Source organism: Euprymna scolopes, chromosome 23 (assembly GCF_053919585.1).
Source record: "Euprymna scolopes isolate OS-2025 chromosome 23, ASM5391958v1, whole genome shotgun sequence".
NCBI classification, from domain to species: Eukaryota; Metazoa; Mollusca; class Cephalopoda; order Sepiida; family Sepiolidae; genus Euprymna; species Euprymna scolopes.
In genome coordinates, this window is record NC_136504.1 from 13,067,942 (window position 1) to 13,211,398 (window position 143,457).

Here is a 143,457-nt window from a genome sequence, read left to right on the forward strand (position 1 = left end):
GACGTGGCCAATGGTCACGAGAGCAGGATATAAAATGGTAAGTTTGGTTTCATTTTTATAAACCCCCAAAAATGGTTTATGTGCCATAATTGTGAACATTGATGCAGTGCGACAATAGTGCATAATTGATCGATGCACAATCATAAACTTATTTGAACTTAATTGATAAAATGTCTGTTGCTTTTCAACTTACAGAATTGATTTCTTTTGCAGTGTCCATGATGGCACATGGTCAGAGGTTCCTTTAGAATTGGAACTTGCAGAAAACGGTGCCATTGGAATAAGTGACCCTGAAGCTTCAAGCATTGGAAATTATCAGGAACATCGGCCAACAAGAAAGAAACATGGAGGAAGAACCATGAAAACTGAAGCTCTTTGACCACAAATACCAAAAATGTTTTTTTTTATTTGTTCTTTTTTTTATATATTTCTACAGAAATTTTAAGACTTTTTTTCTCAAGATATCTTATCGGTGCTTTATTTAACAGCCCATTATCCATGTATTAAAAATGATTTTCAGAAATTAAACATTCATAAAATTGTTTTTATTATTTTTTTACATTATTTTCCCAAAGATCTACAGCAGATGTGCTTACAGTTATATCGCATAGGATTAGCAAATCTCTCGACGGTGGCAATCTTTCTAGGGCAATTGCTCTTGACATATCTAAAGCCTTTGATAGGGTATGGCATAAAGGTTTACTTCATAAGATCGCTAGCTATGGTATAGCTGGAAAAGTCTTCTCAATTATTAAATCATTTCTTTCTGATAGGTTCATAAGAGTAGTAGTTGAGGGGCAAAAATCAGAAGCTCACAGTATTAATGCCGGTGTCCCTCAGGGATCCATCCTGGGCCCAACTCTTTTCCTGATCTATATTAATGATCTTCCAAATCATATCCTTACATCATTTGTAGACATTTATGCTGACGACACTACCATTTATGGTACCACATCTAAGACAGTAAACGACCAAGTTCTCTCCAATTCTCTCTCCTCTGATCTTGAGCACGTAGTACAATGGGGAAAGGAGTGGCTGGTTACTTTTAATGCATCTAAAACCAAGCTTCTCTCTTTACATCATCAACATTCTAATCCACATTTGTCATCAATTGAAATGAATGGCTCTCGTCTTCAGGAGGCCTCAAGTTTTGACAAGCTTCTGGGCTTGACCATTACTCCTGATCTTAAATGGAACACGTATATCAAATCTGTTGCCAAGGCCGCTGGAAAAATGGTGGGATCTTTCTATCGATCCAGTAGATATCTCACTGCTGATGCTATTCTCTATCTATATAAGAGCCAGGTACGTCCAAGGATGGAATACTGTTGCCACATCTGGGCAGGAGCTGCTAGAAAGGACTTGTCCTGCCTTGATAGAGTTCAAAATAGACTTCGTAGCCTCGTAGGAGATGTCCTTTTCTCCTCCTTGCAACCTCTATCTCACAGAAGAGATGTTGCGAGTTTGTCTCTGATGTATCGTTATTTTCATGGAAAGTGTTCAACTGAGCTTCAATCTATGGTCCCCCCTCGCCAAACTTTCACAAGAAACACTCGTCTAGCTGTAAACACTATCAATAATTTCCCCCACTCTTTATCTGTGCCTAAACCTAAACGTAGATTCCATGAACAAAGCTTCTTTCTTAGAACTGCACGCCTGTGGAATTGTCTTCCGTTTTCCTGCTTTCCGGCTGACTACAATATGGTTGTGTTCAAGTCTAAAGTAAATAAGTTCTTGATGGGCCGTTCCATATAGGTTATTAAATTTGCCAAATTTTCATTACTAATGATTACTATATTGACCAATTTCTACTGTACACTCTTTAACCCTTATCCTTGAGTGGCCTCTGGGCCTTGATAATGTGGTGATGCCTTTGTAAAAAAAAAAAAAAAAAAAAAAAAATGGGAAAAATGAGGATTGGTTTGGTTGTTTTGTTTTACAGCATATCAACTCTTTTTGAGTTATTTAATGCTGAATTTAATAATTTTGGAAATAATTTTTATATCTTCAAATATTTTTTATACTTTTTAGCTTGATTTTTAATACTTTTTAGCTTGATTTTAGATGAAAATTATTGTTTGTTTTTTTTTCTTACTTTACAGAGCATGATTGAGTTTGGCAAAGTTAAAGGAAAAATAATAACATCAATTTTTGGTGTATTTAAGGTCAGAAATCCAGCCTGATCTGGTAGCACCAGGGAAGAATGAAATGTGAGGTGAGAAGGAAAGAGTGAGTGTATATTATGACATCACAATGTATTCTTATTTTGTGAAATCCTTTGACTTTGTAATCTTTGTCATTGTCCAATTATGTTAAGAAAGTATCTATTTAACTAGTTGTACTTACCCAACATTGTTTCATGCTATGCCTGCATTGGTGGAATGAATCGGTCAAAAACAACAACAGCAAGGCCTTTCTAGCAGACTGTGAACTTCCTCAAAAAGAGTGGGTAACATTCAACTGGGCCTGCGTGAACGTTGCCAAAATATAGAGCAACCTGCACAAGTGGAGCTATGTACAGGATGCTCAGTGTCCCAACATGCAGACTATCACACACATCATCACAGACTATCTCCTCAATGAGGCAAGCTCCGATGTAGACCTGAGGGATGCCTCGGACTCTGCTTGATGATGGATCTCAAGATTCTTTTTTTACAAAGGAGTTACCACTTATCAAGGCCCAGAGGTCACTCGAGGATAAGGGTTAATGAGTGTACAGTAGCAATGGAAAAATATTGTAGTAATCATTAGTAGTGGGTAAATTGGATTACTTAAGGGGACAGCTCATCAAGAACTTGTTTACATTGGACTTGAAGACAACCATATTGTAGTCTGTACCGTTTTCCTGCTTTCCAACTGAGTTTTTTTTTGTTTTTTTGTTTTACATGGGGATCACCACTTATCAAGGCCCGAAGGCCACTCAGGGATAAGGGTTATTGCATGTACAGTAATCAATGAGATAGTATTGTAGTAATCATTAGTATTGGGGTTTTTGATAGAGTGTCTTACTTAAGAGGGCGGTTTTTCAGGAGTTTGTTTATGTTGGATTTGAAGACGTCCAAGTTGTAGTCAGGTGGGAAACAGGCAAGCGGCAAAGAGTTCCACTGGTGTGCAGTTCTAAGAAAGAAGCTTTGCTCATAGAATCTACGTTTGGATTTAGGCACAGATAAAGAGTGGGGAAAATTATTGACAGTAGTTTCAGCCAAACGGGTGTTTCTCATGAAAGATTGGCGAGGGGGGGGGACGAGGGATTGGAGCTCAGACGAGCACCTGCCATGGAAATAACGATAAAACAAGGACAGGCTTGCAACGTCTCTTCTGTGGGAGAGAGGTTGCAGGGTAGAGAAAAGGGCATCCCCCACTAAACCACAAAGTCTATTTTGTACTCTGTCAAGGCAGGATAGGCTGTTTTTAGCAGCTCCTGCCCAGATGTGGCAGCAGTACTCCATCCGTGGACATACTTGGCTTTTATAAAGATAGACTTAAATCATTCGTTGACATCTATGCTGATGACACAACCATCTATGGCAACACATCAAAGGCTGTAAATGACAAAGCTCTCTCTGATTCTCTCTCCTCTGATCTCGAGCGCGTGGTTCAATGGGGGAAGATGTGGCTGGTTACATTTAATGCATCTAAAACCAAACTCCTATCTTTACATCATCAACGCTCTGATCCCCATCTGGCATCAATTGAAATGGATGGCTCTTGTCTAGGAGAAGCACCATGTTTTGACAAGCTTCTGGGTTTGACCTTTACTCCTGATCTAAAATGGAACACGTACATCAAGTCTGTTGCCAAGGTCGCTGGAAAGATGGTGGGATCCTTCTACCGCTCCAGAAGATATCTCACTACTAATGCAATTCTCTATCTATATAAAAGCCAAGTACGTCCAAGGATGGAATACTGCTGCCATATCTGGGCAGGAGCTGCTAAAAACAGCCTATCCTGCCTTGACAGAGTACAAAATAGACTTTGTGGCTTAGTGGGGGATGCCCTTTTCTCTACCCTGCAACCTCTCTCCCACAGAAGAGACGTTGAAAAGCCTATCCTAGTTTTATCGTTATTTCCATGGCAGGTGCTCGTCTGAACTCCAATCTCTGGTCCCCCCTCGCCAATCTTTCACGAAAAACACCCGTCTAGCTGAATCCATTGTGAAAAATTTCCCCCATCTTTATCTGTGCCTAAATCCAAACGTAGATTCCATGAACAAAGCTTCTTTCTTAGAACTGCACGCCTGTGGAACTCTGTTCCGCTTGCCTGTTTCCCACCTGACTACAATTTGGATGTGTTCAAGTCCAACGTTAACAAATTCCTAATGAACCGCCCCCTTAAGTAAACACTTCATCAAATCACCACACTAACGTACTGTACTTGCAATAACCCTTATCCCTGAGTGGCTTCCGGGCCTTGATAAGTTGTGACCTCCGTGTAAAAAAAAAATTTAAAAAATATCTCTCCCATACACAATGTAGTATAAGAGATTAAATGAATACTGCCAATGAAAATAATCTGATTAAATGAGCAATAAATCTGTTGCTCAAAATTCTACCACTCCAAAAAGTACCTCACTTCTGATTCAATCCTGTGTAAGAGTCAGATTCGTCCTGAGAGAGACGTCATACATGGGGAGAAATCTGTCATCACTAATTTGTCCTCGTTGCAGAAGACTAAGCAGAGGGCTGCACCCTTGCCTTCTTTTGGGGGTGATGACTCCAAGTGCTTACACTGTATTGATTGGCCTTTGGTCTCTAGCTTATAGAGATAGACCCAGGTTTCATCCTGTGTAATAAGTCTTTTTGGAAAAATTTGCCTCATCTTCATGACATTTTATTTCCTAATTCATTGTCAAGCACTCAACATGTTTCTGCTTCTGGAAAAAATGTGTCAGCAACCTGGGAATCCATGGAGCAGGCATCTTATGCAGATGGTCATCTATAATATAAATCTCACCTATCTTTAAATGTATGCATGTATGTTTGTATGTCTGCCTAAAACTTTCGACAGAGGCAACGAATTTTTATGAGATTGGTATCATTTTGAAGCTTGACCCTTCGGACGACAAATATCGAAAATTAGCTGAAAACATTAATTCTTTCACCCTCAACTGGGCACTTTTCTACAAGAAAGGGTCGCTTTTTTCGCCAATATTTTCGAAAGTCATTGCCTCTTTTCAATTGACTAGGCTTAATTTAAACCTTCGCAACTTCCAGTTTGGCAATGGACGCAACGGCAAAAATGTCACTTTTTCTCATGTTCTTTTCCTGCTTCACGGTATGGGTTCAAGCTTGCCTACCTACAACCACTGTTTTTTTTTTTTGTTTTATTTTGCTCAACACACACCTCCAAACACCATGTCAATGCTGGGCACCTAGGCTAGTAAATAATAATTCCCACAGACCGTGTATTAATCTTGACCTCTTGAATCTTTCAAAATGGCAGCCTGAACTTTGCAAATATATGACTCATCAATGGCAGAAAGGGGTCAACCAGGTCTGGGAGTTGTTTCCACAGATTCCAAGCATATTTGAATTCACAATGCAAGCGTTTTACAAGGTCATATGATAAGGCATCATTACCAGTTGTTTTGTTTTTTTGTTGTTTTTTTTTGTTTTTTCATTTCATCAAAATTCTGTTATTTGTCCTTTCAAATACAAAAACCAAATCATGTGCGACACTCAGCATGCTCCATTTCACATCTGACTCAATTCAAACATCTGTAAATCAGGGACCACAATTAGTTCAGAACTAATTTGCCACATAACCCATAGAGATATAAATCATTTCACATGCAAAAATTTCAGTTAGATTAGACAACTGAAAGTGGTTCAAGGGTATTACTTATTGAACGCTACTCATAGTTTGGTTTCACATTATTTATAAAACGTTTTTTTTTTTTTGTAAGTATATTACATTCTTTATTTAAATGTATCTTGTAGTGGCAGGAAATGTTTACGTACGTTGTTATGTGTATCTGTTTGCCAAGCGACTTTATGCTAAGCATCAGCAGCAGCTAACATGAAGTATTAGCATTGCTTGTAAACAAGATGACATTTTTTTCATGCCGCCTTAATTATCATTTGGGAACTATCATCATCATAATCATCATCATCATCTTCAGTTTAATGTCTGTTTTGTTTCTGAAAGGGGGTCTGCATGTGTAAGTTTGAAGCAAGAGTTGCGCAATCACCAACTACATGATTCCAATGGCAAGAAGTCCAGGATTTTGTTTATATATATATACTAGTTGGACACCTGGCATTGCCAGGTCACACAATATGCTTAAACATATTTTAATTTATGCAGATTGCGTATGTATTATTTAGAATCAATCCTCTATTGAATATTATATATTACGAGGAATAATTTGCCTTGGGGACTAGTTCGCAAAAAAAAAATTTTTTTATTAAAAAATAATAATGATAATGTCGTTCACCAAATTCTGTCTGCATATGTTTGCAATATCATATCAGCTGATATTTCAGCTTGACGATGAATGCCCTGGAAAAATCACTTCTGATTGATGTTTAGTTTTAAAATATGCAAAAGAAGAAATGATTTGCAGAGATTTTAAATGGTACATCTTCTTTAATCGTAAATTGAACTCATAAATAAGAAAAAAATTTAAATAAAATGGTGAGGTACACTCGGGCTTGAACAGGCGATCATTCGATCTGTAGTCGAATGCTCTACCACTGAGCTATATCTCCAGATGGCAATAAATCTGTTTTTTTAAGAAGAAATGATTTACTGAGATTTTATTGTCTCCCTTGGCAGTGTAACATAAAATATTCTCCTGTAAAAATTCTTCTTTTTTTATCCGTAAGAAAGAAAGGCTAGTTTTAGGATCCTATTTCGTCGATTTTCAATACTAAGCTACTTAGGATGAATTTCTGTACAAAACATATCTAAGAACACTGCCAGACATATAAATTACCTAATTTTTTATTTTTATTTCGGACTATTAGTCTCATCTTTATTAGTTGTTGTTTTTGGATCTTTTTTATTGGTTCACAACGTTTCGGCCAACTTCCTCTGGCCTTCGTCAGGTGGTAACTGCGACGGATAGGAACTTCGAATCTCCTAACTGCATTCTCAGCCATCACTGCCATCCGTAGTTGTTGTCGTCTCACCACATTTTTGACCAATTACCAAAAAAAAAAAAAATGAATTCCAATTAAGGAATAATATATATATATATAAATTACCTTTGTGTGAAATTTGCAAAAGATGGGTTCAGCCATTTCGGAACCTATGAGGAAGGAACTCACACACACAAAATGGCTTTTATATAATAGTAGAGATATATATATATATATATATATATATATATATATATATATATAGAGAGAGAGAGAGAGAGAGAGAGAGAGAGAGAGAGAGAGAGTGTGTGTGAAGACAAAAGGCTAAGGCAGTTTCTGTAGAAAATGCTTAGTGTGACGCAGAACATATATAATACTTAAAAGAAAAAATACAACACAAACAGCCCAATCTCATTATAAATTTATTTCAACCCAAAATTGACCTTTAAATCATAATGCCTTGTCTGAAATATATATTATTATTTACTAGCAGTTCAGCCCGGCTTTGCTCTGTCCCAATGTACTGTTCATAACTTGCCCTACGTGTGAATACACTTTATGTAAGTTTTCAAATGTTTAGACCAAAAATTGTGTGAGTAATTTCGTAGAGACCGCAGAGATCAATTTTTTATAACTTAGACCCCAATTTTGATCCCTTAAGATTTATTATTTTGGTCTCAAAAGTTACCTACATCTAAAATTTGAAGTGTTCAGACCCAAAATTGGCGAAGATATTTGGTAGAATCTGCAAAGGTCAACTCTTTCAACTTTGACTTTTTGGCAGCTAAATTTTCGACCCAAAACTGATTAAAATGCTTGCTGCATGTCTGAATACCCGTTATGTATAAATTTTAAATGTTTAGACCCAAAATTGGCTGAGTAGTTTACTAGACACTGCAAAAGTCAAATCTTTTCAACTTTTCCCCCTTGGCAGCTCAAATTTTCGACCCAAACTGATTAAAAAGCTTGCCCTATCTCTGAATACCATTTATGTAAAATTTCAAATATTTAGATCAGAAATTGGCTGAATAATTTGGTAGAGACCGCAGATGCAAAAATATTTTTAACTTTGACCCAATTTTAACCCCTTAACATTTATTTTTTGGGGCCTCAAGTCAAATTAAAAAGTTTAATCCATGTCCAAGTAACCTACATTTAAAATTTCAAGTGTTTAGACCCAAAGTTAACGGAGGAGTTTGATAGAATTTTTAAACGTCAAATCATTGAACTTTGACTCCTTGACAGCAAAATTTCTGGCCGAAAACTGATTAAGAAAATTTTACCAAGTCTCAATACCGCTTATGACAAATCTCGAGTTTCTAGACTGAAAATTGACAGTTATTTGGTAGGGAAATACACACACACACACACACACACACACACACACACACACACATTTTCACTTTTATAGATATACTAGCATTTCAGCCCAGCGTTGCCCAAGTGTTTGGAGGTGTGTATTGAGCAAAAAAAAAAAAAGTGGTAGTAGGAAGGCAGGCTCGAACCCGTACCGTGAAGGAGGAAAAGAATGTGAAAAAAACGTGACGTCTTTGCTGTTACGACCACTGCTAAACCGGAAATGACTTATGTTTAAATTAAGGCTAGACAATCGAAAAGAGGGGATGACTTTCAAAAATATCAGCGAAAAAAGCAACCCTGTAGAAAAGTGGCCAGTTGAGGGTGAAGAAGTTAATGTTTTTAGCCAATTTTTCGGTATTTGTCGTCTGAAGGGTCGAGCTTCAAAACGATACTGATCCTGTGAAAATCCGTCACCTCTGTCGAAAGTTTTAGGCAGACATACAAACATACATACATAGATTTATATATTTGTAGCTCAAAGTTTGGACCCAAACCGATTAAAAAGCTTACCCTATCTCTGAATACCCTTTATATAAAATTTAAAATATTTAGACCAGAAATTGTCTTTAGTAATTTGGTAGAGACCGCAGAGATCAAATTTTTTAAAACGTTGTCAAACACGTTCACTTTATAGATATACTAGCATGGATGCCCAGCGTTGCCCGAGTGTTTGGATGTGTATGCTGAGCAAAAAAAAAAAAAACTGTCAATTTTTTTAAATTTGACCCCTATTATGGCCCTGTAAAATTTATTGCTTTGGGCTCAAATCAAGTTATTAAGTTAGATCCATGTCCAAGGAACCTATATCTAAAATTTCAAGTGTTTAGACCCACAATTGTCGGGGGAGTTTGGTAGAGTTCTCAAAGGTCAAATCGTTGAACTTTGTCCCCTTAACAGCACAATTTCTGGCCAAAAATGGATCACAAAGATTTTCCCAAATCTCAGTACCCTGTATATCAAATTTCGAGTCTGTAGACTTAAAATTGACAAAGTTATTGTGTAGGGAAATGTACAAACACAGACATGTTCACTTTTATAGATATATAGATAGATAGACTAATAGATTAAACAAAAATACATATGTATGCATAAATATATATGGAAACAATTTTTTGTTTACTATAAAGATTTTACGCAAATATTATTCAAGGATAAATCATGTAGAATATCTGCATGAATATAATTACACGTAATAGTTAACTGAAGGTGATCATCCCATAAGAAAACCAAAAAAAACTAATAGGGAATTAATTAAAATGAATGTTTAAAAGAATATGCAAATTAGCTAGATCTTTTGCTAGTAAATGCAATTCCACAAGCCATATATAACAAAATTGTAATTTTTAATATGAATATCAATACACATAAAAGAAAAACGAATTTATAGGAGGATAGAAAGAAGAATATATATAGATAGATTGGCTGATTATATATATATATATATATATATATATATATATATATACCCGTTTTCTATTTACAAAATTTTAGTTAAGGTTTTCTCTTTACATCCTTATGTAGTTAAATTCTGTTTTAAAATTGAAGACTTTTGCGAAACCGGCTTATGCAAATGCTAAATCTATTTCTATTTAACAATTTTAGTAAAGGCTTCTTTTTTTTTTTTTTTCTTCATCATCATATAAATGAATTCTCTTTTGTCATTATAAACATTTTAGAAGTCGGATTATGTAGGTGCTAAGTCTGCGATAGGTTAAAGTTAATATATTTTTTTCCATCCTGGAATTTAAACTGCATTCTTTATTTTTATTTTTGCATTTTTTTTATTCAAAGCTTCTTTAGACTATATATATATATATATATATATATATATATATATATATATATATATATATAATTATTTTTACACCTACAAATACCAATGTTTCATGCTTTCGCAATTATCAGTGCAAGAAGTGATAATTACTGCTGGTCAGGAGATCTGAATCCAGTTACAAAGTCAACCTTATGTATGTATATGTGTGTGTTTTCCTATTTGGTGAGAGAGTGGAGGAGGGGCTTAATGCTGTTACATAACACTGGTTGACCGGCTTATGCTAATTCCCCAGACAGGGCTCAACTTCAATAATCTTGAAGGGGCTTATAATTATAAAAATGAATAATTTGGTGCAAGAACGTTGGAGGGACTTAATATTGCTATTGGGCCTATAATAGCTCCTGAGAGTCCTTCACCAATGCTTTTCGTGTTCAAATATTTTCATGGAACTTTCTCGACTCGTCTTTGTCTCATTGATTTTCTTGACTGTTGTGACATTTGCATAGAATGACATTTTTACAAATAAAACATTTCAACTTTGCAAGCTGACATTTCATAAGTGTTCTTTCGATTGGTGTTTACTTTTCTCATCTCTCATGCCATAATAGCATTACACATATCGCCATGTTCTTTATCTATCTACAAACTATCAATCTATATTCTAATAACGCTCTATGCATATTGTCTGTTTGTGGGGGTTTTAATATAGACAACAAACCGGAAAAAAAAGGGTCAAGAATCAAACATATGACAAATAAATATTACCAAAGGCAAAATAAGTTTCTATTTTACCTCTTTTTTTGGTGTTTTAACTTATTTTAAAGCGTTTGTTAAGTTTGAAACACAAATAGTGCCAATTTGCTATGTTAGAACGACAAGATAGTGAAAATAAGGCTGTCATCTCTGGAGTCTCGAGAATCGCTCAAAACTCGAAAATTAATTTTAAAAATAAAGGAAGAACTCCATCCAATAAATACAGAATGGAATGATTAAATTGTTGCCCTAGAAAAGACGACATGATTCCATTTCCGTTTGATGAAAACAGTTTTCTTTTTTTGTTGCAGACCATCTACTAGTTGGCCAGTTGTGTACAAATCCCAAGAACGATAGGAGCCTTCTATCATGTCTGAAAGTGATACAATGTTTAATAAGCGAGATCGGAGAGGCGCTGCGGTACAGCTCATGCTCTCTACTGATTCAAGTTATGATAAGAGGGGCATTGCCAACACCCTCAACATGTAAATCCAGTTGGTTCACTGTTTGACGGCACAGCTCAATGAAGTTTCCAGCCACAGATAGTCTTTGGTGTGGTTCCAAGTGATGGCCACATCATGCCACCTCACATCTTCAAGGTTGGCTTGAAACACCAAAGTGTACTTGGATGTGCTGAAGAGTGTGGTGATCCCTTGGTACAATCAGGTGGCCACTGGCAGACCCTGGGTGTGGCAGCAGGACTTGGCGTTGGCCCACAAGTCCACAGAGACCTACGCTTGGCTTTGTACCCTTCTCTCACTGCCCCCCCTCCTCCCCAACTTGAACCCGCTGGACTACTTCATTTGGTCATACGTTGAGAACATCACCAACATCACATCCAAGCCAGCGTGATCGCCGCCATCTGCCGAGTATTCACCAAACTCCCGCCAATGCTTGTGGAAAAGGCATGCTCCCAGTTCCGGACCTGTACTGAGGAACTGATTGAGGCTGAAGGCAGCTACATTGAATAGATGTCAGCTCTACTACAAACTCAAGTTACCTGAATTGATTTTTTCAATAAAGGTTTTTAAATAAAGCTGGACTGTTGTTTTCTTTAGGGCGACAATTTTATCGTTCCACCCTGTGTTATTTTCAGTTAACCCATGCCACCCAGAAGATGAATTTTCATGCACACGCACACACACATACCCATATATATCCTTATTCAAAACATTTTTTTTTTTAACTTCTCAACAAACTTTGGTCTTTCAAAATATATTCTACATTTCTATAAAATTGTTGATATATCTCATCTCATTCCAAAAATCTTGTTGTTGAGTTAACACTTACTAACTGGTGACCCAGTGATGTTTTTATTCATTTTTTTCATTCGCCAATTCAACTGCATATTTATTGATTGTTAGTGCTGTTTAGTAGTATAAACTCACCATGAAGTAAATTTGTCATGGATAAAACGTCGTTTGTTCTTTTTTAAAGATAAATATATTTTAAAAACTTATAAAAATGGTAAGAATTTAATTTTTTGCATGATTTAAAAAATTACAGAAGATTTTGAAGAATTGTATTGTCCAGAGGGCGGGAGTCAAACAAGCTTAAAACCTAGTTAGTATCTTTACTATGTAAAAGGAACTTTGTCTGTGAGTGTGTCTGTGTATCTGGACTCGAAAATGGCTAAGCAGATTTTCATGAAATTTCACACAAAGTTACTTTATGTGCCGGGCAGTGTTCTTAGATAGGTTTTGTATCAGAATGTCTTAAGAAAGTATCAATAATCGAAATAATCCGATGAAAGAAGGAACAAGCAATTTTGATCAAAGTTAACACCTTACACAGCCTAACATCACAGATGCATTTGAGAAGTTTTATTACCACACAAGCTGAAAGGTCCAACATATAAAATCAATAGGAGATTCTTTGATATGACAGGGGTGCGTTCGAAATGAATGTTTCTGCTTAGAGAACAATTCAAACATGTCTTTTGCATTTTAAACTTTAATTCAACTCATTATATAAAAAAAATAATTTTATAAAATCAATAGTAGGTTCTCTACAGTGCAATGTAGACTACAATGTATTGTGGATTAAATCACTGCAGGGAAGCTTTTTCCCGGTGCACCATAATGGGTCCCCTACTAGAGCAGACAATCAATCAATTTGATTGAAAAATGGGTGATTTTGATGATTTCAATGACAATAAAAATATGGGAGTGTGAAACATTTGTTGATCATCATTTAATACCAGACAACGTCGGGTCACCCTGCTATATTGATATTCTCATGTTTCGGCAGGATTTCACTGCTTCCAAACAACTTATGTTTTAGTAAAAATGTAAATACCATTAAACATTAAAATAGTAAGTCATAGTACATTTAATACTTTATGCCAAACACAAACAAAACAAATCGACCAGACAAAAAAATATAAGATATAAATTTTGCTATTTTTTTAAAGTAATATTTTGGTTCTTATTTAGAATTCAACTTAATTAAAAAACAAAAAACAAAGAAAACAAATGCAGAAAAATTTGTATGATCTACGTACCTAATATGGAACGAAAATGTCATATTCCAAAAACTATGTAAATTGACCAGGTAATTTTATTTATTTATTTATTTATTTATTTTACTGTGTTTTCACTTTAAACAAGGCACAATTCCAATTAGATGTATCGGGCTACTATTTGGGACAAAATTTGCAGAGGTACTATGTAGGGAGTTGAGCAGCAAGATGTTTGTTCACATTACACTTGAACTTCTGCATGTTACTACAGTCAGAGAAGCAGGGACCTGGAAGGGAATTCCAAAGTCTAGCAGTTCGGGAGAAGAAGGTATTTGGAGTAGAAGGCTTTCTGGCATCTAGGGATCTCTACTGTTTAGGGGTGGGATTTTGCTGCTTGTCAAGGTGTAACAGAGCCACTGACGTGTGTTTACAACAGCAGCTGCATGACACATATGCAAATTACCAAGCCGACATGTGATGTGACATCACAGCAGAAGAAGATAAGAAAAAGAAAAAAGAGGAAAAAATTCACTACGTGACAAAGAAAAAGTGCAAACCGGTGTAAGATGAACGTGTGGCCCATGATGGTGAGAGACTTTTAAGCCTGTGTTGAGACGGCAGGGTTTTGGTCTTTTAAGATATATTCTACATGGCAGACGAAACGAACTGTTTAAAACAAGATGCAATACTTTGTTGGAAATACCATGAATAAATACCCTTTGTTAAAACTGAAAAAGTTGGTCTGCGACTGTTTCAGACACAACGTGTTGGGTCCAAGTGTTAAAATGTAACAACACTGTTGAAGAAGATTAATGTGTAACTACTATGTTACAGAGGGGGCACAAGGGCTTGGAGCTTGTCAGAGCACTCTCCATTATAATACTTGTAAAATAGACACAGGGATGCAACATTTCATCAATGGGACAGAAGTTGAAGTTTAGTTGACAGTGGGGAACCTATTAAGTGTGAGATTCTTTTTTAAATCTTGTCTAGGAGTGAGAGACTAGTAACAGATGTGCCAGCCCAAATATGGCAACAATACTCCATACATGGTGAATAATAGCTTTCTAGAAGTACAAGATACTCTCAGGTGTAAATAACTAGCACAGTAGAAAGAGCCCACCTTCTTTGCAGCAGCTTTGGCAATGCCCTCAATGTATTTTTTCCAATTCAGGTTCTCTTTCTTGCTCACATGCCCTTATTCTGAATTCGTAGCAGTGGGCCCGCATCAATGGACTTTTTTTTTTTTTTTTTTACCAAAACTCATTAATAATTTTTTTTTTTTAAGTTTAACCTATTTCAAACTGTGATTTGTGTTCTTTAAACCAACGCATTTCAAATGTACTTACTTTACGTGTTAAGTCGAAATGTACTTACTTTACGTGTTAAGTCGAAATTAGCATAAATTCAAAAAATTACGAAAAATGATCCAGTAGATGTGTTAGATATATATTTTAACAAAAAAATCATCCACAATTACCTTCTGTTGCAATCTGATTTTAAGTGGCAGGCCCAAGTCAATTGAGTCAAGGGAGGTAAGTCAGTTTGCCATACTAAATTAATCGCACAACTCAGCCACATTAAAACATGCGATAAAACTCGATAATTCGTAAAATTCTATTTTTACTTGTAATTACGTTTTCTACTCGATAATTATTCGTAATTTTGGAAATTTATACTAATTTCGACATGACACGTAAGTACATACACCTGAAATGCGTTGGTTTAAAAGATCAACAATCACAAGCACAAAAAATTATTTAAGAGCAAAGCCCAATTCACGGTAAATATTAAGCGACTATAGATTAGGTCATTGCCACCTAAGGACTCTGCACTGGTGCTAATAACTGTTTTTATTTTATTATTTTTGAATTGTTAGAACGATGAGAGATCATTTGTAAAATCGGATACAACGAAGCGAAAAAGGATACAAGGGAAGTAACTCTTCCTCAACTGTAAAAATCGACTCAAATATTTCTTAGTAAGAAATATAATTTCCTAATATTGTGCAAAAATATTTCATCATTCAATTCAGTAATATAGTTAATTTTCCGAATTAAAATATCGGTTTTCTTTTATTTATTTATTTATTTATTTATTTATTAGAGATTAAATGTAAAAAATAAAATTAATAATTTAAGAATAATGAAGTTTTCCAAAATTTATAATTTTATTTTGTGCTTATATAAATTGGTGATTTTTTTTTTAAAACTAACACATTTCAGGTGAAAACATTATTACATAGTTATGTGTCATATCGAAGTTTGTATGAATTCCAAAAATTACGAAAAATGATTCAGCAGAAAAATAATTACAAGTAAAAACAGAATTTATTGAATTATCGGGTTTTAGCGTATGTTTTTAATGTTTACGGTGAGCTATCCAAAGGAAAAAGAATCGCAGAAGAACAGCAAAAATGGTTCAAGGACAGCTTGAAGGTTTCTTCTAAACAGTTCAGTTTATAGTCCAACTCATGGGAAAACGTAACAGTAGACAAATGTTCTTGGCGTACTGCAAAGCACAAAGGGGCTACAATTGCTGAATCTGCATGCATCGAAGAACATAAGTGGAAACATACACGTTTGAGAATATTATCTAGTAGCCATTCAAGTTCTGTCTTTCTTTTTTAATTTTCTCATAAATTTGTTTTAGCTAGGGATGGGGCATCCTACCGGACGCCAGACATTCCACCACTATCATATATTTCAACCAAGAGATCTTTTTAAGATTCTAACCTTCCCTTTAATTGCAATTGTTTTATCTCTCTTGCACTTAGTTCACCGGGTATATTGTTTTTGAAATTATTTTACATGAGTCAGGAGACTCATATCAGGAGTCAGAATTTGTTGTATCTGTCAGCATCTGAAATCAAATATTGAACAAGAAAAAGGGTCGCCATCTTCCATAAATAGAACCCCCTCTCCCCAACTTAATAAGAATCAACTTTTATTCAAGGGAAAACTGGAACACAACAAAACATTTTCTGTAGGCTTTTGTCGATAAACAAATGCTAATCCTGGAGTTCCATTCTAGCAAGTCTGTTTGTAGTAAGAAGGTGAGCACAGCATAACATCCTATCAAGCGGCAATCGAAACGGGAACTGATCTTGAATCGTCTTTTTGGGGTACCATTTTGTTTAGATGCATTATAATAACCACGCAGTTAATAGTTCAAGCTCAAGTACGCAAAGCCAAACTATGACTCAATCTAACATTGTTCCACTGGCCTGCTTCCCAGTTGAATACAACATGGTAGCCTTCAAATCCAATGTAAACAAGTTCTTGCTGAGCCGTCCCCATAAATAATCGAATTCTATCCAATTTAGACCACTAACGATTACTACAGTACCACCTTACATTCATTAACCCTTATCCTCGAGTGGTATTTGAGCCTTTATAAATGGTGACTTCCGAGTAAAAAAATAAAAAAATAAAAACATGATACTGCACATACAGTTAAACATAATAAGTTTCTCATATAACTGCTACAAATATTTGAAGAAATTAAGAGCTTGAAGTATAAAAACTTATACAAAAATACAAGATTCATGATTAAAGATTATCCCAAAAGAGTTGAAATATCATTAAAAAAATAAAATAAAATAAAATAAGCAAATAAAAAAGAACTTGTGTCCCTTTGGCTTTTTAACTAATCTTTTATTAGTGTGTAGGGGGTTATTTCTCTTTGTAAAATAATATGAACGCAGTTATTTCCCTTTCATTTTTTACCATTTATTCTCCTTGTAGCAATGCTACAATGTAGCATGATGTAATGTTATTATTGCTTTTAAAATGGACCAAACCTTGAGTGTAGAAACTCGCAAAGAAAAGAAAACTTTAACATAAACTTTTTTTTAGGTGAAAGAAGAAGTTATTCATTTGTTCCGGTTTCACATGCAAGTTGCCGACACATATTTATAACAGAAATTCGCCATTCTTTAATTTTTTTTCAAATTTCAGTCTTTCAGGTCTTTAAGCTACAATCCACTGTTGTGTTGCTGTTATTCTTCTCTAAGACCAACAAGTCAGCTAGCTCGCTTCCAAAGAGGTGGGTGGAGGAGACATTGCATGCTTGTCAAGCATTCCTTTCGAATCATCACGCTTTTTTTTACAGTTTCTTTTTTCTCCTGTTTTATTTTTTTTTTCAATCTTTGATGATTACATATATATTTGATGTCCATTTGTGCGTTTTATTCCGTAACGTCATGCTCATGCATAAATGCTGACACAACGTTAACTCGGCACATGAGTCGTCAATATGTGACTACATTACAATAATACGAACATATTGAGGACATTTTTTTTTATTTTTTTTTATTCAATTTTCACCCCAAACAAGGCACAGTGCCACTTTGAAGCAGGGGGCTACTATTAGGGAATTAATTAGCGGGGTCATTATGAAGGGAGAAGAGTAGAAAGATGTTTGTTAACATTACACTTGAACTTCTGCATATCATTGCAGTTGGGAAAGCAGAATCCCGGAAGGGAGTTCCAAAGACTCGCAGTTCTGGGGAAGAAACTATTGGAGCAAAAGGCTTTCTTGCACCTAGGGATCTCTACTGTAAAGGGATGAGACTTAGTAGCTTGTCCGGTTTGTCGGGGGTAGTTACGTCGGGGAGGTACAAGTGTTTGCAGTTCGTCAGAGCATTCACCATTAAAGTATTTGTAGAACAGGCAGAGGGATGCAACATCTCATCGATGGGACAGAGGTTGAAGCCTAGATGTCAGTTCAGGACCTATCAGGTTGGCGACTCTTTTTTTAACCCTGTCCAGGAGCGAGAGACAAGCAGCAGATGCACCAGCCCAGATGTGACAACAGTACTCCATACATGGGCGAATGGTTGCCTTATAGAGGTATAGGATACTGGCAGGCGTAAGTAGTTTTCTAGCAGGGTAGAGGGAGCCAACCTTCCTTGCAGCAGCCTTGGCAATGCTCTCAATGTATCTATTCCAGTTCATATTCCCTGTAAACGTTAGGCCAAGGAGTTTAAAAGAAGTACTTTCAGGCAATGTGTTCTTGGCCATTGCTATTGGTGGTAGAGAAGGTTTCTTGTAATTATTGAAGGAAACAAGCTTAGTCTTAGCAGCATTGAATGTGACCAACCATTTTTGTCTCCATTCCACTACGGATTGGAGGTCGTCCTCTAGTGTTTCTGCCATTTCCTTGGATATGTGTTCATTTGTTTTCCCCTCATATCTGTTATAGAGAGTGGTGTCATCGGCAAATATACCCATCTCCGAAACAATTTTATCAGGGAGATCGTTTATGAATATCAGGAATAATAGAGGTCCAAGGATAGACCCCTGAGGTACTCCCGCATTTATGTCATATTGTTTGGATGTATGTCCGTCGAGGACAACTTTGATTTTTCTATTACTTAAGAAGGATTTAATTACATTATGAATTCTTCCAGTGATTCCATATGATCTAATTTTCCTTAGAAGACCATCGTGCCATACCCTGTCAAAAGCCTTAGATATATCAAGGGCCACCGCTCTACCCTCCCCTGTTTTAACCAATGAACGGTATATACGTTCAGAAACTACAGTTAAGATATCTGCTGTTGAACGGGCTTGCCTGAATCCATATTGTTTGTCAGTCAGGAGTTTAGCAGCTGTTAGGTGCTGGACTAGGGCTTGATTAACTAAGGACTCAAATATTTTGCAAAAGCTGCTGCAAAGAAGGGTTCCCTCTATCATGCTAGAAGACTACTCACACCCGAGAGTATCCTGTACCTCTACAAAGCCACCATTCGCCCATGCATGGAGTATTGTTGCCACATCTTGGATAGGGTCCAAAAAATTCTTCAATCTGATAGGTCCCGCTTTGTCAACTAAGCTCCAACCTCTGTCCCATCAATGCAATGTTGCATCCCTGTGCCTATTTTACAAGTATTTTAATGGAATGTGCTCTGCTGAACTCGTTACACTTGTGCCCCCGTCAATTTACATATTCCCGATAAACCTGCTTAGAAAACAAAATCACACCACTTCACTGTTAAGCTCCCTAGATGCCAGAAAGCTTTCTACTCTAATCGTTTCTTCCCTCAAACAGCTAGACTTTGAAATTCCCTTCCTATTACTTGCTTTTCTGACTGTACTGATATGCAGAAGTTTAAATGTAACATAAACCAACATCTTGTTAATCTTTCCCACGCATGGTCCCAAATAGTAGCCCTTACGTCTAAGCATCAGAATGCCTTGTTAAGGGGCGAATATGAGTAAATAGTGAAAAAAAAGAAGAAATTGTTCTCTAAGTTATAACAGAAGAGACATCTTTACCTAATTTATCATTATTTCCGTAGGGATGAACATGAGCAAAAAAAAAAAAAATAGTCACATTCCAACATGACAAGATGCTTTCTCATCATTTCACATGTCCAATTTAAATTACATGTTAAAAAAAAAAAAAATTAGTCACATTCCAACATGACAAGATGCTTTCTCATCATTTCACATGTCCAATTTAAATTACATGTTAAAAAAAAAAAAAATTAGTCACATTCCAACATGACAAGATGCTTTCTCATCATTTCACATGTCCAATTTAAATTACATGTTAAAAAAAAAAAAAATTAGTCACATTCCAACATGACAAGATGCTTTCTCATCATTTCACATGTCCGATTTAAATTACATGTTAAAAAAAAAAAAAATTAGTCACATTCCAACATGACAAGATGCTTTCTCATCATTTCGCATGTCCGATTTAAATTACATGTTAAAAAAAAAAAAAATTAGTCACATTCCAACATGACAAGATGCTTTCTCATCATTTCACATGTCCGATTTAAATTACATGTTAAAAAAAAAAAAAAAATTAGTCACATTCCAACATGACAAGATGCTTTCTCATCATTTCGCATGTCCAATTTAAATTACATGTTAAAAAAAAAAAAAAATTAGTCACATTCCAACATGACAAGATGCTTTCTCATCATTTCGCATGTCCAATTTAAATTACATGTTAAAAAAAAAAAAAAAAATTAGTCACATTCCAACATGACAAGATGCTTTCTCATCATTTCACATGTCCGATTTAAATTACATGTTAAAAAAAAAAAAAAAAATTAGTCACATTCCAACATGACAAGATGCTTTCTCATCATTTCGCATGTCCAATTTAAATTACATGTTAAAAAAAAAAAAAAAAATTAGTCACATTCCAACATGACAAGATGCTTTCTCATCATTTCGCATGTCCGATTTAAATTACATGTTAAAAAAAAAAAAAATTAGTCACATTCCAACATGACAAGATGCTTTCTCATCATTTCGCATGTCCAATTTAAATTACATGTTAAAAAAAAAAAAAATTAGTCACATTCCAACATGACAAGATGCTTTCTCATCATTTCGCATGTCCAATTTAAATTACATGTTAAAAAAAAAAAAAATTAGTCACATTCCAACATGACAAGATGCTTTCTCATCATTTCGCATGTCCAATTTAAATTACATGTTAAAAAAAAAAAAAAATTAGTCACATTCCAACATGACAAGATGCTTTCTCATCATTTCGCATGTCCAATTTAAATTACATGTTAAAAAAAAAAAAAAAATTAGTCACATTCCAACATGACAAAATGCTCTCTCATCATTTCACATTTCCAATTTAAATTACATGTTAAAAAAAAAAAAAAAAATTAGTCACATTCCAACATGACAAGATGCTTTCTCATCATTTCGCATGTCCAATTTAAATTACATGTTAAAAAAAAAAAAAATTTGTCACATTCCAACATGACAAGATGCTTTCTCATCATTTCACATGTCCAATTTAAATTACATGTTAAAAAAAAAAAAAAAATTAGTCACATTCCAACATGACAAGATGCTTTCTCATCATTTCGCATGTCCAATTTAAATTACATGTTAAAAAAAAAAAAAAAAATAGTCACATTCCAACATGACAAAATGCTCTCTCATCATTTCACATGTCCAATTTAAATTACATGTTAAAAAAAAAAAAAAAAATTAGTCACATTCCAACATGACAAGATGCTTTCTCATCATTTCGCATGTCCAATTTAAATTACATGTTAAAAAAAAAAAAAAATAGTCACATTCCAACATGACAAGATGCTCTCTCATCATTTCACATGTCCGATTTAAATTACATGTAAAAAAAAAAAAAAAATAGTCACATTCCAACATGACAAGATGCTCTCTCATCATTTCGCATGTCCAATTTAAATTACATGTTAAAAAAAAAAAAAAATAGTCACATTCCAACATGACAAGATGCTTTCTCATACTTTCGCATGTCCAATTTAAATTACATGTTAAAAAAAAAAAAATTAGTCACATTCCAACATGACAAGATGCTTTCTCATCATTTCGCATGTCCGATTTAAATTACATGTTAAAAAAAAAAAACAATTAGTCACATTCCAACATGACAAGATGCTTTCTCATCATTTCGCATGTCCGATTTAAATTACATGTTAAAAAAAAAAAAAAAATAGTCACATTCCAACATGACAAGATGCTTTCTCATCATTTCGCATGTCCGATTTAAATTACATGTTAAAAAAAATAAAAAATTAGTCACATTCCAACATGACAAGATGCTTTCTCATCATTTCGCATGTCTGATTTAAATTACATGTTAAAAAAAAAAAAAAATAGTCACATTCCAACATGACAAGATGCTTTCTCATCATTTCGCATGTCCGATTTAAATTACATGTTAAAAAAAAAAAAAAATAGTCACATTCCAACATGACAAGATGCTTTCTCATCATTTCGCATGTCCGATTTAAATTACATGTTAAAAAAAAAAAATTAGTCACATTCCAACATGACAAGATGCTTTCTCATCATTTCGCATGTCCAATTTAAATTACATGTTAAAAAAAAAAAAAATTAGTCACATTCCAACATAACAAGATGCTTTCTCATCATTTCGCATGTCCAATTTAAATTACATGTTAAAAAAAAAAAAAAATTAGTCACATTCCAACATGACAAGATGCTCTCTCATCATTTCGCATGTCCAATTTAAATTACATGTTAAAAAAAAAAAAAATTAGTCACATTCCAACATGACAAGATGCTTTCTCATCATTTCGCATGTCCAATTTAAATTACATGTTAAAAAAAAAAAAAAATAGTCACATTCCAACATGACAAGATGCTCTCTCATCATTTCACATGTCCAATTTAAATTACATGTTAAAAAAAAAAAAAATTAGTCACATTCCAACATGACAAGATGCTTTCTCATCATTTCACATGTCCAATTTAAATTACATGTTAAAAAAAAAAAAAAATAGTCACATTCCAACATGACAAGATGCTTTCTCATCATTTCACATGTCCAATTTAAATTACATGTTAAAAAAAAAAAAAAATTAGTCACATTCCAACATGACAAGATGCTTTCTAATCATTTCGCATGTCCAATTTAAATTACATGTTAAAAAAAAAAAATTAGTCACATTCCAACATGACAAGATGCTTTCTCATCATTTCGCATGTCCAATTTAAATTACATGTTAAAAAAAAAAAATTAGTCACATTCCAACATGACAAGATGCTTTCTCATCATTTCGCATGTCCAATTAAAATTACATGTTAAAAAAAAAAAAAAATTAGTCACATTCCAACATGACAAGATGCTTTCTCATCATTTCGCATGTCCAATTTAAATTACATGTTAAAAAAAAAAAAAAATTAGTCACATTCCAACATGACAAGATGCTTTCTCATCATTTCGCATGTCCAATTTAAATTGCATGTTAAAAAAAAAAAAAAATTAGTCACATTCCAACATGACAAGATGCTCTCTCATCATTTCGCATGTCCAATTTAAATTACATGTTAAAAAAAAAAAAAAATTAGTCACATTCCAACATGACAAGATGCTTTCTCATCATTTCGCATGTCCAATTTAAATTACATGTTAAAAAAAAAAAAAATAGTCACATTCCAACATGACAAGATGCTCTCTCATCATTTCACATGTCCAATTTAAATTACATGTTAAAAAAAAAAAAATTAGTCACATTCCAACATGACAAGATGCTTTCTCATCATTTCACATGTCCAATTTAAATTACATGTTAAAAAAAAAAAAAAATAGTCACATTCCAACATGACAAGATGCTTTCTCATCATTTCACATGTCCGATTTAAATTACATGTTAAAAAAAAAAAAAAATAGTCACATTCCAACATGACAAGATGCTTTCTCATCATTTCGCATGTCCGATTTAAATTACATGTTAAAAAAAAAAAAAAATAGTCACAATCCAACATGACAAGATGCTTTCTCATCATTTCGCATGTCCGATTTAAATTACATGTAAAAAAAAAAAAATTAGTCACATTCCAACATGACAAGATGCTTTCTCATCATTTCGCATGTCCAATTTAAATTACATGTTAAAAAAAAAAAAAAAAAAAATTAGTCACATTCCAACATGACAAGATGCTTTCTCATCATTTCACATGTCCAATTTAAATTACATGTTAAAAAAAAAAAAAAAAATTAGTCACATTCCAACATGACAAGATGCTTTCTCATCATTTCGCATGTCCAATTTAAATTACATGTTAAAAAAAAAAAAAAATTAGTCACATTCCAACATGACAAGATGCTTTCTCATCATTTCGCATGTCCAATTTAAATTACATGTAAAAAAAAAAAAATTAGTCACATTCCAACATGACAAGATGCTTTCTCATCATTTCGCATGTCCAATTTAAATTACATGTTAAAAAAAAAAAATTAGTCACATTCCAACATGACAAGATGCTTTCTCATCATTTCGCATGTCCAATTTAAATTACATGTTAAAAAAAAAAAATTAGTCACATTCCAACATGACAAGATGCTTTCTCATCATTTCGCATGTCCGATTTAAATTACATGTTAAAAAAAAAAAGCACATTAAATATAATAATTTTTATGCAATAATTTGTTTTCAAATATTGCAGAATGACATGTTTTAGGAATGTTAATTTCAACCATTTATCAACAATAAGTAAAAAAAAAAAACAAAAAAAAAACAAAGACATTCTCCTCACATGGTAAATTATTGGCCGGAAATGTTCTAAAAACTAAATCTACCATGCAATTAGGTTTATTTTTTCCCTGTATTAATAAAGCTATTAGACATGCTGCATGTATTTGTATGTGTATCTGTGTTTCTCATACATACGTAACTTAAAAATACACATTGAATTTGTTTTTATATTTATTATTAGAAGAGCTACTAGAAAAGAAAGCAGAATAGTTACAAACTAGACTAATTTTAGACCATTAAAACACGCAAACGTTATAGCCATTGACTTAGAATGAGTGCTTTATGCAAAATTAATGGTTAAATAATCGTTAATTAATGGTTAACTTTGTGAATTAAATATTAATCTATGTTAATCCCTATCTGTGCATCAAATGAATACTTAGTTTGCTACATCTTATCATCACAAAAGTCCATACAATATTTCAGTCAGATCGGCACAGTAGTTTCTGAGAAAAGTGGAAATTAAATACTAATCCCTATTAATACCTACCTGTGCATCGAATGGATATCCTAATACTTAGTTCGCTGCACCTTATCATTACAAATGTTTACAAATTTTCACTCGGATCAGCTGAAGAATATGGAAAGTGGAATGGACAGACAAACAAAGAGAGATATAATATATGTAGAAAAAAGTGTAACATCTTTCTTTCTTTTTAATGTTACACTTTTTTATCTGTACAAAACATTCCTTCTGACTATTTTTTTAGAATGGCATGTTTCCTTTCAATATATGTCCAGTATGAACTCACACTCCACAATATTATTTCAAACTTGTAAAAAACAAAGACACTTTTGTCTTTCTAAGCAGGTGTGTGTGTGTGTGTGTGTGTGTGTGTGTGTGTGTGTGTGCGTGTGTGCGTGCGTGCGTGCGTGCGTGCGTGCGTGCGTGTGTGTGTGTGTGTGTGTGTGGTTTTTTTTTTTTTTTTTTTTTTGTTTTTTTTCTTAATCCGGCAGGGGGATGTGATGCGCCTAGTGTGTTAGGTATAAGTTAGTGTTTAAGTTCTTCTTGCTTCCAGCTAACACTGCTGGCTAACCTCGCGGTGAAAAGGGAGCAGCTTTGCATAAGGCTTCCCTGCCAGTACATAGCCTCTCCATCATCAAGATTCCTACAGTGCCTCCACGTTAGCCACATATGGTAACTGGGTGCCTTGCGGCCCTAGGCTAAACTAGTAGGAGATCTTGGAGTAGTAGGGGACCCCAGAGGTAGTGTGTTATGGCCCACCGATGTGTGGATATGTCCTGGCACATTACGAATCCCTACTGCACTGTCTTGTGGGTGCCCTTGGTTGGGCAAAGACTGGGGGAACCAAACCAAATATCAAACACCACTACCTTGTGGGCCTCATCACAGCAAAAGGCTAAGAGATGGGAACTCTGACTTCAAATCCTACTGCTGCCATGCAGTTTTCCTTAAGAGGCTATGGAACCTCATTCAGAAAGAAAAGACCTGGTAGCGAACACGATAGGGTGACTGTTTACCTCACTGAGATTACTTTCGGCTAGAAGCTGCGGCCTCCTTTGCTGTCAGTCGTCGCAAGTTCGCTCCACTGGAAATGAGCATTGAAGGTTCAGAGGGTGTCTTTCTGATGCACAACAGATACTGCACCTAAACTGCGCAAGTTCGGAGCTAAAGTGGGAAGTCCTGTGGAGATGGAGTGAGACTATGCCAACACTGAGGGATAAAGCACTGAGGTCCCAACTAGTCATTGTCAAGACTGACGGACTGCATGATGATAATGATGATATATATATATATATATATATATATATATATAGAGAGAGAGAGAGAGAGAGAGAGAGAGAGATCTATATATATGAGCAAACAGTTAATAAAATATGTTCAAAAACACTTTGAAATTAGTTAAAAACATATTTAATCTGAAAAGGAAACACTAGATAAATGGATAGATTTATATATATATGTATATATATATATATATATATATATATATATATATATATATATATATATAATATTCTGCTTGTTACTTCCTCAGTTAATCCAAACATTATGCTTTGAAAAAGGACAAATGCAATTTTTGAAGGTTCAAACTGCTTCAAAAAAGGCCAATCTGACAACCCTAGATAAAAATATGAGTGACCTCCCTTTGATGTAACCTGGTTTTCAAATATCATTATCATAATATATGATTGTTGTTGTAATCGGGTGAGAACGGAACCTGTAGTAATTTCAATGTGCAAAAAAGAAGTCAGCGAAACATTACATAAAAAACAGGAACATTAAAAAAAAACAGGGCAAAAAAAGAACATTGTCTGCCAAGAGGTGCTGGACTGAAGGAATAAATGAAAAATTGTCTCTTAGAATGAGATTTTATTATTTGTATTGAACTATGTAGCACAATATTATTTTCTGAGTATTTATTAGTACTTATTTATTCATATCATTAGAGTCAGTTCTATATTTAAAATACAATGGACACTATTTTCATAGAAAAATGTTGATTAACTCATATTTGTTGCGTGTTATTAGTTTTTCTGTCCAAAAAAACAAGTTTTTGTACTACCCAGAAAAATCAGCTTTATCAAAACATATTTATTGATTAAATATATTTCTCATTCTGTGGAATTTCCATGGGTCCTGCTAGTAGTCGTCACTGCCGCTGCCGCTACCGCCACCACCACCACAACCACCACCTAAATTAAAATTTAAGCTATGTTTTCTTTAACTATTAATATATATAACAGGAATAACAAGGTTAGGGTTGTTGGATAGTGGGGTATCAAATTATTGATGAATAATGCTTTTCTTGAGCTGGACTGGAACGATGACGTGGACATATCAACATGTTATTTTGAGGGAATAACAAATATTTGTTCATATGGGGGCTTCAAACGACGATGATAGGAGACAATGATGAAGAGTTAAACAAAAGTTCTTTGGTGAAGAAGAAGAAGAAGAAGAAGAAGAAGAAGAAGAAGAAGAAGAAGAAGAAGAAGAAGGAGGAGAGGAGTTTGTTTGTTTGTTTGCTTTTGTTTTACGGCATATCAACCCTTTTCAGGTTATTTAATACCAAATCGAGTGATATTGAAGAACAATTTTTTAATAGAGTATATTTGTTTTTTTTTAAGTCAGTTTCTATTTAACCCATAGTTGAGACCCTAATAGGTACTACCACCCCAGGTCAGAGTGGACCTGGGAGCAATGGCAATTAAAGGGTGGCTCCACACTCCCCAAAGCCCGCAAGCTGGGCCTCACCATCGGATATTGTTTAAGGTCATATCCAAAGCCAAAGAAGAAGAGGAGGAGTTTATATAATAACAACGGTCTATATAACAGACAAAGTCTGTAAATATTCAAAGAGTTCAATAAACATTTAATATGACAGTAACAATCAGAATGAATTTACAAACCTGTTTCTTCAAAAGATGACACCACACAAAGTTACATTTCGTATAACATTTTTTGATACATCGTGTCAACATTTCGAAGATTACAACGTTTTGAGTTCAGATTTTGATCTTGACTTCACCGGCTTCCATGGTATCTTCTACCCGACCTCTTCGACTGACTTTATCAACTGCCCTCCTCAACTGATTTCTTTGATTGACCTCCTCGACTGACTTCCAACTCTCTAACTGATATGTATATCTTAAACTATTTCACTATTTCTTTGTGATTATGTCATTTGCACGTCCACAAAGAATCCTATCAGCTAACATCTGTATCATGTATCATAGCCCCTTACGTCCAAGTGGCGATATGCATTGTTAGGGGTGAAAGTGAGTAAAAAAAAACGTATATATTCCTTATTATGTTGGATAATTTAGTTGAACGTTTGACATATTCTTTTACTACTTAATTTGTTCTTCTTCTTCTTCTTTTCTTCTTCTTCTTCTTCTTCTTCTTATTATTATTATTATTATTATTATTTTATAATATTATATAATATTAATATTATTATAATATTATTATCTTTTTTTTTACCACAAACAATTATTTAATAGAAAATGTAAAGTACTTCAGACAAGCATATTTTCTATTTTTTTTTTCAATTCTGTGATCCTGTTTTTTTGTCAATACTATGATCTATTTTTTTCAATACTGTGATCCTATTTTTCTTTCAATTCTGTGATCATATTTTTTTTTCAATACTGTGATCCTGTCTTTTTATCAATACTATGATCTATTTTTTTCAATACTGTGATCCTATATTTTTTTCAATACTGTGATCCTATATTTTTTTCAATACTGTGATCCTATATTTTTTTCAATTCTGTGATCATATTTTTTTTCAATACTGTGATCCTATATTTTTTTCAATACTGTGATCCTATATTTTTTTCAATTCTGTGATCATATTTTTTTTCAATTCTGTGATCATATTTGTTTTCAATACTGTGATCATATTTTTTTTTCAATACTGTGATCCTATATTTTTTTCAATACTGTGATCCTATATTTTTTCAATACTGTGATCCTATATTTTTTTCAATACTGTGATCCTATATTTTTTTCAATTCTGTGATCATATTTTTTTTCAATACTGTGATCATATTTTTTTTTCAATACTGTGATCCTATATTTTTTTCAATTCTGTGATCATATTTTTTTCAATACTGTGATCATATTTTTTCTTCAATACTGTGATCCTATATTTTTTTCAATACTGTGATCCTATATTTTTTTCAATTCTGTGATCATATTTTTTTTCAATACTGTGACTGTGATCCTATATTTTTTCAATACTGTGATCCTATATTTTTTCAATTCTGTGATCATATTTTTTTCAATACTGTGATCCTATATTTTTTTCAATACTGTGATCCTATATTTTTTTCAATACTGTGATCCTATATTTTTTCAATTCTGTGATCATATTTTTTTTCAATACTGTGATCCTATTTTTTTTCAATACTGTGATCCTATATTTTTTTCAATACTATGATCCTATATTTTTTTCAATTCTGTGATCATATTTTTTTTCAATACTGTGATCCTATATTTTTTTCAATACTGTGATCTTATTTTTTTTCAATACTGTGATCATATTTTTTTTTCAATGCTGTGATCTTATTTTTTTTCAATACTGTGATCATATTTTTTTTCAATACTGTGATTCTATTTTTTTTCAATACTGTGATCATATTTTTTTTTCAATTCTGTGATATTATTTTTCAATACTGTGATCTTATTTTTTTCAATAATGTGATATTTTTTTCAATACTATGATCCTATTTTTTTCAATACTGTGATCATATTTTTTTTTCAATTCTGTGATCATATTTTTTTTTCAATTCTGTGATCATATTTTTTTTTCAATTCTGTGATCATATTTTTTTTCAATACTGTGATTCTATTTTTTTCAATACTGTGATCTTATTTTTTTTCAATACTGTGATCATATTTTTTTTTCAATACTGTGATCTTATTTTTTTTCAATACTGTGATCATATTTTTTTTCAATACTGTGATTCTATTTTTTTTCAATACTGTGATCATATTTTTTTTTCAATTCTGTGATATTATTTTTCAATACTGTGATCTTATTTTTTTCAATAATGTGATATTTTTTTCAATACTATGATCCTATTTTTTTCAATACTGTGGTCCTATTTTTTTTTCAATTCTGTGATCATATTTTTTTTTCAATTCTGTGATCATATTTTTTTTTCAATTCTGTGATCATATTTTTTTTCAATACTGTGATTCTATTTTTTTTCAATACTGTGATCAACAGGAAAAAAACATTACAGAACCTCTATTGACGCCCTGAAAATAGCAGTTCATTTCAGAAATTTCAAAGTTTGTTAGATGACAATTAACACCAACTACTGTGACGTCAGCACAAAATGCGACTCAATAGAAAGGCCTTATTTTTACGAAGGTCACGAATTGATATAGGTCCAGCTATTTCTTATTATTTATTTTATTGTTGTGTTTGTACTTAGTGACCTCAGTGGAAATTGGCTCAGTTACAGACTTTCTTTTTCATTATATATTTCCACTGCCATGATTTTATTTGTTAACTAGCAGGACCCGTGAAAATTCCATGGAATGAGAAATATATTTAATCAACAACTATGTTTTGATAAAGCTGATATTTTTCTGGGTAGCACAAAAAAAATAGGTTTCTAGGACAGAAAAACGAATACAACTTTTGAAAGCTAAACTGCTTCATAAGAGGCCAAATTTGCGAAATTTAAAAAAGCCAATCTGGCAACTCTGGACAAGAATATGAGAGTGACCTCCCTTTGATGTAGCCTCGTTTTTTATCATCTCATTATAGAAAGCATAATGTACAGATTAACTAAGGAAGGAACAAGCAGAATATCTACAATTATATGAATGCAACTTTGTGTGTGTGTGTGGTGTGTGTGTGCGTGTGTGTGTGTGTGTGTGTGTGTGTGTGTGTGTGTGTGTGTGTGTGTGTGTGTGTTCATTCTTTATAGACTCCAAAAGGGCTGAACTGATTTCCTTTAAATTTTGCAGAACTTTAGTGTATAAGTCTGGAAGTGATTTTAGTTAAGTTTTGTCTCACAATACCCCCGATAATTACTGATAATCGATAATTGAAACCGTTATTTTAATTTATCATTGGTGAAGCTATTTTTCATGTCGTTGCTTAGCAACAATGATAGAACAATGGGCCATGAAAATTCTACTGTGGGTAAGTTGATAGCGCGTTTTTTGTTTTGTTTTGTTTTGTTTTGTTTTGTTTGTGCATGATACAGTCTGTAGGTTCAAACCCACACATAAATTTCTGAATGTTTTTTGGTAACTGGAAAGAAGTTTATATAAATAATTTTATAAAAGAATCAGTAGGTTCTCTAGAGCACAATGTAGAATAACATATATTTTGGACTAAGTTATTGCATGGGGCATGTGAAGCTTCCTCCCGAGCGATTTCATGGATTTTGATGCCAATAAAAATATAGGAGTGTGAAATATTTGTTGATCATCATTCAATCTCGGGCAACATCGGGTCTCCCTGTTAGTATTATGCAGATTATCATCTATATATATAAAAGGCAAAATGTGTGTGTATGTGTCTCACAAAAACTTTTGACAGAAGTAACGGATTTTCACGAGATCAGTATCGTTTTGAAGCTCGACCCTTCGGACGACAAATATCGAAAAATTGGCAAAAAACATTAATTCCTTCACCTTCAACTGGGCACTTTTCTACAGGGAGGGGTAGCAAAAAATCGTTCCTTCATGATAATTTAGCCATACACGTATGCGCAGAAAAACGTTCTTTCTTGAATTAGTTTAAAGTTTATAAAAACCAACACAATTTCGCTGGCACGCTCATAGCTCAGTCGGTTAAGTAGCAGCGTCATTCTTAAGATTGCACGTTCGAGCCGAGATGAACATTTTTTTTTTTCGATTTTTAAAGTTTTAATACTGAAACATGGTTATTTATGCCAATTTTTTCGTTCGGTTTTTTTTTTCATCACGTTCGCAGTTTTTTTTTTTTTTTGCTTTTCTGCTTTTTTAAGAAGTTTTAACGGTTTTTTTTTATAATATTTAAACAGGGTTACTACTTCACTTATTCTTAATTTTGGATTTTGTTTTGTATTTACCCCCCCCCCCCAACACACACACCTCCAAACACCCGGGCAATGCCGGGTACCCCTGCTAGTCTATACTATAAATCTCACCTGTCTGTTTAAATGTATGTATGTTTGTATGTTTGTATGTCTTGCAAAAACTTTTGACAGAGGCAACGGATTTTTACAAGAACAGTATCATTTTGAAGTTCGAACTTTCAGACGACAAATATCGAAAAATTGGCCAAAAAACATTAATTCCTTCACCCTCAACTGGGCACTAGGGTGGGATCGCTTTTTTCGCCAGTATTTTCGAAAGTCATCGCCCCTTTTTGATTGTCTAGCCTTAATTTAAACCTACGTCACTTCCGGTTTGGAGATGGACGCAACAGCTAACATGTCACTTTTTTTTTTTTCACTTTCTTTTCCTCCTTTGCGGTAGGTACGATTTTTTTTTTTTTTTACTTTCTTTTCCTCCTTTGCGGTAGGTATGATTTTTTTTTTTTTTTTTTTTTTTTACTTTCTTTTCCTCCTTTGCGGTAGGTATGATTTTTTTTTTTTTTTTGTGCAATCAGCATCCTTACACACACCTCCACTTTATTTTCCACCTTCGCGTCACGGGTTCGAGCCTGCCTGCCTGCCTACTACAACGTTTTTCTTTTTTGCTCAACACACACCTGCAAACACCCGGGCAACGCTGGGCACCTAGGCTAATCTGCTTAGAAAGACAAAAATGTCTTTGTTTTTTGCAAGTTTGAAATAATATTGTGGAGTCTGAGTTCATACTGGACATACATTGAATCGTTTTTAAAACTCTTTTTCGCCCCAAATAATGTTATGTAATGGATGGACCATCCGATACATAACTGTGAAAATAAAGAAAAACTTCTTTAAAAAAATACTAAAAGATTTGAAAGGTGGCCATCGAATATCGATTGTCCACCAGTCGAAGCGGCAAAAATAATTACATCGTAAACAGAGAAATCGGACGACGATGTTTTTGTTTACAAAAGTGAAGGTTGTGGGGAGACGCATTTTTGGCTGAAACGTGACATTTCTTGCACTGCAATGTAAGATCGGAATGTCATATGAAGCTGGCATGAGGTTGGCAACGCACGTGTATAAACAAATTCAATAGTCGGTCAGCTGAAGAGAAATGGGTTACGGTGTCTCTGGGTCAGATGCAGCAATGCACGTGTCAACGAAAACTGAGAAACGTGACCAGGAAATGCGTGATCCATTATCGATAACAGAGTTGCTCGACCAGTGGCATGGAAAATTACCAAGCAAAAACTCATGCCAATATAAAGAGGTGATTTTTGGAGTCCAGCAGAAGGAGAGAAAGAGAGAAAGGAAAGAAAGGAGCGGAGACGTGCGTTGTCGAGAGCATAACGTCTTCCCCCCCCTCTCCATCACTGAAACAGCGAAGTAAGCCGCACCGTTAAATTGTGAACTGTTAAAAATCTCTATGTACAGAACGAGAAAAATATTTCTAAAACAAAATATATTTTTATACAAAAAGCTAGCGTGTCTTACGTCTTAATTGGAGTGCTGAGTTACGTCTGATTTTTGTGTGCATGTTAATTTTCTTTCAGCCGGCAACGTTGTTATGACAAGCGGTTGACAGCTAACGGCAAGTAAGAGAAAAAAATGCACGGTCAAAGGGGAAATAACTCTGCTGTCTTCGTCATTACCATGACACCCAAAGTTCTAAACAAACTAGACGATCAATAAAAGTCGGCTGCTAGGTTTTGTTGCAGCGGGGAACTTACTAACTACGACCGTTCCCAACCTGGGGTCCTTGCGCAACGTAACAATAAGGCATATCACTACTAGGAAAGTAAAGGGCCACAATTTTGGATCGAGTCTGGCAGAAGATTGTGAGGAGTTGAGCAGCAAGATTTCTGTTCACATTTACATTCAAAATTGACAGGAAACAAGGTAAGATACAGAGAAGGAATCTAAAAATCTAGCAGTCCGAGCGAAGAAATTATTATAGTAGAATGCTTTCCAGCATCTAGGGACCCCAACAGTGAACGGGTGGGATTTTGCTGACTGTTGGGTTGGTGGGAGTATGAACGTTGAAGAGGTGCTATGAGTTCATCAGTAAACATAAAAACAGGTGCAGGGATGTCACATTGATCATTGTACCCAATGGAAAGGGTTAAGGGTCAATTATATTGTGCATTGTTGGAGGGGGGGGATTAGGGTTAAATTATATAAATTGTCTTTAAATTGTGTAATTAATTCGAGGAAGAAATAAATTCGAAATAGAATAATATATATTTTTTTCAACTTTCATTTTGTGGTCTTGTTTTGAATGTTAGAAAACATGGTTTTACTTCTTTTTTTTTTTTTTTTTTTTTTTTAACACCATCACTTGCCAAAACCAAATTGCATTTCGGTAGGTAATATAAGCTTTCTGTTTTTGTACACAGCAAATGGTGTAGTGGGTGAGAGTGGGGACTAGCAAAGCACATAACACGACATTTCTTTGTCGTTATCAGAATTAGTTTTATTTAATCGACAACTGGTTGCTGACGATATCAACTTTTCTTTTCGTATCTTTTTTTTTCTTTTCTTTTTCGTATTCAATTTAAACAAAAAGTCAATAGTAATTTGTTTCGCAAAAGTATTATTGTTAGAATTATTTTTTCTTGGAAACAACGAGGTAAGTAAGGAAAGAAAGACAGAAAGTCTTACTGTGAACAATAAACATATTGCGCAATATTTTGCAATTTAGTAATATTGCATCATGGACAGACATAGAAGTAACAAAACCTGTTTTTATTTTCATTATTATTATTATTATTACACAATCATTCACACCCACAATACAACTCTCTATCAGGTATCTATGCTGTTTTGTTTTGTTTTTTTAATATTTATTTTAGATATATTTTTGATTAAAAATAATAATAAATCGCATTTTCAGAAAACATTGTCTAGAAAACATTGTTTTAATATAAGTTTCAAATTTGATTTTTAAATTATTTTAATATATTATTTTTAGTACCACTCGGACTTAGGGTTAGTGATAAGGCTACAAGGAGGGTATGTTTTATTATGTAAACAACAAAATGACAAAATCGAAGTATTTATTTAAAAGAAATCCGCAAAAAAATCAGACAACAAATCAATACGGTGGATTAATTTGGCCTGTCACTGCTTGGAAAAGACGAACCTCGTTGATAAACTTTATAGCTAACTACTTCAACATAATGTATTCATTATGATACAGTAGAATTAAAGAAATTTATTTGAAAAAAAAAAAATTAAGGCTAAGTAAACAATAAAACTAAAAGTAAACAATATTTTTTTATTTATTGGGAAATTTTAAATCGAAACTAGAAACCTTTTACACGTAATTTCGAACATTATTTTAAAAATAACATTTATAGACGGTGCAAACTTTCACAATCGGGTTTATATAAAGAAACTGAATTTAAAATTATTGATTTTTTTCCATCTAAATTTAATTTTCAATACAAAAGTAAATGTGTTAATGTTCTAAGTGGAAAAATAGAGTTAAAGTTTTGAACATATCAAAGAGTGTGGTTAATATTATTTGTTTAAAACCTAGTTTCTAACGGGTTGTCGTGCCTTAAAAGGATGCGTATGTATAGAATACGGATTGTGCTGAAACGTTATTTAGAAACCCATTCTTAACTTAGGGAGGGTAAGATACTGTAAAACTTGAATTAAAAATCTTGTCGAAAAAATAGCACATATTCTGCATGTCTCCTTAAAAGATATGATGAATCCTGTTAGAAAGTTTTTAACAAAAGACAAAACTTAAATGTATGTTTTTTTCCTATTTACAATGCCTGTCCACGGGACAGATTTAGACACCAGGGTCGTTTTTTAATGTGGAGAAAAGGGACAAAAATAAAAATTGTCTCAGTCGTGAAGGATTTCTCCTCCACTGACAGAGAACAAGAAATTGAAGTGCAGCATCTGAAGAACAGATACTAAATCTTGTCCCGGATTGATGTATGATTTTTTTAAAGGTAAAATTAGAAACTGAAATATGAAGTACAAACTAAGGCGGGAGAACAATTATTCTCCTTTTCTAAGCAGTATTTTCGTATTTTACTATTTCAATTATATTTTGATAAAAACAAATTTAACTGCGTATAAATATCAATCAACTTGCGAAATTGGCGGAGTTGTAGAACCATCACCCCCATGCGTAATTATTAAGAATCATTGTTGCATGTATCTATTGTTTAAATAAACGAGTAATACTCTTTTTAAAAAAAAATATTAATAAAATTTATCAGGTACGAAACTACAACCGGAAGTGGTGCAAGACTTGTCCGTGATTTTTTGGAAGAGAACCCCAAATCTTTCTTTCCCGCAACACCTCTGAGTGGAGCACCATGCCTGTAAGTTAGCTCCGTTTTCTTTTTTATTTTTCGTGCTTTATTATTGTTTATTCAATTTTGACTTTATGATAGAAGAATTTCTTAAAGTTTAAATTTAATATATGTAAAATTTGACTTCGATTTTCTCCCTAGATTTTAAGTCCCAGCTCTAAAATCGTGCTTGTGTTCGGCATGATCGACCTCCATTAACCATGTGTACTACTATTCTTAACTTTTCTCAACAAGATTCATTGTGTAATTTTTTATTTTCCCATTTTCATACTTTTTTTTTTTTTTTTTTTTTTTTTTTTTTTTGTGAAAATAGAAAAAAAAAAATGCATACATTTGTTTTCTTTAAAAAAAAAATCTTTTTCTTCATCCTCCGTACGAAGTGATTATTTTTTTCTCCGCGTGGTTACAACATGGCGGCTTCGTTCCAAATAACTACGTATCAACAACAACAAATATTAGATATAATCGTTCTTTAAATTCTAACATTCTACACAATTTTTCTCGATAATTATAAATTTGACTTTCGAATTTGGAACTCGGTAATCGAATTACTAATTCATTAATGCTAAAGTTGTTTGTTTTTACGCAGGGGGGGGGGGCACCAAACCCGTGGAGAATCAAATTTTACTAAAAAGTTGAAATAAGTAAATTTTTAAGTTTTAAAGCAAATGTCTTACTTTTTTAGATAGAAATACATGTAAAAAGATTTAAATCTCATGAATCTTGATGGTATTTTATTTTTTTAATTAAAAATGTGGCTGATTGCACCGAACCGACGTTGCACGAGTGTCTGTTAATTTTATTTTTTTCAGTATTGGTCATTTATTAATTAACCAACTTGTTGGGTCTCGATTGTCTAATATTGTACCTATTTACAATGCCTCCCCACGGGACAGTTAGACACCAGGGTCGTTTTTTAACGTGGAGAAAAGGTACAAAAATAAAAATTGTCTCAGTCGTGAAGGATTTCTCCTCCACCGAAAGAGAACAAGAAATAGAAGTGCAGCAATCTGAAGAACAGATACTACACTTTGATCTTGTCCCGATTGTTTAATATTGTAGTCATAAGGATTGTACGTAAATTTCGATCTTTTAATTAAATGAATTTTAAAGCCAGTTTTTTTATATTTGACAGTTTAAATGCTTTCAAATTTCGAAGCGTTCTCTAGCAATTAATCTTTTTTAAAACACCTCATCTCAAAGTCGCGTAAAGGCATGAAATCGACACAAAAATTCAGTCTTTTTATTTATTTTTATTTCCCCACCCCCTTTAAGTATTTGATTGTTGGATTTTGTTTTTGCTTTTTACCTCTGCAGTTTACGGATCGTGCTGAAATAGCATCGTTTAGAAACTTTAAACGGGGACGACTAATTATATCCATTAATTATAACATAATACCATACAAATTGGATTGTAATTTGAAAATCCTATCTTAAATAGCATGGTCTGTAAACTGCAGAAGTAATTTTATTTATTATTTAGTAATTTTATTTATTTTTTTGCGTATAAAATTCGTTTTAATTTCTATGATCTCGACTAGTGATCATTTTCACCCAAATTTTAAGCAAGATTTGGAAATCGCCTTGAAAAAGCTTGTTGGGAAGATATGGCGAATGAACATACACTCCTCCCCAAAGGAAGGGATAATTATTGGAAGGATAAATAGATGCTATGCCTCCATCCCTTGTAAAAAAAAAAACTGATGCTACATTAAAAGATGATAAAATGTTTTGGTTTTGGTTTTTATAGGGAGAAACTATTTTACCGGATCTGGTAAAATAGTTGGATTTTTGATGGTTTCCGAAAAGCAAACTTTTTTTAATGCTTATTTTACTAATCCTGGTAAAAAGATCCCAACTTATTTTTCGGTAAATATTTTTATTAATGCTGGTATAGGTGTATCAGAATTTTTGTAGGAATTTTTGACACCCCTAACACGAAACTGCGAATAAAATATTTAAAAAAAAAACTCGTAATTTCTCTTTTAAAAGTGGGTTGTTTATTTTCTTTATGGATTATACTTCCAAAATAAACTATTAAAGTTGTTTTTAAAAGTAATAAATATTATTTTTTAAAACTAATGAATTTTACGAGCTCAGTATTTTTCAATTTTTTTTAAACTTTAAAAAATCTATCAATTTTTCTATTGATTCAATTTTTACTATATTTTCAGGGTCAATGTGAAATTTTATGCTCTTTCCAATAAACTGAATATAATATTTTAGACAAACGTTTTTGTTTTTTTCTTAAAATTCACGCCCCCCCCCCCATTTTCAAGTGTCTATTAAAAAGTAAATAATTAATTTACTCACCAAAGTTTTATATATCACAAATTGAAGATAAAAGATCAATAAATATATTCAAATTTAAAACAAAAGTACTGGCTTTTAGAAATTTACCTGTAAAGTCCGAAGTTTAAAACCTTTTTTTTAAACCACGTTTTGTTTTTTTTGTTTTTTAATGAAACCTTGGTCCTTGCTCCTTTAATTGAAAAAAATATTAGGGCTTGGATTGCATTTTTCGAGTAGTTATAAGCTTGGAAAGACGGGTGTCGAATTAATTCACGCCGTCCATTTTCAAGTTTTCAAATTAATTTACTCATCACAAATTGGAGATAAAAGATCAATAAATAATATATTCGGGTTTGTATTACTGTACACATAGATTCGAAAAAGTTGTCAAAAAACAAATATATAACAAATAAATGGTATCAAAGGCAAGATAAGTTACTTTTCTACCAAACTGGATATATTTTTCGTGTTTTTATTCAATGTAACATATTTATTCAGCTTGAAAAACAGTGTTTACCGATGTATTGGAAAATTCAAGATGGCGTCTGATTCTCTCTTTAACACGGTAAGTTTAGGAAAAGGTGTTATAAATAAAAAACCGGTTAAAATATTGTTAAAAACTCGCTCAATATATATGTTACCGTGACATAGGCTGACATATATTCGGCAGGTTTTTAATAGTATTTTGTATAGTTTTTTTATTTATAACACCTTTTCCCAAACTTACGGTGTTAAAGAGGGTGTGAGAGGCCATCTTGAATTTTCTAATACATACATCGGTAAACACTGTTTTTCGAGCTGAATAAATAACAAAAGTAGTGTTTTTTTTTTTTTTTTTTTTTTTAATGAAATCTTGGTCCTTGCTCCTTTAAATTGAAAAAAAAAAAAATAGGGCTTGAATTACATTTTTCGAGGAGTTATAAGCTTGGAAAGACGGGGTGGAATTATTCAATATTTTTCACGAAATTTCTAACACCTAAGGCGGGTATAGAAAACATTTAATACAAGTTAATAATGTAAAAAAATTTCCTACTACCAAATGTTGAAACATTAAAACAATTTAAAATATTTTTTAAAATACATTTGTCTCAGAATATTCAGGTCATGGGTTTCTGTAAATCCAAATTTTACCCCTGAGGAATGTTTTTTTAACCGCTGGCGGTCACTTCAGGTGCACCAGTGCACCAAGCAAGTCACAAACCACATAATCTCTTTTTTTTTTCTTTTTTTTCCTTAAACTTTTTCTTCTAGGGGATGGGACATCCAACCAGATGTCTGACATTTACCCCTATTTTAGTGAGTCCAACCAAGAGATCTTTTCAGGATTCTAGCCGTCCCTTTCAGTGCAATCGTTTGTATTTCACTTGCACTTGGTTCACCGGGTATGCTTGCTATGTACTTTTTAAAGTTCTTTTTCATAAGCCCAGTTGCTCCTATGATAACTGGTATAATTGAAACGTCTTTTAATTTCCAATTTCGTTTCATATCAGTCTTGTTTAAATCATATTAAGTCCACACACCTTAATGTGCTGACAATTTTACGCTTCCACAACTTTTCAACCATCTGGATCAAAATATCTGCGGATTGAAACATCATCAAAATAAGTTTTAAAATCACGTTTTGCTTGACCGGCAAACTCTGCATCTTCAGACCATCGACGAAAATGCAAATTTCAAATCTTATATTACAGATTATTAATATTTATTAACCATTTACAAAGTATACAGTTTTAATGGCCATATGAAGACAATACCTGATGAAGGGGTGGGGGGGTGAAACGGGGTAGTCATTAATGGACCATTTCAGCCCGAATACCTTAAATAATTTAATCATATTTAGTCAACATTTAAATATCTTTGGACCTTTATGGTCAGTTTAAATTTATTTTGAGATGAAACAATTTTAGTTATTTTATGCAGAATTCATGCGACAACCGGAAAGATATTTCAACGATCCCTATACTACAATTGAACTGACCATTTTTTTTTTTTTTTTTTTTTTTTTCATAAATGGCTGATGTTCAATGGCTTAAAGGAAAAACGGTTATTGATAGGGGAGAGAGACTAAACATTTAAAAAAAAAAAAAAAAAAAATGCATATTTTTATAAACGACACTTACGTAATTTAGCAGAGAAGCTAACAAACAACTAAAATATTCTAAATTGCCGACACTTTTTAGCATGGTGGCATAGTTTTCGAAATTGACTTCCATCAGGATTTTTTGCCAGTTATTGTCCCTCCATCAGATAATCCGATCAATTGAACCTCCTCGAGTGTTCTCACATACTGTGGGGGAGGGGGGATAATTTTATCAAAGGACCTTATTCTAAACAATTGCTCATAATTGTATTTATAATTCAAGAAATGCTTTAATTCTTTGGATTTTTTTTTATTGACGCTCATGGTTTTTCCATTCCATTTGTTTTTCATTGGCCACATGTACATCTATTTGTGATCGAATTAAAACTTTTTGCATTCGATTTTTTTTGTGTTTTGTTTATCGAAAAACAAACTTTGTTCCTCTTTTTCAGCTTGCTAAAGATTTATTGCATCCTTCTTTGGAAGAAGAGAAACGAAAATGTAAACTGAAAAGACTTGTACAGTCTCCAAATAGTTATTTCATGGATGTCAAATGTCCAGGTGAGTAACGAAAGAAAGCGTTTTCTGTGCTTTCTTGTTAATATTAGAGTGAAAATCGAAATGTTGATTTTCAAAGAAAACCAATGGCATCTACTTAATTGTCATGTCGCAATAATGAACATGTCCAAAAATTACGAAAACTGATAAAGTGGAAAAATTATTGAATAGTTTTTGGAGACAGTGAAAATTGAGTTTTGCTAAATTGGCTTAAAATCTTCAGTTTTCAGAAAATACGATTTAAACTCTCCTGCTTGTTTTTTTTTCTTTAAGCAAAATTTAATTCTTGCTAATTTTCTTTAAAAACTATTTTCTATTAATTTTCGATTAGTTTTTACTAGGTGCGGACAAAACTAGGGGGACTTAGTTTTGAAAGCCGATTTATAATTTTTTTTGTAGTTTTCCGACTACTTTTTGATTGTATTTGAAAGATTAAAGTTTTATTTCATAAAGTAAAAAATATTTGGACACGTGAAGAAAAAATGTTTTCACGGCGAGCTAACCAATTCAGCTAAATTAAGTTAAATAAATTCGTTGTAAAAATCCTTTAAAAGATAAATATTAGTTTTCTGGGTCTATTTCAAAGATAATTTGTAAAGTCCTGTTCGCCAAGAACGCAACAAACTAAAATTTTATAAAGAGACTCAAAATTTCAACCGATGGAAACGCTGTTTCAAAATGATGTCATGATATTAAAAGCAGGTGGGGTGTCAGATTTCTTTCCCATCTATACATTCCTATGCGAACAAGGAAATTATTAAAATCTTGCATATAAAAATTATGCAACATCTGTAATTTAAAAAAAAAAAGATAGAAATATTTTTGCTATTATAATTTCTTTTGTGAAAATTTTAAATTAACACTGCTTAAATTCAATGGTAATATCGGTAGTTCGAGAAATTCATTTTTCTTTGAGTTATATCGAATTCATTATTACGGACTTAAGGGGCTTTTTTTTTTTTTTTTTTTTTTTTTTTTATACAAATTACGATTTATATCTTTTTTAAAAAAAAAAAAAAAAAGGCTTAAATAAATTCTTGCATTTTTTTTTTTATTATTTACTACTGAAAACCATAACTTTAATAAAGATATTTTTTGTTTAAACAAAATAATACATTTCCACTCAGACTTAAATAATTAATTCATTATATTCTGCGATCATTATTTGATAAATACTGAAAATGTCATTAAAATTGGTTAATTTCCTGATTTTTGGTGAATTAAAGGGAGGGGTCAAAATGTTTATACATTTTGAGCATCGGCATTCATTTTCACGTACCTAGTTTTTACTTTCTTTTTACTCGTCTTTGAAATAACTTTTATAATAACTGCTAAAAACGAGTATCACATTTAAAATTGGGGCAGACAAATAGTATTCCTGATATTAAGACCTTTATTGTTCAGTGTTGTGGCATTGTGCCTACTTCACTTTCGCTGGTGGCCATGTTTGTTCGTGAAAACAGAAGGGATTACATTAAATGATATCAGGAAAAATGTCTGTTCCAGTTTTAAATGTGATATTTGTTTTCAGCAGACCCAAAAACCTTCAAAAGTCATTTTAAGGTGAATGTTTAGTTGGAAAGAAAGTAAAAATTGGCCTTATCGTTTTGTAATTTTTGGATATATTCCTTATTGAGTAAATAACCATTGGTTTTACTTGAAGTTCAATATTTCGAATTTCATTCTATAACGATATTGTTTGCTGTGATGACTAAATTCTTTCCCCGTCTGATCGATAGATGCAGACAAACTTTGAAAGATTTAAGCCAAACCAAATCTGAGCAAACGTGATGCCATAGCAGTATCAGAATTTTTGTAGGAATTTTTGACACCCCTAACACGAAACTGCGAATACAATATAAAAATCTCGTAATTTCTCTGTTAAAAGTGGGTTATTTATTTTCTTTATGGATTATACTTCCAAAATAAACTATTACAGTTGTTTTAAAAGTAATAAAAATATTTTTATTTTTTTTTTAAAACAGTAATGAATTTTCCGAACTCAATATTTTTCAATTTTTAAACTCAATATTTTTAAATTTTTAAATTTTAAAAATCTATCAAAATTTTTCTATTGATTCTATTTTTACGATATTTTCAGGGTCAATGTGAAATTTTATGTTCTTTCCAATAAACCGAATATAATATTTTAGACAAACGTTTTTTTTAAATTCACGCCCCCCCATTTTCACGCCCCCCCCATTTTCACGCCCCCCCATTTTGAAATGTCTATTAAAAAGTAAATAATTAATTTATGTTTAATAGGTTTATATATCACAAATTGAAGAGAAAAGGTCAATAAATAATATATTCAAATTTAAAACAAAAAAAAAAATCAGTTTTTTAGAAATTTACCTGTAAAGTCCGAAGTTTAAAACCTTATTTTATAAGAACACATTTTTTCTTTTTGTCTTTTTTTTTTTTTTTTTTAATGAAACCTTGGTCCTTGCTCCTTTAATTGAAAAAAAAATTAGGGCTTGAATTACATTTTTCGAGGAGTTATAAGCTTAGAAAGATAGGGGGTCGAATAATTTACGCCTCTCATTTTGAAATGTCTATTAAAAAGTAAATAATTAATTTATGTTTAATAGGTTTATATATCACAAATTGAAGAGAAAAGGTCAATAAATAATATATTCAAATTTAAAACAAAAAAAAAAATCAGTTTTTTAGAAATTTACCTGTAAAGTCCGAAGTTTAAAACCTTTTTTAAAAAAAAAAAACACATTGTTTTGTTTTGTTTTTTTTTTAAATAAAACCTTGGTCCTTACTCCTTTAATTGAAAAAAAAAATTAGGGCTTGAATTACATTTTTCGAGGAGTTATAAGCTTGGAAAGATGGGGTGGAATTATTCACTATTTTCACGAAATTTCTGACACTGCTAGTGATGCCATTATAGTAAAAAAAAATATTTTTGTCTATTTACTTAGAGCTATAAAATATACTAGGGATGAGTAAACTATATTATTTGCTCTGTATAATATTCTCTCTATAGACCTGCACCTGGGGGTGGGGGGTAATTTAAAAATGTTTGTTCTGCAATCCACATAAATTCAAAAAAGTGTTTAAAAAAATTCAAATACACAAATGTTATCAAAGGCAAAATAAGTTGCTTATCTGGAAAAGTTTTTATTTTGCTCACTTCAAAATGTTTATCAGTTCAAAACAAAATGCCTAGCGTTTACGTGAGAAACAAAAATGGCCGCTATTTTGGCTTGTAAAATTCAAAGTTTTGAAAATGAGTTAAAAATATACAAAATACTAATAGAAACCCAATATGTCAAAGTAATATTAAGATTTATGTATTTGAATTTTTGGCCTTCAGGACAAGATCAAAGTGTAGTATCTGTTCTTCAGATGCTGCACTTTAATTTCTTCTTTGTCAGTGGAGGAGAAATCCTTCACAACTGAGACAATTTTTATTTTTGTTCCTTTTCTCCACATTAAAAAACGACCCTGGTGTCTAACTCTGTCCCATGGGGAAGCATTGTAAATAGGAACAAATGAATAAAATGTATACAATATATATTTTTATCAGAGTTCATTTACAGTTCTATCCTTGCGTGACATTAAATGTGTTTGTGTGTGTATCTGAATTCATCCAATTGTAATTCCTAAAATTAAATGCTGTTTGTGCATGGTAACAATACATATTTTCATGTTTCAGTAAATTTAAAAAAATTTAAACGTTCACTCAAAATTCATATTTCTGGAAAACTTTTGTTTGCTGTGATGACTAAATTCTTTCCCCGTCTGATCGATAGATGCAGATAAATTTTGAAAGATTTAAGCCAAACCAAATCTGAGCAAACTTATGTGTTTCTTCTCTTTACATAAACTATTGTTCCAAGATTTGACACAAGTTATCCTTCATTTGACAATGAAATATTCCAAATTTGTGTACTATATGATGAAGATGCTGTTCTGTGCAACCAGTGTCTCCATTGTAATATAACTTGGCAACTAAATGTGTGGAAGGCAACCAGCACTTTATTTGTAATATCGTGTAATGTTAGTCTGCATTGCATGATGCAGCAACATTGACATGCAAGGAAGGAGCGATAAACTTTAGTTGTTTAATCACGTGTTCGAAATAACTTTAGAAAATGATTGCCTTTGATTATTCTGAGGAATGTTCAAAACTTTTCTTAACACACAAAAAATATTTTGTACATATATGCATCTCTAGCAGTGTCAGAAATTTCGTGAAAATAGTGAATAATTCCACCCCATCTTTCCAAGCTTATAACTCCTCGAAAAATGTAATTCAAGCCCTAATTTTTTTTTTCAATTAAAGGAGTAAGGACCAAGGTTTTATTTAAAAAAAAACAAAAAAAACAAAACAATGTGTTTTTTTTTTTTTTTTTTAAAAAGGTTTTAAACTTCGGACTTTACAGGTAAATTTCTAAAAAACTGATTTTTTTTTTTTGTTTTAAATTTGAATATATTATTTATTGACCTTTTCTCTTCAATTTGTGATATATAAAACTATTAAACATAAATTAATTATTTACTTTTTAATAGACATTTCAAAATGAGAGGCGTAAATTATTCGACCCCCTATCTTTCTAAGCTTATAACTCCTCGAAAAATGTAATTCAAGCCCTAATTTTTTTTTTAATTAAAGGAGCAAGGACCAAGGTTTCATTAAAAAAAAAAAAAAAAGACAAAAAGAAAAAATGTGTTCTTATAAAATAAGGTTTTAAACTTCGGACTTTACAGGTAAATTTCTAAAAAACTGATTTTTTTTTTTTTGTTTTAAATTTGAATATATTATTTATTGACCTTTTCTCTTCAATTTGTGATATATAAAACTATTAAACAAATTAATTATTTACTTTTTAAGAGAAAGTTGAAAATGGGGGGGGGGTGAATTAAAAAAAAACGTTTGTCTAAAATATTATATTCGGTTTATTGGAAAGAACATAAAATTTCACATTGACCCTGAAAATATCGTAAAAATAGAATCAATAGAAAAATTTTGATAGATTTTTAAAATTTAAAAATATTGAGTTTAAAAATTGAAAAATATTGAGTTCGGAAAATTCATTACTGTTTTAAAAAAAAATAAAAATATTTTTATTACTTTTAAAACAACTGTAATAGTTTATTTTGGAAGTATAATCCATAAAGAAAATAAATAACCCACTTTTAACAGAGAAATTACGAGATTTTTATATTGTATTCGCAGTTTCGTGTTAGGGGTGTCAAAAATTCCTACAAAAATTCTGATACTGCTAATGCATCTCTAAAGTATTCGTTTTATAGTGTTGATGGATTTCATATTTTAAAAAAAAAAAAAAATCCAGTGATTAAAATATTTCCGTTTTGTTTGCTGTGATGACTAAATTCTTTCCCCGTCTGATCGATAGATGCAGACAAACCCTGAAAGATTTTAAGCCAAACCAAATCTGAGCAAACACACTTTATTTTCAAAAATCACATCTAAGTTGCAGTTAACAAATGTATTTGAATGCAGTAATTTGAAATGGCCTTTTTTATTTCCAAAATAATTCAACATATCTAAATGTTTTTCTATTTGAATTCTGTTTCCTGTGATTTAATATAAATCCTTTCTCCCCATTTGATCAAAAGCTGTAGAGTATGATAGTTTTAACCTGATGCTTTGAAAATAGTTTTGTCGGAAGTTGTTTATCGTATTCGTGTTTAGTTTTCCTGCTGCTATCAACCGATCACTCAACATTGCTGAACTTTGGTTGATCCTGCAAAAACTTGTTTAGATGTAAACTTTTTTTTTGTTGTTTGCTGTGATGATGAAATTCTTTCCCCGTCTGATCGATAGATGCAGACAAACCCTGGAAATTTTAAGCCAAAGCAAATCTGAGCAAACGTGATGCCCACCTTCCTGAAAATATTTCCACAAGTCTATTTATATGTGTAATAACTAAGGTCATATAAAATATACGTATGGCAAGCAAGTTGTACAGGAACGTTTTTGTAGTGTACTTGCTTATATATAATATCCTTGCAGGCTGCCCAGATATAAAATATGTATAAATTTTATATTTTAATACAGAAACGGAGACATGCATGCGAGTTTGTTTTTTTTTTTTTTTTTTTTTTTTTTTTTTTTTTTCTAAACGGGTCACTTGTAAGTAAAATATATACTTGAGTTGAGATTGAAATCAAAACCTAAAGACAGTCAAGTTTCATAACCATTAGGCCAGCTTGACACTATCTTTAAAAGGTGTTTTCAGACTTATTCTTAACATAAGCAATCTGTCATCTAAACAATTCATGCATGAACTTGCGTGAAACAGTTAACAGAAAAAAATCTGAAACCTAGCAATTTTGTAAATTAGATTTCAGAAATCTTATCCCATATATGTGAGGGTCATTAGCATTATAGAAACTGAACTGTAGAATTTGCATTTCATGCGTTCATTTTATTTGAAAAGATTTTCCAGAATTTCTGCAAAAAAATGCTTTGAGTAATTCAAGCTTACCAAATTACCATAATTTTATTCTATATAGTTATTGTTATTTAAATTATAATTCCTCTAAAATTGTTTGCTGTGATGACTAAATTCTTTCCCCGTCTGAGCGATAGATGCAGACAAGCCTTGAAAGATTTAAGCCAAACCAAATCTGAGCAAACCTAATATTTTTCTTTTTCACAACTGTTAAGCATGCCCCATCAGCAGGGCCACAAATTTGTCGACTATAACCCCATACAGAGGTACCCTTCTCTCCCTGCCAAAAACAGAGCCACCTGTCGGTGCTAACCCATGATGTCTGTTGGTAGTTATTCTTCCACTTTTGCTACATGGTAGAGTGGAAGGACCTGATTAGATCAATCAACTGGTCACATCATACCCTAGTATCTACAAGTTTATCTCCATGTTTTGACAAGCTTTTGGGTTTGACCTTTACTCCTAATATGAAATGGAACACTTACCACAGGTCTGTTGCCAGGGATGCTGGGAAAATGGTGAGATCCTTCTACTGCTCTAGAAGATATCTCACTACTGATGCAATTCTCTATCTGTATAAAAGGCAAGTACGCCCAAGGATGGAATACTGCTGCCACATCTGGGCAGAAGCTGTTAAAAACAACCTATCCTGCCTTGACAGAGTACAAAATAGACTTCGTAGCTTAGTGGGGATGCCCTTTTCTCTTCCCTGCAACCTCTCTCCCACAGAAGAGACGTTGCGAGCCTTTGTTTTATCTTTATTTCCATGGCAGGTGCTCGTCTGAGCTCCAATCTCTGGCCCCCCTCGCCAATCTTTCACGAGAAACACCCGTCTGGCTGAAACTACTGTCAATAATTTCCCCCACTCTTTATCTGTGCCTAAATCCAAACGTAGATTCCATGAGCAGAGCTTCTTTCTCAGAAGTGCACGAGTACGACTGTGGAACTCTTCCGTTTGCCTGTTTTCCAATTAGGATGTCTTCAAGTCCAACATAAACAAATTCCTGACAAACCACCTTCTTAAGACACGCTATCAAATCTACAATACTATCTCATTGATTACTGTACACGCAATAACCCTTATCCCTGAGTGGCCTCCGGGCCTCCATGTAAAAAAAAAAAAAAAAATGTTGTAATTTTAATATTAAAAAGTTGGATGTGTGCAGTTTTTAACTAAAATTTTTATATTGAAACCAAAGTTTTTTGGGTTTGTTTACATAATTACATTTTATTTTTTTATACAATTACGTTTTTGTTAATATTGTCCACTTGTTACAAATGACTTTGCTATGATGACTAAATTCTTTCCCCGTCTGATCGATAGATGCAGAAAAACTTTGAAAGATTTAAGCCAAACCAAATCTGAGCAAACCATTTGTTCTTTTTATTTATTTAATGTCACTTTCTAATGGTCAAACGTTTTCTGATCTTGAACAAATTTTATCAATCGACAGTTTTTATCAGAATGTACAGTGGGGGGGGTCTCTGACTCTCCAAAGCTCAATCTTTCCAAAATTTGATCTGATCATCTCTGGGTGTCCTTGGTTCTTGTAGCCAAGTCATTGAGATTTGCCATGGAAGTTTTGTGTTGTCTCATCTATTGCAAACGATTAACTCAATGGTGCTGCTTCAAAAATCGCTTGCCTCTCTACTTCCACAGCCAAACATGGTTTGGTGCTGTTTTTTTGGATGATCACAAGTGTGCCAACATTGGTGTTAAACTAAGTCTTGATATAGATATTACATTTACATTGCAGCTTAACAAATGATATTTTGCTAATTTATTTCATATAGATATTACATGGAACGATAAATTTGTTGCCCTGAAGAAAACAACACATCTTTATTTTAAAACTTTTGTTGAAAAAATTAATTCAGATAACTTGATCATGTAGTAGAGCTGACATCTATTCAATGTAGCCGCCTTCAGCCTCGATACGGATCTGGAACTGGGAGCATGTCTTTTCCACAAGCGTTGGCGGATGGCGGCGATCATGCTGGCTTTGGTGTTGTGGGAGGTTATGTTGATATTCTTAGACGTATGACCAAACGAAGTAGTCCAGCAAGTTCAGGTTGGAGGTGGGGATAGTGAGAGAAGGGTACAGTCGTAGCATTCCTTCTGAAGCCACACCCGAGTTTCTTTGGACATGGGCTAGTGCCAAGTCCTGAGGCCACACCAGGGTCTGCCAGCGGCCACCTGATTGCATCAAGGACCATCACACTCTTCAGCACATCCGGGTGCACTCTGGTGTTGACTTTAAAGCCGACTTAAAAGACGTGAATGTGGCCCTCACTTGAAACCACACCAAAGACTATAACCATGACTGGAAACTTCATTGAGCTGTGCTCTCAAGCATTGAACCATCCGGATTTGCATTTTGAGGGTGGTGGCAATGGTCCTTTTGTCATACTTGGATTGGTAGAAAGCATAAGTTGTACAGCTGTCCATCTCCGATTTCACTCATTTAACATTGTCATTTTCAGGCATTATAGAAGGTTCCTATCGCTCTTGGTATTTGTACACAACTGGCCAACTAGTAGATGGTCTGAAAAAAAAATGAAATCATATCTTTTCTATGGCAACAATTTTATTGTTCCACTTTGTATTTTATACGCTTAAACAATTCTTGTACAACTATTGTTTGCTGTGATGACTAAATTCTTTCCCCGTCTGATCGATAGATGCGGACAAACACTGAAAGATTTAAGCCAAACCAAATCTGAGCAAACCCATTTTATCTTAAATTATTAAAAATAAAATATACTGTACTTACAAAAATAGCCCGGGGGGTGGGGGGTACATATCTTCATAGAACTAAAAGTTTAAAATATATTTAACGAATGCACTTGATGCCAAATATCTTCATAGAATTCGTGCAAATATAAAATCACTCCTGTTTGAAATGATGGCCGATTTAGAAATCATGGAATTTATTTTTATATTATCTTTTATTTTTATTTTTTTTTCAATATAATTCAACCTTGCTTATTCCTTAAATGGTTAATTTCTGTTTGCTGTGATGACTAAATTCTTTCCCCGTCTGATCGATAGATGCAGATAAAGTTTGAAAGATTTAAGCCAAACCAAATCTGAGCAAACAATTTAAAAATAGCGTTTATATAGATTGGGAGGGAGAAGGTGACAAGGAATTTAATTTAAAAAAAAAAAAAAAAGTGGAAATACAAATGTGTAATATATTGCAAAATATATCCTCAATAACAATTCTTATATACACATCAATATTATTTCTTCAATAATTAAAGTGTAATTTAATATAATGATGATTCGACAAAATAAAATTCATTTCTAGTTTTTCAATGGTTGATTTCTTCTGGAGTCAAATCTTTGGAAAATTTCTGTTTGCTGTGATGACTAAATTCTTTCCCCGTCTGATCGATAGATGCAGACAAATTTTGAAAGATTTAAGCCAAACCAAATCTGAGCAAACGTTTTTTATCAAAGAAATTTCAATTCTGTTACCATGTTGGAACTGTACTTATCGAGAGAATTTGCAAATAATTGATATTTTTTATTTATTTGTTGTGTCATTAAACTAATTTGAATATTATTTTGTTTTCAGGTTGTTACAAAATTACAACAGTATTCAGCCATGCTCAGACTGTTGTTTTATGCGTAGGATGTTCGACAGTTCTTTGTCAACCGACAGGTGGCAAAGCACGACTAACAGAAGGTAAGTAAATTTTATTTTTAACTAAAAATTTATTGAAGTGTGTCTAACAATTTGTTAAATTGATCTTTTTTTGTATGGTATTGCTTATTTGAGATGCTTGCTTGTCAAAATTTGGGTAAATTTTTCATCCTTACAAGTTCCAACACTGCACAACCGATATATCAGCCCTAGCAACATGGTTTATATTTTGTCCTTATAATAATACGTTATCATAATTTTGCTAATTATTGCTTAATTAATTGGGTCAGAATCGGGGGGGGGGGGGCAACCAATTCTGCAGCCATACACATAATTTCTAGCAATGTTGCAACTAAATAATCATAGATTTCATGTCAACGATCCTAGAAAAAAACTTGTCATTGATGATCTTGTAAGACTCTTTCAATTCAAGTGTCGTTTGATAATTGTTTGGTCAAATGTTAAGTAGAATCAAAGACTGTGATTTCAACAAATAATCAAATTTTTGTTCCCTTTTCAGGTTGTTCGTTCCGAAGAAAACAACATTGAGTGATGGTAAAGTGATGTGCGATCAACTGCACCAAGGTGCATTCTCCATAAGAAAGCATGTAACATATGGAATAATAAAGGTGTGGACTTGGAGATAAAAGCGTTGGTGTTTTTGTTTTCCTTATTAATCCACTATCCACTTATTCTTTTGGTCTTGTTCTCTCCTCCTCCTTCCTAGGATATATGTCATCAGCTTTGATTAGTCAAACTTTGTTGTATATACTATGTAATATAAAAACTGCTTATATAGCTAAAAATTAACTTATATATGTAATAATAGGATGATGCTGATTATTTTAATATTTATAACGGGGGTGGGGTATTGTAAATACTCATAATGTATGCATGTATTTTTCAAAAACTTAAAAATACACTTGTGGGTAGGAGGGAACTATAGACTTTAGTTTCACTGATAGTTAAAAATACATTTTATCATTAGTAATAGAAATATGGTTTTATACAAAAATAAGAAAAACAAGTGAAAGAATCGTTTTGGCACAAGAAAATTGACACATTTTTTCCTAATTTTTTTAAGCAGATTTTGTTTCATTAAAGAATGATTCTTTTACATCTTTTTAGATGATGTGATGTCTTTTTATTTCTTCAAAAGTTTTAAAGCAAATTGAATCGGGTTAATACTTTCAGCATGATTAGTTTCAGGACAGTTTCCGATGGTTCGTTGTTCGACACAAGTCCTGAGAGGTGACTGGTTTGACAGTTCTCGAGTTGGAATCCACAGAGCAAAAGATTCTTCTCGTGTTGAGACGGAGAAAACATATGCGAAATTGCTAAAGAAAGGCTTAATATTTATGGAGCAATTTTGGTTTCTGATTGGTTGGTAGCAGAGCGTGAATTAATTTGATTCGTCAGTTCCTAGCAACATCGTTTATAAATAGAATCTCCCGATTATGTGGGATCATACCTTCATTACAGTCCATACCCCATTATGAAACACTCATGATGGGATGTGTCTCCTAGCGGCTTCGACATGGTAGTAGTACACATCAAGGGTCCGTTCTTGACACTCAGTCCGACAGGCGAGGGGCATGGAACCGGCCCAGCACCTGTCGGACTGAGGTACACCACCTGGGCAATACCCAAGGGGTCTGCCCGATTTTTTTTACATACCGTGTAGATTGTAAGCGCATGTCGATTTATTTTGATCAACTTTTATAAAATTCACACTATTTTGCTGTGTGTCACATGTTTATACTAAAAAGCCGAACAAAATGAAACTTGAGAAGCGAAGCAACTCCTCGGCTTACCTGCCGGGGATGTCCAGAAAGCAGTGAGCATGAGGGGGAATATTTGGACATTCCCCTTTTTATAGGGAGACTAGCAATCGGTGCCCGGCGTTGCCCAGGTGTTTTGAAGTGTATGCTGAGGAGAAAAAAAAACGGTCAATTTTTTTAAACTTTGACCCCTATTATAACCTCTTAACATTTATTGTTTAGGGATCAAGTAAAGTTAATAAGTTAGATCCATGTCCAAGGAATCTATATATATAATATCACGTGTTCAGACTTTAAATTGTAGAAGTTTGGTAGAGTTCTCAAAGGTCTAATTGTTGAATATTGACCACTTAATCGCCAAATTTCTGTCGAAAACCTATCACATCGATTTTCCCAAATCTCAGTACCCTGTATATCAAATTTCGAATCTGTAGGCTTAAAATTGACAGAGTTTTAGCGTAGGGAAATGCACACAGACGCACAGACACTATCACTTATACATATATATAAACATAAACATATATATAAGAATAATAGTACGCCATATATATAACAAAAGACCATTATTTACTGAAGTGAAAGGAAAACCCGGGGGAACTTTACCCAAAAATAAATCTATATTTTTTGTGTGTAATGATAGTCTGGTACTTATACAGTTTAGTGACGACATTAAAAAATGGAAATTTTGAAAAAAAAAATTTTATTGTACGTAACTGTTATAGACTGAAGTTCTTCGGAAAAAAAATTTCACTTCATTTGATCAAGTAGTTTTTTTTTTTTTTTTTTTTACAGTGAAAAACAATTATTTATCACGGCTGCGTCAACGTGGCCATCCCCAAGGGCAGGTAACTGCCGTACATAACAGAATACCTCCATTTTAGGCCAATCTAACCCTTTTTTTCCCCCCCACCAGAATGATTTTTTTTTTTTTTTTTTTTTTTTTTGCGAAGACAGATGCCATTTTTGGGGTGTTTTTTTTTTTTTTTTTAATTTGTAACAGAAGTAAATAAACGAAGTTATCCATGCGTGTCCAACTGAGCATGTTTCGAAAATAATCTCGTATAAAAATTCAATTTCTTTGCATATTCAATAGTATTCTTATTTAAAAAAAAAAAAAAAACGCAAAAAAATTGCAGATGTGTTGTGCGCATCTCAATACGGCGAGAAAAAAAAGGCTAGATTGCGAAATTTGGCCTAAAATGGAGGTATTCTGCTAGGTACATTTCCAAAATGGCCACGTTGACGTCGTCGTGATAAATAATTGTTTTTCGCTGTAAGAACAAAACTACTTGATCAAATGAAGTGAAATTTTTTTTCGGAGAACTTCAGTCTATAACAGTTATGTACAATAAAATTTTTTTTCAATATTTCCATTTTTTAATGTCGTCACTAAACTGTATAAGTATCGATAGTCTTATCAACACCCCTTTTTTCTATTTATTTAAAAAGAAAATACAACTTTATACAAATTCCCTATTAGTTTTTTTTTCGGTTCTCTTATACGATGATCATCTTTATTTATAACTATTACGTGTAATTATATTCATGCAGATATTCTATATGATTTATATTTGCGTAGAAATGAAGAAAATCAAATTTACTGTGTATTTATCGTGTTGCCATAACGTGACGTAGCCAAGGACGGTAGTGGACGTGGGTGTGTGTGCACGTTTTCGTGCTGTATTGTTTCGTATCTTATCAACTTCTTCGAATCTATGTGTACAGTAATACAAACCCGTTTTTCGAGCTGAATAAATGTGTTACATTGAATAAAAACACGAAAAATATATCCAGTTTGGTAGAAAAGTAACTTATCTTGCCTTTGATAACATTTATTTGTTATATACAAACCCGAAATGAAAAGACCACGAGGGAACGCGCGTTTTACATAAAAATAAGTATTTTTAAATTTTATCTTTCTAGCTTTAAAAAAAGTTTAAAAATTTTATCAGCCGGCATAATTTATTTTTAAATATTGAAAAATTTCAGGAAAATTAATTTTTGCTAGATTTTCAAAACATTGTTTTCGTGTTGTGTACGTGTCTACGGCTAGCACCAGAATGGCGGCCGTGGATGTCGTAGGTTGGATTGTAAGATTGTGTAAGATTCGTATTTTTTTAATTTGTAAATAACAAGTTAGAAAAAAATTAAACCCTTCCAAGATGGACAATAAATAAAGCCATATTTTATGGTAAAGTTAAGAGCCTACGAACCATAGTTTTTTAGATGTGATTATTAGATTAACCAATCAGAAATTGTCTGTGGCACACACATCTGTTTTTAGATATATAGATGGTTTCTCCACCAAACATCTTGGGGAAAGAAGACAAAAAAAAAACTGCCTCACAGCGAAAGTTAACTGCGGGGATTTCATTCACTATGCCGTGATGTTAGACCTCATTAAATTTAGACACCTGTCGAGTAAATTTTAATCATTAAAACATTTTTCTGTAACTCTGCCGTCATGGGCGAGCGGGTTCGATGAGGAGGGGGGGGGGGGGTAATCACTGTCTGTTAACATGTGTAACGATGCAGGTTTAGTTAGTTGCATGCCATCTTCACCTTTTCCCTGTCGTGGTTTGTAACCTTGTTGAGTTTCCAAAAATTAATTTCTGTTCAGATAGGGCAGTACTTTAAGTATATATATATATATAGATAAGGCTGGCTATTATTTTCAAGTGTATGGTTGGATGATCTACAACAAACTACCCCAATTCCTGTGTTTGACTAAAAAAAAAAAAAAAAAGTCAAACTACACAAGATATATTTACCAACATAACATCAGATTCCGTGTAACAACCATCTCAAATTAAAATCTGGTTTTGGTAAAAAACAAAAAGCTGCAATATTCATTTCCAAAACTAAAATATGGTTATGATAAAAAAAATTGCAATATTCATTCCTTTGATACGAGAAAAGAAGTGTTTTTATTCTTATAGGTAATCTTTTCAAAAAGAACACTGAAAATAGCGTTCTTTGTTTTTTTATATCATTAAAATAAATTTTTTTTTTTTCTTTATATTCTAGTCTATGAACTGAATGTGAATGGTGAAAAAAATTGTGCCAATTTTATTTTAAATCGGAGTCCATTCCATTTTTTTTTTTCATATTTGTATATTTTTGAGAGGAGGATTGACAATTACCCTTACTGCACTTGTGTGGAATCAAAGAAAAATTTCTATGTTGTATTTAGATTTTTGTGAAAAAATTTATTACATTTTCAAGCCAGTCGAGTGTTTTAGGGCAGTTTTGTTTTGGGATAAATTTTGTACCTTTTCTTGGCGGTTAGAGGTCGACTTTTTTTTTTTTTTTTTTTTCTTTAAATGTGGTTTTATAAGTTTTGTTTAGGGGGTCTTGCCACTCGAACTTAGGGTTAAGGAACAACTTTATAGTGAGGTTTCTCTTGGACTTGTTTGAAACCTAGACAGTTGACAGAATGTGTCTTAATGGCTATTTTTGCGAATCAGAATTTCATTTCACAATTCTCAGAAAACCAATCTCAGGCAGTTTTTTGGGGGAAATTTTTAAGCTCTAAAGTTTTCCTTTTCTTCACTTTCACCATTTTCATGTTTTGATCAATGTAACCTTCATCAGGTGTCTCTTGTCAAACTATGAATGGAATTTTGAATGGAACCCTTTATTTCACATCGGTAGCATACTCTTGTTCCCTCAGCCATGACTGAATAGATGTCCTAAGTAATTCGCAGTTCTAGTTTTTGGTGGGCCACACTGAGAGTTGAACCTTCGAAAGATTACTTTTACAATTTTTTTTGACAAGTACTCTAACCACTGCGCCACGGGTCCTAAAGGTTGGTTACAGCGACAGAAACATTGTGAAAATGACACTCGATGAGAATACTAGTGCAAAGAAGCCAGATAATATAAATATTACTTTTCTAGATTAGAAAAGACATTTAAAAACGATCGTTCGTCATCAGAGGTGGTTGCAAATGAAATAAATAAGTTCTGGTCAAGTGGAGATAATTTATTAACAAAAAACAAAACTTGTTCATCACAAAATGCAGAATTTGAGATTCCAAATTTTTTTTTAGAATGTTCTTTTTTATTACTTGTTACCAGATGAACCAAATCCACCGGAACCGCGATCAGTTTCATCAAGATCCTGCAGAGAAAAAAAAAAAAAAAAAAATATTGCTTTAAACAGATAAGTAAAATGAAAATAAAAAAAATAAACATGTTCACACTAACACACAAAGGGGGAGGAGGGCACTTTGCATTCTTCTAACAGAGGCAAGAAAATTCATTCCATACTTTATTAGAAGACACACACCACAATGAAGACTCGTGTATAGTGCTGTCCCCATTTCAACACTAAGAAGTGATGGCAGCTCAATCATTAACGATTGACTGACAACCTGGGTGTGCCAAGTACAAATCCAGCTCATTCCCACACAAACGCTGATATCGCCAACCTTCACATGGTTCCTCTCGTAAGTACTGGATGTCTTTCTAGAAAGAATTCTAACAAGAAAGATATCAGGTAAATGAAGGCCAAACAGAAAGCATCCCATTCAATAAAAAACCAATGATGCTCAACGACACCAGAATTTTTTTTTTTTTTTTTTTTTTTTTTTTTTTTTTTACACATAGGCATTACCACTTATCAAGGCCAAGAGGCCACTCGATAAGAGTGTACAGTAGAAATTGGACAATATAGTAATCATAATCAAAATAGTAAATGGAAATTCAGTAAATTTGTTAACACGTGGAACGGCTAATCAAGAACTTGTTTACGTTAGACTTGAAGACAACCATGTTGTAGTCAGCCGGAAAACGGAAGAATTCCACAGGCGTGCAATTCTAAGAAGCTTTATTCATGGAATCTACGTTTAGGTTTAGGCACAGATAAAGAGTGGGGGGAATTATTGACAGTGTTTTCAGCTAGACGTGAAAGTTTGGCAAGGGGGGACCATCAGAGACAAACTCGCAACATCTCTTCTGTGAGAGGTTGCAGGGAAGAGAAAAGGACATCTCCTACAAGGCTATAAAATCTATTTTGAACTCTATCAAGGCAGGACAAGTCCTTTCTAGCAGCTCCTGCCCAGATGTGGCAACAGTATTCCATCCTTGGACGTACGTGGCTCTTAGAGATAGAGAAGAGTTGTAAGCCATTTAAGCTTTACAAGAGAAATGTTGTTTCAAACAAAATGATAATATCCAAAAAAGCTTTGAATTGTAAAAGCTTGTTGAAGAATAAAGCCTCCCTTTGGACAGCCAATCTGTCCAAGTCTGGAATTGTAAAAGTTCACAGACGAAAGGCAAAATTCCTTTGCGTGTGGACACAAATAATTATGTGCAGAGATTCGAAAAGAATTCAGTATGTTTTATGCGTAATTCCAGTTTCTAATTGATCGATAGAAAAGTGTCGTTCCATTTAATTATACAGTTCCTATCACCCTTGTCTATAAATAGAATCCTCCAATATTTGTAATCATACCTTCATTATTTTTTAATGTAGCAGTAAGAATCTCTGCTGCTTCATTTGCTTGGAGGCTGGGTTGAAAAGTACCAGCCATGAGTTCGTTCTTGACAGTCAGCCCGGCCAGAAACTGCCCCGGTACTTGTCGGACTGAGTATTGGGTGGGGTAACTTTATTGCTTGCTGCCTGAGGCACCCAGACCGGAAAATACCAACAGGATGCTCAGGCAATTTTTGCTAGACAAAGTGTGGCTCTTTTAAGGGAGCGTGCTTGAATCTCCACTTTCCTGACCTCATAATACCGAGATGGAAAGCATTTAAACCTTTTCTTCATTTTTTAATGTTGGAATACGAGTCTCCTTGCTGCTTTAATTGCTTGGAAACTGAATAGAAAATATCAGTCAAAAATGCATTCTTAACATTCAGCCTGACAGATGCAGGGCCAGGAACTGGCCCAGTAAATGTCAGACTATAAGCCACTCGAGTATTTTCTTGGAGGTCGAACTTCTCAGACCTTGCCACTCAGCTTTTGGGTAAGGTAAGTTTATCGCTTGTTGCCAAAGGTGCCCCAACTGGGGATTGCCGGCAGGGATGCCTAAACGATTTTTGTTAGGCAAGAGTGCCCCTCCTTTAGGGGAGCTTGTTTGACATCCCCACTTTCCCAACCTTCTGTCACATCTTGCCGAGTGGACAGCAAGTAAATATTGCAACATTTTTTTCTTTGATCTCAAAAATAAATTAAAGAACCTACCCACGCTTTTCCACATCTAGTCAATGTTCAGAAAATCTGTCAATTACTTTATGAATCTATGAGTGAATAAAGAGAAAGAAAAAAAAAAGAAAAATGAAGAGGGTGAAACATGTTAATGTAGACATTGGTTACCTCCCTTGCTTCAGTTACATGGTTACCTCCCTTGCTTGTGGTGATATAAATAGGAGTCGGCCATCTTGGTTTAGTCGGTTCGTTCGTACAGTTTAGACAGACTACAAGTGTCTCAACAAATGGTAGCAGAGCGTAGTTCCGATCTACGGACTTCTGGGTTATGGTTATACCGACAGAGTGACAAAAAGCCCATTGGCCTCAGAGACTCTTGCTCTGAATGAGGGAGCTGATGCTGGTGTTTTGACTGCGGTTATGATACAAGAGGTATTTCAGTTATCTAAATTGCCAGACGTTCTCTGCAAGACAGATAATGCATCACTTGTGGAGACATTGAATTCCAACAATCTGGTAAGCGATCGACGATTGAGAATAGATGTAGCAAGGCTGAAGGAAATGAGGAGTAGAGGGGAGATACAGATAGAATGGATCAGGGGTTGTGATCAGGTCTCTGATTGTTTGACCAAGGCAGGAGCTTCGTCTGAGCTTCTAAGGGACTTGTTAAATCAGAAATAAATTATTCACTTGAGGACAGCAACAATGTTAATGTAGACAATGGTTACCTCCCTTGCTTGTGGTGATATAAATAGGAGTCGGCCATCTTGGTTTAGTCGGTTCGTTCGTACAGTTTAGACAGACTACAAGTGTCTCAACAAAACACACTTACTTGGCATTCTTCTAATTGAGGCAAGAAAATTCGTTCCAAAATCAACTGAGCAACACGTTCACCTTTTTCCACTAGAAAAAAAAAAAAAAAAAAAAAAAAAAAAAAAAAAAAAAAAAAGAAACATTCATTAAGTTAAATATTTTCATCAATTAAAAAAAAAAAAAAAAAAAAAAAAGTTTGGACCATCCATTTTATATTTTGTTAAAAGACATCGAATGAGGACCCCCTTGTGTAACTGCTGTTCCCATCTTGATTGCATGTTAACAGCAGAGTAAGTTCTCTGGCATAAGAGATAAAGTACCAAGTACACTCGAATTGTAAGTGACACTCTTTGGAAGGTCGATGGTTCAATCCACAGTGCAACCGATACTAAAAATACAATTGCAAATTACTTGAAATCATTACGCAATCATGGCAGACGAAACAAAAGCATGCTACTCGTGAATTAAATAACGAGTTCCGTTCAAAATTTAAATTTTCAACAAGATAAACCTAAGTTTAGAGGTTATATTGGCCAAAACATTGCGAAAAAAAGTCCAAATAATCAAAATTATTAATCTTTATCTAAAAAATCCAGAAGAAAACAGATTTTTACTCAGTCGTTAAAAGCAATTTGTTTTTTTGTCAAACATGAGCAAATAATCTAACAGGAAAAAAATCTAACAGGAAATAATCTGCCATTTTGTTTGAATCCAGTTCTTTTAATTTTTGTTTTTAATAAACTTAGAAAAAATACAAAAAAAAAAAAAAGACTGGCCTGTGTGACGTAATTTAAATTTGATGATTTTAGAAATGTACAATATTCAACTTTAATATAAGACGCCCTCTTTTCCTCAGTTTTTAACATTTTATGAAGGTTATTTTTACCCCAAGTACAAAGTTTTGTTAAAAAAATAAATAAAAAATAAGTATTTAATAAAGACAAGAGCCATTTGTTGGATTTAAATATTTCCATTTTTGTCTTCTACAATTTAATAGCGAGAACTGAATATTTGTAAATTTTGTAGAAAAGTATTTGTATGAGAGAGTAACTATGATGAATGTATTTATGTATTGTTTTCATTAGCAAAACACATTAAACATTTATGATTTTAAATGAATTTGCTTTGAACTACAGCAAAATATTACTGTTACATGATAAGGGAAAAAAGAGATTTAGTTAAAATGAAAATGAAATAGAATAGACGAAATTCAAACCTCGTAATTTAGGTTTAGAAATAGATTACGATAGAGAATTAGCAAATGGAATGTAAAACAAACTATTGTTAAGCTTAGAGATAAAATAGTTTTAAGAAAAGAATGTGCATTGTCAATTCTGTTATGAAAATTCAATTGAAAGAATGCAACTACAAGATAATTTAATAAACATGTTTTTAACATATTGGAAATATAGGTTACTGGGAATATAGGTTAAAATTCCTTTTGTAAACAAAGGAAAAAGTTTTGGACACGCATTTCCAGAACACGTGAAAGAAGACATGTTTTAACATGTGTATGACGTCATGGAAAATGGGAAGTTCTCGATATAGTTAGAAACTTTAGAGTTAAGCAGGGAGAGTCAGAGGGAGTTTGAGGACGACAGACGATAGTCTGCAGTTGGGATTCGAACGTCTAGAAGCGAGACGGTCACTTTTGAAACTTAGAATGTGAAGCTTTGAATTCTTGAATCAGAAAACCACGACCGATCGGGAGAAGAAATAAACCCATCATGTGTTTTTATAAATGTCGTCTTTGTGTTGTAATTCTACCAAAAGGTAGAAGTGAAAATTGTTATATATGTCTTATATATATATCATGTGTTTTAAAATGTCTTTACATACACATCTCATATCTACAATGTGAACACTAAGACTGTCTCCTCACTCTAAGAGCTATTACACTTCTAAGTATGAACATTTTATAAATATAAATCTCTTTATAACACAAACATCTCTCTCTAAGCATCACTTTTAATAAGACTTAACAACGAACAATAACAACAAGAAAAGAATAATAATAAATATATAACATTACGTTTACTTTTTTATTGAATTATAATACTAAGTCGTTTATATAATATCACGTTAATTTCTTTTATTTATAAAACATTCAATTAAAGAAAATCTGGTTCTTCGTTATTGTAGCAAAATTAGAAAGTTGAATTTGTGAAGTGTTGAAATTTATATATTTTGTCATGATCACGTGTTGGGGTTGTTTATTATATGGGTGGACAAATCTAATACTATTTTAACCAATAGCTTCAAAAATTCTGCCAATGAACTCAGAAAAAGGTGATAAAACCAACATATGTAGTATTTAATAAATCTATTTTTCAAAATCATTTTAGATGATACTAAGTAAAAAAAAAAAAAAAAAAATAATGATCTAAAAACTCGAGTAACTTATCACAGCGAATAATGCTGTAACAGAATCTAAAACTCCCTCTAATAATTGGAGACTATAAACCCGGATACTTATATGGTAATGTAAAAATTCACAAACCCAACTCCCCACTAACCTCACAAGTAACAACCCCAATATATATATAATAAAAATCAATGAACTCATCACACCATATTTACTTTGCAGATAAAGCATAAAATCTACAAAAGAATTCATATAGATTCTCCAAGCCACTAAAGTAAACCAGATCACTGCCTGTCTAGGTCATATTTTTTTTTTTTTTTTTTTACTAAAACACGAAACAATTAACACTAACAATATATATATAACAATTCAACCCTTCATCCACTTAAATAAAATAATTTTAAAGAAATTATTAATGTGCACTAAAGTCACATTTTATGATCTGGGCAACATTTACACACAAGTGGAGTGGATGGCATTGCTATGGGTTCTGTTCTAGGATCAACATTTAGCAACTCTTACCTGGCCAATCTTGAAAACAAAATATTCAATAAAAAAAAAAAAGAAAAAACTTCAATGATACAGTCATGCTTTAAAGAAATAGATGATTTAATAAAAAAAAAAAAAAAAAAAAAAAAAAAAAAAAAAAAATACATTCCAAACTAATTCAGTCTTTACCTTTACCAATGAACTAAATACTAATAACAAAATCCAGTTTTTGGACGTTGATACCAGTAACAAATTAAAAAAAAAAAAAAACCTACAACTATTAATTCTTGCATCCTAAATTACAAAAGTGAATGTAGTTACGTAAAAAAAAAAAAAAAAAAAAAAAAAATTTCATACGTTGCGAAAAGATTTCTCCAAACAAAAAAATATTCTTCAGCCAATTAAAAAAAAATATATAACAGATCCTAAGCAACCAGTTCCCAAACTCTTGTTGATAAACAAATTAAACTATTAACTTAAATCAAGCTGCTCAAAAACTGCTGAAAAAAAAAAAAAAAAAAAAAAGAAAAAAAAAGTGTTTAATATATATATATATATATAAAACTTATACAAATACAGCAGAATCATGTTAACATCAGTTTTTTTTTTTTTTTTTTTTTTACACAGTGGTCACCACTTATCAAGGCCCGGAAAACACTCAGGGATAAGGGTTATTGCAAGTACATTACGTTAGTGTGGAGATTTGTTCTTGTTAGATCAACAAAGTTAAGCAATGTTGAACCCGGTCAGTACCAGATGGGTTACCATTTGGAAATACCAATCGGTGTATGTAGGAGATAAAACTCCAATGTCACCTCCTCTGATAGAGACGTACATGCTACTGGGGACCATTTGTGAATTTCATATTCCTATGAAACTTCCTGGAAGAAGCTGGTTATTTCTTATATGGAGTAAAAATGACAATAAAAAAAAAACAAACAAACATAAGATAGCTATGCATTAACCAAGTTTTTACAAATGAAATTTACAAGAGAATTATCAGAGTTTTACAAGTATTCTAATCACGTTAATTTAACCATTTGATTTCACAATGCATTTTTAAACCTTTTCAAAATTAAGTTTCCTCACTTAGAGAAGTGAGAGTTTATAAAGACAAATCTGTAAAAGAAAAATAATATGGGGGGGGGGGGGGTCCAAGCGATTCCATTACATGCAAATACACACAAAGCATTTTCAGCATCTAAAAGTGCTCACAATAAACTTACCAACAAAATCTTCTTTGGCAAAATTAAACAAAACTACACCAACATTTCCGCGATAATCTTGATCAATCACTCCAGCTGTAAAAAAAAAAAAAATCATAAACATTAAAGGAAAAAGTGTAATCAATTCTAACAATTGCCAGATTGAAAATTTAAGACTAACAACAACTAGTGTGTGATATATATATATATATTAGTGATTTAAAGGTTATGAGGGTTTTTTGAAGCATGAAAAACGATGTTACTTTTTGTATTTCATCTTTTTATTGTTATTTTTTATATTTCAAGCAGACCTCCGCTCTTAGTCACAAAAAAGTATCAAAATGAAAAAGAAAGCCGTTGAAAAAAAAACTGGAAAATTGTAGTGTGGACAGTGTTCGTTCCTAGCAATCATGTTCGAAAAAGGTCACATGGATTATTTTAACGGTTTGTGGAAGATAATATTTTTTAATTATTTAAAAAATTTTTTAAAACGTTGCAATGTAATAGCGTTTAATTGAAACGGCAAAAATGAGACGCAATTGATTTCAATATGTATATTGGAATTGAAATGAAATTGTTAAACGCTAACAATAATGTAATTAATAGTTATGATAATGATAGTACAGTAAAGTATTAATAACAAAGGTGATAGTTTTAAATAATGATGAAACTCATATATATATATATATATATATATATATATATATATACACACACACACACATATGTTATCTACATAAAATGTTATAAGGAGATATATGATCCTAAGTTAAAAGAAAAAATGATCTAAAAACTCGAGTAAATAAACTTATCACAGCGAATAATGCTGTAACAAACAATCTAAAACTCCCTAATAATTGGAGACTATAAACCTGGATACTTATATAGTAATATAAAAATGCATCAATTTTCAATATTTACTTTAAGAGTGCTCATTAATAAGCAAGTAGAGCTAAGTAGTAATTTATGAAAATATATGGCAATTAGTTACACAGAAAGGCCTGCTGATTGACTAAGGGAGATGAAATGCAGATAAACTTCTGTGTAGCTAAATTGCCATAAATTACTATATCTAATAAACGATAAAACGCATGCAATTCCACTGATCATCAGAAGCTTTTCTGGAATCAAAACATGATACCAGTTGGTATTATTATCACTAATCAACATTAACACTATTTTTTTTTTTTTTTAATTACATTTTCACCCCAAACAAGGCACATTGCCACTTTGATGTAGGAGGCTACTATCAGGGACATAAGCTACAGGGGCACTATGTGGGGCGTTGGGCAGCAAGATGTCGGTTCACATTACACTTGAACTTCTGCATGTCAGTACAGTTGGGGAAGCAGGAACCCGGAAGAGAATTCCAAAGTCTTGCAGTTATGGGGAAGAAACTACCGGAGTAGAAGGCTCTCTTGAATCTAGGGATCTCTACTGTGAAGAGGTGGGATGTTGCTGCTTGTCAGGTTTGTTGTGGGTATTTACATCGAGGGGGTACAAGTGCTTTCAGTTCGTCGGAGCATTCACCGTTAAAGTACTTGTAGAACAGGCAGAGAGATGCTACATTTCATCGATGGGACTAGCAATACACATGAAAAAATTGAAATAGCTTGAAATATTTCAATATTGGTATGCATAGAAAGAGCTTGATGAGCTAAGAAAGAATCTTTTAAAAAATTTTTAAATCTGATTAAAATTAAGGAAGTTATGGCTATTTTTGTGCCTCACACGTTTGGATATTTTTCCCTCTTTAAGACCATATGCGTTTCGTCATATTTTTTACACTACTTTTTCAGTAAAAATGTCATATCTTTGTTAAAACACAAGACTAAGAAATGAAATTTACCATATAAGTGTATTTTTGTACAAGGAATCAGAATATGCAACTGAAAATCTCCCAAAGTTTATGGTTTCCAAATAATCTGCAGTAAATGTGCATAAATATGCAGCAATTCCTTAAAAATGCCATGTATCCATAAACAGAAAAGAAGTTGGAGAACTCAAAGTTGAATTGTAATGTGCTTTATGTACAAAAAACTTAAATCTAAACATAAGACCATTTAAAAATGAATATATTGCAATATTTCTTTGCTATTATTGTAGATTAACACCTTCTGTTTAACCCCACTCAACTCCTTCTGACCACCCCTCCAAAATGTGATTCTACCTTTTTAGGAAATTATGTATAAAATGCCATGAAAAACTTTAATGAAAGATAAACAAATTATTTTAGAATTGAATGTAAAATAATTTCCTATTACAGGTCATTCTAGCATTTTAGGGCAGTTAACTGTTTTTTTTTCTATGGGAAAATATGCATGCTTTTTTTTTTTTTTTTTTAAGATGATTATGTGTAGTTTTAAGAGGGTTTCTATGCAATGAGAATATGGGGACGGTTGCCATTCGGACTTTGAATTAATTGTAGGGCTAAGGAAAATTATGTGTGAACATACTGAAAACTTGACAGAGACAAAGCTAACAAAAACAATATTAGAGGGGGGAGCGGTTAGTTTCACAAAAATTTAATGTAAAATAATTCATCATTTCCTGGCCGTTCTAGCATTTTAGGACAGTTAACCAATTTATTTTTATGTGTATTTTTCTTTAAGGAAGGATCTATTTTTTGTTTGTTTGTTTTAGATGCTTGTATGTGGCTTACAGAGGTATTTTGTTGGGGGGGCTTGCCACTCGAACTTAGTGTTATTGTTAGGGTTAAAGAGTGTTTTAGGAGGAGACTTGCCACACATAATTTGTATTAGAGGTGAAGTTAAGAGAGCTTTTTTTCAAAAAGAGCGTTCAAAAATTTGTTGATTTCTATTTTCGAGGTTGAAGGTGTTAATTCCATAGGCCGTTTATACTACGCTGGAGCAGGTTGTAAAAATATCTTTCGCTTAATAAGTAGAAAAAAAAATAACGAAATAAAAAGCTTCCTAATTGTAGTTTGATGTGTTTTCTAACTGCTTTTAAAATTTCAAGAATATTGATATAGATTTTGAGGGTTTGTATTACTATACACATAGATTCGAAAAAGTTGTCAAAAAAACAAATATATAACAAATAAATGTTATCAAAAGCAAGTTACTTTTCTACCTAACTGGATAATTTTTTAGTGTTTTTATTTAATGTAACATATTTATTCAGCTTGAAAACAGTGTTTACCGATGTTTTGGAAAATTTTAAATGGCGCCCGACTCTCTTGAAACGTTAAGTTTGGGGAAAAGAGTTAAAAATAAAAAAGTAGACAAAATACTGCTAGAAACTCGCTCAATATATGTTACCGTGACATAGGCTGACATATATTCGGTGAGTTTTTAACAGTATTTTGTATAGTTTTTTTTAATTTTTAACTCCTTTTCTCAAACTTACCGTGTCAAAGAGAGTCGGGCCGGGCGCCATTTTTAATTTTCCACGGTAAACACTATTTTTTTCGAGCTGAATAAACATGTTACATTGAATAAAAACACAAAAAATATATCCAGTTTGGTAGAAAAGTAACTTATTTTGCCTTTGATAACATTTATTTGTTATATATTTGTTTTTTGACAACTTTTTCGAATCTATGTATAAACGAGATTTTGATACTTATTTTGATTTTGAAAAAAAAAAAACATTTGTGGCTGTTCGCAGTAAAACATTGTTTTAATTCGCTGTTCAAAACTAATTTAAAGAATAAAAGTGCATGCAAGCTATATATCTACAAAAGTTTTTGTTTTTTTAACCATGTTTTTAAATTTGACGAGATTTGTGAGAAATTGCAACAGATTTATAATGCCGAATTGGTTAGGATTGTTGTTATTATATATTCTGAAAGCCGAATAGTTCTAAACTAATGTTATTCTGATAACAAAATAGCTCTAATTAAACATAAGAACATTTATATTCATATTTTCATGTTTTTCTTAATTCGTTCTTGAATAAAAATTAAAGAACGCGTGTTTGTTTACAACTGTGCTATCGCTGATTCTACAGGCTGGAGCTGCTGCTGCTTAAACTTCATTTGACCAAATTCGATTAAAAAGAAACAATTTTTTTTTTCGGGTAGGTCCTTTTAAATTATCAATTACCGCGGTCCTACTCAACATAAAACAATACTTTTAATTGATAAAGATAGTAAAAAGATTGATTTACTTACTACTGGGTGTCCGAAGAATTTTTTTTTCAAAATGTTCAATACTCGTCATATTAAAATCTTATTTTTAACACGACAAAAAAAGAAATGGTCAAAAATATTTCGGACACTTGACAGTATTAAGATTAACACCTCTTCTAATTGGTTCCCAAATTTCATGACGAAATTCTTCATACAATCACGGTACGGACCTTTAGAAAACAGGGGGGGTCATTACAAAACCTTACCGAAAACGCCATTTTATGACGTTCACATTTTTATCACTTTATTTGCTTAAAACTCTTAAAATATATAATGTACATTCATATTTATTAATTCATTTGAAAGTATATTCATTTCCGAACAAAACAGTAGTAATTTGAAGACTTGAAGTGCTTTGGTTTAAAAAATATGGCTATTTTAGTAGAACTACCTTGAAATCTGTGATTATCCAAAGCGTTTTTTCGTCCGTGTGTATTACTAATGGGACAGAGGCTGAAGCTTAGATGACAGTTCAGGATCTATTAGGTTGGCAACTCTTGAACCTTGTCTAGGAGTGAGAGACTATTAGCAGATGCACCAGTCCAAATATGACAATACTCCATACATGGCCGAATGGTGGCCTTATAGAGGTACAGGATACTTTTGGGTGTTAGTAGCTTTCTAGCACGGTAGAAGAAAGGTCATTTATAAATATTAGGAATAATAGAGGTCCTAGGATAGACCCCTGAGGCACTTATGTAGAAGTATAGTTATATATTTCATGTTCTGCAGAAAATGCCCAAATAGCATTTACTATTGTGGATTTTTTTTTTTTTTTTTTTTTAATTAATATTTAGATAATATGAAATCAATATTAAAATACAATAAAATAAAAAGTACTTATTTTTATTATTGATTGCATGTAGCAACAAATTTTAGGTTATCGCTATAATTTTAGGTGGTTTTCAAGAAAATAATTTTTTAACGGCAAGTTAAAGAGCTTGACTGAACCAAATTACATTTTTTATTATTTAAATGCTAAGTTATCGATAGATGTATTATTTGAAAATTACAATGAAAAAATTGTTTTTTTCATGCAAAAAAGAAAAAAAAAAAGAACTCACCACCAACATCAATGAATTTTTTTACTGCTAAGCCAGAACGAGGAGCTGTAAACAGAACAAAATTTTTTTTTAGTTAAGATAAGAATTTGGACATTTTTGATTAAAGTTTCAAAACACGTATTAAAGGTGACAAAATGAAATATTCTAATAAATTATTTTCTTGTAGAATTATTCTGTTATATCTTTCAGCTTCTACAGAAAATGCCCAAATAACAGAAGACAGAACAAAATGAGGTTTTTGGGTTAAATTTAAATTTTTTTTTTTTTTTTTTTTTTTTTAGAAGGGCGTCACGATTTATCAAGGCCATAAGGCCATGCGAGTGTATGGGTCACTGGTGGAAATTGGGTAGAATTTGATAATTTTAGGAGTAGACTCAACTAGAACTTGTTTACATTGGACTTGAAGACAACGTTCTAGTTAGCTGGAAAGCAAGCCAGCAGAACAGTTCCGCAGGCGGACAGTTCTAGAAAAGAAGCTTTGCTCATAGAATTGGCATTTTGATTTAAGCAGACTGGAGAAAATTGTTGATAATGGTTGTAACTAGATGAGTGTTTATTGCAGTGTCAGAAATCGCCATTAAAAACGCATGATAAAAACTTGAATAATTAGACTTCAAAGCTTATAACTACTTGAAAAATGTAATTTAACCCTAATTTTTTTTCAATTAAAGGAGCAAAGACCAAATTTTAAAATAACAGGTTTAATAGCAAAATATGCAATATTTGTTTTTTTTATATCGGTTTTCTTTAAAAAAGATTAAGAAAATCAACGAATTTTAACTTACTTCGAATATAATATATAAATTCCAAAAAATCATTTACCCATAAAAAAAAAAAATACTAATCAATGAGTACTTCCATTGTTCATTGTTAAGAATTTATCCATATTTATATTTTATATGCCATGTCCTTTTTAAATAAAATACTTTTTTTAAGCGAGGATTAAAAAATACAGCGATATCAGATGTTTACGACTGGAATAAAGGGGAGACAAACGTCTCCCTTTCTTTGCGTTGAAAACTTCGGTAGCCTGTAAGCACCAGAATTAATCTCCCTTTCTATTTCTGGCTGTAAACAAAAGTTAGTCGATATCGGCCATCGTACATGAAAAATGATCACATTTCACTTACCAGTTTTTGCGGTTTAAAAGAAATTCCACTCGACCGATTTTCCATTTTTTTTTTTTTTTTTTTTAAATAATTCTCTTAAAGAAATACATATTTCATTTCTCCTTTATGGAGTGATTTTTTTTAGATTTTTTAAAAATAAATTATATATATACATATATATATATATATATAAAAATTGAAGGTATTCAATCTTTTCAGGAGAAAATTTTAAAAAAGTTTCACTTAAAGTTTTAAACTTTTGACTTTACAGGTAAATTTGCACAAATTTTTTTTACGTTTTAAATTAGATTTTATTTATTGATCTTTTATCTTCAATTTGTGATATATAAATTTGAGATGAGAAAATTAATTATTTTCATTTTAATAAACATTTCAAAGGGAGGGGGGGGTTAAAAAAAAAAAAAAAAAAGTGTCTAGAATATTATATTCGGTTTATTCGAGAGAGCATAAAATTTCACATTAAACCTGCAAATATTGTAAAAATTGAACCAATAGAAAAATTTTGATAAATTTTTTCAATTTAAAAATCTAACTCGTAAAATTCAATTCATTTTATTACGTAGAAAAAAAATGGCTGCATGAGCGCGCGCAGGCATTTTGTAAACACTGTTTTTAAAAAAAAATAATATTCTATTATTTTTCAAAAAAAAAAAAAAAAAAAAAAAAAAAAAAAACTTTAATAGTTGATTTTGGAAGTATATTCCATGAAGAAATTAAACAAACCACTTTAAAAAGAGAAATTACGTTTTGTATATTTTATTCAGTTTTGTATTAAGGGTGTCAAAAATTCCCAAAAAACTGTGACACACTTAGTGCTTTTGTGAAGGTTTGGTGGGAGGGGAGATAGTAACAATAGAACAGAGAGGCTTACAATAATATCTCTTCTGTGAGAAAGAAGTTAGAGGGGAGAAACAAAGCATCACCGAAGTTTTGAACTCTGTTAAAGACAAAATAGAATGCTTCGAGCAGTTTCTGCCCAGAATTGGCAACAGTACTCTATTTTAGGATGTGTAGGACTTTTATACAGGTAGAGGATGGTGTCAGGAGCAAGATACCTTCAGGAGCAATTAAATAACTCAACCATTTTTTCAGTGTCCTTGGCAACAGATTTGATCTAAGTCTTCCATTTCAGGTCAGCACTAAAAGTTTATCAAAACCCAGCAGGGATACATTCTTACGTGTCTAGTGGTGGACTAGCAGTATCAGAATTTTGGGGACATTTTCAGGCGAAGTCGCCATTTTGAATATACACCTATATTTCTATCAGATTTTAATAATAGTAAAACGTAATTTAAACCCGTAAATTTTATTTCAATAAAACGAGCAAAGACCAAATTTTAATATCATAAAAGCTTTAATAGAGAAATAAACAATTTTATTTATTTTTCCGTCGATTTCTTCACTTAAGTGACACTTAACATTCGAACAATAACATTACTTGAATCTTACGATAATTATTTTAACGGCAAAATAAAGAACTTACCTGGTTAATGAGTAAGATATGCTTTCTTTTAATCTTCCTGTATGAGAATTTATTCATATTTATGTATTATAATCCATGTATTTTTAAATGGAAGGATTTTTCCAACACACGGCGACGACGGCGTGTCTTTAAAGCAACTTGTAACGACACCGGAAGTGAAAAATTATCTCTTACTTATGTACGGAGGCCTATAAGTGTAAAAAAAAATCCACTAATTCAGAAACCTTAATAATCTCGATATTGGATTATATTCCTTCAAATTTTCCACTTTTAAAGGTTTTCGGAGGCGCTGAAAACGGAATTAACCATTTATATATACGGCAAACAAAACTAGTAGTTTCCAAGATAAAATTTTTTACAAATGGTCACAAAGTGGGGGGTCACTTTTCTATAATGATGTGACGTCAAATGGGCACCCACTTTATGGCCACATTGCTGAATGTCGGGTAATATCAGTAGCGAGTAGCAGTCAGTTACGTTTTTGCCTGACTTAAGGGAGATAACTTGTCCGTTTTTTTTTTTATTTTTGTGCCTTGACGCTATCGTAGATAAAATCTGATAGTTTTCATTTTTTCATTAACACTAATTACGATATGACGCAGATGTGCAATGGTATTTTTCTTTTTTTAATATCTTAAAGAAATACCTGAATATTTTTTTTTATTATACTATAAATCTGCATTATCTGGATTCGTCTTTTTGGTTTTTTTATATCGAAAAAAAGGAAACCAGGAATTAAATATAATTATATAAACTGATCGACCATTAATTACTGGAACATTCTAAACAAAAATTAAGCTTCCACGTAAAAAAAAAAAAAAAAAAAAACACGTGGTTATCGAAAAAAGAAGAATTTAAATTTTGGACTTTACCGGTAAATTACCAGATAAGTGATATTTTTTGTTGTTTTAAATTTGAGTATTTTATTTATTCATGTTTTATCTTCAATTTGTGATATATAAAACGTTTCAAACAAAATAAATTATTAAAATTCTCATAGACATTCCAAAATGGGGGGGGGGGGTGAATTTATAAAACAACGTTTGTCTAAAATATTATATTTAGTTTATCGGAAAGAGCATAAAATTTTACATTCACCCTGAAAAAAACGTAACAATTGAACGAATAGGAAAATTTTGATAGATTTTTAAAGTTTAAAAATTGAAAAATATTCATCTCATAAAAATCAATTGATTTCACTACGTAACAAAATGGCTTCCCAGAACGCACGCACGCACTTTGTAAACAATGTTTTTTTAAACAATGAAAAATAATATTTCTATTATTTTTTAAACAACTTAAATAGTTTATTTTGGAAGCATATTCTATAAAGAAAATAAATAACCCACTTTGAAAAGAGAAATTACGAGTTTTCTATATTTTAATCGCAGTTTTCTGTTAGGGGTGTCAAAAATTCCCCCAAAATTCTGATACTGCTAGTGGTGGACCCCTCAAGGGTGACCAGACTCTCACTGGTCATTGGAAAATATCTCCCTGCTGCTCAGGGCACGTGAAATGTGCATGACCCCAAGTCCATATGGCAACATTGTCGATTTCGGCGGTCACTCTGGCTTTGTGCTGGATCCAGTCTGTCTCCATCATCTGGCGTCAGGGCATACCTGAAATAAACTGCATCTTCATTCAGGCTGGCAAATCGAGAAACTCTGGGACATTTTTATATAACAAAACAAAATAATTATTCATAAATCGTTTTACACTTGTTTAGTCGAGTTCTTTGATTCAAGCTTCATCATGCAGGTTGCATACTTAAGTTCCACTAATCAGTTTCCCCAGCTAACAACAAGAGCTTTTCAACTTAGCTCTCTTTCCGTTGTTGATAGATGTATTCTCGTTTGTCTTTCTCTTAAAAACCCCACCCCGGCACTGATGTGATAAGCGATAACTATTTATTTCCCATTGAAATATTTTATTTCTTCTGGACATTTTTCATAAACATGTTTTTCCTTGACCAAGTGTCAGCATGGTCCCCCCCAACCATACCTCATCCTCTCCCATCTTCTCTTCCTCTCTTTGAAAAGCAAGATCATCTGGTGTCGCCAGGGATCTCGTCATATAAATCCGTTTATGCGAATGGTTAACCAATTAGTAAAGTCAGATGCTATAGGCTGCATTCTTTTTAAAAGATGGAGTGCAAGAGAATTTTAGATATGAATGTCCAGAAACTGTTCAAATTCTCTATCACATATTGATATTCGGGGTTTTGTTATAGTTTTTTTATCTTTCCAAACAAAACACAAAACTACTCCCAAATAGATGAACATTTCAATTAGGCATAACATACATTTTGGATCAATCGAGTGTTGTCTGTACCTTACTTCATATGTATCCAAACTCTTTTGTACTGACCAGTACCTGTTAGCATCCATTAGAAAAAGGTCTTTTTGATGGATCTGTTCATATATTGGAGTCACCTTGGTCTGAATGTGTACATCTATTGCAGCCGCCTGAATTATGTTTCTCAAGTTTGGCATTTTTCTATGTTATTCCATGTTTTCTTGCAATATAACAATGTCTCCAATGTCCGTGAGGTTAAACTTTGTCATTATTTTCAACACAAAGTTATATTTCTTGCCTCGTAATGTTGCCATTTTGTTTGCCAATCCCTCATCAGAAGTGTTCTCTGGTGTTACTTCTAGGTGTTTAGGTGTGATGCGAGAGTACATGTTATGGTCTTCCTAGTCGTTTATGTGAATTTGCCTGTGTTTCAGTTAGTAGAAATAAGAGCTTTATCATTACAAGTATTAATATTATTATCAGCCGCAATTCTATTTTATTAATATTATTTAATATTTTATTAATTTAATATTATTATTATCATCCGCAATTCTATTTTTACGTTTCTTTTTGTGTTATTCATCAGGCTCAAGAGCAGTAAAAACGGGAATTTTATCAGTTTATCAGTCTCCAAAATTGTGTCAACCTTATTTTAAAAAGTTTCAGTCGAAAATCGATTTATTAGCTGAAGTTTGGATATTCTATTAGAAACTGTGCATCCACATATGTTCTGTGTTTATGTGTACTTGTGTCACAGGGTCCACATAATGCCGTTCTATTGACATATGGCAGAGTTACAGGTATCCTTGCTATTCTTTCATATACCTTCCAAATGTCAGAATAAATGGTATTACTAACAAGCAGTACCATTTTCTTAATTATAGGAAAACAAGGTTTCAGCAGCTCGTTTTGGTATATATCGAGAAAAAAGTTGATACCCCCAAATATCCATCTTTGCGGAATCATGCTCCCTTGGTGGTTCTCGTCCACCTACACAATTAGGCCACTACCTCTTATTTGATAGGGTTTGCTAATAATTGCTTTGTGCAAATATCTCTAAACATACATACAACACGACTGTTTTTGTTTTATTTTACACTAGCGAGGGGTACCCGGTTTTGCACGGGTGTTTGTAGGTGTGTGAAAAAAAAAAAAAAAAAAAAAAAAAAAGTGCTCGTTTTTGATTGACGTGACAGCGATAGGTATTCAACAGTCAGAATTTTGTGCGGGACAGATAAATCGGTTTGTTTTCAAAAACCCGCTCCCCCGTCTGATATGACGAAGTCGACAAACGTTCACTGGCTCTGGGCCTGTTATTAGAGTTGAGTTTCGCTTTTTTTTTAATACCGAAAACCGAATGTAACGCGTGCCGATGTGGGAAATGTGGAATAATTAACGTTTGAAAGTCAATAAAATTAAATAGACAGGCGAGCTCCGTGGGTAACTCTGAGATATTACAATTTATAGAGGATATAAAAAGTTTTAAGAAGTTGTGAACCGAGCAAGCGCTTCTCTGAAAGAAACCTTTTGTGGACATCGAGGAAAAGCGTACATACATACATACATACATATTCGCTTTTATATATATAGATAAGTGTACATTTTCTCACAGAGGTCTTATACGACCAAAAATACAACAGTACTGGCAGCCATATTCCTCCTAAAAAAAAAAAAAAACATGTTTTATGGAAAAGTGGGTGCTTATTCAGATTGGCACTTATGGCGGCAATTAAAAGAAAATAGAGAAAATTCATGTAATGAAAAGATTTAAAAAAACGTAATTTGATAAATTATTTTTCACGAAAATCAAATGTTTATTATTCACTATAAGGAAGAAAAAAATAACTTCCATACTTAAACGAGAGCAAGGCTTGTCAATGGCAGACCACCCACAAGAGCAATTTTTTTTAAATTTTTTTTTTTTTTTAAATACAGAGTTAAAAGAATTTATTAACAGTGTTTTTAATAACACTTTTTTCAGAAAAAAAAAAAAAAAAAATTATATTTATATACAATTTATAAAAAAAATGAGATTATTTCCAAACAAATGGTTACAATGAGTTATCACTAAAAGTGTAAAAATTTGATTTTCTTTAAAATAAAATAAAAACTACTTATTTTTTGTTATTTTTGGAATATATCATCTTCATTCCATGACAAGTAGGCACATAAGTTTTTCTTTCATTTTTATCGCCATAAGTGCCAGTCTGAATAAGCACCAAAAAAGTGATTTCCTTTATGCAAAGAACATTTTTAACAAAAAAAAAAAAAAAACTCACCGACTCGTCCATAGCAACCGTCGGGAAGGGCAATTTGGAGATCCGTTTTGATTAACTGTTTTCCTTGTGCTGGTACAACATAATCATAAGCACTGCAAAAGATAAGAAAAACCAAACACAAATTCTTATGATGAATGAATAAGAAAATTGGGGCATGTTTTACTATAAACAAACTGAAAAAGTAGTCAAGGAATGTTACGAAAGGCAAGATAAGTTACCTTCTACCTACCCGAACCTATTTTTGATGTTTTAACTTATTTTACAGTGTTTTTTTTTTCATGTGAAGTGCAAATAGTGCCTAGCATTTAAATTATGCAACAAAGATGGCAGATATTAAGCCATCACCTTTGGAGTCTCGAGAATCACTCAAAACTTCAAAAATAAAATAGAAGTAATCCATCGATTAAATATCGCAATTACATTTATTGGCTGGATTTCTATCCGTACTTTTGTAACTTTGGAGTTTTGAGCGGTTCTCGAGGTTCTAACGATGACAGCCACATATCTGCCATTTTGTTTTAACTTAAATGCTAGGCATTACTTGCATTTCAAACTTTAAAAACGCCTTAAAATAAGTTAAAGCACAGACAAAAAGAAAAACTTATCTAAGTAGGTAGAAGAGTAACTAGTCTGAACTTTGGTAACATTTATTTATTTGTTTCTTTTACGTTTTATTGTCTGTAGTAAAAAATGCCCAGAAAAGAAAGCTTCCATAGAAACCACGGATTCCAATTTCATTATGAAGATTTGAAATTTCCCTTACAATACTTAAAAATAAATGTTATCAAAAATAAGATAAATCACTTTTACCTACATAGAAAAAAGATGGTGTACAAATTTTATTTATGATAGTTCCCCCCTGCTGCTGATGTTGGCCATGCGACTGATTTCTGCCTGCTGATTGGTTGAACTGCGCATTTCTGCATTGTGTGATAAAATTCAAGCTGAGGTTGGTAGTTGGGGCTTGACACCTGAAATGTGTTGACGTACGATCTTCTCTCCATCTAAACAGGACGTTAAAAATGAAATGAACTCATCTAAGTTAGCTGGTGAAGTAACGAATATTGAGATTTTATCAAAGTTACCTGACAAATTCGCATCTCGCCGAGAGAAATCTACTTCAAGTAAATCCAAAGAAATTTCTCAAAGACTTGACAGTTAAATATGTCGGAGAACTAACTACAAGCCTGGACATGTGGGAAACATTCTCACGAGGAAAGATTGAATATGCAGTGGAAGTGTCCATCACCATAACTAGATATTTTCTTCTAAGGCCTGAAGAAAATGGATACGTCTCAAGTGGCATTTTTCTAAGGCAAATGAAAAGAATTTTTATCCTGACAGACTCAAAGGAACTTGAAAAAAAATTTTTTTTTTTAACCCGACTCCCTGCCTCATCAGAACGTTTATAAAAGAACTGTTTATTTTTCAGGTTAATCCTTCAGGAAAAGCGGAGATAAATTCCTTGCTAGAAAAGAACTCTCGGAACATTATCTTTGTAGATATTTTTTTTTTTTTTTGCATTTTCACCACAAACAAGGCACATTGCCACTTTGGTGTAGGGGGCTACTATCAGGGGAAACAACTACTGGGGTACTAGGGATTTGGGCAGCAAGATGTTGGTTCACGTTGCACTTGAACTTCTTCATGTCAGTACAGTTGGGGAAGCAGTGACCTGGAATGGAATTCCAAAGTCTAGCGGTTCTGGGGAAGAAACTACCAGAGTAGAAAGATCTTTTACATCTAGGGCGATCTACACTAATAGACTTATTTTAAAACTAGCCTGGGATCCTAGCATTACCCAGAGGTTTGGAGGGGTGTACTGTGCAAAAAAAAAAAGTGGTAGTAGACAGGCAGGCTCCAACCCGTGACACTAAGGCGCAAGAGAGAGAGAGAGAGAGAGAGAGAAAAAAAAAAACAAAAAAAAAACTGACGTCTTACCGCTACTCCACGACGCGACCGCAAGTTTGGAACGTTGAAATTAAGTAAAATCATTCCAACCGATACGATGACTTGCAAAAACCCCAACCATCCTTGTAGAAAAGTGCCCGGTTGAGGATGAAGGAATCAATGTTTTTAGTCAATTTTTCGATATTTGTCGCCTGAAGGGGTAATCTTCAAAACAATACAGATCTCGTCATCTCTGTCGAAAGATTTAGGCAGACATACAAACATACATTTAAACAGACAGGCGGGATTTATATTAAAGATGGACATTACCAAATGTAAGCTTAAATTGCGACCAAAGGAAGCGAACAGTGACTTTGCTAAAGTATTTCGACCTTACAAAAAAAAAAAAAAAAAAAAAATCCTGCGTCTAGCTTTCATAAACTTTCTTTGTAGCTGAGAACAAAATTTTAGCAGCAGACAACTTGTGAACTTTTCTTTGGCTCTAATTTTTTTTTATACGTCGAAGTGACCTTCATTAAAAGTGATGATAATTTTGACAGATGTTTTAACCTTTTTTAATGTGTTTATTATTTAAAGTACCTATTTACAATGCCCCCCCCCACGGGACAGTTAGACACCAGGGTCGTTTTTTAACGTGGAGAAAAGGTACAAAAATAAAAATTGTCTCAGTCGTGAAGGATTTCTCCTCCACCGAAAGAGAACAAGAAATAGAAGTGCAACTGCAGCAATCATCTGAAGAACAGATACTACACTTTGATCTTGGCCAAGAAAGTAGTTTAAAGTTTGAGTTAGAATGGAACGAGAAAAAAAATAAAAAATAAAATAAAAATGGTGCGGTTTTGTTACTGCCATTTGGACTCTCGATCGGCACCCCTATGTTAACAAAGGTTTTCAGACAAAAAAAAAAAAAAAAAAAAAAAAAAAAATTATAAAAACTGTTTTTATATAAAACATTAGACCCTAAGGCTGAAATAAAAACCGAAAAAACTTTACATTATTTTATCAACATTTTTTTTTATTAGATTAAATGTATGACAATCGAGGCCGCCATATTGTTTTAAAATTTGGCCTTTTTTATGCTCTTTTATGAACCGTTTTTTGGCCACCATATTTTGTGTAATTGAAAGCGGAAAAAAAAAAAAAAAAAAAAAAAAAGCCAAATTTTAAAAACAATCGATTGTCGTACATTTAGTCTAATAAAAAATGTTGAAAAAATAAAAATGAAATCTGTTTTAAATCATTTTTCACCCCAAACAAGGCACAGTGCCAATTTGAAGTAGGGGGCTGCTATCGGGGACATAAGTTGCAGGGGCATTATGAAGGGAGATGAGTAGCAAAATGTTGTTCACATTACACTTGAACTTCTGCATAGTACAGTTGGGCAGGCAGAATCCCAGAAGGGAATTCCAAAGACTTGCAGTTCTAGGAAAGAAACTATTCAACTATTGGAGTAAAAGGCTTTCTTACACCTAGGGATCTCTACTGTAAAGGGGTGGGACTTAGTTGCTTGTCAGGTTTATCGGGGGTAGTCACGTCGAGGAGGTACAAGTGCTTGTAGTTCGTCAGAGCATTCACCACTAAAATACTTTTAGAACAGGAAGAGGGATGCAACATTTCGTCGATGGGACAGAGGCTGAAGCTTAGAGATGACGGTTCAGGAGGTTGGCGACTCTTTTGAACCGTGTCCAGAAGTGAGAGACAAGCAGCAGATGCACCAGCCCAAATGTGACAACAGTACTCCATACATGGGCGAATGATGGCCTTATAGAGGTACAGGATACTTTCAGACATAAGTAGTTTTCTAGCACAGTAGAGAGAGCCCACCTTCTTCGCAGCACCTTGGCAATGCTCTCAATTTATTCCAGTTCATGTTCCCTGTAAACGTTAGACCGAGGAGTTTAAAGGAAGTACTTTCAGGTAATGTGACAATGTGTTCTTGGCCATTGCTATTGGTCGTAGAGAAGGTTTCTTGTAATTATTGAAGGAAACAAGCTTAGTCTTGGCAGCATTGAATGTGATCCATTTTTGTCCCCATTCCACTACAGATTGGAGGTCATCCTCTAGTGTTTCTGCCATTTCCTTAGATATGTATTCATTTGTTTTCCCCTCGTGCCTATTATAGAGAGTGATGTCACCAGCAAATATACCCATCTCCGAAACAATTTTTTATCAGGGAGGTCATTTATGAAGATCAAGAATAATAGAAGTCCCTGAGGTACTCCCGCATTTATATCATTGTTTAGATGTACGACCGTCGAGGACAACTTGGATTTTTCTCTTAAGAAGGATTTAATTACATTATGTATTCTTCCAGTGATACCATATGATCTAATTTTCCTTAGAAGACCATCGTGCCATACCCTGTCAAAAGCCTTAGATATATCAAGGGTTACTGCTCTACCCTCCTGTTTTGTCCAGTGAACAGTATATAGGTCGGAGATTATATTTAAGATATCTGCTTTGGAACGGGCTTGCCTAAATCCATAGTTTGTTGGTCAGGAGTTTAGCAGCTGTTAGGTGCTGGACTAGGACTTAATTAAGGATTCAAATATTTTGGCGAAAAGCGGAAGGAGGCTAATGGGGCGATAATTTAATGGGTCAGTTCTTTCACCAGAATTCTTGAAGACTGGTACCACAGAAGCGGTTTTCCAGCAATCAGGGAAGCAAGATTTGTTAAGGCATTTGTTGTAGAGTTTGGAGAGAACTGGAGCAACTTCAGCAGAGCATTTATTTTAATAGCACAGCCAGGATGAGATCGGGTCCACATGCTTTTGAGGTGTCTAGGTTTTTTTATGATAGGGGGGATTTTCAAGTCGTCTAGCGTGGCGTCTGTCCGCAAAGGAAAGTCGTTGAGGGAGTGGTGTGGCACACCACTCCCTCAGGTACAATGTGGAGTTTGAGGCAAACCGATTAGCCTTATCAATTGCCGTACAAGCAACCTCATGATTGTTTGATAGTGGGGGAATCATTGACTGCCCACTACACTGTTGTAGATTTTCTAAAAATCACAGGTTCCTAATTTCTGTGCTTCGATGCGTTTTCCAGCCTTAGGGTCTAATGTGTTTTATATAAAAATAAATCATTTTGTATTACTGTACAGATTCGAAAAAGTTGTCAAAAACCAAATATATAACAAATAAATTGTGAGAAATTCCATTACAGATGCCATCTTTCTTGGTTAAGCCACCTACACGGTTCTAGTAGCCAGTCCGTGATTGGTTCATTTTGAATGAGTCAAGTGAATTACTTGGCACCTTTTTTGTATCATGCTTTTATTTTTCAGTCCGCGTACAGAACTCGGCATGGGAAGGACTCCTTTTTTAGCAGCTCTCATGAGAATAGAGCTACGTCAATATCTTCATGTTGTATCACCAAACTGTAGGCGAAGAAAGGATCACATCTACAAGCAGAGACAATTTTATATTGCTGAAATTATCCTAAGTACAGGAGGATGACATCCTTGAAAATTTCTCCATGTTTATTTACCAAATATTGGAACTTATCAATTCAATTAGAGTCCCAAACGACTCGCTTTAATTATAGGCGCCAACATTTCTGCCGAGAACATGAATATACATGGATCCTTTCGAGGAAAGAGAACTACCAACTCCATGATATGGAGGCAAAACTGGCCCATGACATTTCTTTATATAAAATTAAAAAAAATAGACAAAATACAGTTAAAAACACATCGAATATATGTCAGCCTATGTCACGGTAACATATATTGAGCGAGTTTCTAACAGTATTTTGTCTAGTTATTTTTTTAACTCCTTTTCCCAAACTTACCATGTCAAAATGAGAGTCGGGCCGGCGGGCCCCATTTTTAACTTTCCAATACATCGGTAAACACTGTTTTTCGAGATGAATAAACATGTTACATTAAATAAAAACATACAGTTAAGTAGAAAAGTAACTTATTTTGCCTTTGATAACATTTGTTATATATTTGTTTTTTACAACTTTTTCGTACCCCCCCCCCAAAAAAAAGAAGATTCCGTCGGTTTCCTTTAAACTACGCGCACAGTTTTTCGGGGTTGCATTTACACGCACGAGCACCAAGATAGCCACCAGTGATAACAATTACATTGCTTAATATCCGGAAAACTACTTATTTGCGGAAAGTTTAAATACGATATTCGTTTTCAGCATACCCCAAACCTATACAACATCATTTTAAAGGAATGTGTTAAGGTGGAAACAAAGTAAAAAAAAAAAAAATTACCAAAGAATACAGAAAAACTCCAGACACAATGGAAACATGCAGTGTTTACCGATGTTTTGGAAAATTCAAAATGGCGCCCGACTCTCTTTAACACGGTAAGTTTGGGAAAAGGTGTTATAAATAATAAACTAGACAAAATACTATTAAAAAAACCCACCGAATATATGTCAACTTATGTCACGGTAACATATTGAGCGAATTTCTAACAGTATTTTGTCGAGTTTATTATTTATAACACCTTTTCCCGAACTTACCGTGTTAAAGAGAGAGTCGGGTGCCATTTTGAATTTTCGGGTTTGTATTACTGTAAACAGATTCGAAAAAGTTGTCAAACAAATAAATGTTATCAAAGGCAAGATAAGTTACTTTCTACCTAACTGGATATATTTTGTGTTTTTATTCAATGTAACATTTATTCAGCTCGAAAAACATACAGTGTTTACCGATGTATTGGAAAATTCAATATGGCGTCTCTCACACCCTCTTTAACACGGTAAGTTTGGGAAAAGGCGTTATAAATAAAAAACCAGTTAAAATACTGTTAAAAACTAGCTCAATATATGTTACCGTGACATAGGTTGACATATATTCGGCGGGTTTTTAATAGTATTTTGTATAGTTTTTTTTATTTATAACACCTTTTCCCAAACTTACGGTGTTAAAGAGGGTGCGAGACGCCATATTGAATTTTCCAATACATCGGTAAACACTGTACTGTACACAGATTCGAAAAAGTTGTCAAAAAACAAATATAGAACAAATAAATGTTATCAAAGGCAAGATAAGTTACTTTTCTTCCAAACTGGATATAATTTTCGTGTTTTTATTCAATTTAACATGTTTATTCAGCTCAAAAAGCATACAGTGTTTACCGATGTATTGGAAAATTCAAGATGGCGGCCGATTCTCTCTTTAACACGGTAAGTTCGGGAAAAGGTGTTATAAATAATAAACTAGACAAAATACTATTAAAAACCACCGAATATATGTCAAGTTATGTCACGGTAACATATATTGAGCGAAAATATTGTTTTACTAGTATTTTGTTTAATTTTCGATTTTGGCCGATATCGAGAGTCCGAAGGCCTTTCATTTTAGTTCAATTTTTATTTCAAATAAAAGTAAATAAACGCTTTAAAATAAGTTAAAAACAAAAAAATTTATCCAAATAGGTAGAAAAGTAACTTATCTTGCCTTTGATAATATTTGTTACACATTTGTTTTTTGACAACTTTTTCGAATCTCTGGATTTGAAAACAAACCCGGTTATTGTAAAAGAAAAAAATGCCGAACTTTTTTACGTTTTGGCGCGTTGTGGCCGATGATGGACAATAAGTTTCAATTTTATTTTTAATTGACGTTATAATAACATAAAAAAACGGACAATTATTTACTTGGTCTGTTTTACCTTGGAAATATTGAAGATTTTTTATCTAATATAATAAAAATATGATGTGGAAACAAGACGGAAACTTGTTTAAAAATAAAATCTTGCGCGCGTTTAAAACGCAAAATTTACAAACCTGTAAAGGTCATATCCTGCTGCTTTTTCAGAACCTCTCGTTGGTGTGAAAGCATTTTCTGTGAGTTTTTTAAATTTGAGTGTAACGTGGACCATGTTGCAAAACTTTTTTGCAGGCGAGAAGCCGTTTTGTTGAGAAAGAACTGCAGTATCGGCCATGTTGACGTGAGGAGTTTTCAATAAGAAAGAAAGAAAACCGCGCCAAAAAGTCATGTGAACACAATTTCAATTTTGGTTGGCTGAAAAAAAAACACAAAAAAGCCATTTTGACAAGTGAAACAAGCAAATTGGCATTTTTAAGGCCAAAATTTAGCTGAATTTGACTTTTTGTTGAAGCAATTTGATCTTTAAAAAGTTGTATTTGGCCTTTTTTAAACTAGGCTTAACTTTTGGCTTTTTTTCTGATACTTTTACAAAAAAAAAAAAAAAACACTGGTAGTAACCGACCTGCTACCAAATAAATATCACTGTGGCCGTGACATGTATTGGGTGGATTTCTATCAGTATTGTTTTATTTTTGAGTTTTGATCAATTCTTGAGACCTTAAAGGTGAAAGTATGTCGCCACTTGTATTTTGTTTTAACTTGAGCTCTCAAGATTACTTACTTTTCAAACTAAATAAACGCTTTAAAATAACTGTTTTCTCCAGGTATATAGAAGAGTAACGTTTGTTATATATTTGTTTTGTTCTGTTACCTATTGTAAAACATGCACAAATATTTAATAATAAATTATTAAAGAAAACGTAGGTTTGTATTAGTATACTCATAGATTCAAAAAGTTGTCAAAAAACAAAAAAAAAACAAATATATAACATTATCAAAGGCAAGATAAATCACTTTTCTACCTAACTGGATAATTTGTTAGTGTTTTTATTTAATGCAACATGTTTATTCAGCTCGAAAAACATAGTGTTTATCGATGTATTGGAAAATTAAAAATTAGCGCCAGACTCTGTTGAACACAGTAAATTTGGGAAATGAATTAAAAATAAAAAACTAGACAAAATATGTTAGAAACTTGCTCAATATATGTTACCGTGACATAGGCTGACATATATTTGTTGGGTTTTTAACAGTATTTTGTATAGTTTTTTATTTTTAATTCATTTTCCCAAACTTACCATGTTCACCAGAGAGTTCAGCGCCATTTTTAATTTTCCAATACATCGGTAAACACTGTATGTTTTTCGAGCTGAATAAACATGTTACATTAAATAAAAACATCAAAAAATTATACAGTTAGGTAGAACAGTAACTTATATTGCCTTTGATAACATTTATTTGTTAGACATTTGTTTTTTGACAACTTTTTCAAATTCATGTGTACAGTAATATAAAGCCGAAAACGTTATAATTAATTTTTAAAACAGTTAGGTCTTTAAAAATTGTGTAGACCTTTTTTTAATTTGTGTCTGTCTCTCTACTTTTTTACAAATATATTTGTGAAAATATTATACGTTTGATTATTTTCTGATTATTTTACAAAAATATTTATTTGATAGTACCTATTTACTATGCCTCCCCACGGGACAGAGTTAGACACCAGGGTCGTTTTTTAACGTGGAGAAAAGGTACAAAAATAAAAATTGTCTCAGTCGTGAAGGATTTCTCCTCCACCGAAAGAGAACAAGAAATAGAAGTGCAGCATCTGAAGAACAGATACTACACTTTGATCTTGTCCCGAAAGGAAACGTAAGGCATGTGTAGAATAGGGATGTTCTGGTGAAAACATTATTACGTACTTATGTGCGATGTCGAAATTATTATAGATTCTAAAAAATTACAACAAAAAAAAAAAATGATCCAGTTGAAAAATAATTACAATCAAAAATAAAAGGTAATCGATTTTTTTTTATACAGTTTTATTGTACGTTTTACTGTTGAAAAGTTAGCAACATTCAAGGGAGGTAACTGCAAACGATCATTTTCGTATTTGTACAGTTTAATCAAGACATTAAAAAAAATGAAAATATCGAAAAAAAAAAGGTTATATTGTACGTTATCTGTTATGGAATGAAGTTCTCTAAAAAAAAAAAATTCACTTAATTTCATCAAGTAGTTTTTATTTTACAGCGAAAAAACAATTTATGATACTGAGCAAAAGGTTCGATTTTTAGGAAGAAAAGCTGGTATTAAAGATGGGGAGGGAGTGTCGGTGCCTTAAACTGAGTTATCTCCCATGGCATGTTAAAAAAATTAAAAGATGTCTATCTTTAATGGGCTGTCATAAAAACGTGTTTTTTGCTGTAAAAAAAAAAAACAAACAAAAAAAACTACTCGATCAAATTAAGTGATATTTTTTTCGGAGATCTTCAGTCCAAAACGGATACGTACAATATAACTTTTTTTTATATTTTCATTTTTTTTTTATTGATTAAACTGTACAAGTGCCATCATTTTGATAAAATAATTATAATTCCCCATTTATAAATGCAAAATTTTGGAACATATTTTTGGTTGATTTTTGGTTAAAAATTCTTAAAGCTAGGCACCGCCAAAACTGGGGGGGGGGGGCAGGTAAGTACTTTTTGACGGACCGTCTTTTTAAAAATCTACCAAAAATCAGGTAATTATCCAATCAATACGAAATTTTCAGCGATTATTAAGAGAAGAATGAACTTTATAACAGTGTACTTATTTTTCATAAACAATATTTATATATATATTTTTTTTTGCTTACAAAACCCCCCTTGTTTTGAGGGGGTTCCAAATATGCTTAAAATAATCATCTGAAACTGAACACAACATATTGTGTTGTTGTAAGGGACGGGATTATAGATTAAAAAAAAACAAAAAAACTTGTTTGCATATCTTATTTTGATGTTTGAATATCAGAACTTCGATTGTGTTTAATTATCTCACTTTTGAGTTTAGAAGTGTTAAATTCGGTGAATATGTTAAGTAAAATAATTAATTTAAGTTAAGCAAAACAAAAAAAATTTTTTTTTAATATTTATACGAAAAAAGTCATTTTAAAATCTTTGATAAATGAATTAACAATTTCTTTTTAGCGAGCCGAATAATGCATGACCATTATTAAACAGGGCATGCTTTGAAGAATCGATACAAAAAAAAAAAATTGATAAATATTGTGCCCTTTGTGTTAAAAATATCATTATTTTTTCAATCAAGTTTGGAAACGTTTGCCGCCTTTCGACTACGGTGGACCAAACGCGCTGAAATAATTTTTTTTAATCTGCTTTAAATTCCCCCCCCATTTTGGGGAGCCTGACCCCCACACACATACACATTAAAAACCAAACTCATACAAATGGTCACCCATCTGGTACTGGCCAGCCTCAGCGTTAATAATACATTGAAATTTTCGTCACTGAAAAATAAGTTTTTTTTTGGCTTTTTGGTCTTCCGTAGTTTGCTTTTTATCAAGTACAAATGTAAACAGTAATCAAATCGACTCGAAGTAACTGGTTGCCTATATGAATAAGTGGAATTATTTGAAATCCAGGTACTTATATTATAATATTTTTGCATATTCTCATAGAAAATCGCCCTAAATCTTAGTTAGACAAGAAATAAACAAATTAATTCTTTCAAAAACCTTTTTTTTTTTAAACTATTTATATACGTTTTTTGTGCAAAACAAAAAACGCCAATTGTTAACTTTTGGGGAAAATTTAACATTTAAAATTGAATTAAAAATAGTAGAAAAAGTTTTACATTATTCTGCTTATTATATGATAAAATTCAGGGGTTTATCTTTCTGGAAAAAAAAAAGTTACTCAGAAATAATGGATTTTAATAAATGTAATTTCGTTTTAAAAAACAACAACAACTTGATTTTTCGGCCATTTTTGGCAGTGCCTACTTAAAGCGCATCTTCTATTGAATCACTTTTGTAATTTTGTGAATTTAAGTTGATTTCGACATGCCACATAAGTACATAATTATGTTTCCCCTTGGTTTAAAGCATCACTATTCTGCACAAGCACTAAAAACGTTATAATTACTTTTTTTAAGCAGTTTGGTTTTCAAATATTTTAAAAGCTTCTTTTTTTTTTAAGTTTGGCTAGGAGGTAAAAAGTGGTAAAAAAAATGTGGATTTTTTAAAAATTAAAATAAAAAATTCTGGTTTATTTGTTTCTCTGTCTCAGATAAAAGATTTTAGGTTATCTCCCTTTGATTTTTAAGTTTTTATTTTTTTTAAATATTGTTCCTATTTACTTGCCTCCCCACGAGGACAGAGTTAGACACAAGGTCGGTTGTTAATGTGGGGAAAATCTAACTCCCCAAAAAGAGCATTCTAGATAGAAACAAAAATAAAAATTGCCTCAGTCTAGAAGGATTAAATTTCTATGCTGAATTTGAATGAAAATTGTTTGTTTTTTTTGCACTTATGCATTATACGGACGGTCCCATTGTTAGGGGGGATAACTCCAATTTCTTCTTGAAATAATTACAAAACACCCCACTCCCATGTTAAATAATAGGTTTCTAAATAATAATGTTAAAAAAGAGCATTATGCTTAAACTTTACATTTACCAAAAAGTCATTGAATTGTTTTCTCATCTAAATTTAATAAAACATAATTTCTTCTTGGTCAAATAACACAGAATAAACTTAAAAAAAGTAAACAACACCAAAATAATTGAAAAACAAAATTATTTTATAAAAATGTATCAAAATGTAATTGTAAAAATATTTATTGAAAAAATACATTTTTTTAATTAAAGCAACATTACTTGGCCTTTTGGCTAGGAACAAAGTGTAGGATCTGTTCTGATATAATACATCCTTCTAAGACTGAGGCAATTTTTATTTTTGTTCCTCTCCCCACATTAAAAACCGACCTTGTGCCTAACTTTGCCCTCACGGGGAGGCAAGTAAATAGGAACATTGGATTTTTTTCAAACAAAACTCATTGTAAGAAAATAAAATTTTAATAAAAATTAAAACAACATTGGATTTTTTTCAAATAAAACTCATTGTAAGAAAATAAAATTTTAATAAAAATTAAAACAACATTGGATTTTTTTCAAACAAAACTCATTGTAAGAAAATAGAATTTTAATAAAAATTAAAACAACATTGGATTTTTTTCAAACAAAACTCATTGTAAGAAAATAGAATTTTAATAGAAATTAAAACATTGGATTTTTTTCAAACAATTTAAAAACATTTTTTGAATTGAAGCATCATTGGATTTTTTTCAAACAAAACTCATTGTAAGAAAATAGAATTTTAATAAAAATTAAAACATTGGATTTTTTTCAAACAATTTTAAAACATTTTTTGAATTGAAGCATCATTGGATTTTTTTCAAACAAAACTCATTGTAAGAAAATAGAATTTTAATAAAAATTAAAACAACATTTGATTTTTTTCAAACAATTTTAAAACATTTTTTGAATTGAAGCATCATTGGATTTTTTTCAAACAATTTAATGGAAAGAAGTCGCTGTGGGAGAAAAATAGAATTTTAATAAAAATTAAAGCAACATTGGATCTTTTTCAAACAATTTAATGGAAAGAAGTCTCCGTAGGAGAAAAATAGAATTTTAATAAAAAATTGTTTAAATTAAAGTAAAACTATAACAAAATATAGTTTTAATTATTTACAGTGTTGAATTAGTTGCGCCCCCTATCAGTTGTTCAATGAAACCCAACAAAACAAAACGGCACTAATTTGTGTGGCCGAATATGAGCAGAGATACTCGAAATTGGACTAAGACGTGCATACCTTGTCAAAAGCACAAAATTCACAGACACAGGAAATCACCACTGGGTTTTTTTAGCACACCTGATGCTAGATTCACCAACATCCACATCGATTTAGTAGAACCGTTACCCACTTCAAAGGGACACACCCACATCCTGACTATTGTCGATAGATTCAGCAGATGGCCTACCGCCATAGCCGTTAAGGATACTTCATCTGCAACAACAGCTAGAGCCATATTTCAGGACTAGATAGCCATTTTCGGAGTACCCACAGTCATTACGACAGACAGAGGTTCGCAGTTCCAATCGACACTCTTTGCAGAATTTAATCAATTACTGGGAACAAACCACATCAAGACTACAGCATATCACCCATCCTCGAATGGCTTGGTTGAATGCTTGAGTTAAAACACAAACCTTGAAATAAGGACATTATTTTCACCCAAGACTTTCACCTTCTAATCTTATTAATTCAACAAAGGACTTTCATCTAACATTCTAATCATAATGATTTCGCAAGAACTTTTACCGATCGGACCATTGCTTGTTCATCTTGTTATTTTTGTTGAAAAATAAATGCGATGCATTTTAAACGAGAAGGTGTCATTTTGTTTTATTCCTTTTTTTATTATTTTGTTTGGAGCAGAGAGATTTAATTTCACTTAAACTTCTTTAACCCTACACCTTCAAAAATTGTATTAGGCCTTTTTTAAAATTCGGCTTCAATTTTGGTTCTTTTTTCTGATTATTTTACAAGAATATTTATTTTATAGTAATTATTAAAAAAAAAAAACGTTATAATTAATTTGTTAAGAAGTTTGATCTTCAATATTGTGTAGGACGTTTCAAAATTTTGGCCTTTTCTTCGCTATTTTATGAAACATATCTATTTGAAAGCAATTATTAGTGAAAATGTTGCAACTAAGTATTCTTGAAGCAGTTTGGACTTCATTGCCTTTATTTCTTTTTTAATTTTTAGATATTTATATTGATTTTATTGCGGACTATTATTCTCATCTTTATTGGTTGTTGTTTCACAACATTTCGGCCAACTATTCCTTTGGCCTTCTCAGGTTTGAGACGACAACAACTCCGGATAGCAGTGATTGCTGAGAATGCAGTTAGGAGATTCAAAGTTCCTGTCCGTCGTGGTTACCACTTGACGAAAGCCAGAGAAATAGTTGGCTGTAACGTCGTGAAACAACAACTAATAAAGATGAGAATAATAGTCTGCAATAAAATAAATTAATAAATAATACTCACCTCAATAATGAATTCCAATTAAATAATAATAATATATACCATTCGGTACAGACCCAACCATGGAAGATCAGATAATAAATAAACGTGGATTTATAAGATCAAAACATCCAACCTTGATCGCCCTTCGGGGCCCGTGATGCAGTTGATAGAGACGTTGAATCTCTACGGTTCCAGATGAGCTTTGTCTGAAGATAGTGGTTTCAATCCTACCCAAAGCTGGCCAGAGGATTAGTTGGCCAAAAACGTGGTGAGATGACAACAACTATGGAAGGCAGTGATTGCTGATAATGCAGTTAGGAGATTCGAAGTTCCTATCCGTCACGGTTACCACCTGACGAAGGCCAGATGAATAGTTGGCCGAAACGTCGTGAAACAACTAATAAAGATGAGAATAATAGTCCGCAATAAATAAATTAATATAAATAATACTCATCTCAATAATGAATTCCAATTAAAATAATATAGATTTTAGATATGTTTTTCCAATGATTTTACATAAAAATATATTTGATAATAACTATTATAATTAAATATTTTAAGCTGTTGAGGGTAACAGCGTAGTATATGTGATACAACCCTTCATTAAACAAAATCTTTATTTACAAGTTTCTTTCAGTTACGTCAGAGAAAGCCAGTATTTAGTATCAAAAGCTAAACACATAGACTTTTTCCATTATTCATTGTAGGTTAAATATTAATTGACTAATTTGAACTACCATCTTATTAAATGTATGAGTTCAAATTATGTTATTAACTTGTAGGGATATGACATAAAAGACATTATTGTCAAAGGAAATTGAATTTTTTTTGTTTCAAAATAACAAATAATTGGGAAATAACTATAAATTACATATAAAGAGTAATTATTTCAAAGTAAATTCTTAATTAAATATTTGTTCCTAACTTTTCCAAAGATATTGTCTCATTTTGATTTCAATTTCTGTATATTTTAGATGTTCTCATAAAATTTAAACAAAGTTGTTTGGCAGATTGAGGGTAGGGGCAGTGGATAATCATCACATTTTGTTTTACAATTTTTTAAAGCTTACTCTAAACTGATTAATCACCTGAATATCACATTCACTTCATGGGCCTAATCCTACTTCAAATATGTTGTTTTAACATTAATTTTATATTAAAAAAAATGACATGTAAGTTGGATTGGAACAAATTACAACCAACCAAAAAAGAAACAAATAAAATGAGATAAAAGGGCAGGTTAGTAAAGCCCTCTAAACCCATTTTAAGTGTAGCTTGCTACCTATTTTCAGGATTTACAATCCTGGAAACTAACAAATCGATCTCAAAGTGGAAGTGGGAACTAGTGGGTGATAAAAGAAAAATCGGGATAGAGAATGAGCAATGATTGTGATCTCCAAAATAAAGTTTTGTTTTAATAAAATACCTTATATCTATGTATTATCAAGTTTGGATACTTAAATGCTGTGAATGTTCTGAACTCATTATTCAACTTGACTTATGTGTAGTCATGTTAGACAAATCCTAAAATAAAAATAGCGAGTTTTTCTTTTCACTGAAGTTGAAAAATCGGTCATTACAGTATGGGAAATAATAAAGTTCCTTACATCAGACTTTAATCATAATGCATCCAGCAGTTCCTATGTTACTATTTAATCTGTAAGTTGTTAAATAAATCACTAAATAAATCCATATATATTTTTAAATGTACAAAATGCACTTAAGGGTGGAGTATATTGCACGTATATATTATTCTAAATATTTCTTTTTCAAATATTTTCCTTGTAATCTATTGAAAATCGTGAGACAGCTAAAGATTTATTTAAAAATTTGCTAGTCATACTTTGAGTCAGTGGTAAAAATTTAGTTAATTTTCTTAAAAATTTAGAATAGCCAGAAATGGGGAGCATTTTACATTCAATTAATATGTGCAACTAATCCTCCCCTCCCCCCATTAAATTATAAAATAATTGTTTGTTTTTTCAATGTGTTCACACATAATCTCCTAAAAAAACATTGTATCTCAGTCTTTTGGAGGGGTACTTTTGAATGTAGATATAATTGCTTTTTTAATCTGACAAATTTCTAAATTATGTGTTGTAGCCAAGAATTTGATGAACTCATTCTGAGATTTTCATCTATATTTTTAACGTGTGCCAAAACTGAAAAAAATTACAATAAAACATTATTTCAGAGACCAGATAATGAGCAAAGTCAGTACGGTGCCAACAAAATAAAAAGTAAAACTTATTCTAGCATTGTAAATCTCATAATATTAATGATGATATCTCTGAGAGGCTCGTATAAAAGTTTAGCAAATAGGTACAAAAAGAAATTTGAACATTTTAAAAGATTTGATAAAGGAGCAGGCAAGTGAACTCTAGAATATTTACTTTGTTTGCAATAATTTACTATTTAAAAAAAAACAAAGTTTGTTTTGAAAACTTGAATTTTGTCTGGAGAACTTGAAAAGTCCTTGAAAAAGGACATGAAAAATCTGTATGAACCCTTATTAATATGTGCAAATAACCACCCACCTCCCACTAAATTCTAAAATAATTGTTTTTTCAGTGTGTTCATGCATAATCTCCTCAAAAAAAAAAAAAAAAAAAAAAATAGTATCTCATTCTTTTGGATATTTTTAAATGTAGATATAATTGTTTTTTTAATTTCATCTATATTTTTTAATTGAGACTTCAATGTTCACAATGTGGAATAGTTAGCCCACTCAAACAAGACAAATTATGAAGGTAGATTCTGTCACGATTTCTCCATTGCTTATGACCTAACTCAGATTGTTCACGAACTCACCCATGTGCCTGACACTAATGACCAGTATGCAAGTCCCCTAGACCTTTTTCTCACAACTTGCCCTGAGCTATGTTCATCTTCTGTTCTGTCCCCACTGGGATCTTCCAGCCACTCAATTGTCTCTGTTAAGATAAGAACAAAATGTAATAAGTCCTCCGACATACCTCTCCATCGTACAGCATATCGATACTCTATGGCTGACTGGGATAGTTTTCATACATTTATATCAGATCTACCTCTTCGTTCCATGTTTAAAAAGAATGTGTCCTCTATAATATCAGACCTGACAGAATGGTTAATTGTAAGTATAGACCACTTCATACCCTCTAAAAAATTCCAGCAAAAACCTAACAGCCAACCGTCGTTCTCTCCAGAATGTGCTGCTGCCATTGTGCACAGAAATCACTATTTCCATTGCTTCCAACGTAATAGATGTACTTAGACTAAAGCTGCCTTCAGAACTGTCAGCAACCATTGTAAAAGATAATAAAGAACATGAGAGAGTTGTATGCTCAGTCTGTCAAATCCAAAGTAGCTGAGCAGGAGCTTGGTTCCCACCAATTTTGGCAAATAACAAATAGGGTCCTGAACAGAAGTGTGTACTCTATCCCAACCATCATCAACGAACCTGAGGTAATCTTGTCAACATCGGACAAAGCCAAACTCTTTGCCAAAAACTTTGCAGCTAATTCTACCCTTTGCGATCAGAGCTGCCAATCCTCTGTATTTCCTCCTGTCTGAAAATATTTCAGACAAGTGTGAAAATACACTACGTGACTTTTTTTTTTTTTTTTTTTTTTTTTTTTTATTCAATTTTCACCCCAAACAAGGCACAGTGCCACTTTGAAGCAGGGGGCTACTATTAGGGAATTAATTAGCGGGGTCATTATGAAGGGAGAAGAGTAGAAAGATGTTTGTTAACATTACACTTGAACTTCTGCATATCATTGCAATTGGGAAAGCAGAATCCCGGAAGGGAGTTCCAAAGACCCGCAGTTCTGGGGAAGAAACTATTGGAGTAAAAGGCTTTCTTGCACCTAGGGATCTCCACTGTAAAGGGATGAGACTTAGTAGCTTGTCGGGTTTGTCGGGGGTAGTTACGTCGGGGAGGTACAAGTGTTTGCAGTTCGTCAGAGCATTCACCATTAAAGTATTTGTAGAACAGGCAGAGGGATGCAACATCTCGTCGATGGGACAGAGGTTGAAGCCCAGATGACAGTTCAGGACCTATCAGGTTTGCGACTCTTTTTTGAACCCTGTCCAGGAGCAAGAGACAAGCAGCAGATGCACCAGCCCAGATGTGACAACAGTACTCCATACATGGGCGAATGGTTGCCTTATAGAGGTATAGGATACTGTCAGGCGTAAGTAGTTTTCTAGCACGGTAGAGGGAGCCAACCTTCCTTGCAGCAGCCTTGGCAATGCTCTCAATGTATCTATTCCAGTTCACAAAGAAGTGTGTGAACAAAAACCTTGATTCCACTAAAGCAACTAGTCCTGATTATATTCCTATCATAGTGCTCAAAAAGCTTCAACCAGAACTAGTCCCCATACTTACAAAGCTGTTTAAGCATTATCTTAAGGAGAATTGCTTCCCAACACTCTGGAAAACCTCATCAGTATGTCCCGTATTTAAAAATTCAGGTGATCGTTCATCTCCCTCTTAATACAGACCAATCAGTCTCCTATACATCATGAGTAAGTTGCTTATCAACCATTTGAGCAAAAATAACTTCCTCAGTGACATGCAATATGGGTTCCATTCTGCTAGATCTACAGCGGATGTGCTAACAGTTATATCATAGGATTAGCAAATCTCTTGACAGAGGCTTCCTTTCTAGGGCAATTGCTCTTGACATACCAAAGGCCTTTGATAGGGTATGGCATAAAGGTCTACTCTACAAAATCTCCAGCTATGGTATTGCTGGAAATGTCTTTTCAATTATTAAATCATTTCTCTTTGATAGGTTCATAAGAGTAGTGGTCGATGGGCAGAAATCAGAAGCTCACACTATTAATGCTGGAGTCCCTCAGGGTTCCATCCTGGGCCCAACTCTATTCCTGATCTACATCAATGATCTCCCAAATCATATCTTAAGATCATTTGTAAACATTTATGCTGACAACACTACCATCTCTGGCAACACTTCAAAGGCAGTAAATGACCAAGTTATTTCTGATTCTCTCTCCTCTGATATTGATCACGTGGTGCAATCAGGAAAGAGATGGCTGATTATGTTTAATGCATCTAAAGCCAAGCTTCCATCTTTCCATCATCAATGCTCTGATCCCCATCTGGCATCAATTGAAATGAAATGAATGACTCTCATCTTGGGGAGGCTCCATGTTTTGACAAACTTCTAGGTCTGACCTTTACTCTTGATCCGAGATGGAACACGTACATCAAATCTGTTGCCAGGGATGCTGGGAAATGGTGGAATCGTTCTACCATTCCAGTAGATATCTCACTGCTGATGCAATTCTCTACTTGTGTAAGAGCTAAATATGTCCAAGGATGGAGTACTGTTGCCACATCTGGGCAAGAGCTACTTGAAGCAGAGTTCAAAATAGACTTTGTAGCCTAGTAGGGAATGCTCTTTTCTCTCCCTTGCAACATCTTTCCCACAAAAGAGACGTTGTGAACCTGTCTCTGCTTTCTTGTTATTTTCATGGCAAGTACTCGTCTTAGCTCCAATCTATGCCCCCCCCCCCGTCCTGACTTTCACAAAAAACATTCTTCTAGCTGAAACCACTATCAATAATTTCCTCCACTCTTTATCTGTGCCTAAACCTAAACATAAATTCCATGAAAAAAGCTTCTTTCTTAGAACTGCATGCCTGTGGAACCCTGTTCCATTTTCCTGCTTTCCAACTGACTACAATATGGTTGTCTTTACGTCCAACATTAACAAATTCTTGATGAGCCATCCCCTTAAGCAATCTAATTTACCAAATTTCCACTACTAACGATGACTATGACATGTTCCCTTTGACCACAGTACACTCATTAACCCTTACCCTCGAGTGGCCTCTGGACCTTGATAAGTGAGGACTCTTTAGTAAAATAAAAAAAAATTGAAAAAGTACAATAAAACATTATTTCAGAGACCATACAACGAGTAAAGTCAGAGTGGTGCCAGCAAAATAAAAAAGCAAAACTTGTTCTAGCACTATAAATCTCTCAATATTAACAATAATCTCTCTGAGAGGCTCATATAGAAGTTTAACAAATGGGTACAAAAAGAAATTTGAACATTTTAAAAGAATTGATAAGGGAGTGACAATAGAATATTTACTTTGTTTACAATGATTTACTATTTTAAAAAAAATCAAATTAAACTTTGAGAGTCTAATGGTAAATTAAATATTGACTTTTTAATTTTTTTTTTTTTTTTTGATAATCTGGTAGACTAGTGTCCGATCGATAATAATCCGCTGAAAAAATTGAAAAAAAGATAAAAATAAAAATAAATAGATGGGGTAAGATCCTTTAGGTCCGCCGACAAACAATTATTTATTTACATGTAGAGAGGTTCACTTTCTTATCATTAGAATATGGTTCTGCTCAGCTCGAAGAAACTATCTTTCCAAGCATTATCTCCTCTTTGGGAAATGGGGGGAGGGGGGAACTGAACTATGGCCGTCGTCCTCATCACCGAGGAATGCCAACCACCCAAAGCGCACACACTTGATTTCCAGCGTTATATCATGACCTTCTTAATACTTTGTGTCAAACCTGGTCAGCTTTACGGAGTCAGACGGGAGGGTTAGGGATGCCCCCACCCCCTCCTCAAAAGGGCATTGGGTGGTAATAAAGAATATCCTGGATTGAATCCGTCAGCATTCTCCAATAGGCGCAGCTTAGACGACTGCTAATAACCCCCCCCCCCCACAGAAGAAGGTAATGCATTAGAAAATGAGACGTGTCTTTAGTGACACGCCGTAGACATTAAAGTAGCTAGACAAGGAACGTTCCGGTTGTGCGTACATCTATTATCTACACCCACGCAAATTCTGCAGACATAAAAACTGGAACTCGATAATTGTTGTGGATGTATTTCAGAGCAGTACCACGTGACAGGGTGTCTACTTTTTATCCAATTGGTATTCAAAGAAAGCAAATGTTATAATTAAGACAAGCGTATGGTAGCAAGAAAAACGTAAACACGGAGATTGTGTATATACATATATATACATATATTTATTCTCGACAAATGAGATGTTAGAAGAAAAAAAAAAAAGAAAGAAAGGATCGTTAGTATTTACTCAAAGTTGACTGGGACGATGATAAGGTATCGGCTGTGGCATCGTTGGTGAGAAGAGAGGTGGTTGAATGTTTAACTCGTGCGTCGGTGAAATAACAGTCGTGGCGACGGTGGAGACGACGACTAAGACGGCGTCGAAAACGGCGGACGCAGCAACGAACGCGAAGCGTGATGTGTTTGGTTTGACTGGTCGGTCTGTCTAAACTGCCGATTTGAACATGCTGCCCCTTTTTTATATCGAGGGTCGATGAAAAAGTGGCTCGAGAAAGCCTGTGTTTAATTTAGGCGGGAGGCATTGTTATTGGCCGAAAAATATAAATGTTATTTTGCCAATGCCTGCGGAATTGCGTGTAAATCGCCTGAGATTTGTATTTCTGTTTTATAACAAAGCTCCCCCAGATCTCAGACAGATTTACAATTTGTGGGTGTGTTTAGTAGTGTAGTGTTTAGATCATGACAAAGTCCCTGAAGCGGGTGGGGAGGTTCCCTCTTGTTGTTCTCACCGGGGGTAGGGTCGGGATAGTGTTATTGTCGTGTGGTGATGATGTTGAGGGATTCATGTTTTGATTTTGTGGGGGGTTATTTGGAAAATGTTGTGTGGCGTGAAGCTGGTTGGTGTTGCAAGGTGGGGGCAGGGGGTTTCTTTTGCACAAATGCGGTGGGCGAGGGGCCAAGCATCTGATATGTGCGCGGTGGATCTAGGCTGTATCGCCCTTTTCATTTTGCACCTGAGACATCATGTCATTTGTTTTTATGATTGTGAAGTCACCTACCCATGGTAGATGAGATGATTGTGCCGTTGCTGATTGTGGCCGATGGAGTAAAACTTTATCACCTACTTGTATCGGGTCTCAACAGGTAAGGTGATGGGTGCCTTTCTCAAGTTTGTGATCGGCCTCGTCGTTGGCCAGGGTGACATGGTGGTGGACCTGTCTTAGCAAAGCATTGATTTGCATGCCATATGCTCCCGGGTCGTCACTTTTAATTTGATTATTATGAAGCGTAGGCAAACCAATGTTGGGGTGACGACCGGTGATTGCATAATGAGGGGAGACACCGGTAGCGTCATGGCGTTCATGGATGAGACTACCGATTCGAGGACGTCAGTCCATTCACAATTCCTCTCCTCGCATAGCATGTATAGGGCATTTTTCATTGTTCGATGTTGCCGCTCAATGTTCCCCGAGCTTTGTGGACGCCAGGGGCAGTGGAGCTCCTGTGTGATGGACAGCTGGTCACAGAATTGTCTATAGACTTCTCCCGTGAAGTGTGTGCCCCGATCAGAGGAAACTATTCTTGGAATTTCCCTGTGCCGAAGAAAAAACTGAAACAACCCACGGACCGCGTCAATGGCACGGTCCCTTGCACATGGTATCGCCGTGAAATACCGACTAAAGCTGTCCAAAATCGTCAGTATGTACCGTTTTCCTTTCGAATTTGGCATTGTTACAAAGTCGATAAAGACCAGCTCGAATGGCCTTTTTTCACGTTTGCAGTGACCCATCGGCCAGTGGGTGCGTTTACCATAGTTCCCTTTGCATTTTGCGCAGGTTTCGCAAGAGTCGACATAGGCCTTAATGTCGCGGTTCTTGAACTCCCACCAGTAGCCGGACAAGAGTTCTCGCATGCGAGTGATGCCTGAGTGGTTGCTGTCCTCGTGGGCCTGGAAGAGGTATCTGGGACGAAGTTTATATGGCACAACCAGTTTGGAGGAGTTATTGCTGTCCCTCATCATCAGCACGGCGGTACCCGGTTCCAGAAAAAATTGTTGGAAGTGATGTTTGAAGAGCGTAGCTCGGTGATCGCTAGGATCAAAATGTGGTTCACTGGGGTTGGTTGACTGGAGGGCACTGATGATCTTTGCTAAGGTTTCATCCTTCTGTTGTTCGTTTGCAACGCCTAGGTTGGTTGCAGATTTTCTCCGTAGGGATGGGAGATGAGTGGTATGCGAAGAATGCATTGCTGATACGTTCTTGGGTGTGGGCGTCCCGTGTTGTGTGTGTCTTGGGAATGAGTTGTAGACTGTGTGAGTCGTTGAGGCACCAAGATGGGATGTATATGCGTAAGGTTGATCCACTTAGCTCGAAAGTCTGGCCTGCTGGGGTCGGGTCGTGTGGAGTTTTGATTTTTCTTTGTCCATTACCTCTGCTGAGCATGTCGGCCCAAATGTTGGATTCACCCTCGATGTATTCCAGGACAAATTTATAGCATGAAATTTCTTCCTGCCATCTTCGTATTTTGGCGTTATTGAATTCTCGTTGATCCAAATATGTTAGTGATCGATGGTCGGTGAAGAGAACAAAAGGGCAGCTTCGGAGAAAATAATCGAATTTGATTATCGCCCACTTGACAGCGTAGGCCTCCCGTTCCATCGTGGACCAGTTCTGTTCTGTGGAGTTAAAAGTATGGGAGGCAACAGCGACGATATTTTTCTTCCCGTTGTCAGTCTCTTGCATTAGTATCGCACCACATGCCACGTCGCTAGCGTCGGTGGTGAGTGTAAACAGCTTGGAAAAATCCGGAAATGAAATGATGGGTGGTGAAGAGAGTCGTTCTTTAATTTTTTTGAAGGCTTTGTCGGCGCTCTCTGTCCATATGAAGGGTTTATTGATCTTGTTGAGATCATGTATGGGAGACATGAGTTTTGAGAATGTGCCTGACCTGATTTGTTCCTGCAGGCGCGTCTCAAAGAACTGTCTGATCCATACCAGTCGGCCGATGAGGCTTTGTAGCTCCTTCTTTGATGTTGGGGGCTTCATTTCTCGGATAGCTCGAATGTATTCGGGGTCAGGCTTGAAGCCTTCCTTGGTTATAATGCGACCCAGGAATTTTGCCTCGGTTGTGAGGAATGAGCACTTGTCAGGGTTTAGTTTGAGTCCAAAATTTCGGAGGGCGGTGAAAAGTTGTTCTAGAGCGAGTAAGTATTCGTCAAAAGTTCTTGCGTGAACCAAATTGTCGTCAATGTAGGACGAGATGTTATCACGCGACGTGACTGTAGCCAGAGCTTCTGCTACACAGTGGGAAAAGACCTGTCCGGCCGAAGTAAGACCGAAAGCCAAACGAGTGTATTGGTAGCACTGGTCTTTCCACGTGAATGCGGTTTTGTGTCGGTCTTGCTGATCGATTTCGATTTGCCAATATCCGCTGCGTAGATCTAGGGAAGCAAAGTATGTGTTGCCTTTGCCGATCTTGTTGAATAACTGGTCAATTCTCGGTATTGGGTAAGGGTCTAGATCAACCAAGACCTTGTTCTGTGTCCTTTTGAAATTGGCTACTACGCGGACCGAACCGTTTTTCTTGCGCACGGCGAACACTGGGCTATTGAAGCCTTTGAGGTCGGTGCATTTTTCAATGACGCCTTCATTTGCCATGCGATTGATTTCCGCGTCGACATCTGCTTCTAAGGCCTGGGTGATCGGGTGTTGCTTTTGACTGCGGGACTGACCGTTGGTTGGTATGCGGATGGGTCGGATGAATGTCCCCTTTTTGCTGTTATTTGTACCAATGATGTCTGCATATCTAATGAGTAGGTCAGCTGTAGCCCCCAATTCGTCACGACGAAGGTGGCTTGGTAATGACAGTCCAGTGTTTTGCTTCAGCCAGGTAAGTTTTTCCTCTAGTGTCCGGTTGTTGGGCTGGAGTTTCGTAGTTAAGTGACTTCGGAAGACAGCGGTTTGGGGTTCAAATGCCGAAATGTGGGTTAACGAAGCCGGCGGTGTGATGGGCGCTGAGTGTGTTAGGTGTCCCGAGGGAAGTATACATCTGAATTCTACGGTAGAGTTCTGGTTGTCAATTACGTATGAGTTGAGCGTGTTATGGCGCAGGATATTTTGGCCAATCAGAATTGGAGTGTTTTGGGTTGTTACGAGTACATTCACCCCTCTAAAAGTGTGGGGAGTCAAAACTGCCAATAGTGACATCACTGGTTAATTCGTCGAAGGCAGTGATGCTGCCGTTGATGCCTTTCACTCGAATGTCAGTGTGGGCAATGTGTTTCTTAGCTTCTTTTGGAAGCTGACATAAACGGATGATGCATGTAGAGCATCCCGAGTCTAGCATTGCGATGGCAGAGAAATAAATATCTTTGATTCTGAAAACAGACTGGACGAGTGGTGACTGGTGGTCAGGTCCTTGATGATTGAACATGTGATGGTTGATGTGGGGGTAGGGTGAACGAGCCATCACATCTCGTCCTGCCTGAAGTGAAAATCCTGGAGGTTTGTGGATTGTTGCGGCAATGTGGGTCTATCGGCTGATGGGTCGTCATCTGTCATGGCGATGTGGGCTTGAGCTTGGGTATGAGGTGGGTGACGAAATGGGCAGTCACGCCCACGGAAGCAGGGTCGACCTCCAAGGTAATTCTGACACAGTGGCGGTCTATGCTGGCGCTTCTTGTGGTATTGAGGGCGGTCCTGTCTTTGTTGTTGGTTGGTTGGGCCGGTTTGTTGAGGGTGTGGCTGCCTACTAGATCGGGGTGATAGGTTCGACTTGGGTGGCACATTCTCCCGATTTGACTGCCATGGTCTTTGAGTGTAAAATGATTCCTGGGCAGTCGCGTGTGTGAGATCAGATTTTATACCGCGATCGAGGTACCTTTGGGCCTCGCAAGCTATACCGATCGCGTTGTAGTGGGAGTCCATAGTTTTGACCAAGTGGGGGTAAAGACTTGGGTTCCAAGCCTTCACCTTCTCGCTCATCAGCATCGCGCCTATGATGGAAACAAGGCCGTCCACTGTTAGTTCGGTGTTTTTATCTTTTTTAAACTTGTTTTTAATGTGGACGGCCGCATCTCTGAGGATGCTTTCTAGGTGAGATGCGAAGTCCGGTAGTCTCTCGTCATCCAGTCGCTCCAGGTCCCAGGCACAGCTAAGGTGTTGAAAATTCGTCATCTGGCTGCCATGTGCTGCCTGTAGGTAGTCCTTCAACGCGTTGAACGTGGATGTGTCAGCCTTCGAATCGACCATTTGTTGAAAGATTCCCTGGTCGAGGAGATCCTTCGCAGATTTGACAAACTCGCCCTCTAGACTGGGGTAGTTGTTTAATTCCGGTGCGACGTGGATGGCGTAAGCCTTGGACAGCGCTGTGATAAACTGGTTGACATCGTTACCCGGTCGGAAGGACTTTTGCTGCCTCATAATGTCCTGTATCGTCTGCTGCCGTATAACCAGACTGTAGTCGCCTTCCGATCGGTTTGTGTGGGGTGTTGTTGAGGTTGATAGCCTCATAGCCGACAACATTTCGTCGATGTCCTCCTGTAACTCGCGGAGGGTATGTTCCGATGGTTGTGTGTCTCTGGTTTTTATGTTGAACATAACATCAGTGCTTTCTGTTCCCGGATAAGGGTAAAAAGTTCAGCTCGTGTGAAGTCTGAATATTTGTTCATATTTTCCTTGCTGCACGCTCTGACACCAATGTTATAATTAAGACAAGCGTATGGTAGCAAGAAAAACGTGAACACGGAGATTGTGTATATACATATATATATACATATATTTATTCTCGACAAACGAGATGTTAGAAGAAAAAAAAAAGAAAGAAAGAAAGGATCGTTAGTATTTACTCGAAGTTGACTGGGACGACGATAAGGTATCGGCTGTGGCGTCGTTGATGAGAAGAGAGAGGTGGTTGAATGTTTAACTCGTGCGTACTGCGTCGGTGAAATAACAGTGGTGGCGACGGTGGAGACGACGACTAAGACGGCGTCGAAAACGGCGGACGCAGCAACGAACGCGAAGCGTGATGTGTTTGACTGGTCGGTCTGTCTAAACTGCCGATTTGAACATGCTGCCCCTCCCCTTTTTTATATCGAGGGGCGATGAAAAAGTGGCTCGAGAAAGCCTGTGTTTAATTTAGGCGGGAGGCATTGTTATTGGCCGAAAAATATAAATGTTATTTTGCCAATGCCTGCGGAATTGCGTGTAAATCGCCTGAGATTTGTATTTCTGTTTTATAACACAAATTTCAAAAATATTTTTCTGACTGTTTTCACTGGAGCAATCTGTCACCTATAAAAAAAAAAAAGGTACTGCGCGCGAAACTCAATCAGTCGAAGCCAGCATGTCGAGGTTTGACGCAAAGCAACCAACATAATTTTGCGCGCATCACACGAAAGTCCTACCATGATTAGCGAGAAATGATCTTTTCCTTTTCGGTTAGAAAAAAAGAAAGAAAAATTTTTCTGAAAAAAAAAAATGACATTCTGCCTCAGTCAGAGAAAATTTCGCCGTCACATCACTGATGCCTGGTATCACAGCCGTGGCGTGAGCATCTCTCAACCTCTAACAAAAAATAAAAATAAATGATGTCAGAATCCGAACCAAGACGAAGTTGAATTTAAACGTTCATAATATGATTTTTATTTAACAAAAGAAAGAAAAATAATTTTTGTATTTTGATATGCGTGTGCCGATTTAACACGCGGGAGAAAGATTAAATCGTCCATTGTTTAACAACACGTGGAAATGTTTTTGTAAAGAAGTGTTCTGAAAATAATTGCTATGTTTTTAACGTGCTGTAAAGCCGCTAGGACTTTATATATATATTTTTTTAAAAGAGTCTGATAGGATTTGAATTAAAATAGGTAATGAAAAGCAAGAGGACGAAATCTTTCTCTGACTGAGGCAGAATGTCATTTTTTTTTTTCAGAAAAATTTTTCTTTCTTTTTTTCTAACCGAAAAGGAAAAGATCATTTCTCGCTAATCATGGTAGGACTTGTGAATGTCGACCAAATCCGCTCTATGCCCATAAAACTAATTAACGAAATGCCCCCCCACCCACCTTTGATGAAAAGTGAAAATAAATGTTTGTTTTTTTTGTTTTGTTTCGTTTTTTTTTAATTTGATTTTTCGGTTTTACAGATAGACAATAATAACCTACGTTTTTTCTTTCGCATTTTTCTTTAAGTCACAAAAAGAACAACGATGCTGCTGCCTGCATTGCTGCGGCTTCTATTCCAAATCTCCGCCAAATTATTTTTCTTTAAGAAATAATAATGGCAATTTAGCTAAGATCTACCGCAGCATCTTTTTGGGAAATATAATTTTGTTTATATTGAAGTTATTTACTTTCGTACTTACGATTCTGTTTGCAAATGTAAATAAACGTGTTGTAAAATGGAGCCCAGCTAATCGTGTTTGTTTATCAGAGCACGAGCACGGTGAAGATCGAAAAATCCTCTCTCCAAGAAAATAGACAAATCACCGTTACAACTTTGAGTGCTTCTTTAGAGTGGCACTTTTATTGCGATGAAGAACTTTTATAGCGCTTTCTACACTATTAGGACGAAATTTTGTAGTCGATAATTGGAGTTTTCAGATTAAAAACAATGGTTTCTACTATTTTTTTTTTTGTCAATTCTAATAAGTTACAATGGTAGCTTCCTAATTATACGGCCGAAATTACCTGAATATTACAGAATTATTTAAAAAAACAGAAAAAAAAACAGCTTTAATCGTGTTAGAAGGTGAAAAATTGAGGCCATCTTGTTTAAATCGAAAAAGAAAATTACCCCCCCCTTTGAACTCTCCTGTGTCGAGCGTTTTCTTCAAATTCTATTTTTTTAATAAATAATTTCTACCTTATCGATTTATGTAATTTTTGGATATAAATCATCTTAAAAATCTGAAGAATACGTAGTTTTCATGTGATTACGTTTTCCGAAATTTTGTCCCAATAGTGTAAGCGGGAAGCGCCAATTTTATATTGAACCTACTTGTCAGAAATGAATATGGTACTGGTCGCGGTAAGAGTTCCCTGCCGAACACCCTCAAAAAACAATAACTTCTCCCCGCGCAGCCGCAAAGGACATGTTTTAGTTGCCATAGTAACAACACTTTTTATCGACATTGTTTTACTGTTTATGAATATTGAAATAAAAGACATTACTACACATTTATTAATAATATCTCACTTTTAATCACTTTTATCGACTTTTTAAAACTTTTTTTTACTCTTTTTAAATGACAACGTTAATGTTTATGAATATTGAAATAAAACATATTACTACACATTTATTAATATCTTTTTTTTTACTGTTTATGTGTCAATTTTATCGACTTTTTCTTTTCTTATATTGAAATATTATATATATGAAATATTGAAATTATTCTTATATTGAATATTGAAATAAAAGACATTACTACACATTTATTAATAATATCTTCTTTTTTTTTTTACTGTTTTACTGTTTGTGTCACTTTTATCGACTTTTTCTTTTCTGTTTTAAATGACTACGTTTTACTGTTTATGCGTCACTTTTATCGACTTTTTCTTTTTTAATAGCATTTTCTTAAAATGAATATTAAAATAATTTCCCAACTTTTTTCAGTTTGGCAGAAAAGTAAATTATCTTGCCTTTGATAACATTTATCTGTTATATATTTGTTTTTTGACAACTTTTTCGAATCTATGTGTACAGTAATACAAACCCTAAATGTATTATTCTATCACCATTTTGTGGTACTAGTGCACTTATTGATCCGTGCTGAAATAACGTTATTATTTAAAAAGCCATTCTTAACACGGGGAGGGTGTTTTGTACCTATTCTCTACTTTAACCTTACAATTGAATAAAAAAAAACATTAAACTTTAAGCTTAGAAATACGATTTAAAATATAGCGCGGATCATAAGTGCACTAGCATCCATTTTCTTATTAATAAATGTTTCGTAATTATTTTTCTTTTAATATTCATAAACAGTAAAAACGTCGTCATTTAAAAAGAAAATGCTATTTAAAAAAGAAAATAACATTGATTAAACGTAAGTAAATTTATTATTCTATCATCATTTTGTGGTAAATAAATTTCAAGAACCGCCGACAGATGTCGTTATAAAAAAAAGTAGTTACCTCCCTTTGTTCAAACTAATTATATCGACCACTTCTCCTTTCTGAAAGCCCTATTTTGATTGGCTAGGATGAAGCTCCTTGGCCAATCAACAAACATTTAATATAAGCAGAATTCTGGAAAAACAGATTCGCCCTCTTTTTGAATCAATCGTTTGCAAGAACCTTTTCTTTGTAATATTTTCAATTTAATATACATAATTTTCTCCAATTCTTGTGTGAGTTCAGCAATCTTTATTTCTGTATTTCCCACTTCCTACTTCAACAAGACACCAGCTCCCGGCAATCGCCATATTTTGCAAAACTAAATAACGTTTAGCAGCTTGTTGTGAAGAAAAAAAAAAATAAAAGGGAAGAGAAGATTTGAACTCCTGAGGATATTTGCAAGGAAAATGGAAAAAGGAATACCAATTTGAGAAGTCCCTCTTAAAAAAAAAAAAAATTATTTCGTTTCCAAAAAAAAAAAACGAATAAATAGTATTTCTGCCTTTGTTAAAGGTTTAAAATTCAATGAACATTTAAAAAAAAAAAAAATTATTTCGTTTCCAAAAAAAAAAACGAATAAATAGTATTTCTGCCTTTGTTAAAGGTTTAAAATTCAATGAACATTTTAAAAGAAAAAAAAAATTTATTTCGTTTCCAAAAAAAACGAACAAATAGTATTTCTGCCTTTGTTAAAGGTTTAAAATTCAATGAACATTTTAAAGGAAAAAAAAAATTTATTTCGTTTCCAAAAAAAAACGAACAAATAGTATTTCTGCCTTGGTTAAAGGTTTAAAATTCAATGAACATTTTAAAGGAAAAAAAAAAAAAAATTATTTCGTTTCCAAAAAAAAAAAACGAACAAATAGTATTTCTGCCTTTGTTAAAGGTTTAAAATTCAATGAACATTTTAAAGGAAAAAAAAAATTTATTTCGTTTCCTAAAAAAAAAAAACGAAAATTCAATGAACATTTTAAAAGAAAAAAAAAAAAATATTTCGTTTCCTAAAAAAAAAAAAAAACAAACAAATAATATTTCTGCCTTTGTTAAGGGTTTAAAATTCAATGAACATTTTAAAAGAAAAAAAAAATTTATTTCGTTTCCAAAAAAAAAAACGAACAAATAATATAATATTTCCTGTTGTATTATTAAAAGTTTGAAACTTTCTACCGACTGAAGTTCGCGTAAAGCAGGCATCATTCGTTCAAGAGCGTGGCGTCTTACATACGAATGTAAATAAACATGGCCTCCTTATATAAGGGCGATAACTCCACTTATGCAAACTTCCGTCCAAGGGCCATAACTACATTTATGCTAAGTTCCGTCCAAGGGCCATAACTCTTCTCGGCCTATACACAGACATTATCAACAATACTCCCACAAAATTTAACTTGTTTAAAAAAAAAAAACAACTTAAAACCATCATCCTTTCCCAAAACAAAACAACTGTAAAATGGATGATTTCCGGACCTTGAAGGGTGTTAGGGCGCTCATGGACTCCAGAAACGTGTTAAAGGAAGATATTTCCCTTAACACGGACATGTTGGAAGAACGCGAAGGTTTGAGAAAAAAAACCTTCCAGGAGGAAGAAGCTATAATTAAGGAGTTGCAGATTGAGGTCCGCTCCTTAAATGATAAAATTAAAGGGCTGTGTATAAAAGCAGAACTTGATTTAAGGGAGTGTGGATTTGTTGAGGAGCAAAGGAGGGAAATTGGCTTTCGAGCTAATATTAATGATCGCCTTGCCGACATTGAAAATTCTATTGAAAACCCCACCACATCACGGAAAAATGAACCTACCTCTGTACCTTTGCTTTCTGTCCCCAAGTTGCAGTGTGCCACCTTTAGTGGGATCAATCCTTCCAAATTTGAATATAAAAATTTTATTGCTCAATTCAAAAACTGTACTGAGTCTATTGATTCCGGCAGGGCAAAATTAGCCTTATTGAAAGGGTATTTGAGTGACTATGCCTTGCAATTGGTTTCCCATCTGACCTTGGAGGATGGTAATTACGATGTAGCGGTGGATTTGCTGACCAAGGAATTCCTGGATGTCCCCTTTATAATAAGTGAGATCTTCAAGCAGATCATTTCTACTTCTCCTCAATATGACCCTGAATTTGTGGCTGTGAAGCGATATCTTGCTGAGATGAGAGCGGATTTATCCGAATTGAGAACTCATATCTGATAGATTTTTTTGAGGAGAACTCCCCCGGATTTTTGCTGGTCAGCCATATTATATACGAAAAGTTGCCAGTTGCCTTGAGAAGGGAAATTAACCACAGAGTGGGCACGAGTTACCCGTCTCTAACACAAATTTTTGAAAATTACAATGAGGCAGTTCGTGCTCTGTCTCGAAATAAAAAACTTTTTCGGGTTACGGAAAACCCCTCGAAGGGCAGGTCAAGACCTATGAAAAAAAGAATGGTGATGCTGCTCTACAGAATTTCACTACAAGCTCTTCTGGGGCATATTGCAAACTGCACATCACGTGGCCACACTATGCTAAAATGCACCAAGTTTGCATCTTATGAAGCCAGAGTTGAAAGGTGCAAGCAACTGAAACTGTGTACAGGATGTTCCAGCTTAAAACATAAAAGTGAGAATTGTCCTGGACTCCAGAGCAAATCACCCCTCACGTGCAGCTTATGCCTTTCAAAGGCGCATATTGCACCCCTGTGCAACACTAAGAGAGTGGTTTCTCTATTCTCTCACGTTTATGAAAACGAAATCATATTGCCTGTTGTAGCTATTTCTTTAAATTATGAATCTGAGAAAGCTACTATTAACTGCCTATTGGACACAGGGAGTCAGCGTTCATATTTTTCTAAGAAAATATTAAAGGAGCTGAAGTATCTTGATGGAAATTCTGATCCAACCGATTATCAAATGAAGACCTATGCGGGTGTGACTATGAAGCGATTTGAACAGGTTGTCTTGAACGTTACTGTGGGAAAGGGGAAACAACTCCCTATTCCTGTTTTAATCGATGATGGATTCAGTATGCAGTTTGAGTTCGCCAGCTTTGGCCAAGTGAAGTCCAACCTGAATGAGTTGAAACACAGATTGGCATTTTCAAATGAAAAACAGGGTGATTCCATAACAATTCAGGGTATCCTGGGAGTTGACATATTTCAGTTCATGGAGGGTTCTAGAATCATTAAATGTATGAATGGACAGGCCTGGGATTTGCCTCAAGGGATTGCCCCATTTGGTAATGTACAACACTTTTTGTATCCTCATCAAGTCAGTCCTGTGAGATGTGGAATTTCCAAAACAATTGTCAATTATCATACTACAATATCCAAATATGCCCATTGCCCATAGAAGTGGCCTACGAGTACTTTGAGCTGTCTGAGCCCGGAAAATAAGTGTCATGTGGAAAGTGTTTTCCATAATACATTGAGTGAAGCTGTTAGGGAACCACTGATTCCATTTGACAGGTTCTCGGACTTCAACAAGTTGTGTCGATCAACTGCTTTCGTATTCAAGTTTGTGCATCGATGCAGAAAAGTGAAGGAACATTCAGATCCAAAACAGACAGCCACGAATTACCTGATAAAGATGATGCAATTGCAATCGTTTGAAAAGGAAATTGCTTATTTGAAGAATCCTCTTGACAGGGAAATCCCAGTGCTGGTGAAGAATCTTAACGTTTTCATCGATTCTGATGGGATTTTGAGAGTGGATGGTAGAATTGCCAATTCGACAAGATATGACTACAATTTAATCTATCCAATATTGCTTGCAAAACATCACTCTCTTACAAAATTACTGATTATGGATAGCCATAATCGATGCAGGCATTTGGGTATTGGTACGACAGTGACCAAATTGCGGTTATCCGGATACTGGGTCCCACAGGCAAGACAGTCTGTGAAGACTGTGATTTCTAACTGCAATACCTGTAGGAAATTCAACAGCCTAGCCTTCAAATACCCCAAATTGACAAATTTGCCAAAACACTGTGTTAGATTAATCAATCCTTTCCAACACACAGGCATAGACTACACAGGTCACATCTGGGTACAAAGAGATGGAAAGTCTCATAAAATGTATTTATTAATTTTCACATGTATGAACGTGAGGGCTGTTCACATTGAACTTGTACCTGATATGAGCACACAAGCCTTCATTCAAGCCTTGATTCGGTTTTCAAATACCTATGGAGTTCCCAGTCACATATACAGTGACAATGCACGTTCCTTTAATGCAGCCTTAGGTGGTGATGTAATTAAACATCACATAAACAGTAATGAGTTCTGTAACTCATATTCAAGCGCTGGCATTAAACACATAAAAATACCCTTATACTCCCCTTGGGTTGGAAGTACTTGGGGAAGAATGATCAGAGTGATAAAGTCATGCCTATTCAAAACACTTGGCCGATCTAAAATCAGTTATTTTAACCTTCTAACCCTTCTATCAGACATCAAAAGAGCCGTGAACTCTCGACCTCTGACCTACAGATGCTCTACCGATATTGATCTGCTTCCCTTAACACCCAACTGCTTCACTCATCCAAATATAAACTGTGAGCTCTCCTTCCAATCTGACACACCCAGTTTGGTTGAGACAGAACCAATAACTAGGTCTCTCCTTGTGAGTACCTTGGAAAGCAGAGAGGAATTAATATCTAAATTCAAAGAGATGTGGCACGATGAATATTTGCTAAGTCTGAGGGAGAGTTGCAAGGATTTACACGAAATCGAATTTCACAATAAAATAAATATCAACGACGTAATACTCGTCAAGAATCCGGCCAAGTCCAGGCCCTTCTGGAAGCTGGGCAGAGTTATTGAGCTACTTAGTGGTAACGATGGCAAGGTTCGTTCTGCTCGAATAAAAAGAGGTGATGGTGCAGTGGAAACACATAGCCTCAAACATTTATATCCGTTGGAGTTATCACTCACTCATAACCACTTTCCTGACACCCCAGCAGATGAGGAATCTGATGAATTTGCATCCCACCCTATAGAAGAATGTAGGGACCCATCGGAACCTTCAGAAGAAATGGCCAATTACAGGCCTAAAAGGATCAAGAAATCCACATCTAATCCTGAATACATTTATTATTAAAAAAAAAAAATTTTCCATTGTAAATGGGCCATAATAATGCCCAACACATTAAGGTATATTCTACCTGTTAAATATTTCTATTAAACAGAATATTCTGTACAATTTAATTTATACATTACATTTATTATTAAAAAAAAAAAAAGAAAATTTGCATTGTAAATGGGCCATAATAATGCCCAACACATTAAGGTATATTCTACCTGTTAAATATTTCTATTAAACAGAATATTCTGTACAATTTAATTTATACATTACATTTATTATTAAAAAAAAAGAAAATTTGCATTGTAAATGGGCCATAATAATGCCTAACACATTAAGGTATATTCTACCTGTTAAATATTTCTATTAAACAGAATATTCTGTACAATTTAATTTAAACACTTTACGTAGCAATCACAAATATTGTAACTGATTGCCTTTATATAGCATGTAACGATTTCAATCGTCGCATTATTTGTTGTTGTTGGGAGAGTATAAAAAAAAGTAGTTACCTCCCTTTGTTCAAACTAATTATATCGACCACTTCTCCTTTCTGAAAGCCCTATTTTGATTGGCTAGGATGAAGCTCCTTGGCCAATCAACAAACATTTAATATAAGCAGAATTCTGGAAAAACAGATTCGCCCTCTTTTTGAATCAATCGTCGGCCTATAGACAACTATGGAAAATCTCTCCTAAATTTGCCGCCGAATTTTGATTGAACTTTTTCAGGGAGCCGTCCAAGACTTTTGGACGATAAAGAACTTTTTATTGGACTTCTAAAGCCGCAAACACAATTAGTTTTGCAAGAACCTTTTCTTTGTAATATTTTCAATTTAATATACATAATTTTCTCCAATTCTTGTGTGAGTTCAGCAATCTTTATTTCTGTATTTCCCACTTCCTACTTCAACAAGACACCAGCTCCCGGCAATCGCCATATCGTTTGTCAGCCAAAGAACCGGGGTCGATAACTATTGTTGTAATGAAAAATAAGTTTCATTTAACACACAAAACTAAAAACACATAGAAATGAAAAAAGTTGGGAAATTATTTTAATATTCATTTTAAGAAAATGCTATTAAAAAAGAAAAAGTCGATAAAAGTGACGCATAAACAGTAAAACAGTAAAAAAAAAAGAAGATATTATTAATAAATGTGTAGTAATGTCTTTTATTTCAATATTCAATATAAGAATAATTTCAATATTTCATATATATAATATTTCAATATAAGAAAAGAAAAAGTCGATAAAATTGACACATAAACAGTAAAAAAAAAAGATATTAATAAATGTGTAGTAATGTATTTTATTTCAATATTCATAAACATTAACGTTGTCATTTAAAAAGAGTAAAAAAAAAGTTTTAAAAAGTCGATAAAAGTGATTAAAAGTGAGATATTATTAATAAATGTGTAATAATGTCTTTTATTTCAATATTCATAAACAGTAAAACAATGTCGATAAAAAGTGTTGTTACTATGGCAACTAAAACATGTCCTTTGCGGCTGCGCGGGGAGAAGTTATTGTTTTTTGAGGGTGTTCGGCAGGGAACTCTTACCGCGACCAGTACCATGAATATTGTATATTCCAAAAAATCACAAAAATTGATCAAATAGTTTTTTTTTTTATTACGAAAAATAAATGTGCAGTTTTTTACCGATAAGTTACAGACGAGATCATGTTTTACTAGTGAACATAAGGGGAGGTAATCAATGATTGTTTTGACAGTTTCCACGTGCATTAGGGTTGTCTGCTCTTTCCCTGGATATTTGTTTCTTTTTTTTTTGTTTGTTTTTTTCACCTTCATCGAAACAGAGTAAATTGTGATTTTCTTGAATAAAAAAATAAAACTACTTGATCAATTTACGTGATTTTTGGAACATTTCATCTTCGTCCCGTAACTGTTACGTAACAAACATTTTTGTATTTGTTTTAATTAATTGCCGCCATAAGTGCCAATCTGAACAAGCACCCAAGTTTGTTCCAATATTACAAAAAATCTAGTAAGACTAACTCTTATTTGTAAGAAACAAAAATCGTCGCACGAAAGGAACGAAAAACAAATTGGTGGGCAAATTCGAGCTATTGTCAAGCCTCGATAATTGACCCAAAATCGCAAATTAAACAAAATACTGGTATAACATTACATTTTCGCAAGATTGGTGACATTTATTGGATGCTGTATGTAGGAGGACATCTATCCTTCCCTACAAGAACTACAAAAACCCAACATCGTCATCTCCCCTGACAATGATATACATGCGACTGGGGACGACCGCCTGTGAATTTGATATTCCCTTGAGACTTCTTCGTTTTTGAAGGAAGTCAATTAAAAAATCAGTTGTTTATTTTGTAATGGCATATCGATTCTGTTAAATCATTTAATACGATGAAAGGTTATTTATCATAGATTTTATGATTTGCGGTCAGTACTAGTGGGTTGTGTGTTTTTATTGTATTTTAAATACATAGTAGTACCTATTTACTATGCCTCCCCACGGGACAGAGTTAGACACCAAGGTCGTTTTTTAACGTGGAGAAAAGGTACAAAAATAAAAATTGTCTCAGTCGTGAAGGATTTCTCCTCCACCGAAAGAGAACAAAAAAAATGAAGTGTAGTGCAGCATCTGAAGAACAGATACTACACTTTGATCTTGACCAAAATAGTAGTAGGAAAAGTTGAAAGGTGAGAAAGAAATTTTATTGTAACTTTTTAAAAAAAATTTCTTGTAACTTTTTGAAAAAAAATTTCTTGTAACTTTTTGAAAAATTTTCTTGTAACTTTTTGAAAAAAATTTCTTGTAACTTTTTGAAAAATTTTATTGTAACTATTTTTATTAATTTATTATAACTTTTAAAAAAAATTTTCATTGTAACTTTTTAAAAAAATTTTTTTATTGTAACTTTCATGAAAATTGAATTGTCTTCGTGAACTTTGTTAAACAGCTCTTTCATATTGTCTGTTTAGTAGTATGTTTTGTTTGGTTTGTTGGGGATGGAGTTGTTGCCACAAATAAAAATAAATTGAGGTTTCCAGTCAGAACAGCTGTCAGAGGATTACAAAGAGTTTTACCAAACCAGATACTAAAAATAAAATAAGAAGCACTAATGGAGCTCGGGTGAGAATGTAAAAATTTCATCTCATGACTGTCACAGAAATCTTGCTATGTGAAACATGCTGCTCTCTAAGAAGCAAGAACAATATCCACGGTGGACATGTAGTGAAAATATCTGTACCTCCTGTCCGGGTGATTCCATCATTTGCCGGGGAGTCTTATTTGGTTTGTCATGTGGACGTTTCTTGAAACTGTTGTTACGTTCTGTGAATGGCAAGCAGCTTCTCGGAGTAAATAAATGATATGTACATCCCCTTTAGACTAAGGGGTTGATATAATGTCCGTTGCCGTTACGTCAAGGGTCCAATAGAGTTGATTTGACGTCAGCTACATCTGCTGGTGCTTCTCTTCTTGATGTCTCCGGTGTTTTTGGTCGTCATTATGAGCAGGATTTTAACAGCAACCATTGGGCTGGAATTGAACACTTGTACAAAATAATCGACAAGAGATCTTTATAAAAATGAAATTATTCTATTTTTAACAATTAAAACGAGCATTTTTAATTCAACCCGATGCGTGTCGCAAATGGCATTCACAGACCAAAAATGCTATGCATCTGTATTTGAACTTTAACTATGTAAAATCAGTTCCTCTCTCTTTCAAAGAGAGAGAAAGAGAGTGATAAAAAAAGAGAGAAGAATGAAAGAAAGGAAGAGAGAAATAAAGAGATAGAGACATGCATACACACTAAAAAACAAAGCGACTGAAATATTATTTTGTTTTTCAATTTTGAGAACAACAGCCAGGTTTGACCTTTTGCTGTGTATTTGATTACATAAACAATGTCAGGTCACATCTGTCACCCATCAAACTGTTGAGTTGGCAGGCCAGACATTTTGGAGATCTGCACTAGCTAATCACTGCGCACCTCCCCACAAGTATGAGACAAGTCTGGCACAAGGTTCACTCTCTGGGAAGCCCCCAGCTCCCCCCAAAAGGAGCTTCCTCATTGTCCCCATACCTTTGAGTGAAACAGCTCAGAGCAGCCTTAAGCCAAATGGCCGTACATGATTCTAGAAATATTATTATGGGTGATTGCAACATTGAAATACGCCTTGACCATGTGGGGTCAAATACTCAGCTCAGTGTTTAACAACACGAACTTACAACCTGGGTGTGCTAAGTTTGAGTCCAGTTCATTCCAAACACTTCCACTTAGGGAAATTGGCAACATTCACATGGTTCCCCCACCCCTGTAAATACCCAATATCCTTCTATAAAGAATTCTTAATAGAAAGATACCAGGGAAATGAATACCAACAAAATCATCATGAATAATGCTCAACAACAAAAACAATCAGCACCAGCAGTTTCCGCAGTAACAGAGAGAGATGGAACCACAAAAGAGTGGTGTTATTCGGAATGGTAGACAATCCACCACCTACATCTTCTCCAGCTCCATTTCACCCAAACCTGCAGCCACACAAAAACAACTCCCTAGGAAACAACAAAAATCACCCTAAAATGCTTCAAATTTCACTCCTAGTTAAGAAGCCATCTGAAACCCCCATGAAACTATCAGTCTAGCCAATTGAGAAGTCTCTACTGTCTCCTAAACAGAATCTTCCATTAGCTGAGAAGCAGCAATAGGGAGATGATGGTTGCTCAGTAATTTACAATACTGACTGACAAACTAGGTGTGCTAAGTTTGATTGCAGTTCATTCCACAGAAACACTATCACGTAAGGACATTGGCAACCTTCATGTGCTGCCTCCTGTAAGTACTCAATATCCTTCTAGTAAGAATTCTTAACTAGCGGGACCTATGGAAATTCCACAAGGGACTCATTCATTTATTGGCATTCTGTAGATATTCAGTGTAAGAGACATTCTGATATTATTGTAGCTCTTTTGTTAAAACTGCAAAAGTATTTATCTAAGCTAGCAGAGACACCTGGCATAGCCCGGTCGTAAAATACGCTTAAATATGATATTTTAATTCTTGCAGATTTCATATATATTATTGTAGAGTTGATGTTTTATCGATTTTCATATATTAAAAAGTTGCGATTTCAGAAATAAAAAATATATCTATACGACTTCGGTTCATCAGCTGAATCGAAACCGAATCCCAAGCAAGGCTTGCTGTTTGTTTATAAACAAGCGACGAGAGCACTGTAAAAGTGGTGGTCAAATGTTTGTTTAAATAGACATTTGTCTAGATAATTTATGGGCAGCGTTCCTGTGGGTCGATTGGTAGAACTGTTGACTGTCAATGCGATGGTTCTAGGTTCAATCCTCGGCTTGGGAGAGGTGCTGGTCTAGCGGCACTGATGAGCTGTGATACAACGAAACAGGACTGTATGTTGATGACTACAAATATATATATATATATATATATATATATATAACTTTAGTTTCTTCAGCTATAATCAAAACCGAAACCAAAACTTATGAAGAAGTCCTGATAAAATTATTTAAAAAAAAAATAGATTATTGGAGTGCCATTATGTTTAATCAAAACCAAAAACAAAACTTATGAAGAATTCTTGGTAAAATTATTTATGACAAGAAATGGAAGTACATAACAATTAAATGACCCGGATGTAACCGTGACACTTAAAATAACACACACATATCCTATTAATATATAGATAAAAAAATATCAGAGAAATGAATGCCAACAAAAATCATTGGAAAAAAATGTTCAAACAAGCAGCAGCAGCAGCAGCAGCCGATCATAGTCCTGCAACTGATATCAGCACTCAAGTCAACTTCATTGTATTATTTGGATTAACGTAATGGATAACGCACTAAGTAAAATTCAATTGTAAGTGACACTTTTCTGGTAGTTTAGAGTCCATCCTCAGTGCGGGTAATACTTTTTTTTAAATTTTTTTACAAAGGAGTCACCACCTGGAGTCCACTTGAGGATAAAGGTTGATGAGTGTATAGTAGTCAATGGGACAATGTCGTAGTAATTGTTAGTAGTGGAAATTTGGATTACTTAAGAAGATGACTCATCAAAAACTTGTTTACGTTGGACTTGAAGACGATCATATTGTAGTCAGCTGGAAAGCAGGAAAATGGAAGAGTTCCACACGGGTGGAGTTCTAAGAAAGAAGCTTTGTTCATGGAATCCACGTTTAGGTTTAGACACAGATAAAGAGTGTGGAAAATTATTGATAGTTGTGTCAGCTAAACTAAGAATACAATTGTGGATTACTTAAGACTTATATCTAGTCATGGTTGATGGAACAAGAGTATCCTACTGCTATGGATTAAATAAAGGGTTCTGTTCAAAATTTTATGCAGCTTTCCAAATTCGACAGAAAGATTCCCAAACTTCGAGAAGATAAACCTGAAGAAGGTTGGATATTATATCAACATTTTGCAAATAACATTCACGACGAGAATAGTCGAACTTAGCAATCCTCATCTCAAAAATTCAGAAACAGTAACTTTATTGGTTGCAGTGAAGGTGTAGAGAAGAAGGTGTAGAGAAGAAGGTGAAAACCAACAAGTTGGAGAAAAAAAGGGCTCAGCCCCATTTTCCTCCTAATGTAAAACCCAAGGAAATGACAGATAACTCTATTCCACCCACTATCATCCTCATCTCAATCTTGCCACACTCTCAGTCTTTAGACTGCATCAACATCAAAACAGGCACAATGCTTTCATCGGCTCCTCCATGCAGCCGAAAGGAAAAAGTAAAGAAGCTTCTCTTCAAATTAGAGGACCACATGTTAGCTGGATTTTTGTGGCAGAAACATCACAGCACCAAACTTGAAACTATTGCGGCTTCTGAACTGAGTCTGCTAAAAGAGTGTGGGAATGGAAATCTCCTAGCCAACGGACACAGACACAAAATGGTACTCTTAAGCTAAACTTGATTATCGCCCTTTAACTCTGGAAAAACATGCCTTGCCACCAGAGGGCGATGCAGCTATGTTACTTCCTGTTTTATAGATTTCTTTCTCTTTTTCGTTGGACTCTGAACAAGTCAGGATGTGACGACAATGCGCTCAGGTTAGCATGTCCAGCCAACCAGATTTCCTGACTGCCGTCAGCCAACACAACAACGCAAGTAACGTTACTCTTTTCTCAATGAACTCTTACTATCTCTATCTTCATTCTGTCCTTGTATTTTTATGTAAATAAATCTACATTTATTTGTTATCGTCTCTTCATCATGTGACCCATGCTTCTCTCTCAATCACCTACCATTCTAACAAAAGAGGATGGGATCCAATTACCTAAACAGAGCATCTTCTCTACAAGAGCATCAAATTTCCAAATGCCCTCTACATCATATTTTCCGACTGAGGAAATTTGTCTGGAAACTGATTGTGGTCACCAAACTATTTTTTAGAAACTGGAGAATGAGTATAACATCAATGTACAAAGCAAGTTTTCTATTTGTGTTCATCTCGGCATTATAACACGCATTTCTTTTACAGGTGTTGTCTGGGGTCGACATGAGATCTTATGAGAGATCTTTGGAAAAATCTGCAGCATCATCGCAAGGATTTTAGGACTGTACGTGAGACATATGAACAATGATGGTATTCTTTCTCAGAATGTCTGAATATGAAGGGCATGAGGGATCCGAAGTGTGCTATTCGCATTCTGGGAGGTCTCAGGGTGGATATGGAGACTCACTACAATTCCATGTTTTCTATGGAATTTTCCGAAGTTGAAGGGTTTCCTTGCTTGTGAAATGTTTCTTGCCTATCTATCATAACCTGCATCATTTTCATTTATTTTGTTCATTTTTTATTTTTATTTTTAATGTTATTACCCCCCCCCTTGAACTAATTGTACACTTTTTCTTTTTGTAAATAAAATTTCACTGAAATCATTTTTTTAAAAGTAAGATCAAGCTCCAAAGTGAATGCAATACTTTGTTGTGTCTAACGTAAGGATAGGTCAGTCAGTTTGCATTATCACCCCCTCCCCACACACACAAAACTCCAGAATCAATTTAACGTCTGTTTTACATACTGGCATGCATTGATCGATTTTTTAGAAATTGACTTCTACTATCCAGGTCTTTATCTTTCAAATTCATCCTTAACAGTTCATCTGATGTTTTCCTTGTGTAACGCCGCAAGAACAAATAAACAAAAGAAAGGAAGGAAACAAAAATTCGACTTAGATTTTTATTTTTGCAAAAGGCATTTATTACCATTACTTTCCAGGCAATGCTTCTTGTTTTTTTCTAACTGCTCATTTCGTCTGCTATGAGATTGACAAAACCCTGCCGTCTCAACACCAGCTTAAAAGTCTCTTGCTGCCATCACACTCTCTCTCACCCGGCATACTTTTCTGCTCTCAACCTCATGCTGGCATTAGCCAGCCATTTCTCATCTTCGACTATACACATCCATCTTCTCTGGCACGGACTTTGCTTCTCCTGTCTGACAATGTGGAGTATTTTTTTTTTTTTCTTCTGACGCCAGCCCGCTCACACTTCCTAATTTGCATATGGGCATTTTTTTGGCTGCTGCTGCTAATATCTTTGCAAACCAGCTATCTTAAAGCTCCTGCTGATATTTTCCCACATGCTCTGTTACACTTAGCCTTCCCCAGTGGGATGACGTTGCAAACTCAACTGATCTATTAACCCAAGAACTCTCCTCCATTCTGTCAATGTGACTATACCATCAAAGTCTCCTGTTCTGCACATATCTTCCTAGATTATACAGATTTAATCTTCCTCTGAGGCCATCAGATCTAAGCCTAACATTACACATACATTGTATCATTTTCAAATCATTTCTCTCCGTGCAACACATATCCTCAACCCTAACTGGTCAGATTTCACTTTCAAATACAATGAAAAAGTAGTCCGAAACCTACAAAAAAGATTATGATAAATCGGCTTTCAAAACTGTCCCCCTATTTTTATTCCACCATTTTTGCTCATACCTATTATACTGCGTACATATGCCTGATAGCCTCTTTTCTTTGTAGATAGTGATAACACTCTGCTGGTTTGTAATGACAGAAAGTCCCTGGACTAACACCGCCTGCTCGTAACTCTTGCAATCACAAAATAATAATAAATCCAAAAAAGTATTAACATATGTAATAAAGTAAATTTGTTGCATTTTTTATTTAAACATCTCCGATATAAATGGCTCATCAATTTCCGTGGAAACAAAGACAAAAAAATTACCCTTACAATGCACAAATACAAAACTGTGTCCGATTCATGGCAAATCAATCTCGCATTTTGTTGATAAGTTTTATGTTAATAAAAAATATCAGAAATTACTGTCACTTAATATCATTTAATAGAAGCATGGGATTTATGTATATCTTAACACCAGAACCATTGTGCTGTCAAAAATCTGCCATGTTTATTTCTTGTTTTTAAACTACTTCTAACATATTTATTAACCTAGCATACATTTTAGAAAACATATTCCGCTGTAAACAAGTGACAAGAAACTTTTTTTTTTTTTTTTTTAAATAACTTTATGTTCTAATTTTTGATTTTTATGAATGGAATAAAGAAAACTTCCACTTGATATTTGTCAGTGTTTTTATTTTTTATCAGTATTGCTCAGTGTGAAGCCATTTGATGTAAGAAGCTATAAAAAAAAAAAAAATTTTTTTATTAAAAATAATTTTTTTTTTTAATTAATAAATAAATAAATAAAAAATTACTCAAAGGTCAAAAACCAGCTAATGATGAGTAGGTAGATTCCCATTCAAGAAACAGCAATTCTCCCCCTTTGTCAGAAACATCACTCATGGAATATGAAGACTAAAGAACACAATAAAGAAAATGAAGATTTATGAAGCTAGTAAAGGAAAACTCAACATCCAATTTTTACTCTAAAATTTTTTTAAAGAGTTTTAACGTTTTTTTTTATTTTTAGTGAATCATTTTGAAAGAATTGTCGAAAAGATATCCAGACTGGAATCAGCTCCACATTGCGACCGCTTGCAGTACTATGTTAAAGGAAGCTCTGGTTGAATAAACAGATGTATACACAGCTCAGTTGAGAGTAACCAAGGAGAAGGCAGGTCGAAGACTTGGATTGACTCAAAGATGACCTCAAACAAAAAAATTTGATGTAAATAACAGAAGTCACTTCGTATTGCCATGGCCAACACGCAGCACACATCTCGTGTGGAGGTATTTAGTTCTCTCCCACTACAAGAACTATGACACCAGGCTCGGAAAGTGGGACTGAGAAGTCAGCACCTCCAAAGAGGGGCACTCTGATCTGCAAAAAGTGCCTCAGCAGCCCTGTCGGCATTCTTCGATAAGGGCGCCTCAGGCAATTAGCAATAAACTAATTCCTTCTCAAAGAGGGAAGGCAAAGCCTGGGAGAGTGGACCTCTTAGAATTGCACAGAAACAGCTTTATACTGCAATCAACAGGAACCAAACCACTACAGGAATTGTCTAATCTTTGTTGATTTTGGGGCGCTGAGGATAAAATCTCACGCTCAGGGTATAAATTTTTGTACAAATTTGTGGCAAATACAACCAAGGCATAATTAATAATTGGAAGTTTTCTTTATTCATTAAATTGGTTGAATATAAAACGTTTATGAAAAACTGGTCGTTTTCAAATTTATAAAAAGCTTTATTTTTTTTTAAACGTTTTTTTAAAGAAGATTCTGTCTTCACAAGTTTGCTGCAATATTAGTGAAGTTGTACTTCAAAACATCTAAAACAATTTTTCTTTCGAGTTGTTAAATTCTCGTCTTCAGCGTATGCAAATTTTTTATGTTCTTATTAACATTTTTTTTTTTTAACTAACAAGTAGTTTTTGTCAAAATGTGAACTTTTAGTTGATAAAAAAGCGATACAAAAGGTTTTAAAAATTCATGGTTGTCCCAAAAAATGAAATTTAAAATAATCCTTAATTCCTTTAATAAAAATAACTTATTTTTTTTTTTTTACGAATTGTCAGAAATATCAAAAAACTAAATATCAGGAAGAATAAAGTGGACATTTATAATCAAGGACAATTCCTTTCCCCGGATTACACCACTTACCCTTGACCCTTAACATATAATGCTGAATGCTTAAAAGGGGGGGGGGTGCATGAAATACTATTTTTTTAAGTGTTTTGTATGACTCCACTAAGGATAAAAAAAAATGGTCTTCCAGCTCATTAACAAGAACTCTAACCACTATACCAAATGGGCAGAATAATTCTGTTATTCAATCAAACTAGTGGAGCCTATGGAAATTCCACAGTGGCATCTTTCATATGTAAGATATTGCTGCATGGCATTCTGTGGACGTTCAGCATGAATGGCGACCCCGTGATATTGTAGACCTTTTGTTAAAACTGTAAAAGTATTTATCTAAGTAATCTAGTTAATGTAGTGTCAGAATATATCTTGTTATTACGGTTTATCTCCAATATCCTTATAGGAGTTTGTGACACAAAAAATAATTATAGCAATAATTATTTTTTTATATATATATGCCTTTTAATCTGATGTCAAGTTCTTCATAAAAGTTTCATATTCATTTCTATCACAAAATATATTTTTTGAAAAAAAAAAAAAAGACAGGACTATCTGGAAAGTATGAAACAGTGTCTGTAGGTATTAAAAAATAATTATAATTATGTCTGCCCCTTTAAGAACTGGGTTCTTATTGTTGAACACTTTATGTTGAAATTTAAAAAAAAATTGGTCACTTAAGCTCACATGTGCAGATTGTAGTGTTAAAATCACATGATCAATCGGCTTTCTTGAATGAAATTTACACTTTATACAAATATTAATTGCAATTATATTCTTGCAATTATTATGCTGGGCGAGAGGTTTGTTCCTTGCTAATGGAGTCAGATAAGAATTTGTGGCAGAGTTTAAATCTCTTGACCGGCAGTGACTCCCTACAATGATGATTCACGAGCGGATGAAACACTAGTGTCTGTAAGTATTTAAAAATAATTATAGCAATAATTATTTTTTTTATATATATATGCCTTTTAATCTGATGTCAAGTTCTTCATAAAAGTTACATATTCATTTCTATCACAAAATACATTTTTTTAAAAAAAGACAGAGGACTATCTGAAATATAATAATTTATACCAACATGGATGCTTTTGTCTTTAAAATAAGGCTAGTTTTGTATCTTGTGAATATGAATTCATTTTTACATATATTTCTCCTGTCATATTTTGCATGGACATTACCCTTCAGATAAACAGTTAAATTATACCACTTGAATTGTGAAATTACAAGGACAAAAATGGTTGAATCCTGTACAAGCCTCATTTTTCTCTATACCCATGCAAACATTAGTTTTAATCAGAAAGCAGTGTAATATATATATATATATATATATATATATATATATATATATATATATATATATATATATATATATATTGCATGTAACCTGCACTGATGAATACAGAAAGGATGAAACACTAGTGTCTGTAAATATTTAAAATATATATATATATATATTCCAGGTAGAAAGATATCCAAAAAGTAAGAATAATTGAATTTCAACAAAGGTCGTTGATAGTGCTCAATCAAAGAGAGTAAATTATAGTTTTTATTATTCTTTATGTAAATACAGTCATATCTTACTACGATATGCAGACCGTTTCAATCATAATTGATCTCATCAGGCAAGAAAATTTAAAAATTATAAAGGGTTGAAGACCATTTTTAATTTTAGAGGAGAGAAAATATACTTTGCCATGACTGGCGTGAAGCAAGGTTAATATTCTTGTTTGAAACGATCTGCACATCGTAGCAAGATATGACTGTATTTACATAAAGAATAATAAAAACTATATATATATATACTAGTTGCAATTATTATTATATCAACGGTATCAGGAGAAATAGTATCTCAGATAAGAGAATCCAAATTACAATAGGGAATGTTCAATATTACAAATAGAGCATAAATATAGTTAGGATATATATATATATATATATATATATAACATGAAAACAAATTTATTATTCAAGTTTAAAGATTGGTATATTATGGATGTTAATTTATAATGCTTTCATTGCCTTCAAGATGACTATATTTTTATTATTTTGAATGTCTGGGTATAAGGGCTTTAAAATTTTCTAAGGAACATTTAAAATTTATATTCAAACCTGAATAATAATTTTTTTTTAATACATTTTCTGACTATATATAAATTATATACATATATATAAAAACGATTCCATTCAGTCTTGATATACTATGGATACCTACTGTAAGGGTGTTTGCACATGAAATTTTTGTGGCAAGAGTTGCACAATCCTCAACCACACCTCTCCCAGTCAGCACTGTTTTATTGCAGTAGCAAGTAGAAATTCAGGATGATTGGAAATAATGTTGAGATAAATGGAAAGCACATACAGCGCTTAGTATTCCCAAATGGTCACCCATCTGGTACTGACCAGGCTCATTGTTGCTTAACTTTGGTAATCTGATGAGAATCGGTATGTCAACGTGATTATGCCATATAATACGTAACTTATGGTTTTTTGTCGGTTCTTAATACAACAGCATTATTTAACTTTCAGAAAAGACGAGTACAAAAGTGCGGCAATGTTTTTTTTTTTTTCATAATTTCTTTTGAGACAAAAAAAAAAAAAATGTATTAAATAGTCCATTATCTCGTATTCTCAACTTCTGATTGCAAGAATTTCCTTTGAAAACTGGAAAAAAAAAAAACTAACAACAACCTTAAGTAGAACTTTCCCTCCCACTTAAAAAAAGACAAGAGTAGAGAATAATTCATTACAAAATTTGTAGGATTAAACATTGAAATAGAACAAAAATTTATATAGTCTATAGCAGGGTTTCCCAAAGTGGGTTCCACAGAGCCCCACGCTTTCGGGAGTGAGGTTGAGGGGCCCCGGAAGCCCTTTCTTAAAGAGGGTCAAATGTTTTATATGAAAAATTAAATGGTTGCAAACATTTAATTATTGATCATTTTTTTACTGAAAAAAGATGTGATACATAACTACAGATGTAAAATGTTTCAGGATGATTCATGAAAAAGTAAAAAAAAAATATAAACAAAAAAATGCAACAATTTTTTAGTTAATCAAAAACAAAAAAATGATTGTAAACACGAAAATATAATAAAATCATAAACAGAAACAACTAATGGACAAGTTAAAATTTGAAATTAATGTTTTTTTTACATTTCTTCTAGAAATTATCTTGTTAGTGCTCCATGAAAAACCTTTGCCCTGCTCAGGGGCTCCATGGTGTCCTGAAGTTTGGGAAACCCTGCTCTATAGGTACTAGTGATGGGACGATTTTCCCCTCGATTTGGATACTTTTGAATGTTTAAATATAGTTTTCTTTTTCTTGGTGGAGTGGGGGGGGGGTCACAGATTACTGCAAAATCCATAAAATGTGTGCATGTATTTTCGCAAACATAAAAATACACTTGTGGGGATGATCTATAAATTTTAGTTTTACTTATAGTTTTAAGTCAATAAGTATCTATCATTTCATCATTAATACAAGTTGTGGAAAATTAAGTTAGAAACAAAAAGAAAAAAAGAAATTGTTTTTCACATCAGAAAACAGGCACAATTTTTCAGATACCTCAAAAAAATTCTGATGTTTTACATTTCCAATTCAGATCAATCGTCCCAACACTAATATGTACACATAGATTGTCGAAATATACTTTCTATATTGGTGGTTAACATTTTAGTCAGATAAAAAACAAAAAGATGTTACTAATTTCAATAAGGATTTATAATCTGAAATAAAATGTGTCTACAATCAGAATTAGTATGGAAAAAAAAAAAAACCTATTTTTTTTTAATAAATAAAACAAATTAAAAATACCTTTACAGCAAATAGAAGTTAAACTCTTTTGAGTTGGAATAGAAATAAGTTGTCATAAAAGAGGAAGAGCGAAGAAAAGAGAGAAGAGAAATTGAAACAGAATTTCAGAATCAAAGGAAATAAATCCATAGAGAAATAGTGTAGAAGGGTGGGGGGAGAAATGGAGGAAAGATTTTAAAAAGAAAAAAAAAAAAAGAGGTGGAAAAACGTATTAATAAAGGTTTCAAAGTTAGAATTGTTGAATTAGTTTTTGTATCATATAAGCCTTAAAAATTTTTTTTATTTTTATTTTTTGTTTTTTAGCAAGGCACCATCCTTTCTCTATAAATTGTCGATGTCAACATTCCGAAAGTTGGGATTTAGATCCTGCTTCAATGTCCACCCTACAAATTGGGCATTTTGTGTTTGTGATCAACCACTGGTCAACACAATTTATGTGGAAGAGATGCATACAGGGTAGGCGGCTGAAAAAGAAAACAAAAGTACTATATTAGGTATTGGTATTTATTTATTTTTTTTTTTTTTTGCAATACATTTTGAATGAATTCAATTATTTATACGAAAATATTAGGCATTGGTATTTTTGAAATCAGGATCAAGATTCTGTTTTATTTCGAATTACTATTCTTATCTTGGTTGCGTTTATGTTTCGATCGATGTCATTTCAGACCTTCTGGCAAACTTATACAGCATTTAAAAAATGGACCTTGAATTCATCAGCCATGACTGGGTAGAAATGTTAATTTTTTTAATTTTATTCTCATGTTACTCGTACTATTGCCTATAGTAAGGATTGAACCTTTAACCGCTACTGTTCCTGATATTCATAAATGATCTCCCCGACAAAATTGCCTCTGAGATCGGTATATATGCTGATGACACTACACTCTATAACAGGCATGAAAAGAAGATGAATGAACACATTTCTAAAGAAATGGCAGAAGCACTAGAGGAAGACCTCCAATCTGTAGTGGAATGGGGACAAAAATGGATGGTCACGTTCAATGCTGCCAAGACTAAACTAGTTTCATTCAATAATTACAAGAAACCCTCTCTACCACCCATAGCAATGGCCAACGACTATCTGAGAGTACATCTTTCAAACTCCTTGGCATATAATGTTCACAGGAAACAGGAGTTGGAACAATTACATTGAAAGCATTGCCAGGGCTGCTGCAAGAAAGGTGGGCTCTCTCTACCGTGCTAGACAACTACTAACACCCGAAAGTATCCTGTACCTCTATAAGGCAACCATTCGCCCATGTATGGAGTATTGTTGTCACATTTGGGCTGGTGTGTCTGCTACTAGTCTTTTGCTCCTTGACAGGGTTCAAAAGAGAGTCGCAAATCTGATAGGCCCTGAACTGGCATCTAAGCTTCAGCCTCTGTCCCATCGACGAAATGTTGCATCCCTCTGCCTGTTCTACAAGTATTCTAGTGGTGAATGCTCTGATGAACTGCAAGCACTTGTGCCCCCATGACATGAGCACCCTCGACAAACCCGACAGGCTGCTAAATCCCACCCCCACACTGTAGAGATCCCTAGATGTAAAAGATCTTTCTACTCCAGTAGTTTCTTCCCCAGAACCGCCAGACTTTGGAATTCCATTCCAGGTCCCTGCTTCCCCAACAGTACTGACGTGCAGAAGTTCAAGTGTAACGTGAACCAACATCTTGCTGCCCAAATCCCTACATAGTACCTCGGTAGTTGTTGCCCCTGATAGTAGCCCCCTACACCAAAGTGGCAATTTGCCTTGTTTGGGGTGAAAACGTAATAAAAAAAAAAAAAAAAAAAAAAAAAAAAAGACTGTCATAACTAATTGTTAGTCAACACCTTTACTTGTTACATCAAGGGTTCTTACTACAGATGATGACTAAAAATAACAAAATTAGCACTTGGTCATGGCTGACAATATGAGAACAATCGACCTCCGTGAATTAAATGTTTGGTTCAAAATTCTGTACATATTCCTGAGTTTGATAAAAATTCCCAAGTTTTTGAAGATGCACCTAAAAAAGGTCAGAAGTTATATCAAAAGAAATGTTAAAAATATACCATTATAAAATTCTAGTTGAAAGGATACAAATTTTTTAAATTTCTAAAAAAATTATTTTTAAAATCTGCATTTAAAAAAAATGACAAAATCTAATATATCAAAACTCTTGTTTGTTATAGAACATTAATAAAATCATGTAAATTAGTTAAAATAAATTTGATTTCAATATTTTTTATGCAAATATTTAATGCATTTATTTCCTATATATTGTCCAATTTTACTACCGCTAACATGAATATACATCCAATCCAATTTTTATTAAATTTCCCTAGTTTTTATTCATATTGATAATAATATTGATTGATTATTGAATTATTATTATTAAATGTTTTTCTTCTTGAATGGTAGGATTAGGGTTAGGGTTCAAAAATGAAAAACAAATATTCTGTGATAAATCTTAGAAAATTGTGCGAGCCGATTTAAATGTTCATAAGCTCTACTTGGCATTGAGCACTTTTGAAAAAGAAATTTTGGTTTTGAGTTCATTTCATTAATATATCTGAACGTGTTTGATATATAGATATATGAAGGAAAAACACTAGCCCACGAAACCAAGGCTTTGCTGATTGGGTTCAAACCTCCTGACCAGCAGTAATTATCACTGCCTGCACTGACGACTGCATAAACATGAAACACTAGTGCCTGCAGGTTTAAAATGATGTTAATATACATTATATACATGTATATATATATGTGTGTGTATGTATTATTTTCAATATATGTGTTGAAAAGCAAAATATTTGTTTATTCATAGCTGAACATTTTGCTAATTGCATTTCATTTCTGCTGATGATATGAGCCATTTTTGGAAATCCATGGATTAAGGAAATAAACATAATTCTCTATATATTCCTTGTTTCAAACAATAAATTCTTAACTTAAAAATATGTGTGTTTATATTTTGATTTACATAATTTAACTTTAACCATTAAACTTATATATTGCTCTATTTTTTAAATATTGAGCTTTATCTTTTTGGCTAGGATCATCCTAAAAGTATTACCTCAATGTAATATCTGACAGGATAATTCACTTGATCTCTAATCTTTGACTTATATAATATATATATGCATAAATCAAGAAATTTTGTTTTAAAATCCTAAAAAAGAAATATTTTATGAATAGTTATTTTCAAAACATTTAGAAATAAACTATTGAAAAGAAATTTGGAAAAGAGGGATAATATTTTTCAAAATATTTTCTTTTTTTTACAAGGGGCATTCTAAAAGTAATGCCTCCTATTTTTTATTCGGTTCAAGTTGATCAAAGGATATTGCTAATTACATTGTTATGACGACTAAACATATGGATTCATGAGCTGAATGTTTCATCACTCTATTGTAGATATTGATAGTGTGAGATTCTCAGAAAGTAACTTCTGTCATGGATGTGCATCATAAGGAGAGATGCATCACTGAATTCCTGCCAAAAGTGCATTGAGAATGGTGGTGACTGTAGTAATTCAGGAGCACAAACGGTTGCTCGTTTTAATGGTACTACTCCTATCTTCGTAGGTGTTCAACGGGTTAAAAAAAAAAAAAAGGAGGCTAAGAAAACAGACTACTTGAAATGGTTTCAATAATTTAAAAGTTGCAATTTGCATATAAACTTACCGCACATCTTCATCGTTTTCAAATTCACACAAACATATTGTACATTTCTCGTTATCTTCGTCCACGTTCCGCTTTACCTTAGAGGAAGAAACAAGTACAAAAGTTAATAACCATCGATTTCTCCCCAGTTTTTTTTTTTTTACAACAAAAGAATAGTATAAATACTAAAAAAAGAAAAAAAAAAGAAAAAAAAAACGGGCTATACGTAAAAACAAAATCAGAAAAGTTTATATATCAAGTTGGACAGAAAACCTTGATGGATTTTCCATGAAAACAAACACATTTCCAATTGAAGAGAAGAAAAAATTGGCTGCAGTGAAACTTGTTGATTTACATAATAATCATAAAAATAAGCACTAGCCAGACTTCCACAGGATGAGTGCAAAGAGGACTGGAACCTTTGGGAAGGCTTATTGCCACCCAAATTCCAGTGAGGACCAAAGGTTGCTGCTAACAATAAATCAATGGTAAGCAGCTGTTGCTATAGCGCAAATTAATCTGCAAAGGTTATCTAAAGAGGTCGAGAGTACTGGGAATCTGAAGAGACTTGTTCTCACTCAGACTCCAGAGAATGCCACAAGTTGTTCTCAAAGAGAAATCTTTGATGATGACCTGTGTGACTACTCCTAGTAAGTAAGTAAGATTTGAATAGGTTTCAGATTCCCTAGTCCACATCAAAGATCATCTGAACTCGTAAATATTTATCTTAGAAAAAAAAAAAAAAAAAAAAACACTCAAAAAAATAATTACTCATATCTAAAGTTAAAAAAATAATTTTAAAAAGGCATCAAAAGAAATGAGATTGCATTTCCACGCAGAAAAAAAAAATCAATTTAGAAAGTGCATCCTCCGGATCTTGATAAATGGTAACCTCCATGTAAAAAAAAAAAATATAGAAATCATGACTAATATATAAATAAAATATACTAGATAAAATTATGTTGTTTGGATATTAAAACTTGGACATAAATAGTATTTAAGCTGATAAAAACCAAACTTTGATTTAAGTTTTAAAGAGATTCTCAGTTTTGGATGATGGTTGCCACCACAAAAGGAGTAGAAAATGGCACAAGATTACTTAAGAGGAATTAGTTATCCAAGACGACGGCTCAACAGGTATTTGTTTACATTAAACTTGAAGATGATCATGTCAGCTGGGAAGCAGACTTGTAGTATCTTGTTCTACAGATGGGATACTCTAAGAAATAAACTGTCTATGGAGGTTCCATTCAGTTTTTGGGTACAGAGATAGAAAGAATAGTTCTTTGCTGTGGTCATAGATAGACGAGTTCTCGCTGTGAATGTTTTGACTAGCCAAAATGGATTTATTTTTGTACCATATTATATTACACATGAAAAATTAAAATTGCTTAAAATATCTCAATGGTCTACATAGAAAGAGCTTGATGAGTTAAGAAAGAATCTTTTTAAATTTGATTAAAATTAAGGAAGTTATGATTATTTTGGTGCCTCACATGTTTGGATATTTTTTCCTCTTTAAGACCGTATTCATTTTGCCACATTTTTTACACTATTTTTTTCAGTAAAAATGTTATATCTTTGTTAAAACACAAGAAAAAGCAATGAAATTTGCCTTATATGTGTATTTTTGTACAAGGAATTCGAATATATCACTGAACATCCCTAGAAATTAATAGTTTTCAAGTAATTTGCAAAAAATTCATAACTCTGTTGCAATACCTTAAAATTCCATGTATCTATTAAAAGAAAAGAAATTGAATTATAACGCATTTTATGCACAAAAAACTGAAACCTAATACTAAGACTGTTTAAAAATGAATGTATTACAAGAGTTAATGAATCCCGACAAAAAGTAAGATTGATGTTTTTCTGATTGGTTCTCAAATTTCATGACAAAATTCCGAATAGAAACGTAGTACCAAACTTTTTAAGAAAAATTGCTGTTTAATCATGTTACGATTTTCACCATTTTATTTGCTCTAAACTCTTCAAATATCTCATCTAGATCATTATTTATTAGCAGGAGCACCTGGCATTGCCCAGTCATAAAATATGCTTAAATATGATATTTTAATTTACATTCATATTCATTATTATTTGAAATTATTTCATATTATATTGTACCCAATATATAGTCAATTTCAAAAGTAAGAAATAAAATAATCTGAGTGCCATCAGCTAGAATTGAAACTGAAACCAAAATTGATAATGGCAATCACATTAAAAAATTATGGCAATCATTAAGGAGAGAAAAAGAGGACAGAAAAAGGAAATAGGTTAAAAAAAAAAATAAGGGGGATAGAGGAAAGAGCAGATAAGAAATATGGAGATACATATAAAAATATATAGAAAAGGGTAATGTGTGTGTGTGTGTATATATATATATATATATATATATATATATATTATCTTTAATATTTAGTAATGTGATTGATAATTTAAAAATCAAATTATAATTAAATTAAAAATCTGTTTCATAAGAAGGAACAACAACAAAATCAATTATTTGTACGATCGTTTCGGAAAACAGTGTTTTTATTGTGGTAGACATCAAGTTACGGACAATAATTATTACATATAGTTTTTTAATAAACAAGGTTTCCTCGTCAGCAAATATTGTGAAGGGTTTTTATTAAATGTAAAGACACCATAAATAAACCTAGCATTAAAAGTAAGGCAGATGTATCTGGAAAAAATTAAAATAAAGGTATGGATTTAAACTTGATAAGAAAATTAATATGGGTTAGAGATAGAAATAAATAAAGTAAAACATAAATTTGGTTTAAGTACCATATTATACATACATACACAAATATATACATGCATATATATGAAAAATAGACACATACATACATATACATAGATATACAGATATATACATAAAAATATAGGTACAAATATTTACCTTTTAATTTTTCGCCTTTTGAAATCAGGAACTATGGTTAAAGTACTCATATAGATGTTTGCTATAGCTTTTCAGCTTATGGGATGATAAATTTTAAGAAGAACGCCCGTGGAATAATTTATTTCCATTAGCATACTTTTGATTTAAAGACGCCACGGTTTATAATTCGAAAGAAATTATATGTTAATGTTATTTGTATAATTGAATAATGCAAGGGGGATAATTAGTCATATTTTCTTTAATTAAAGGATGTAAGGGGGATAATTAGTCTAACTTAATTTATTACAGAAAAAAAAAAAAAATTGTAATCTATTTTTACTAATAAGTAATTTTTAATGATTTAAGGTGATTTATATTTATTAAATTTAAACCAACGTTTATGACTGCATGTGAAGATTAGTTCCTGTCTTGAATTTAATAGGGTGGTTGCATTTTTTATATCTTCATATTTCAAAATTTTTAGGGTCTCTTTTGTACATAATGCACAGAATTTATCTCCTGGTTTATATGGTTTGCAAGATTCAATTACTCGCCATTTCAAGTTAAAAGAAATATTGCTATTTTTGAGTTGCCAAATATGGTTGAATAGAGTAGTTTGGTTTGACAGAGAGTTATTTTTAAAAGAATATTTGTGCGTTGAAATTCTATGTTTTATTAGGCCAGATGTGGAACCAAAATATATTGCCTCTTGCTTATTGTGATTATTTTCCGTTAGGTCTGTTGTTGGATTATTATATGGTGGGTTGATTAGTAATTGATCGGTAGATTGGTTTAAGTTGGTGTCATTATTTAATCTGGTAGTTGTGTTATGGCTGTTAATAGATTCATGTAGATTTGGGGTTTTTGATACTGTGCAGCTATAGATAACATTTTTAATTTTACATGAGCCTTGTAGGGGACATTTATTTTTTCTTCTATATATATATATTATCAGGATTTTAGTGGACATGATTCAAACACTGGCAGACGATCCACAGAGTTTTATAATTATATAGATTAATGAACAAGATATTGTTTTTTTTTTTTACACAGGCATCACCACATTATCAAGACCAAGAGGCCACTCGAGGATAAGGGTTAAAGAGTGTACATTAGAAATTGGACAATATAGTAATCATTAGTAATGGAAATTCGGTAAATTTGTTAACTTATATGGAACGGCCCATCAAGAACTTGTTTACGTTAGACTTGAAGACAACCATATTGTAGTCAGCCGGAAAGCAGGAAAACGGAAGACAATTCCACAGGCGTGCAATTCTAAGAAAGAAGCTTTGTTCATGGAATCTACGTTTAGGTTTAAGCACAGATAAAGAGTTGGGGGAATTATTGACAGTGTTTTCAGCTAGACGAGTGTTTCTTGTGAAAGTTTGGCAAGGGGGGACCATAGACTGAAGCTCAGTCGAACACTTTCCATGAAAATAACCATACATCAGAGACAAACTCGCAACATCTCTTTTGTGAGAGAGGTTGCAGGGAAGAGAAAAGGACATCTCCTACAAGGCTACAAAGTCTATTTTGAACTCTATCAAGGCAGGATAAATCCTGTCTAGCAGTTCCTGCCCAGATGTGGCAACAGTATTCCATCCTTGGACATACCTGGCTCTTATATAGATAGAGAATTGCATCGGCAGTGAGATATCTACTGGATCGATAGAAAGATCCCACCATTTTTCCAGCGTATATAGTAATATATTACTATATATATATATATATAGTATTTTGTTTTTTAAATATGATTATTTTTGTAGAACTATTTCAAAATCTGATTATCCAAAGTGTTTTATGATCGATGGGTATTGCTATTTAAATTTGCATAAGATTTTACAGAAATAACATCCTGATTAAATTAGTTATTTTCTGAGATTTTAAAAGTTAGACCTAAATAGGGTGGACCTTAAGAATCTTGCACCCCCCCTCTATTTTTTTTTTTAAATTTTTATTTCCATCTTTTTTTTCAATGTTTTCAGCAAATTATTATTGAATGGGCATTAGTCTACCAGATTATCCAAAAAAAAAAAAAATAAATAAAATAAAATAAACCAAATAAAAAGTCAATATTTAAATATTTGTACGTGGTGCTCAGTGTCTCATGCAACTATCGCCCATTTTAAAACAACTCAACATTTTTAGGCCAAATTTCACAAATTTAGCATTTTAAAGCAGTTTAGCCTTTTCTTGAGATTATTTTAAAAAGCAAAATTAAAAAAAAAAAGCTAAATTCAGGAAATTTGGGCAAAAATGTCGAGTGGTTCTAAAATGGGTGATCAATTTACTAGAATGTTGCATTAGAAACTGAGAACCCCTACACATATTTAAATATTGATATTTTTCATTTTTTGGATAATCTGGTAGACTAGTGTCCATTCGATAATAGCTGAAAAAATTAAAAAAAAAAAAGACAAAAATAAAAATAGAGAAGGGGAAGCGGACAAGATACTTTAGATCTGCCTAATAATGTATTATTAGTTTATTTTAGAAATTATATAGTCCCACCTGAACAACAGGTAATATGGAAATATTTTTCAATTATGACTGAAAAAAAAAAAATCAAATAAGCAAAAGGAATGACTAATTTTTAATTAAAAAATATATAAAAAGGTTTTCGTCCTTACAACTAAAATATTTTTTTTTGTATTTGTTTAAAAAATGTGCAAATAATTAAAAAAATTCAAAACTAAACTGCATCCTGGCTGACGCTAGGTAGGTTGGCCTAATGCAATCTGATGTAATTTGTTTTATTAAATAGTTTCTGAGAGAAACAAGAACGGTTCTGTTTGTAAGATTGGTTCATTCGATGTGAACGCTTAGCAATAAAAATACCCTTTCAAAGTTATGCCTGACAGACAAACGGACGGACAAAAACTTAAAGCAATGTGAAGATATTATTGCTATGGAGCCCATGACATGAATAGCGCGATTAGTGCGGAATGGCGTTGAGTGCGATGGGGTTCAAAAGGTTACTGATGACAGATCAGACTTGTTGACTCCAGGTCAGCGAGCGATTGCACACGAGATTGACAAGCGCCACAGGTCAGTGAGTGTAGCTGGATAAATGTGGGGCATCGCCCCAAACACACACCTTAAAATAAATAGGAGACCCACATGTGTTTGGAGAGCGTCCACAGTTTGAGGTCTAGAACTGACAGTCTAGATCAAGAAGATGTCAGACTTCTTGTGGGAGCAATGAGAGAGACGAGGATGGTTAACAGATAAACCGATAGAAGGAAGATAGGAATTCTGCTAAGGATAACACAGAAACAGGGATGTGACATTCGACCATGAAACTGAATAAAGTTCCAATTGTCCAGAAAAATAAAACTTCCGTCCATTGTTAAGTATGAGAGAGTTCCATTCCAGGGGAGCTGACATGGTCAAGGGATGCGGAGACAAGATGAAAGGTACGTTCCGCTTCGTTTTTATAAACCCCTCAAAAGGGCTGATTTGCCATACAAGTGAACATTGACTCAATATAAACAGACACCGCTTCCCCCTCGCAACATTATTTCAGATGTAAGTGGGACAGATGAATGGAGAGATGGAGAAAAACACCTTTAGAGATGTTTACATTCATTCTTCATCCAGTTTTGGTATTTAGGGTGTAATATCCTGTTTATTTTATTACTAATGCAATTAGTACAGTGGTTTTATCGATTTAGTCTATCCTATGATTTAACCCATAGCTGGAATAGAAGATCTATATATTCAGATGGTTCCCAAATGTATAACAACTTGACAGAAAGCAAACTCTGCCTAATAAATCCACAGTCCGTGCTATTAATCCTTCCTCCACTAATACTCTCAACTGACATTCATATTTGCTTCATATATCACATAATCACTAAATTAAATATAAAACAAAATGAATTTATTTGTGAAGTGCCAAACCTGTTGGAGACATTGGCAATCATAACTTCCAAATCTTTTTTTTTTTTGGCTATTCATAATTTTTATTTTATTTTATTTGTAGTTGCCTTCTGTGAATTCATTTAACCTTCAAGTAGATGATGGAATTGGAAAGTTTTCTTTTTATGTTACGTATTCGCTGTGACCAGTTGTTTAAAATGCGTTTTTCCAGTTTATATAAATATTGACATCTACTTTTGTCGCTGGTACAAATATATACACACACTGACAGCGAAGTAAAAATAACAACACACACAAAAAAAATATATTGCTTTTATTTCATACCGACAAATCAGCTTTTGATTATAAATTATTACTCTGTGTTTTGATGTTTCTGAAAGGTGTGACGTGGGATGCATGGTTGTGAAGAAATGGCGACTAGCCTTGCTCTCTTTGACCAATATCCTCTCACATATTTCCAGGTCAAATTATGCATTCTGTTAGACAATGGTGGAAGATTCTGAATTCTTTACATTGAGTCCATTTGCATATGAGCAACCCATCGAATGTTTTTTCTTCCCGGGGTTGCCTGCCAATATCTAACATCTATACTAATTGTTCGATAAATGTTTTAGTTAAATCTTATTTTTCTTCTCCATCTGGTTTTTATTTGAGCAAAACCAGTCAACATCTCATGCCTTATCTCAATGCAGTCCGATTCAGAGGGTTGACATTAGTCAGGTTGCATACAATTACATTTCTTCTATGTACACTAAAGGCGCATCTAAAAAATTAATAGCTTGTGACAGACCAATGGATGGACAAAACTTGTATTTTAAAGTAAAAAATATTTTTTAAAAATTCTTTTTTCACCCTTACAAAAAATACTCAAATAATGAATTTTTTTTTGAATAATAAACAACTTTGACGATTCACCAACATCTTTCAAAAGTCATCAAGCAAAAAAAAAAAACTGGCTTTCAAAAATAGAAAATAAAAAGACTTACTTTTGTATATTTATGTGGCAAGGTGTTTTGGTCTATGACTGCTTGGCTGGCTCCCCTCGTCATACCTGGCAGATGATTATCTAGGCTCTGCAAGAGAAACAATAGATCACATTTTTAAATACTATTTTTTTCCCCCTAAAAAGCGGATGAAGGTAAATATTTACCAAAAGAAAATAGATTTTTTTTTTTTTCATGACACTGAAATCATTCAAAATTAAAATAAATCCACATTTCATACGAGAAATAATGCATCTAAATAAGAGTCAGCTCTAAAACAGACATTTGGAAAACTGATGACAAAATGTTTCAGATTATGTTTTATATTTTTTGTTATTTTTGCAACTTTTTTTTGGCCAAAACTATAAGTCAAATCATGGTATTGCAGTCCTGAGCAATGCCACATATGATTAACAAATTGTGATCCCACCATCGGAGGCTAACCACCTATAGACGTGAGATCTCAGCCAAGTCTCCTTAATGGTTGGTGTTAATTAACATTAACAGACAGGTGGATTAAATTGTGAATTAGTTCTCCCTCCAGGCAACAAGATGCATATCAAAACCATCAAAGATGTGGTTGGTGGAGAATAGCAGTTTGGACACATTCAGTCCATATGCAATCCAAGATATGGCAGAGACAGTCACTGTTAAAGATTTCAATGGCCATATCTTGCAGGAGGACTGACCAGACAACAAATGTCTTTTTGTGTATTATTTGGATTTTTCAAACGACTATTCTCATCTTAAATGTTACTCTCATGTTTTGGCCAATGTAACCTTTAACTTTCTTCACATGTATCTTGTCAAACTCTGGGAATCCTTCTGTTAAACTCTGGAATTCATACGGAATTTCGAATGGAAATTTTGAATAAAACTATTTAATCCACAGAGGTAACATTCAATAGAATTTAATTTTACTTAGTACTTTATCCATTACGCCACAGGTCTTTCTGCAAATATCGTAAAAATTAATTTCCCTGAGAAGACTGTCATGCAAAATCTTATTGAAAGCGTAGGATATATCAAGCGCTACCATGCTAGCTTCACCTGCCTTATTCAATGTACTGTATATTGTTCAGAGGTGACTTAAGACATGCACACTGGAAAAGGAGAATTATTGATTGTTCATCACACTAACACATAGTTCACAGAAATGACGAATTCCTAATTTTTGTGATTTGATGTGTTTTCTTGCCATCTTGGTATATTTACTCTTACTTCCACAGCTATTACAATATTATTAGGTTAGAGGCTGATAGTGACTGATTAATCATTATAACAAGATTATCGGCATTCCTGAGCGGGATATGGACATCTGTCACACACGTCTCATTATTGTCAAGAATAGATCAAGAAGTGAGGCTTGCTGGTTCTCACTGTCTAGGAGGTGGTTGGGAAAGTAACTGTTTATGAGAAGAAACGTACAATTGAGAAGCAACGTGTATTGTTATCAGCTGGGTTTGTGTAGTTCAAGAAACCAAGCCAATCTCTGGTGGACAGTAAAGTCCTTAAATTCATGATTTTGGGTGCTTGGATCTGCTGAGAGTGCTGCAGCTATACTATTGGAAGTCTTTGGTTTGTGCTGATCACATTCATTTACCTGATTTACTTGTAATTGGCCTATTGCATTCTTTTACCTGAAATAAGGGTCACCATTTGTAGGATGCCAACCAGGTGTTCCATGTTAGTTGTATAAGAAGCACCTGCCAATCATCATCTGAGCATTACAACCTTTACATTTGTTTAGAGGCATTTTTTCATGGTTCTGATGATGTATGTGACAGCACCAGACCCAGGCTTATTTTACCTGTAATCCTATCATTAGAACAAGTGTTTCTCCCATACATAGCAATAACAGTGCACTATCACACACATTATATTTGTGAGGTGTTTGCAATAGAAGTGCTGATCAGTATTCGTTTAAAAAATTTCTTATGCAGTAAAAGAACCATGCTATCATCAGAATTGTCCAGATGGTTTAGGGAAAATGCCAGAAGGTATGGAAGTGCTGAGTTCTTTAACTTATATAAAAAAAAATCATAAAAAACATTTATTTGCTATGATTGGTTCATTTTATATATGTATATATATATATATATATATATATATATATATATATATATATATATATATATATATACACTGATTTGAGAAAAAATAAGTAAATAAAAATCATTAAAAAAAAAAAATCAAAAATTTGTTTACTATCATTTCTTTGTCATTCAAAAATATTTATTCATGAAACAATTTACAACCAATTTTTTTTCTTTATTCAAATTTTAATTTTCTAAAAGTTTCATAAAAAATTGTCTAATAAGTATTCAAGAGTATTGTTTTCATTTTTTTAAATTAATTTTTCATTGAAGCTGCTTTTATTTTTCGATTAAATTTTTCATTGAATTAGCTTTATACTGGCAGAAATATATTTTTTATTGAAAAAAATTGGCCAGCATTTGCGTGGAAAAAAAAAAAAAAAAAAAAAAAAAAAAAAAAAAAAAATGAAAGTTTTGTTTGGCACCTTCTGGCGTTTTCTGTAAAGTACTCAGACAATTCCAACGATAGCATGGTACTTATACTGCATAAACACCATGTTAAATAGCCTATAACTTGAAAATCAAGTGTTCCTGGGCTTATATATACACATATAGAACATAACCCCAAAGTTATGCCATCGATTTTTCCAAAGAACTCACATTATACACTTTTAACTTGAACAGCAACAGATATTTCAATTCAATCAAATCTTTTTTTTTTCCCTTATTATCTTCATAAAACATTAATAAAAATATGTGCACGTTTAAGATCAAAAACTTTGTATTTTGAAACTGAAACAGGAAAAATGAAAACATGCCATAGTTTTTAGGAAAAAGGTCGACTGAAACAATATTTCTAAAAAGTGTCTTTTGACTTTAATAATATCCAAAATACTATAACACTATGATATACAAATGATTTGGTTTAATATAATTCAGACAATGTACAAGATATTTAATTCCACCGTGATAGCAGAGCAGTTGTTTTCGTTATTTGGATAAAGTACTACTATAACATTGATATCGTCTGAAACCAACAAATTCAGATTGAAATTTGGAACATATGATAAAAAGGAGGTTTTTTTTTTGTTTTTTAGATATTTTATTTAAAAAAAACTAAACTATAAAATATTTTTTAGAAATGTTACTTGAAAATAACACAAAATTGATCAAACAGATTACTTTTAATTTTTAAATTTTGAATTGTTTTAAAATGATGTGTTTTATTTCTTTAAGGTTTAGTTTTCTTGGTGTTCATTTACACACAAATCTTAAAAAAACAAAAAGAATTCTGGAAATGGTAGAGTGAAAAAATATTTAGGTATTAAAAAGCAAATTAAATTGATGTGTTAATGTCATTTGCAATAAATGATAGGAAATATCAAAACAATGTGATTTGAAATCAGTTGTTGGTTAAATTATGACTCAGAAAAACATAGGAAATTCATTTTATAAAGTTCTTGCAAACATTTTATAAAAGTGACATACTTATTATATTCATTTAAAAATGAGAAAACATTTTTATTAAAACTTAATTTGGTGCTTATATAATATTGAACAGAGATAAAAATTGCAGTTCCAAATAAATTAACAGGAAAACTATTTGATATACTTATGTATTAATCAAAAATAGGTATCTACATTAAACAGAAAAAAATTATCCAATACAATTTTAATTTAAAATCATAGGCAATTCATTTTATAAAATTTTTGCAGACATTTTATAAAAGCAATTTGATTAAAGTGGAAATCCTGTAAAGTAGGGGGAGATAAGTCAGTCTGTCATTTAACCAAGTAATAATAAATGGTGGATTTGCAAAGTACGGAAACTGTTTTTTTTTAATTTATTTATTTAAAACTAGCTTGGGTGCCTGGCGTTGCCTGGGTGTTTGGAGGTTTGTGTGTTGAGCAAAAAAAAAAGTGGTAGTAAGTAGGTAGGCGTGAACCCCTACCGCGAAAGAGGAAAAGAATGTGAGTGAAGAAAAAAAAAAAAAAAAAGTGACGTCTTTGCTGTTGCGTCTATCGCCAAATCAGAAGTGGCAAAGGTTTAAATTAAGGCTAGTCAATTGAAAATTTGACTTTCGAAAATATCAGCGAAAAAAGAGACCCCCTCCCTGTAGAAAAGTGCCCAGTTGAGGGCAAAGGAATTAATGTTTTAATTAATAGCTCGATGTTCGTCGTCCGAAGGGTCGAACTTCAAAATGATACTGATCTCATGAAAATTTGTTGCCCGTGACAAAAGTTTTAGGCAGACGAACATACATACATACATACATACATTTAAACAGACAGGTGAGATTTATATTATAGATTAAATTTCTATTTGATCATTTTTTTCTATTTCTTGGTCAGGATACTTATTTTTGCGTGATACACAAATATATCAAATAGTATTAAAAAAATAAAACAAATTATTTCTTCATTTGAGTTACAAAAAAAAAAAAAATCTAATCCGTTTATAATATGGAAAAATGACAGAAAAACAAAATTAAAAAAAATATTTTGATAAGAATTTAAAGACAAAAAAGATCATTTGACAAGAAAAAAAATTTTCTGTTGAAATGAGATAAAGAATATGGAAGGTCAAAAGCGAAAGAAATGAAGTTGATATTATTTATAATAGATACTAAAGGAGCTAAAGCAGGAATTAGGATATCTTACAGAACATTGCAGGAAGTGTTTTAATGAGGGACAGCAAAGTAACCCCTAGAATTAACTGAGAAGTGAACCTTTTTAAAGCAGAAAAAAAAAAAAACAGTACATACACACATGCGTGTGTGTGTATATATTTAGGCAGCATTTTTTCTCTAAAACATATTTTATTAAATAAAACAGACGTTTTTGGTCTATTACTTCTGTTTTTGATTCTTTCCGACTTCCAAATAACATACAACAAATATGGCGATTACATCAGCCAATTCGTAACTTGGCCTTCGGGACAAGATCAAAGTGTAGTATCTGTTCTGGCAGATACTGCAAGCTATGACTAGCTATGACTAGCAAAGACCAGATGTG

General features: G+C 33.4%; 5 protein-coding genes across 11 annotated transcripts in view; 3 read left to right on the forward strand and 2 right to left on the reverse strand.

Annotated features, from left to right (window-relative positions):
* The window catches only part of LOC145245760 (uncharacterized), a 66,008-nt gene extending 65,464 nt beyond the window's left edge, over window positions 1-544 (forward strand). For all 4 annotated transcript variants that reach the window (XM_080107363.1, XM_080107366.1, XM_080107365.1 and 1 more), the window contains one exon: window positions 214-544. In XM_080107363.1, coding sequence (XP_079963489.1) covers window positions 214-379 — 166 coding nt within the window. In that variant the 3' untranslated portion in view covers window positions 380-544. The remainder of the gene's footprint in view (window positions 1-213) is intronic.
* Window positions 545-34,289: 33,745 nt separating this feature from the next.
* On the forward strand, window positions 34,290-52,018 carry LOC145245761 (small ribosomal subunit protein eS27-like). Of its 3 annotated transcripts, none has more exons than XM_080107369.1 (5): window positions 34,290-34,380; window positions 36,260-36,364; window positions 41,180-41,288; window positions 51,301-51,411; window positions 51,890-52,018. In XM_080107369.1, exons 2-5 carry the CDS (start codon window positions 36,359-36,361, stop codon window positions 51,916-51,918), a joined length of 255 nt encoding a protein of 84 aa, XP_079963495.1. In that variant the 5' UTR covers window positions 34,290-34,380; window positions 36,260-36,358; the 3' UTR covers window positions 51,919-52,018. The 3 variants fall into 3 exon arrangements, with proteins under 3 accessions (XP_079963495.1, XP_079963493.1, XP_079963494.1); XM_080107367.1 differs by lacking the exon at window positions 34,290-34,380 and adding an exon at window positions 34,392-34,647; XM_080107368.1 differs by lacking the exon at window positions 34,290-34,380 and adding an exon at window positions 34,780-34,827.
* A 5,102-nt stretch (window positions 52,019-57,120) lies between these two features.
* LOC145245762 (deoxyuridine 5'-triphosphate nucleotidohydrolase-like) lies at window positions 57,121-105,473 on the reverse strand. Of its 2 annotated transcripts, none has more exons than XM_080107370.1 (7): window positions 105,316-105,473; window positions 84,240-84,477; window positions 76,581-76,672; window positions 69,394-69,438; window positions 64,198-64,272; window positions 60,137-60,207; window positions 57,121-57,273 (listed from the first exon to the last, which is right to left on the reverse strand). In XM_080107370.1, the coding sequence occupies exons 2-7, from the start codon at window positions 84,449-84,451 to the stop codon at window positions 57,217-57,219; spliced, it is 552 nt and encodes a 183-aa protein (XP_079963496.1). In that variant the 5' UTR covers window positions 84,452-84,477; window positions 105,316-105,473; the 3' UTR covers window positions 57,121-57,216. The 2 variants fall into 2 exon arrangements, with proteins under 2 accessions (XP_079963496.1, XP_079963497.1); XM_080107371.1 differs by lacking the exon at window positions 105,316-105,473 and adding an exon at window positions 91,296-91,531.
* Window positions 105,474-110,629: 5,156 nt separating this feature from the next.
* On the forward strand, window positions 110,630-112,144 carry LOC145245590 (uncharacterized). Its single transcript, XM_080107165.1, has one exon. The coding sequence runs from the start codon at window positions 110,630-110,632 to the stop codon at window positions 112,142-112,144; it is 1,515 nt and encodes a 504-aa protein (XP_079963291.1).
* Window positions 112,145-127,200: 15,056 nt separating this feature from the next.
* LOC145245764 (uncharacterized) overlaps window positions 127,201-143,457 on the reverse strand; it is a gene marked incomplete in the record, with an annotated part of 70,758 nt that continues 54,501 nt past the window's right edge. Inside the window, 2 exon segments of the mRNA XM_080107372.1 lie at window positions 127,201-127,466; window positions 130,673-130,749. Of these exon segments, the coding sequence (XP_079963498.1) occupies window positions 127,340-127,466; window positions 130,673-130,749 (204 nt within the window).

Coding starts and splice junctions, on each gene's coding strand:
- LOC145245761 (XM_080107369.1), top strand. Junction 41,289..51,300: donor CATGGATGTCAAATGTCCAG/GTGAGTAACGAA, acceptor TTTTGTTTTCAG/GTTGTTACAAAATTACAACA. Junction 51,412..51,889: donor CAAAGCACGACTAACAGAAG/GTAAGTAAATTT, acceptor TTCCCTTTTCAG/GTTGTTCGTTCCGAAGAAAA.
- LOC145245762 (XM_080107370.1), bottom strand. CDS start 84,451: ATGACTTTTTGGCGCGGTTTTCTTTCTTTCTTATTGAAAACTCCTCAC. Junction 69,439..76,580: donor CGGTTGCTATGGACGAGTCG/GTGAGTTTTTTT, acceptor TTCTGTTTACAG/CTCCTCGTTCTGGCTTAGCA. Junction 57,274..60,136: donor CTCAATTAGAAGAATGCCAA/GTAAGTGTGTTT, acceptor TTTTCTCTGCAG/GATCTTGATGAAACTGATCG.
- LOC145245590 (XM_080107165.1), top strand. CDS start 110,630: ATGATGCAATTGCAATCGTTTGAAAAGGAAATTGCTTATTTGAAGAAT.